The sequence below is a fragment of the Zootoca vivipara genome, chromosome 7 (assembly GCF_963506605.1).
Source record: "Zootoca vivipara chromosome 7, rZooViv1.1, whole genome shotgun sequence".
NCBI classification, from domain to species: Eukaryota; Metazoa; Chordata; class Lepidosauria; order Squamata; family Lacertidae; genus Zootoca; species Zootoca vivipara.
The window spans coordinates 75,094,416-75,238,594 of NC_083282.1; the positions used below are offsets into that span (position 1 = coordinate 75,094,416).

Below are 144,179 nucleotides of genomic sequence, written 5' to 3' on the forward strand. Positions count from 1 at the left end.
CATCATAGCTATAAGCCTTAAGTGAATTGTGTGATGTTCTATGTGAACTCGCCCTTAGGTTCAGAAAGTAGCCATGCCCTATCACTGTTGTACAACTCTAGCGGGTCCTTTGCATCTCCCAAGGAATTCTGGGAACTGTAGTTTGGTGAGCCAACGTGAAAGATCTACTAACCTCAGGGTACTGATTTGTCAGGGTCGATATGCCCTATAAATAAGGTTTGTGCTTTAACAGAAGTCCGCATTATTATATATGGTGGTGGTGATGCTGCTTACAGCGTACACATCCACAACAAAACTAGGAATCTTGTGCCGTGATTTTATGGGCCTGAGTTACGATTTGCAGTTTTAGCCACTGTGTTTACTCTTGAAGGTGAATCTCACCTTTCCATAAAATATGAGTTAGACAGGAGCTCCAAAACTCATGCACAGAACGTCCTCCTTAGCGTAGTTCCTCGGAAAGGATGGGACACCCCCCTTTTCTTTTTTTACAGAAGGCAGCCCATTGTCAGCAAACGAAGTGTACAAAAATTGAACTGCGTTCAACCTTGAAGGAACTGAGCAGGCTGGCACACGTAAATGGCTGTCTCAGCAATGCCACGTCTCTGCGCTGTCCCCAAAGCCTCTCAGTTTTATGGCCATCAGGCCTTGGAATAGGTGTGGGTTTTTATAGCAGTAATAGCTGGTGGATTTTTTTTTAAAAAAGCATAATATATGGGGCTATAAAATGCTCTCAGCGGCACCATATTCCACTGAGAAGTTTTAAATGATCATAGAGGTGGTGGAGAAAGTTCTGAAGCCTTTTAGAGGAGCTCACTCAGGAATACTTAGGGAGAAAAAGAAGAAACACCGTTCACTTTTTTACAGTGGTGTATACAGTGGTACCTCGGTTTATGAACTTAATCCGTTCTGCAAGTCCGTTCTTAAACCAAAGCCGTTCTTAAACCGAGGCGCGCTTTCCCTAATGAGGCCTCCCGCCACCGGTGCCCTTCCACTGTTCAGCTTCTGTTCTTAGACCAAGGTAAAGTTCGCTAACCGGAACACTACTTCTGGTTTTGCGGAGTTCATATACCGAATAGTTCGTAAACAGGGCTGTTCTTAAACCGAGGTACCACTGTAATCGTAAACACCATGAGTGCAATCTAGTTGAAATATTGCACTTTTAAACTCATAAATTTCAATGCAGGGTTCCCTGATTTCCCACTGAAATCAGAGAGACTTTAGTGCTTAGCTTGACCTGTGTTATCCCTAATTTTCTCTGATAGGGAAATTTTGGATTGCTGGATATATATGATTGCTATTAAAAGAAGCTGAAGTGGAGATGTGACAGGTAAGGGTGGGGGTGCTTAAAACGTACTTGAAAGCTTCAGGGTTGTGTGTGTGTGTGAGCCTACAGTTCCCCGAAGAAGTACTACAGTTCCCCGAAGAAGTACAGTGGAACCATGGTTTACAAACACCTCGGTTTATGAAGTTTCGGTTTATGAACGCCGCGGACCCATCTGGAACGGATTAATTCACTTTCCATTACTTTCAATGGGAAAGTTCGCTTCAGTTTATGAACGCTTCAGTTTATGAATAGACTTCCGGAACCAATTGTGTTCATAAACCGAGGTACCACTGTACTTTTAAATATCTGTCCTGAATCTTCCAACATTAATCTTCATTGGATGGGTGGCCACCAATTTTAGTGAGAGGGAGGAAAACTCTTCCTCTGTCCACTTTCTCTGTGCCAAGCGTAGTTTGATCAACTTCACCTCTTACCTTTCTCTTAGCTAGGAAGTCCCAAAGAAATGCTGTACCCTTTCCCCCAGATGGGAGTTGCTCCACCTGCTTGATCATTTTGGACCTAAGTTGAAAATGGACCACCCCCACCCCCCATTTGCATGCCGCTTCACTGGGGTGCCCCTATTCCTTAATGCTTTAGCCCCCATGGTGAGGCTAAGGGGTCATTCCGTTTCTTGAAGGGGTCATCCTTCCAACCATTCATGCCCTGAAAGACGTCCAACTCCACATGTAGCCCCTCTGTTCCTTTTCAGACATCTCCAGGGAAATTGTAGTCAAATCACTGCTGGATCCTAACGTATCACCAATGGCTGCTAGTCTCTCATGGGCAAGTAGCAGTAGGACCATGCCGGTCAGTGATGCTTTGCTCTTGCGAGCCTGCTCCCTTAACCACCACGTCTCCATCTCTCTTCTGCGGTTCAATGCGCATGGTTTGCCGTGTCCGACCGATGGCACACAGAGGTCTTGTGATTGGCGGGGAGGTGGTGAAAACAGTTTACAGCCTTTCCTAATCTTCCGTGCGTTTCTTCACTTTTACAACCAGTAACAAATTAACTTTCACTTTATCTTCCTTTTGTGCTTTGTTGGCTCTATCCTGCCTTGGCGTCACCCACTTTACCCAGCGAGCGACGTGAAGGATTAAGGCAGGCAAAAAACCTGCTTGGCTTGGGGTTAGTGGTTCCACAGGATGGGTGCTTCTGTCTCGGCCGTGCAAGTACAGACGTCCTTGGAAAGGGACACTATCTCATCACATTTATATCCCACTTCTCTTCAAGAGAGCTGAAGGTGGCATGCTAGGAGGATATCTTGGTGGTCTGTCAAGCTGCTGAGCCCAGTCAATGCTTTTAGACCAGGGGTCCCCAGACTTACCCGGCTTTGGGCCGGTGGGCAGGGGAGTGTGTGCCCGTGCGCATGCGCGCACACACTTACTGGTGCGGTGGCGCGCTTCCAGGTCGGAAAAATTGCCGAACATTGTTTGTGCGCATATGTATGGGCCTCCCCCCAACCCGGAAGTGCCTCCGCCCCTGACCCGGAAGTGCACCGGAAATGACCTCTTCTGGGTCGGGAGAGGCCCATAAGCATGCACACAAACGATTTTCGGTGCTTTTTTCCGATCTGGAAGTGCGCCGCCGCACTGCTTTCTGTAAGAGCGGGCGGTGGGGGTCGTTGCGGGCCGGATTGGGAGGCCAATTGGGCTGCATCTGGCCCGCGGGCCGTAGTTTGGGGACCCCTGTTTTAGACCAATCCCTGGAGCCTCAAAGATAGAACTTACCAATGTGTTCCAGGATCTCAGCTTTGAGTGAAGAATAAAAATATCTTGTTGCACCAAGAAGCCTCCTAGGTTGCCTAGTTCTAAGAAACAACAGAGGCGAGGCTGGCCCTACCGTTAAACAGAGCGAGGGGGCTGCCTCAGGCGGCAGACACTGGGGTGTGGCCGCAAAGTGTTTGGAAGCCGTAGCTGTGTGTGCCATGCATGGCCCTTGCCTGCTGCCCTTGGGTGCAGTGGAGGATGCTGCCCTGATGCCACAAACAGAAGCGCTGCCACCTAGTGCTTTGTCTCAAGCAGGAAAATGCCTGAGCAATTCGATCCATGTCTGGGTTGGTCTGTAGCACCCATGACCGAATGCACTTCCATGCAAAATGGGGGGTGGGGAGGAGCTGTACTCTTTCCTGGCCTTCTCCCCGATATAAACAGTTGGAGGACAGTCAGCCAAATGAGGCCTACCGCCCAAAGTGGTGCAGTCCCAAAGTTGACTGCCTCTGCTGCTGATTTTGAGAGCCAGGCCAAAGAAAAAGCATTCCCATTTCCATGAAAGGGAGAGAAAAGGGAAATGTCCCTTCTAAGATGACATCTACTGGCTGTGGTTTGTGGAGGTGTATTCAAGAGGGGTTTTTTTTTGAGGGGGGGGGGACTGTTCCCTGATTTAATTGTGGGAGCACTGCTTTCTTCAAAACCAATAAACATGCCTATAATTTTTGTGCACTTATCCAGAAAAGTCTGAGCTCAGAGGCTGCACCTCTGGTATTTAGCAGCCTTTTAGCAACACTGCATCCTTATACAGACTGACCTGGGAACAAGGCCTGTTGAACAAAATGGAACTTGCTTCCGAGTAGACAGGTATAGGACTGCGTGTTAAAGATCTGTTTGTCTGTCTATCGATAGCTACTTGTCTCTTATCTTCCTGGTCTAAATCCACTGATTTACTCAGACCTTCCAAGTGTCCCTATTTTCCAGGGGCAGTCCCAGATTTACAGAAGCCGTCCCAGTCCCAGTTTTTGATTTGATCCTGGAACAGCTCGCTTTCCCTTAGGACATCCCTGTTTTCATCAGAGAAACGTTGGAGGGTATGGAGTTATGCAACCCTCAAGCCAAGGAGATAAGTATGTTGGAAGCCGCTCAGAGTGGCTGGGGCAACCCAGGCAGATGGGTGGGGTATAAATATTATTATTATTATTATTATTATTATTATTATTATTATTATTTAGGATGTCCCTATTTTCATCAGAGAAATGTTGGAGGATATGTTTACTTACTGCACTCCATTGGCTCACAATTTTCTGGGAGTGGGGCGTGGGAGAGGCAGGGAATCAATATACAAAGTTTTGACACCTATCTGTGAAAGGTTAGAAAACATTTTGTATTTATTTTTCTTTAAAACACTACTAAAAGAAATACATACAGCTCTCTCTTTTCCATTGGAAGGCAGTAGTCAAGAAACATTAATATACCATACTAAAAGATTTCTGGCATGTAGTAAATCTACACCCCAAATACCTTCTTCCAACTATCCCTACATATAGGAAACGTTGTCGCGGCTGGAAAAACAACCCTGTAATTTACACTATTCACATTCAATTTTGCAATTACACATAATCAATATGATTTACACAATAATTTAAGGGGGGATGATCTGACCCATCATTACAATAAATTACATAGCATAACACAGTCGTGTCTGGCAAACATTAGAATACTTTGACACCCATGGTGTGCTGGCAGGGTGTTTATTTTTGCATATGAAGTAAAGGGTATAATCCCTTAAAAGGTGTAAATGAGATGACCTCAGTTAATATCCATTGGTCCGTTTATTCCAGTCAATGATCCTGCTTGAGGTCTTTTTTTTTTGGCAGTTAGGACTATTCTTACAAGGAGACAACTCCACGGAATTTGCAAAACAAGCTAATACCCCCCCCCCCGAACTATAATTCCAGTTCTTGAATTCAATGAGATAGCACTCGCTTATTATCTACCTTCTACAGCAGTCTCTTTCCAACTGTTCCAAGGAACCCCCATGATACTTTTGAAGAGAAGATATGAAGTGATGGACGTAACTTCCAGGAAAGAGGAAAGAGGGATGGGACCTTTGGTCATAGCTCAGTGGCTCAGGGACATGTTATGCAATCACACAGAGGGGTCTCAACTGTCATTTTATGGAATCTCAGCAGCAGCTGCAACAGCAGCAGCAGAAAAGCAACGTCATTAGTTCACCCCTTCTGATCTTCCCCTGTCCTGCACATTGGGGGTGGGGGGCGGGAGACAGGGCATGTTCTCAATTCACATAGGGTGATAGGCACAATAAGGTCTAGTCCGTGGTGAGGAATCTCCAATTTGCAGGGCAGCCCAGGTGCGCTGTGGTTAAACCACTGAGCCTAGGGCTTGCTGACCACAAGGTCGGAGGTTCGAATCCCTGTGACGGGGTGAGCTCCCGTTGCTTGGTCCCAGCTCCTGCCAACCTAGCAGTTCGAAAGCACATCAAAAATGCAAGTAGATAAATAGGAACCGCTACAGCGGGAAGGTAAACGGCGTTTCCATGTGCTGCTCTGGTTTGCCAGAAGTGGCTTTGTCATGCTGGCCACATGACCTGGAAGCTATACGCCGGCTCCCTCGGCCAATAATGCGAGATGAGCGCGCAACCCCAGAGTCGGTCACGACTGGACCTAATGGTCAGGGGGTCCCTTTACCTTTACCTATTGGACCTCCAGGAGTTAAACGTTGGTCTGTGAGGCTTTTTTTTTTTTTTTTAACCCATCTGCCAATCAGCTGGCATCGCTCTGATGAGGGGTAACATCCAGGGCTTTTTTCAGCCGAACTCAGTTCCGGCACCTCTCAGGTGGGCTCCCTTGCCATGATAAGAGAACAAAGGAGGTGTTTGTGGTGAGTTCCAGCACCACTTTTCTAGAAAAATAGCACTGGTGAAATCAGCTAGATGGTGCAGGGGGTGTTGATTTTTGGGAACTGGATGCATGCAGCCAAAGCACCGGGATGAGCAAGACTGAAATCCTGCTCAGTTTGGTTGCCTGCAAACCAGAGGTTCAAAGAGCAGCACAGGCTGTTTGCAAAAGAGCTTTCAAATAGCCTCAAACAGTGCTTTAAAGCCCCAACAGTTTGGGCTAGTGTGTAACCCATTTGATCTCGGCTTGCACCCTAGGGCGTTACCTCATTCTTCAAATCCTCTGCAATACACAGAGATTCAGTGGCAGATGTACACAGAGTTCCTTAGCAGAAGGGGTTCCACAAAAGACAGAAAACCTGAAAGCCACCAGTGAGTATTTATCACAAACAGTCCTATTCCCCAGTCAGTGCCCTTTTTGGAAAGTTGGTCTTTCTTTTCTCGGCCATGACATGTGATAATGAAGCAGATGATCAGCAGAGAGCGCTGTGCTCATCCTTTCAAGGGAACAGAGGAAGGTAACCTTTTATTGAGTTCAGGTCACTGATCAATCTGCTTCAGTATTGTGTACACTGACCGACAGCTGTTCTCCAAGCTTTCTGATATATATCATTTCCATGTCTACCTGGGGAAGGTACGAATGTGCTCTCCCACTGAGCTACAGACCTTCAGCCCCCACATTTGAATATTATTATGGTCCGTCTGCATTCTGGACAAATTAAATTGGATGTTTCTTCTGTAAAATTAAGGGACAATGTCAGTATCTATTAGGGTTTCAGCAAGAGGAAGCAGAAGAGGGCAGGACATCACTGGATAATGAAGATTGAATTTGGACTCTGGGAAAAAGATTCTTGTTTACAACTTCTTTCCCAAATCCAACACTTCAGTAGATCTGTACACTCAGGCCTTTTTCTCAGATGGAACTTGCAGGGACTCAGCTCTGGCACCTCTCAGGTGGGCGCCATTGCCATTATAAGAAAACAAGGTGAGTTCCGGCACCTCTTTTTCTAGAAATATAGCACTGTGTACATGTTTGGAGGTGGTTATCCCAAGATAAACTTTACTCTAGTCTGCACGTACGCCAAATAAGTTTCAGACACCCTTCCTTGCTAGCTGCCTTGGCTCCTAACAACGAGAGGCATCATATCTGGTGTTGCAGAACGAGACTTTAATTATTCTATTTCCATTAACTTTCTCTGGCTGGAACAGTTTGCAGCTGAGGACTCAGGACAGACAAGGACACCGAGTGCAGTCTACTCCCTGGTGCACTATGACAGATGGGGAGAAAACGGAGGCTCTGGCACTGATATGTAGCCACATGGAACAGAAGTCAGAAAAACAGCTGAAGGAAGAAACTTAATCCTGGATGTTGAGAATAAGGCATTCAATAGAGGAGGCTCTGTTGTCTGCATGGCAGGCAGAAGTTCAACTGGTGAACTCCATACCACATACAATGGGAAGGAAAAGAGCCTTCTCTGTGGTGGCACCTTCCTCACCATGGAGATTAGGCAGGTACCAAGTGTCAGATGCTTCCAGCATGCTTCTGAAAAGTCATTGTTTTGCTTCGGCATTTCCAGACCATTATTGCCAGATTTAGATTTTAGCACCTTGTTGGTCAAATTCACAGATGACACCGAACTGAGAGGGGTAGCTAATACTGTAGAATACAGAATCATAATTCAAAATGACCTTAACAGATTGGAGAACTGGGCCCAAGCTAACAAAATGAATTTCAATAGGGACCAATGTAAGATTCTGCACTTAGGCAAGGAAGAACCAGATATAGGATGGGGGACACCTGGCTTACTAGCAGTACATGTGAACAGGGCCGTCTCAAGCCGGTCGGGCGCCGTGGCGCGGAGATCGCTCCGGTGCCTTCGCCCTGGTGGGCGGGCGCAGCGCACAGCATGGCTTCCGTGCGGCTTTGCCGCGCAGCGCCCTCCTGCCGACCCAGCGCCCTGGTACCCCGCGCCACCGAGACTACCCCTAGAGCCGGCCCTGCATGTGAAAAGGATCTAGGGGTCTTGGTGGACCACAAGCTTAACATGAGTCAACAGTGGGATGCAGCAGCAAAAAAAAGCTAATGCTATTTTGCATCAACAGAAGTATAGTGTCCAGATCATGGGAAGTAATATTCTGCCTTGGTCAGACCACACGTGGAATACTGTGTCCAATTCTGGGCACAATTTAAGAAGGATGTTGACAAGCTGGAACATGTGCAGAGGAGGGCAACCAAGATGGTCAAGGGTCTGGAAGCCAAGCCTTATGAGGAGCGCTTGAAGGAGCTAGGTATGTTTAGGATAAGAGAAGACTGAGAGGAGATATGATAGCCAACTTCAAATATCTTAAGAGTTGTCACATGGAAGAGGGAACAAGCTTGTTTTCTCCTGCTCTGGGGGGTAGGACTCAAACCAATGGCTTCAAGTTACAAGAAAGGATATTCCAACTAAACATCAGGAAGAACTTTCTGACAGTAAGAGCTGTTCGATTGCGGAACAGTGTCCCTTGGGAAGTTGTGGACTCTCCATCCTTGGAGGTTTTCAAGCAGAGGTTGGATGCCCATCTGTCACGGATGCTTTAGGTGAGATTCCTGCATTGCAGGGGGTTGGACTAGATGACCCTAGGGGGTACCTTCCAACTCTACAATTCTATGATTCTGTGATATTATTTGACTGATATATTTTATTATTTATTGCTTTGTTATTTTTTTGTGGTTGTCAATTGCTTTGGTACTCCCTGGAGTGAAATATTTCTATAAAATTAATAAATATTTTCAGCAGCCACCCTGGGCCATTTCACGAGAGCGTTTCTGAAATGGAACAGCCACCACGAGCCACCAGTGTGGTATCTGCAGGCAACTAGTGTGTCCACCTGAACTTCCTATGGTGTTTATGGAAGGTCTCAGTAAATATCCCCTCAAAAATCCAGGACACAAAGGACCGTTTGCTCTTCCTGCCTCTCCTACATCGAACACATACCTTTAAACATGGTCACATTTCATTGGATGCCGGGACTAGTCACCCACCCTCCCATTTGTTTGAAATTTAAGAGACTTCAGAGGACTTCCCTTTGTGAGTGTGGCAATGGCAGATAGAGGTGCATTTTTCCATTGACTGGAGCAGGGGCAACAGCACATTACTTTGTGGCTCTGCCTCTTTTTCTGCTCTTTTAGCTGTGGGTGCAGCTTTTGTTACATTTCACACCCTTGTGGATTTTGCAACTGGCACCCACAGCGCTTTCTCGAAATTCCCAGTGTGCTCACTAGCACCAAAAGGCTGGCAATTCTTAAGTTTCCTTTAAAAGCATTTGTAATCTCACCCTATAGTTTACCATATAAACACTGGGCAGGGGAAGGTCACCTCATAGGGATTCTTGCATCTCTGAAATTGTCTTATGGATGATGCCTGCCATCTCCAAGAAACAGGAAATTTTACTCATCAGAGAAGAATTCAACTATTGTTATGCTTATCCTGAGATAAAAGAGAGGCAAATCACGAGCCCCTGATCTTTTCAGTAGCCTTTGATTCTCTTTCAGCTGTCAGTTTCTTACTTGCTCCTTGAATGTGCTAAATAAATCAGTTTGATGAAAAATCAGGGCTTCTTAACTGAGAATAACTGATGGTGTAAACATGCCCCTGGGGTGTGTTTCAGTGTGCAGATAATGGCATTTCTCAGCTGTGTTTTAAATGCCAACAAAATTACACAGTAGGCAACATATATCACATGTGATGTCGGCGTGACTTTGGCCCAGGGGGTCCCCAAACTAAGGCCCAGGGGCCGGATGCGGCCCAATCGCCTTCTAAATCCGGCCCGCGGACGGTCCAGGAATCAGCATGTTTTTACATGAGTAGAATGTGTCCTTTTATTTAAAATGCATCTCTGGGTTATTTGTGGGGCCTGCCTGGTATTTTTACATGAGTAGAATGTGTCCTTTTATTTAAAATGCATCTCTGGGTTATTTGTGGGGCCTGCCTGGTATTTTTACATGAGTAGAATGTGTCCTTTTATTTAAAATGCATCTCTGGGTTATTTGTGGGGCCTGCCTGGTATTTTTACATGAGTAGAATGTGTCCTTTTATTTAAAATGCATCTCTGGGTTATTTGTGGGGCCTGCCTGGTATTTTTACATGAGTAGAATGTGTCCTTTTATTTAAAATGCATCTCTGGGTTATTTGTGGGGCCTGCCTGGTATTTTTACATGAGTAGAATGTGTCCTTTTATTTAAAATGCATCTCTGGGTTATTTGTGGGGCCTGCCTGGTATTTTTACATGAGTAGAATGTGTCCTTTTATTTAAAATTCATCTCTGGGTTATTTGTGGGGCCTGCCTGGTATTTTTACATGAGTAGAATGTGTCCTTTTATTTAAAATTCATCTCTGGGTTATTTGTGGGGCCTGCCTGGTATTTTTACATGAGTAGAATGTGTCCTTTTATTTAAAATTCATCTCTGGGTTATTTGTGGGGCATAGGAATTCGTTCATTATTATTTTTTCAAAATATAGTCCGGCCCCCCACAAGGTCTGAGGGACAGTGGGCCGGCCCCCTGCTGAAAAAGTTTGCTGACCCCTGCTTTTGGCCTAACTGCTTAGATTGAATTTAAAAATTATCCTCACACAGAATGAGTCCGAGCCCTCATGTTTGCTGAGGTATGCGGCCTCGGACCCTTGTACTTACGGGACTGCCTCTCCTGGTATGCCCCGCAGAGGACCCTAAGGTCCACAAATCATAACAGCTTAAGGGTCCCAGGCCCTAAAGAAGCCAGATTATCCTCTACAAGGGCCAGGGCCTTTTCAGTGATGGCACCGACCTGGTGGAATGCTCTGTCCCATGAGACTAGGGCCCTGCGGGACTTGATCTCCTTCCGCAGGGCCTGTAAGACAGAGTTATTCCATCTGGCTTTCAATTTAGCCTGATCCCCCGTTCCTTTCCCCCTTCCCTTTTTTTATGAAGAAACCCTTCTGGGTCCTCACATTAAAACTCTTCCCTGGTCTCCTTGCTGGCCTGAGCAGGACTAACTTGGCCACTTAGCCCTGGCGATGCTACATTGATGTTGTATTTTATGCTGTTTTTAAGCTGTTTTTAAAGTCGTTTTTAATCAGAAACCTGAGCCTGGTTTCTAAACTGGGAAGGGCGGGGTATAAATATAAATTTATTACTACTACTACTATTAAAATGGGAAGGTAAGTTAGTTTCCTTTTGAAATATCATCGGATCTAGGGCATTTTTAAAAGATTGTCAGCTGTATATTCATTGGAATGAGGTCCCCAATTCTTGTGTTTAGGGGAGGATCGATGACTCAGTAGCAGAGCACATGCCTTGCATTCAGAGGGTCTCAGGTCCAATTCCCAACATCTCTACTTAAAAGGGTCTCTAGCTGTAGTATTGGGGAAGATGTCTGCATCAGGCTTGCAGCATAATACTAGGCTGGAGAGGCCGGTGGTCTGTATACGGCAGTCCGTGTTGCGTTCCTATGAGCTGCCACACACAGTGGGTGCATCAAGATGGCTGCCACTCACAACTGGGAATACTACCCAAGGGGCACGGCAGCAAGGGCTTAAGATCAGGTAGGAAACTTTGCATCTAGAGGAGATGGTTTGCATCACAGTTCTGTCAGCGTGAATTCTGGCAAAAAGTGCCCTTGGCCCATGCCGCCCTGGCTTATCAACCTCTTTGGCAGTGCCCTAGGCCTAGGAGAAAGGTTCGCTGGTGCCACCCTTGAACCTGCGTCTCCCTCAGATCTTTGCCTCATTTGTTCTCCATAATTCCCAACAATGTAGCACCTGGGATCATTATTAATAGGGACGAGAAATGGACGAGACTGGCAGTGGGTCGCTTGCTTAGGAGATTCACTGAAGCAGAGGAATCCGGCATCATTAATGCAACTGAATTATCTGTTGAATGAAGGATGACATTGAAACTGACATCTGTGTATCACTTCCACATACAGTGGTGCCTCGACTTACAAATTTAATCCGTTCCAAAGGCACCTTCGTAGGTCGAAAAATTCGTAAGTCGAAAAGCGCCATTGGAAACGTGATTTCCCATAGGAATGCATTGGAAACGGAAAAATTCGTAAGTCGAAGCAACCCCATTTAAAAGTTCGTAAGTTGAAAAAACCCTATCTAAAACCGCCGTGGTTTCCGTTCGGATGTTGAGAAATTTGTAAGCGTGCGGCCATTTGCCCCATTCGTAAGTCGAAAAATTCGGTTGTCGAGTCGTTCGTAAGTCGAGGTACCACTGTACAGGCATCCCCTCAAATAAAGGGACCCTTGGCTCTGTTGCAGCAAGGTAAATCTTATTGTCTCAACAAGGACTAGACAAATCCAAGGAGGACTACTTTATCAGACATGGGACCTCCATGTCCAGAGACAATGCACGTGAAAAGAAGAGCATAGCCAAGAGAAGACCATCCACTTTCATGAGCCACTTGTGAGCCCAAGAGGCATCTGGCTGTTTGAAGGAGAGAATGCTGGACTGGATGGATCTTGGTCTGATCCAGCAAGCCAATGCTTTGTTCAAACAAGCTGCTACTTCCTCATAGAAATCACCAGTCATCAGGTGGAAAAAGCACCGCCAACTACTTTGGCCACTGAATTTTGTTTGTTTCTGAAGATCACTGGAAGCATCTAGTCCTGGCCCCTGCTTCTGCTACTGCCCCAAGGCAGTGGAACTGTGGAGAAGGCAATAAAGAGGCTGTAGTTCTGCAACATCCGGGTCAAACTTTCTGCCTCTTCCTTAGTGTGGACCACCATGCCTGCCTGGGATTGTCACGAGAGGGCTTGTAGCTATTTAGAGATCCTGCAGTGAAGGTGTTCACCCCTCCCTTTCATTTCATTCAGATGCCTTTTTTAAATAAAAAAAAGTTAAGATTTGATAAACACAATAACATTGTGTAACTCAGTGGCAGTGATGAAAAAAAAGCATGTCAGTGCAATTTTTGAAATAGTCACCTTGAAATTTGGGGTTTGGCTCTATAGGATAAAGACCTTCCACCAAGCTTAGTTCATACGTTCTGCAATGATGTTCTCCACAGCCGCAGGCAGAGTCAGTTTGGGGGAAGATGACTTTCTCCCCATCCAATTTCCAAATAACAGTTTGATGCATTTGTGTCCTGGGATGCCTCTGTGAATATTCAACCTCCAGAGTGATCAAAATGGGAATGAGAAAGGGTTTGTCTCCCTCATCGTGGTCTTTGTGGCATCTGATACATTCATTTGGTTGGATGCTAGATGACCTCTTGCTTCGTGATGGCAGGTTGAGGGATTGAACTAGGCTGCTTGGCCACAGTTGCAATGGCCCCAGGAAGCAGTTTGTATTGTTCAGCTCCTGAGCCAGCGGGTGGAGAAGGTTGGGGAGTTTCGGGAGTGGCTGTTGAAAGAAAGAAAGAAAAATATGTTATATATACAGTATATATAAAAGCCATTGTACAGGATCAGTCAGAGTATAAAGGATCACATCAAAAGAAGGTTAACAGTGCAACACAATGCATGTTTACTTAGAGGTAACTCCTACCGGGTTCAATAGCATTTCCAAAAGTCTTTACTTTTGATTAGATGTACATGCCAAATATTGTTATGTACTCGTACACTCAGGCAGCCTCTTAAAAAGTGGGAAAATTAAACATTACTCCCTTCTGCTCTTGTCCCATCAATATTCGAACGCTTTCCTTTTAAATATTTCTTCTTCTTTGAAGGATGCGTGTTCTCCCTCTTCACGTACTCATGTAATCATGTACACCAGGCATGTCCAACAGGTAGATCGTGATCTACCGGTAGATCATTGAATGTCTGTGGTAGATCACCGGTAGATCAGTGGCTTCCCCCCCAAAGAAGCTAAAAAACTTTGGCTCCCCTAAACATCTTTGCCCTGCACCCCTAAAATGACCTGAACCACCCAAAGCAGGGCTTTCCTTCCTAAAATAATGCTCAACAACTTTACTGAACCCCCCAAAAGGGGGTAGATCACTGCCAGTTTTTAACTCGAGTAGATCACAGTCTCTTGGAAGCTGGCCACCCCGATGTACACCATCCTATGGGGTATTATTGTGCTTTCTGAAAAGTCTGACTGAGGCTCCTTCCTCCTCCTTTCCTACCGGGAGAGCAGAGCATTATGGGAGATGTTGCTCCCGTTACGCCAGCAAACTGATAAATCTGCATACTAGCTCCACTTACTCGGTTTACCACGACTCAGAACACACACGGCACGCCTAGAGAGCTGGTTCTCTTGTGCAGGAATACTCACACAGCTGCCCATTGTGCATCTGAGCAGGCATTGTGTTGGCCACAATGACGTTTGTCCCCAGGTTCTCCTGGATAAGGTGCGGGTGAAGAGCATGGTGATGAGCGTGAGGAGTGTCACTCGATGACCCTAAATTATACATATATATATTATTCTGAGTATTGCATAATATACGGATATAGTTCTTCTTTTTTTAAAATGCAGTAAAATGGTTACATGCAAAATTCGATGAAACAGAGAATACAGCACAAAGCAATACAGTGGTACCTCGACTTACGAACGAATCGACAACCGAATTTTTCAACTTACGAATGGGGCAAATGGGACTTACGAATTTCTCGACCTCCGAACGGAAACCGCGGCGGTTTTAGATAGGGTTTTTTCGACTTGCGAATTTTTAGATGGGGTTGCTTCGACTTACGAATTTTTCCGTTTCCAAAGCATTGCTATGGGAAATCGCGTTTCCAATGGCGCTTTTCGACTTACAATTTTTTTCGACCTACGAAGGTGCCTTCGGAACGGATTAAATTCGTAAGTCGAGGCACCGCTGTACCATAGTATAACAATACCAGTTCCAAAGTGGCTCAAAAAACCAACAACCCAGCCACGTTTAATTGATTAAAAACCTGAGAAAACAGAATAGTGTTTTTTTTTAACCACCTGACTGTATTATACGAAGCAGGCGCCAGGCAAATGTCACTTTACATGCTGTGAAAACACTGGCAGTCTGTATAGGTTCTCCACAGACAGGTCTGTGAGGCTGGTGGGAGAGCTTTGCTATGGTGGGAGATTGTGACCTCTGAAATGGAGACTCGGCAGATGAGGGGTTCTTAACCTGCCTATCCCCTCTACTGTTATTCCCCTGCAACTTCTCGCCTACTTTGTTTCGAATCATGTCCACCCTCGGCTGTTTGGCAGACCCAGTTCCCTACAGTACATCCAGCTTGTTCCTAACTGAGTTAAATGCACAGGATCCCTGCCCTGAACGGAATCGGGCAACACAAAATGCTTGGATTTCCCAAAGATCCTGAAGCCTCTTAAGGAGATGTCCTGTACGCATATCAGGATGAATGCTCGTTGTCATATAACGGCCTCATAAATCGATCGTGACCAATGCTCCATAAAAACCGGACGTAGTCTAACCACTGTGTAAGTTTTGTGTATGCTAATCAGGATGGATGCTGAATAAGATGGTCCCTGAAATTCAATAGCGAACCCCCCCCCCAAAACCCCACTTCCTGTAGGGTCAACACTCACCTCCTAGCAGCATCTCCTGCAGAAGGTTGTCGATCTTGGCCATGCCAAAGAGCTTAACAAACTGGATCTGCTCAATCATCTGCCAAGTGATGCTCTGGAGGGTGGGCAGGAGGAGGAGGAGTTCCCCAAAGCGTCCCCGTGAATCATACTGCCGGTCATTGATGTAGTCCTCCAGGCTGACCTGAACTTGGTACCGCATTCGCTTGATCTTGATGGGGTCGCTCAGCCCTTTAGCATCTGGGGAAAACCGTAAGAAATTACGGACTATGGCATTTCTCGAGAAAGATGCTGTTTCAAGTGGGAGGTGCCATTGACTTGGGCCGGTCTGGGTGGTCTCCTGAAGCAGTTTGTTCCTTGCATTGCTCAAACTCCTTTGGCAGGCACTGGGGAAGGTGTGCCAGTTTCGTTCTCCTCATCCTGCACTAACACAGACTTTGCATGCGTTCCAATTGTATAAGAGCAAACAGGGATGCTGTGACAACTCCGGCTTATGAAACGGGGTAAACAAATGCGACACAGGACACCTGTGCCTTAACTAGTTATCTATCATCCTTACCTAGTCCCATTTTAGAGCCATCCAAGATGGCAGCCATCACTACATATTCCAGATTTTAACTATATGTTGTGTGAAGAATGATTTCCTTTTGCCTGTCCTGAATTTCTCCCATTCGGCTTCGCCAGATGTTCTGTGTTCTAGGAGAAAAAACACACCTCTCTATTCATTTTCTCTACTTCCCTCACCTGCACTCATGTCGTTGCGAACCTTACTGAATGGTTCTTATTCATGAATAAACATTATAGGAAGGAGGAACTTGGCCATGAGGAAGGGCATTGCTAGACAATACAGTCCTATATTCTGTGGAACCTTCATTTTAATTTTGTTCCCCACACATTGTAGAAAAGCATTTCGCCAGCAGTCTTAAAGGGGTTGGGGCATGGAAGCAGCCTTAGATGCCTCTTCCAAGTTACTGAAAAATCAACACCTACCTGGATCAAAGAAGATGATGGCTTTCAAACATGCGTATTCGTTTTCATCAATCTGCAACTCTTGGAATGTGAGGACTAGCTCATCCAGGATGCGTACAGCCACACGGCTAATCTCCAGCAACTCCGGACAATTACGGGGGATTATGTGGTCATTTCCTGCAGAAGAATTGTTTGTTTTAATTAAAACCCAATTCTATAAAAAATGGTCACTGTTCCCTATTTGTAAATCACAACCCCTTCTTCTTGGGTGGCATACATAGCAATGATAAAACATTTTTTAAAAACCAACCAAAAGAAATTTGAAAACATTCTAAAAACAATTTAAAACATTCTCAGCCAGCACCTCAAGGTTTCCAGGAACAGTGTCATTTCAGCCATCAAGTGCCTGGGTAAATAAAATATGGATGTTTTTGAATTTCTCCTGAAAGTTAACAGGGAGGGAGACAAAATGCATCTCACTAGGGAGGGTATTGCACAAACAGGGAACCACCACTGAAAAGGCCCTGCACAGGTTACTGCCAATTAGACAGCCCCCAGTGATGGCAACATCAGCAAGGCCTTGCGTGCCGATTGTACGATCCAAGATGTCTGGAATTGGGGAAGGAATTTGTTGAGCTATGACATTTTTGTACTGCGCCACTATTTTCTTTCAGAGGACAAAGAAGCAGAAGTGGACAATTAATTCCCCAGTCCACAAAAAGGGTGCTCAGGTTCAAACGAGGGCAGGACTTCTGCACCTTTGACAGTAGCGTAGAAAGGGGAGTTTAAACAGATGTAACTGGCATAATACAGATCTTCTGCACTGTTTCTGAAAGTACAGGAGCCCTGACTTCTTTTGTATCTGGCCATCCTGATTTTTGCTTCCTTTCCTACTGCCCCCCAAAATGACTCACTGATCTACTCAGGAGGAGTAGCAGCATTTTTAAAGTCTAAACTGGATCCTAAACATGTTTCTCTCCAGCAATTCCACTCTATAAATGGCTTGCATTGAGCAAATGGATTTTCTACTTCCAAAACCCACCGAAAACATTTTTTTAAAAAGTTGGATGGGGCCTGTGGGGGTGGGGAGAGTCAGTTTTCAGCCAGTTCAGTCATTGTAAAGTCCATAGCTGTCAACCCTCCCGTTTTTGGCAGAAAACCCCCAAATTTAAATCTGTTTCCCACTGCAAGCCCGGATTGTAAAATACCCTGTAAATCTCCTGGCTCCCGGCTGGCTGCTTGCTCACTTGCCGAGTGCTGCTGGAAATCACCTCTGCGCATGCCCAGTTTCTGCGCATGCCCAGTTTCTGCGCATGCCCGGAAGCAATTTCTGGTGCCCAGACATGCGGACATGGGCAGCCCGGCACCGGAAGTCACTTCTGCGCATGTCTGGACATGCGCAGAAGTGACTTTTGGTGCCGCGCCGCTGCTGATCCCTTATTTTCCAATCCGGAAGTTGACAGCTATGGTAAAGTCCCACTGCTGCAACGTTGTGTTGCTTTGCGGGGGTAGCTCAGGCTGGAGGCAGATGGGAGGTGGTTCTCTATTTTTCAAAGCTGAAGGCAGGAGAAAGGAACCGCAACTCAAAATGTCTACCTACGTCCCACTTTTACCTCTGGTGAAAAGTTCTTGCAAAGTTGGACAAAGGAGTGATGCCTCTTGCAACACACATTTAGATCTTAAATCACCCTGCCTAAATATACCCCCCATGTTATTATGTTTGCTTACAGAACTGTAGAGATAACTGAAAGCCATCAAATCAGGGGTTGGGAACATTTTTGCACTCAAGGGCCACACTCCCTTTCAGGGAGCCATATCCCGGTGTTGGGTGGGGTCAGAGGCAACAGTGGGCAAAGCAACAAATGTGCCCTTTACACCTTTGTGTACAGTAGGCTAGTTTCCACACACACACACATCCAAGCAAGCAAGAAGAATTATTAGAGTTCAATGACATAGTCCAGCCTGGCAAAAACATTCAAGGGGGCGGTACAAAGCAGGGCTGGTGAGGGGTGTGGCTCACGATGGTGTGTGGCCTGGGGAGAATCCCAAGGGCCAGACAGAGAGGGCATTTGGCTCATGAAACTGAGGTTTCCTGCCCCTGAGGTGGGTGACAAAGAAACCGGACAGATTACTGTATTTTTTCGTGTATAAGATTATATTTTTTTCCTAGATTTTTGAAGTTTAAAATAAGGGGTCGTCTTATACATGAATAGTGCATAGTGCATTTTCTTAATTTTGAGTACCAAAAAAACCGGAGGCGTGTTATACACGGAAAAAATACAGTACATTGCCTGCTTCCTTCCAAACCCCCATGCTGAAAAAAAAGTAATACATTACAGTAGGAGATGGGAGTCATGTTGTTATATGATGCACATTTACCTAGGAGTAAGATGTCTTTGAACACCATCGACCTCTTGGCAGCTCCCAGTAGCAGGTGCTCCCCTGCATGGGCCCGTAGCAAAGCCACCTGGAGAAACAAAGGCCTATTATTAGAGGGCTGATGCAAGAGGAGGATAGATGGCAGGGCAGAGGGAGAGAGAGATGATACAACTGCAGAAGAAGAGCACAGAAATTGCAGCTTGCTAAACTACTTCTTTGATTGAAAGGATCACAATATAAGCTGGGCATCTAACGTCATGACCCATAAGGGAATTTGTTTTCTGTAGGCGGGAACAGATGGAGAAGCTCTATACAGTCAGCAAAAACAAGACCTGGAGCTGACTGTAACTCAGATCATCAGCTTCTTATAGCAAAATTCCAGCTTAAACTGAAGAAAGTAGGAAAAACCACTGGGCCAGTAAGATACAATCTGAATCAAATCCCTTATGAATACACAGTGGAAGTGAGGAACAGGTTTAAGGATTTAGATTTGGTGGACAGAGTGCCTGAAGAACTATGGATGGAGGCTCGTAACATTATACAGGAGGCAGCAACGAAAACCATCCCAAGGAAAAGGAAATGCAAGAAAGCAAAATGGCTGTCCAACGAGGCCTTACAAATAGCGGAGGAGAGGAGGCAAGCAAAATGCAAGGGAGAAAGGGAAAGATACAGGAAACTGAATGCAGATTTCCAAAAAACAGCAAGGAGAGACAAGAGGGTCTTCTTAAATGAGCAATGCAAAGAAATAGAGGAAAACAATAGAATGGGGAAAACCAGAGATCTGTTCAAGAAAATTGGAGACATGAAAGGAACATTTCGTACAAAGATTACCATAATCAAGGACAAAAGTGGTAAGGACCTAACAGAAGCAGAAGACATCAAGAAGAGGTGGCAAGAATACACAGAGGAATTATACCAGAAAGATATGGAGGTCTCGTACACCCCAGGTAGTGTGGTTGCTGACCTTGAGGCAGACATCTTGGAGAGTGAAGTCAAATGGGCCTTAGAAAGCACTGCTAATAACAAGGCCAGTGGAAGTGATGATATTCTAGCTGAACTATTTAAAATTTTAAAAGATGATGCTGTTAAGGTGCTACACCCAATATGCCAGCAAGTTTGGAAAACTCAGCAATGGCCAGAGGATTGGAGAAGATCAGTCTACATCCCAATTCCAAAGAAGGGCAGTGCCAAAGAATGCTCCAACTACCGCACAATTGCGCTCATTTCACACGCTAGCAAGGTTATGCTTAAAATTCTACAAGGCAGGCTTAAGCAGTATGTGGACCGAGAACTCCCAGAAGTGCAAGCTGGATTTCGAAAGGGCAGAGGAACCAGAGACCAAATAGCAAACATGCGCTGGATTATGGAGAAAGCTAGAGAGTTCCAGAAAAACGTCTACTTCTGCTTCATTGACTATGCAAAAGCCTTTGACTGTGTCGACCACAGCAAACTATGGCAAGTTCTTAAAGAAATGGGAGTGCCTGATCACCTCATCTGTCTCCTGAGAAATCTCTATGTGGGACAAGAAGCTACAGTTAGAACTGGATATGGAACAACTGAGTGGTTCAAAATTGGGAAAGGAGTACGACAAGGTTGTATATTGTCTCCCTGCTTATTTAACTTATATGCAGAATTCATCATGCGAAAGGCTGGACTAGATGAATCCCAAAGATTGCCGGAAGAAATATCAACAACCTCAGATATGCAGATGACACAACCTTGATGGCAGAAAGCGAGGAGGAATTAAAGAACCTTTTAATGAGGGTGAAAGAGGAGAGCGCAAAATATGGTCTGAAGCTCAACATCAAAAAAACCAAGATCATGGCCACTGGTCCCATCACCTCCTGGCAAATAGAATTAAAAGACGCCTGCTTCTTGGGAGAAAAACAATGACAAACCTAGACAGCATCTTAAAAAGCAGAGACATCACCTTGCCGACAAAGGTCCGTATAGTTAAAGCTATGGTTTTCCCAGTAGTGATGTATGGAAGTGAGAGCTGGACCATAAAGAAGGCTGATCGCCAAAGAATTGATGCTTTTGAATTGTGGTGCTGGAGGAGACTCTTGAGGGTCCCATGGACTGCAAGAAGATCAAACCTATCCATTCTGAAGGAAATCAGCCCTGAGTGCTCCCTGGAAGGACAGATCGTGAAGCTGAGGCTCCAATACTTTGGCCACCTCATGAGAAGAGAAGACTCCCTGGAAAAGACCCTGATGTTGGGAAAGATGGAGGGCACTAGGAGAAGGGGACGACAGAGGACAAGATGGTTGGACAGTGTTCTCGAAGCTACGAACATGAGTTTGACCAAACTGCGGGAGGCAGTGCAAGACAGGAGTGCCTGGCGTGCTATGGTCCATGGGGTCACGAAGAGTCGGACACGACTAAACGACTAAACAACAAGGTGGGAACACAACACGGAGGAACAGCAATTCCTGTGGAACTTGCTTGTTAGAGCACATGCACAGCTCTCCCTAGAGAAGGGGATCAATGGAGTCTCCTTTCCCTTTCTCTACTGGTGTTTGCCACCACAAGCATCCCAGGCATCACTTACAACAGCAGGCTAGTGAGCACATCCTATAAATTCCCACAAGGGAAGTACTCGCCCTTCAGTTTTTCAGGAACTGGCACAGTATGTCTCATGTTCAACAGGATATGGGAGGGACGGGACCTCTAAATTGCTTGGTAATGTGGCCTGATCTTTCATCAACTTCTCGGGACTAGTTGTTGTTGGCACCTGTCTGTCTCAAGAGACAATGGAATGCACCTCCAGGGGTGAAATCAGTCTGCTGCATTAGCAGCACTAAAGTGTCCTCCCCGGGGCGCAAGCCTGGACAGTGTGTATGGAGATCCTAGGCTGCGCAGACGACAAGACACCCTCCCACCTCACTGATATGGTCCAAAGGAAAGCAGAGCAATATGTTTGGGACCAGCTTGGCTGCAGGAGTTTCCAGAAGGAGGCGTACAAGGTGCCATCCAACCGTCTTATGGACTCTTCTCTGGATTTGTGTAGGACTTACTCCTTAGCCTTTTCTTCTTCCGGAGTTATCCTGCAAGGCAGTGGAGGCTGAAGACTAACATAACAATGATATATAGCCGCCTTCCTCCTTAGTGCTAGGATGTTTGGGGACCAGAGTTCTGAAAGCAGGAATGCAACAAAGGCCCTGGAACAGAGCAGCAGGCAGATGCATAAGTGAGAGGTGCTCAAGCACCCCCTTTGCATGCTTGTTCCCAGGGTCCAGTTGCAGAGGGGGAAAGAATGCTCCATTGAGCCCTACGCTGATCCTCTCCTGAGGGCACACATGTGCAAAGGTGAAGGTGGATTGCGCCTAGTTCGTAAACAAGTAAAATAATGCTGGCCCTTCAATCCAGAGGTTGGGATCCAGCGACATTAGGGATCTCTTAGGGAGCCATAAAAGGTAAAGGGACCCCTGACCATCAGGTCCAGTCGCGGATGACTCTGGGATTACAGCGCTCATCTCGCTTTACTGACCGAGGGAGCCAGCGTTTGTCTGCAGACAGCTTCCGGGTCATGCGGCCAGCATGACTAAGCCGTTTCTGGCGAACCAGAGCAATGCACGGAAATGCCGTTTACCTTCCTGCTGTAGTGGTACCTATTTATCTACTTGCACTTTGACGTGCTTTTGAACTGCTAGGTTGGCAGGAGCTGGGACCGAGCAACAGGAGCTCACCCTGTCGTGGGGAATCAAATTGCCAACCTTCTGATCGGCAAGCCCTAGGCTCTGTGGTTTAGACCATAGCGCCACCCGCGTCCCACCTTAGGGAGCCATAAGGTCACTCAAATGGCCACATGTTGGACTACCCTCCCAAGTCTAGCATTGCAGCCGAAATATAATTAATTTCTCTGCCCACTGTGGACATCTTGCTGTGATGAGCAACCCGTGGTTGTTGTTTTTCTCTTAAACCCTCTACTCTTGCTCTGTTGTTAATGATTGCATTCTTTCACTTTATGCCCTTCAGTGATCCTCAAGAATGTTCTGTATCTCCTGTCCCACTTCTGTTTTTTAAAAGAAGAAATCTGTGGAAACTAAGGTTAATACTAAGACTCAGTGTGACATGGGTGCTTCTTAATAGCCAACTGGGACTTCAGCTGTGCAGCAAACAACCACTAAACATTAACCAAAGGATTTGGGAAAGGGTGTCTTTATAGGGATGGGCCCATCTGTCTACACTGAACAAACATGAAGAAATATCTTGCGATGGAAGAGCTGAAGGAAAGAGGAGAGAGCATTATTTTCCAGAGGTTTAGATCTCACCACTGGGAACAAACTTAAGGAAAGGAAATCTGTCCAAACAGAGTTCTGATTTAAAGGTACCATGATGTTAAAGGGACACAGCTTAAAAAACAACAACGGGGGGCCCTATCAACCAACTTTGCTCCACTGTGCAACTGTAAATTCAGGCACTGCTGGCAGTAAGGAAGTAATCCTTGCGGGCCAAATACTCAACAATGTCTGCTTGCATCACTGCTTGTTTTAATCAGTCATTTTCAAGGGCTGGTTCTGCATTCGTTCAGCTTTGATGTGCATGCAGTATTTTATCAACTTAAGTTGTACAATAGGTATACACCCTTTCCCGGACACAGATAACTCCGCCAGTGTCATTCATGCATTGGTAATGACTGGCCAAATGCAGTGCGTTCTGTGTAGGGCTTCCCTTGAGACTCGCCTGGAAGCTGCAGCTCCTGCAGAACGTTGCAGACAGGTTGCTGCATGGAGTACTTGGAAGCACACATATTAGACCTGTGCTGAAGGAACTGCACCGGCTGCCAATTTGCTACTGGGCCATTTCAAGTCCTTGCTACTAATATATAAAGGCCAGAACAACTCAGGACCAGGTTACTTAAAGAACCACCTGCCCCTGTATGGACCTGGGAGATCACTTAGATCAGGCTTCCTCCAGATGTTTTTGGCCTACAACTCCCATGATCTCTAGCTAGCAGGACCAGTGGCCAGGGATGATGGGAATTGTAGTCTCAAAACATCTGGAGGGCCGAGTTTGAGGAAGCCTGACTTAGATCATCTGGGGAAATTCTACTAGCAGCAAAGAACCCTACAGAATGGGCATTTTTTGTAGTTGCCTCTGTACTGTAGAATGCCCACCTCTCAGCCACATGGAAAGCATTATCCGCCAGTTTGCTTCAGATGTCTTGAAAAGACATATCCTTTTGCCCAGGCTTTCTCTGACCCATAAGAATGGACCCTGTTATTATTAGATTTCTGGGTTGTTGTTGTTTTAAATTATACTGTTTCACTGGAATTATCCCCTGTTATTACCATTTTGCCAAAGAGCTGTGTGTCAATGGCCAGCAAGGAGATGATATTGCACATTTGCACGGTGAGTTTCACAATTGGCCTTGCACTGAATTATTAGAAATGGAACAGGAAAATCAACCAGGAGACCAACTAAGTTTGTCATTGTCACCAAACTTGATCTCTAAGGTGCTCCTGGAAGGAATTTTTTAAATTTTGTTTCGACTACGTCAGACTAACACGGCTACCTACCTGTAACTAGGAAAATCAACATTTGGTTTCAGCTAGGATGAATAGGACTCCCAATAACCAGCTCACCTGATCATCCAGAGGAAGCTCACAGAAGGCTGGGATGTACTTGGCCCACTCCACTAGCACTAGCAACTGCTGCTTCATGGACTCGCAGACGTCTGCAATATTTGCGATCTTCTTCCCTCTGATATCGCCATTGATCACTGAAATTGGTGACGATGATATCTGCAGGGGGGAGAAAGAAGTTTCACCTAACATTGCTCAGAGGGAGAGGGAGAGGTAAGCTCTATAGGAAGCTGCACAAAGAACAACAAAAATCAAAATCTGTGTGAGAAATTTATGTGAGAAACTGAAACACCTTTCTTTATGTTTTTTGCTGTAGAATTGCAAAGGCTCTTGCCCTCTAAGGTCAATTCCGTTCTCCATCAAATACCATGATCCACAAACAAGCTAGGTTTTAGATTTCCTCTCCTCCATCTCCCTATTTCTTCAAAATACTCTGCTAGCTAGCCTTGTGGCCAGCAAATAAGAGATGGAAAGGTGGAAGCCATGGCCTGCATGGCCAATGATGACAGGTGGTTGGAGTTGAAGTCTAGCAATATCTGGAAGGTCACACCCCTGCTCTAATGCTAAACCCATTTAAACCGAAATGCTGCTGCATTAATCTGTTTGGGATTTGGCTCCGGTTGCAACATCTTAAAGCCGAATGCTCTTGGAGAACTTCTAGATGGTCCTAAAAGGAAGTTCACACAGAAATGTTTCTCAGTTGATGAGCACAGCACAGCATCCAGTGATTGTGCGTGTCTGTTTGTGAAATGGCTGCTGAAGATTGCAGACAGAGCCTGCATACCATTTGTTTGCATCACTGAAACACAATGCTTCCCGAAAGACGCAGTTCACATTCAGCGGGGAACCAACTGAGCCATAACTGCTCCAGGGATGAGCTATAAAGTCATGCACATGATGTACAGATCTGCTTTTATGATGGGAACCAGAAGTGCAATTCAAGTTCTAGAGCTTTGGGCTATGCTTCCTCCCTGTCGGGTGCCTTCCGATCCTGGCTACGTAGTCCTGAGCAGCAAATATCCAGATACGAGCCAATATAGTTCAGTGTTTAGAGTAGGGGTGGGTAGAATTCACGACTGCACAATCTGCTTTGGTTTTCCCTAGAGCCCCAAGAGCCACCAGTCAGTGAAAGAAAGGAGGGAGTTGAGTGACAGAGGAAGTACTTGCAAAGTGGCCATCAGGGGAGTGTGAACATGCATCTCATGACAAGTACATTAAAAAGCGCTGAGCATCAATCTCAGTGAAGAAGAATGCCCTTTTTAAATGTGTCTGTTTGCAACAAAGTCCCTCATCAGTATCTGCCCAGTTTGGGGGGCCTTTCCCAGAGTTCACATTTTCGGTGCAGTCAATGCACAGTTGTCATTTGTTTCACACGAGCTAAGCACCTTCCTTCCCTTGAGGCGGCACTTCTGCTACATTTTCTCCGACTCCTCAGGGCAGCATTTTGCACCTAGGAAGCTGCTGACAGCATATGCGATGCTATGACAGAGGTGGAAAACGTGGTTGTACGAGTACTGTCTTGATCTGTTGGGTATTCCCTCTGTCATCTGCAATCCATCAGACTGGAAGCTGTCCAGCTAGAGACTAAACCAGGGTTCCCAAACTAAGGCCCGGGGGGCCGGATGCGGCCCAATCGCCTTCTAAATCCGGCCCGCGGATGGTCCAGGAATCAGCATGTTTTTACATGAGTAGAATGTGTCCTTTTATTTAAAATGCACCTCTGGGTTATTTGTGGGGCCTGCCTGATGTTTTTACATGAGTAGAATGTGTGCTTTTATTTGAAATGCATCTCTGGGTTATTTGTGGGGCATAGGAATTGGTTCATATATTTTTTCTTCTTCAAAATATAGTCCGGCCCCCCCACAAGGTCTGAGGAACAGTAGACAGGCCCCCTGCTGAAAACGTTTGCTGACCCCTGGACTAAACCATGCAACTCAATGCTTGTTTATTAAGAAGTAGACTCAACTGCAGGCATAGGCAAACTCGGCCCTCCAGATGTTTTGGGACTACAATTCCCATCCTCCCTGACCACTGGTCCTGTTAGATAGGGATCATGGGAGTTGTAGTCCCAAAACATCTGGAGGGCCGAGTTTGCCTATGCCTGCTCAACTGTATGCAGTGGTCATGTAGTTGGTGTTGTGCTAACCAGGATATTTGGGTGTCTTCTAGTTTATCCTGTATTTCTTGTGTTGTCATAGGTTTGTTATTTTTATAAGTGTCTATTAGGCTATATAAGCCTTTGGTCTGCCAGGTTTTTATCTGGAGGTTTTGTGCTGCATGGTGGAATACCCCCCCCCACACACACACTTATTAAATAAAACAGAAACATTGTCACCCCACCCCACCCTCCCCCCCATCTACTTTCCTTCCCCTCTCCTCACCAATGTCTCAACATATGAAATTGATTTGTAGAAATGCTAAGAGAGACATTGCACATATCTTTGTAAACCAAGAAAACCCTTAATAAAAATTTATTTATTTTTTTAAAAAACCCTGTATGCAGTGGTGCTTATTCCCAAATAAATGTATACAGTACTGCAGCACAAGAGGCTTATGATGCCTGAAAGTGGCTTTCAATTTACAGGTGTCTGTTGAAGAGACCACAGGCTCCTCCAGACAAACTCCTTATTCAGCATTCATCCAGATTTGCTTGCACAAAGCTTACATCAGGCTTCCTCAAACTCAGCCCTCCAGATGTTTTGAGAATACAATTCCCATCATCCCTGGCCACTGGTCCTGCTAGCTAGGGATCCTGGGAGTTGTAAGTCAAAAACATCTGGAGGGCCGAGTTTGAGGAAGCCTGGGCTTACATGGTGACTAGACTACATCTGGTCTTTATAGAGCACTCATTCCAATTGGTTTATGGGGAGGTTACTGTATATAACAATGAGCATTCATCCTGATTTGCTTGTAGGGTGTTTTTACAGGTGAAACTCGGAAAATTAGAATATCGTTGAAAAGTGCATTTATTTCAGTAATGCAACTTATTATTTTTTCTTTTTCTTTTAATTTTTACAAATGCTTTCTTTTGGAAATTCCACAGTAATAAAACAAATAGTTACAAAAATACAAAAATAAACATTGCTATTACATTTCATTAATTACATTCCATTTATAATTGACTCGCCTAACGACAAATAATTACAATTACAATAAATAAAGGCTTGACATATCTTGCTTTGCATGTCATGCATCTAGCTCATATATTGGTTTCACCTTTTAAGTTGCGTTACTGAAATAAATGCACTTTCCGACGATATTCTAATTTTCCGAGTTTCACTTGTACATCTTCCCATTAATCATTCATTCATGCCACAGTTTACCATGCATTTCCACTCCACTTTTCCAACCGAGAAATTTTTTGAAAGCAGGTTGGTTGTGCCAGGACATCAGAGCCCTTTAATCCACTTTAACTGTGTGAAACTAACATCTGGGTACCAATATGTGTTTGAACCCGTCCCACAAAATACTGGTGGTCTGGAGGGCACCCTCGAGCTGGAAAGGAAACGAAAATGATGATTATTTCGCTACATTCTAAAATAAAAGACATACCTGTTGTGAGAGAACTTCTGCTTGCAGTAAAACGTTAATGGATGGCAAGCTGCTGTCTTCATAGCTGGATCTCCGAGTACTGATTCGGTCGCGTTCGTTCTGTACAGCTGCAAAACCAAAACAATTTTTTAAAAAAACGATCCCAAAAATGAAAACGCAAAAGACAGGGCAAGAAGCTGTCATCACTTCATATACTTTTGTCATTGCTTATATACAACATAATAACATTTTAATACAACACAATAACAACATGGGATAGCTCAATTGGTAGAGCATAAGATTCTTCATCTCAGGGTTGACTCCCACATTAAGCAAAAGATTCCTGCATTGCAGAGGGTTGGACTAGATGATCCTCTTGGTCCCTTCCAACTCTACAATTCTATGATTCTAGATTTTAAATTCTGTAGTTTGGAAAAGAGCAAAGGAAACGCAGGGGTGATGGTGGTAATACCACCATCTGCTTTACCCCAAGAATTTAAAGTGGGTAAAAGTAAAAGAAAGAATGGAATATATGTATGGAACATCCATGCATGTCCTTATTCTAAGGAAGTAAACGCAATGGGAATTGTCTTCAGATATTTGAGTTCTTTAGCTCTCTCCACACTACACGCAATTTTATAAACTTCTGCCATCTCCACGCTAAGGTCACTTCCATGCCATGCATTTAATGCACAAGGTTCCCAACCAAAGAATCATGGGAACCATAGTTTACTCCTCCCAGAGCTACATCGGACCCTGCCCCTTAAGAAACTACAGTTCCCAGGATTCTTTGGGGAAAGCCATGTGCTTTAAATGTGGATGTGACCATAGTCGGCTTTCTTTCCTAAATCAATAAATTCCAAGCACTACTTCCTTTGTAAGTGTTCCAAAATGTTTTGATCACTTTAAATGTACCAGGGAACTGGGTTCTAGGACCTCGCAAGACACGTAGTCCACTTGCGACTTCCTGGGAGGTTAGCCAAGTTTGCCGAGTCATGGAGTTGCCTAGACTATCACCTATGATAACTCCACGATTAATGGAGATATCAAACAATATCTGATTGTTACTATTACACTTGTGCCTCTCCAGATTTATTTCCTAGTCCTATCATTTTGCTTGATAATAAGGCTATAATGAGCCTGTGCTGAAATGAAAAACCCTGCAGTCAGCGGCTGTTAACAGAGGCACCCAAGGTTACGCCATGCGTTATCGGGATCCACGCAGCTCTGTCACGGCATGATGTATTCTGAATGTTTACTCAGTATTTAGCTGGTCACAGACCTAATGTAACTTCTATTGAATATTAACAGGCAAATTCAAGTTGAGTAGGCACTCTAGAGAGAAAAGAGAAAATTCCTCTGTCCTCTGCACAAACCACAGAAATGCTCGAGTCCACTGATGCAACTATAATAACTAACGTTGTGGAAGGAACATGAATCTCCAGGGTTTGGGGTTAATGACATTAGTCTGTTGCAGCAAAAGTGACAAGAGAGTCTCCTGGCACCTTTAAGAAAAGACAGATTTATTCCAGGCTGGGGGCCAATCTAAAGCACAAAAACCGTGCCAAAACAAAGCACCTTGTGGCTTATGAAAGAACTAACGTATTTATTATGGTGTAAGCTTTTGCAAGACAGACACCTTTATCAGGTGCGTTTGGGCCAGAATCATAACCAAATAAAAAGAGCCCTGTTGGGGCAGACCGAAGACTAACTAGTTCAGCATCCTGTTTCTTGTACTGGGCAAACAAATGTCTTTGGTGAGGCCACAAGAAGGACATGTGAGGAACACCAGTCTCCTACTATGCCCCCCCCAATGGTTGGCAGGAAGAAGCATCTTCCTTTTAAAGCATGGGTAGGCAAACTAAGGCCCGGGGGCCGGATCCGGCCCAATCGCCTTCTAAATCCGGCCCGCGGATGGTCCGGGAATCAGAGTGTTTTTACATGAGCAGAATGTGTCCTTTTATTTAAAATGCATCTCTGGGTGATTTGTGGGGCATAGGTATTCGTTCATTCCCCCCCCCCCAAAAAATAATAGTCCGGCCCCCCACAAGATCTGAGGGACAGTGGATCGGCCCCCTGCTGAGAAAGTTTGCTGACCCCTGTTTTAAAGCATCTAAGATGGACTTCATTGCAATTTGTGGGAGCAAATTCTACATCTGAGCTATGCACTGTGTGAAGAAGTAGTTCTTTCTTCCATTCCTAATCTTGAATACGTTGTGAACCGCGCTGTGATCTTCGGATGAAGGGCAGTATTAAAAATTTAATAAATAATGAAAAATTATACTTGAAACTTTTTATATACCAGTAAGGTAAAGGGACCCCTGACCATTAGGTCCAGTCATAACCGACTCTGGGGTTGTGCGCTCATCTCGCATTATTGGCTGAGGGAGCCGGCGTACAGCTTCCAGGTCATGTGGCCAGCATGACAAAGCCGCTTCTGGTGAACCAGAGCAGCACACGGAAACGCCGTTTACCTTCCCGCTGTAGCGGTTCCTATTTATCTACTTGCACTTTGACGTGCTTTCGAACTGCTAGGTTGGCAGGAGCTGGGACCGAGCAACGGGAGCTCACCCCGTCACAGGGATTCGAACCGCCGACCTTCTGATCAGCAAGCCCTAGGCTCAGTGGTTTAACACACAGCGCCACCTGGGTCCCTTATATACCAGTAGTTGATATCAAATGTTCAGACCACTTCATCTGCACCATGTTAGTAATTTCCACAATAGTCCATTTCCTCTTGAGAATCAAGTTGATATATATCCCCAAATATTGCATGCTCCCCACCCCACATCCTCAGAAGTTGGCAAAGGCTGAAACAGTGATTTGGGGAGCTTCTATTGGAATTGCATAACAATCCCTTCAGGTGTGAACTGGCATGGATGTTATTGTCTCAGTTGGTTTGGAGGCTCAGTTTGTAATATGCCGGATGATGGTTGTGAGCAGGGAAATAGGTTTCCCTACCCCTGAAAAAAAACTATTCATTTGCTGATCAATAGTTGTTGAATAGGTCAAATGCTAGTGTAGCATCAGGGAGAAAAAAAATGCTCTCTTGCCTTCCGATTTAGTTGAAAACTGAGCAGCAAATGGGCTGAGAACACTTGGTGCTGCAGCACTGCAGAAGTTAAGCAGGTGTGGGACTGCAAAGATGTGCAGGGAAAGGAGAACTACTGCAATGCTCTCTATGTGGGGCTACCTTTGAAGGTGACCCAGAAACTGCAATTAATCCAGAATGCGGCAGCTAGACTAGTGACTGGGAATGGCCACCAGGACCACATAACACTGGTCCCGAGAGATCTACACTGGCTCCCAGTACATTTCCGAGCACAATTCAAAGTGTTGGTGCTGACCTTTAAAGCCCTAAATGGCCTCGGTCCTGTATACCTGAAGGAGCCTCTCCACCCCCATCCTTCAGCCCGGACACTGAGATCCAGCACCGAGGGCCTTTTGGCAGTTCCCTCATTGCGAGAAGTGAGGTTGCAGGGAACCAGACAGAGGGCCTTCTCGGTAGTGGCACCCGCCCTGTGGAACGCCCTCGCAGCAGATGTCAAGGCAATAAGCAACTATTTTACTTTTAGAAGACAACTGTTTAGGGAAGTTTTTAATGTTTGATGCTGTATTGTTTTTAATATCCGGTTGGAAGCTGCCCAGAGTGGCTGGGGAAACCCACCCAGATGGGCGGGGTATAAATAAATTATTATTATTATTATTACTACTACTACTACTACTACATGGCTAGTTTACAGACTACGCTGCCTATTGGGCACAATAAGAAGGAAGCTGCAGTCAGCGACACACAAAGAAACCTCACCTTCTTTCTTCATTCCTGCTCGAAAACATTTCTTTAGCCTGCAGTACCGACATTGGTTTCTTTTGTCCTTGTCTACAACACACTGCCTGTTAAACCTGGCAGGAGGGGTGGAGAGAGGAAGGAGATAGAATCATGAGTTTAAAAGGGATATTAATCAGAGACTTAAGAGGGTGAGTTGAATAAGGCGCTATAATCGCCCCAAGTACCGATCAGCACCCCAAGGAATGAATAAGCTGGAAAATGATAGTAACTCTGGGCTCATCTACACTTTGGCTTGAACTGAATTTTGATCATAAGGTACTCTATACTGATTAATTCCCCTGGAGCCAAGAACTCTTCTCATTGTTCCGTGGCTGTGCCTTGCTAAAATCAGCTATTGCGTGCCCAGCCACACTAACAGCAAAAAGGGAGGGATAAAATAAATGGACAAGACAACCATCTGGGATTCTAAATGGCCATAACTTTATTGATTTCAGATGTAGGAAGTCTTGGCATAGGCACTGGGTGTGTATCCCTCTCAACTCCCCCCCCCCGGCTGGGTCTGAGACATGACAGGGTCTATTTGGGGGTGGATCCATTGCAAAACACAGGTTTAAGTGGATGGGCCCCAAACGCTGAGGGAAGCTCTATGGCCCACTAGCCCTATGCAACTGGCTTTTTGGATACAGGTAAGTAGCCGTGTTGGTCTGAGTCGAAGCAAAATAAAAAAATTCCTTCAGTAGCACCTTCAGATAGGTATCTGAAGAAGTGTGCATGCACACGAAAGCTCATACCAAAATAAAAACTTAGTTGGTCTTTAAGGTGCTACTGAAGGAAATTTTTTATTTGGCTTTTTGGACAGAGACTTCCCTCCAGACCCCTCTAACGGGGTACCCTGTTATCGTCGCCACAGGCAAGAAAGGGAAGTGCAGGGGAAATTCCTTCCTGGCCCTGAATAGGAAGACCGTCAAGAGACCAGAGCAAAGCCCTCCTAGCTGAAAAGGAATTGGTTAAAGCACCAAACAACTGGAATGAAGGGAGGGAGAAGGGTGGGTGACGCTCCCAGCCGACTGGATGAGGAGGGCAGGGTCGGCCAGGAATTATAGTTGCCGAGCACACCTGAGTGAAGCCTGCGTCCCTCAGGTTTGTTCATCAAGCCATGCCCCCCCCCCCCAGGCCGCCACAGATTGGCTCATTTGAATCAGCAGGTTTGGCGGGAACCCGTGAGCCTCCAATGGCGGCCGAGGGAGATGTGCTGCACTCAAAATGGTGCATCGGCATCCGAGCAGCCGGGCCACAAGCACCGGTCATCGAGGAGGTACAGTAAGCGGCCATTACCCGCTGAATCAGATCTTATCATGTGTGCAAAAAACCTGAGAGAATTTCCTGCTCCAACGCATGAAACTTACTAGACCTAGTGTTACCAGGACTAAGGAGTCACCCAGACTTCTGCTTTCCCTGCTGCTTTCCCCCTGGGGAAATCTGCTGTTTATCAATGAATCGGATTAACTGAATTGAAATATACTCTGAGTCGAAGGTGAATTTCATGCTTTATATTCAGCTTGTAGTAGCAAAGGAGAAGAAGAGAAGAATGGCTCTTTTCCCCAAACGTCTGCTTATATACATTATTTACACAATGGGCCTTGCGTGATTGGCTACTTCAGGGCTGCACCTGTAGGCCAATCAGGTTGCAGGTTCACTTTTGCCAGCAGCCTGATTGGCTGCTTCTGCAGGCCAATCAGGTTGCTGTTTCACTTCCACCTGGAGCTGGATTGGGTGGCTCCTGCGAACCAATCAGACTGCTGCATTTTGGGTCCTATTGATCTAGGATTCAGCTCAGTACATAACACCCCTCCCCTCTAAGTTCCAGTCCTGCCCGGGAGGTTGCATTCATAGTCCTCAAGGTCTGCTAGCCGCCTACGTGTGCGTTGCGGCCTGGGGTGTTCCTTGGTCCGGGGTTCTGGTTCTGGCTTGTGTTCCGAGGCTGCTGGCTGTGACAGGACTGTTTGGTCTGGCGCAACCGGCCCGCTTGGCCACGGCTCTGGTTCAGGTGTCCTTCCCACCTCAGGGGTTCCCTCTGTGTCTACTGGTTCTGCTTCCCCTGCCCACCCTTCTTGATCTATGGGCCTCACTGCCCCGCTGTCCCCTTGACAGGTAATAAGAAGAGAGAAGTGGGGATTAAAGGACAGAGGGGGGAACTGGTCATGAACACCAGCAATTAAGGCTGCAGTGCTGCATCCACACATACTGACAGGTCTGTGCTTTACTGTCAGGTCGCTTTTTTTGCCCTGACACTTTACCTGTGAAAACTTGCTCTTTAACACTGAATCGGAACAAATGACAATTCGAGTTTCTGTAGATTTTTGTCTGCTCCAGTTCAGCAGTAGAGAGTGTGTTTTCACAGGGAAGGCGCAATGGCAAAACAACAACAACACTACAACATGGTGCTTTAAAGCGCCTAGAAACACAACACAAAAAGAAGTCTGGATGAGCCCTTTTTTCCAAGGAAACGTGTGGGGTTGCTCTGTCTCTTGCCTTCCAGTTCCCTGGTGCACTTTTAGATAAGTTCTCGTTCCCTAGGTTATAACCTGTCAACCCAAGCTGGGCTGTCTCACATCGCGGCCCCCACCTTCCCCCCTTTACCTGCAGGAATACATGTGATTCTTTCTGACGCTTCTCCTGAAAAACCCTTTGCAGCCGTCACAGCTGGAGGCCCCATAGTGTTTCCCTGTTGCACGATCTCCGCAAATGGCACACAACGCACTGGCCCCGATGCTGTTGGACGCATTGAGGTTTGCTGCATCAGAAGGGGAGGTGTCTGTTCAAAGGGGAGACAGGGAGGGCAACTGTGAAACAATTGGGAACGGGTTCAGATAGAAGCAGGAAATTACAAGGGCAGGGGCTCTCCGGAGGTTTGGAAGTACTACTTCCAGCAGCCTCAAGCAGTGGGACCTTAATTCAGGCTGGGTATAATTGTGCAAAGGAATTGCCACAAAGCATTGACCCTACAAAACATTATTATCCCAACAGGGCAGGCGGTTCAGGCTGACAGAGCAACTTGCCTTGGGCTGCTTGATGAGCTCCGGCAGAGGTGACATCTTAATCCAAGTTCAATCTTTGCAGCCCGCTTTTCCTTCCAAAGGGAAGCCCATAGCATACCAAAATAAATACAACAATACCAAAAATCAATACGATAATATCAGGCAGCAAACCGAACGAAAAGCAATGCTGTAACAACGCATAAATAAAATTTCAATTCAGTATCTATGGCAGTGGTTCTCAAACTTTTTTTCCCCCTCTGGGCCACACTTTCAGAATAAAAATTTGCTTGCGCCACACCAAATTTTTTATTGATGAGAAGAAATACATTGGAAAACAAAAAGAATCAACTCCTAGCAGCGCTTGATTTATAACACAGAACGCAACTACTTTATAATGTGATCGTGGGACATCCAGAAAGTATAAAGCAATGCAGCTACGTAAGAACATGAATCATTCTCAAAATATAATATCGTCTTGACTCTTCCTGCCGCAAATGCCATCCTCTCCTGCCACACCCTTTGAGAACCACTGATCTATGGGAACAAATCAAGGAATCAGATCAATTGAATCCCTGCAATATGGACGTTTCATATTAATCCTCTTATCCTTGCCTCTGTCGTTCTTCCCTTCCCCTAATTGTCCCTCTCACTGTCAAAACCTATGACTGTAAGGTCCTTGGGGCAGGGCCCTTTTATTTTTATTCAACACTGAAAAACACCACGTACACTGATGGCGCTAGATCAGGCATCCCCAAACTTCGGCCCTCCAGATGTTTTGGACTCCAATTCCCATCTTCCCCGACCACTGGTCCTGTTAGCTATGGATCATGGGAGTTGTAGGCCAAAACATCTGGAGGGCCGCAGTTTGGGGGTGCCTGCGCTAGATACACATGAGTGCCAATACTCCCAATAATGCACTCCTTCTGGGACCAATACTTCTCACTAGCTTTGAGTTGGCAGTTCCATTATGATGGCTAACCCAACACTCACTCCCTTCTGTACAGATTTGTTATGGCATATTGGGCTCTTCCAGAAGATTCAAAACCCATTCATTTCCCCTTGACTACTGTACTTGAGCTCCTGCTGACCTAGTATCAATAGGTTGTGATGACATCCCTGTGGCATGGAAAGGGGAGGCAGCCTTTGTTGCTCGTGTGTGTGTGTATGGGGGGGGTATTTGACTGTCTCCCCACCCACAACAGCTCATGCAATTTTACACCTGTTTCCCAATAAGCATCAGGATGGTGAAGATGCAATTGAAGATGGCAGGCAACAGAGGAAGTTAGGGAGGGTTTAGCTGGCAAAACTGAAATCCTGATACAGTAGCTGCAGCTCTCTGATTGTTACAAAATAAATACTGTAGCGAGCTCCATAACATCTGAACTCTTTAATCTAGAAATTAAACAACTGCACCAAGTAATCTAATACAGTAATGCAGTACTGGTACCTTTACCTTTTTACCAGGAAAATACAGAAAGATAAAGGGGTTTGTATAATAAATCACAACATTTCCTCTATTTCCAAAACAGTACCCCACAACACAAACACGCGCAGCTTTGTGCCATTTTATTGTTTTGCTAGAAGATAATGCATGTTGTACTTATTTGTATGAAAGATAGTATTTAAAAATATGATATCTAAATGTTAAATAAACATGTCTTCTAGGTGATAGGAAGCTGCACGTTTTGAAATTAAAGTTTCTTACAATCTCACCACTCTATGGCAATCTATGGGGAAAGCTATGTCTTCATGTATTGCATAACAACCAGGGTCCTTATTTTTATCCGGCAAACATTCCAGGGGTCAAAACTGGCTCTGAAATGGTTCAAATGACTTCTGTTACTGGACCATTTCTGACAGGGAAGCAAGCTTGAGAGGGCCACAAAACTAACTTCTCGCCTGAACAGCAGCTTTGTACAGTTTGAGAGCTTGCTGCCATAACAATATCATTTGCCCATTATGATGCGTTGTATGAATCAGTTGAGATACTTGGTACTGTGGCAATTCACCCGCCCCCCCCCAAAGAAACCCCTTCTCTCAAAGAATTTACAACGAGGCTTAGTTTTCTAGCCTGAAAGAGGTTAAGATATGAGCTATTTGCTGATGGGAAGTTTTCAGGCTTCTGCCGGATAAGTTAAGCCAGGAAAAGACAGACTTCAGTCTAGTGGGACTTAGAGCCCCCCGAGTAGTCCCTGAGCAAAGGATTTGTTTTAAGTACTGGAACTAAGCTGACCTCACACAAAAACCCATTCCTAGTTACCCCAAGCTTTGTTCATCCCAGCAGCCTAATTTAGAGTGTGTGCATCATTTTGTTGTTGTTACAATTGGGACTCACTGACAGAAATTCTCGCCAACCTGCTGCAAACTACCCGGAGATCTACTTGCGGATCCCGATATATCTTCTGCCCACCCTGACAGAAAACCATTTCTGAAGCATGTTGGGAGCCGCTTTCCTCAAGGCTTGGGTCTTGATCCAGCCTTGCTAGCTTGATCAGAGAGCTGTATTATTCTTTACATTTCTATGATGTTTCACAAGATGCCTGCTGTCACTCCTCCAGTCTTCCTTACAAAGTCTAGTGAAACATGTCTTGTTGTAGTGGCACATGGAGCAGGTAGAACATCCCCAGAAGATTTAAGATTTAACCCTGCAGGGGGTTGGACTAGATGACCCGCAGGATCCCTTCCAACTCTACAATTCTATGTTTCGCTTATTCTACGATACAAGAGCAGATGGTCCCCAAAGCAATGGAGAGGGAGCAGCATCTGCATGTGTCAGGAAGAAAAGGAGGCCTATTCATTTTCACCCTAATTCCTAATTCCAGCCTGCAATGAATCTGAACAGCACTTGCAGCCGTTGCTGTTGTGATTGGAAACTGTCTTAATCTTGTTTTAGAGTTCCAACACACTCAAACAGGCATGCGCGCTTCTCTTTGTGCATCTAATGAAGTGGATCTCAGTCCTCAAAAGTTTATGTCACAGTAAATCTGCTTGTCGATGTCACAAGGTACTTTGTTACTTCTAATTACATCAGTTTCCTGGGGGTGGGGAATCCACATACCGGTAAATGAGAGTGATGGCAGCCAGATCAGTGGGGGTGGGGGGTGGGTAAAAAATAACTAGAATCAAGTTCACTTCTGAAAGAAAGTTCAGAAACGAACAAGTGCTGTTGGTCAGTTGGTGCATCACTGCGAGAAAGAGAGTGTTTGTGCCGCACTGCTTTCCTATTCTTAAAAACACACACAACAATTTCATAGCTGTAATGATGATAATGGCTCCATGGTGGGTGGAGGTCTGTGGGTGAGGAGAGGACTGATTTCCTTACCGTAGCCACCTTGCAAAAGCGGCCTCTGACAGTCACATCCAAATGGCAAAATGTATTTTGGAGAAACCTGCAAAAGTTTAACCAGAGACCATGCTCTTGTGCTTCATGCTTCCTGGGGGTGGGAAATGAACATACGTAATAGAAGCTCACTGTATGACTGCTTTTAGTTGTCTGAAAAGCTAGTCTGCACACAGTCCTGAAAACACAGTTTTTTCCTTACTCATCTCTACAGATGAACAAGTCAGTCAAGTTCAGTTTCTCTCACTTTTTGCAAATTGTTTCCCCCCCCCAAAACTCCTGTACACATTTCTCCCAATACACCCACCTTTGCAATAATTTTTCCACAACGTAATGCATTTTAGTATGGTATTTTAACTAATACTATATACGCTTTCATCTTATATATGCAATTCTGTACAAACAGAGGACTGCATCTCAAAATACAAAAAAGTGTGAATTTCACAGGATGTTTTTTGGTGTTCATGCAAATTAGGTAGGTTTGCCAAAACCAAGTTTCTCCCCCATCCTTACTGGTTGCAATATGACAATAACAGCAAGGGTTAGGAATACAGAATTTTGGAAAATAAAAGAATGTTGAAAGTTAGGAGCAATATTAGCGATAAAGGATTGAGTGTTGATAGAGAGGGATCATGATTTGCAGTAGCAACTGTTTAAAGAACGAGCATGGCACCTATTCCACAACCTTCAGTTATATCTACAGAAGCATAGGACAAGAAGAGAAAATTTAGTATTTAATTTAAAAGAGAGTGCAAAGCTCTGTTGTTGTTTTTAAAAGAATGGATTGGATACATTGGAATTTTGCTAGGATTGCATAATTTATCATGCAGCAGCTGTCTCAGCTGGGTTTTAGAAGGAGCATTTAGAAATGGCTAAGACATCCAAACTAAGAAAACTCTGTTGGTTATCGATGAGCGGAAACTGCAGGACAGTAATTTTCTATGAAACATAAAAATACGTCGTTTGTATCTGAGCCTTTAAAATACGTTGTAAACCGCTTGGAGTGATACACAGCGGTACCTCGGGTTACAGACGCTTCAGGTTACAGACGCTTCAGGTTATAGACTCCGCTAACCCAGAAATAGTACCTTGGGTTAAGAACTTTGCTTCAGGATGAGAACAGAAATCACGCGGTGGCGGCGGCAGCAGGAGGCCCCATTAGCTGAAGTGGTACCTCAGGTTAAGAACAGTTTCAGGTTAAGAACAGACCTCCAGAACGAATTAAGCTCTTAACCCAAGGTACCACTGTATATGATATTGTCTAAGTAAGTAAGTACTATGAGAAACTTCCTGACCAGCAGACGTGCTTGGCAGTGAAACAGCCTCAGGCAGTGGTGTGTTCTCTGTTTAATCAGAGGCTAGACGGACACCTGTCAGGAACACCATAGTTGCATCCTGCATTGTAGTTCTTGCACTGAATGGGGGTTTGCCTTAATGAGCTCTGTGGTCCCTTTCAACTCTGATCCTGCAACTGGGGTGGGGAACAAATAGGAAGTGCGAGGACTCAAGATCCCAGTCAGTGGATAGGCAGGGCTGGCACAGGGAGTCTGCCACCCACCCAGGGCCGGATTTAGGTTTGATGAGGCCCTCAGCTACTGAAGGTAATGGGGCCCTTTATATGCCCAGCTGTCCTTTGTCAGCAACAAATTGTCGTGGTTTTTTGTGTTGAATATATGCTACATGGTAATTTATGGACCTAATAGGTATCTAAAGCCATTTGCACATAACAAATAGGAGCCTACAGGACATAAAACGCTGTTGCTGTATGCAGGTTGTATTTTATTTGTTTTTTATCTTATATTTTGGAACTGTACATCCAGTTGTTTTTCCCCTTTAAATTTTTGTGGGGCCCCCAAGAGAGTGGGGCCCTAAGCTATAGCTTGATTAGCTTATACAGTAATACCTCGGGTTACGAACGCGATCCGTTCCGGATCGCAGTTCGTAACCCAAATAGTTCGTAACCCGAACGCGATGGGCGCCGCCATTTTGCGCATGCGCAGATCGCGCGATCGCGCGGCGAAAACAATTCCGGGTTTGCGCAGTTCGTAACCCGAACTGTTCGCAAACCGAGGTGGTCGTAACCCAAGGTACGACTATATGTAAATCTGGCACTGCACCCACCCACTTCCTCCTCTTTTTCTCCTCCACTAACAACAATGCTCCTTCTCTCCCCCCTCTCTTTTTCTCTCCCTCCCTCCACCCCCAGCTTTCTTCTCCTTCTCCTTTAACACAGGTGTGAAGAACCCACGACCTTTCAGGCTCTGCTGAACTACAACTCCCATCATCCCAGGCCATTCGTCATGCTGGCTGGGGCTGATGGGCGTTGGAGTCCAGCAAGCTCTGGAGGGGCCCAGGTACATTTCAAGTATTTATATTCCACCACCAGAAGTAAAAATAAAAGAAAAAATCTGTGATAATATTTCCACCTTCCCAGTGTTAAGGCAACCAAAAAACAAAACAAAAAACAGACTAGGCAAATATTCAGTGCCCGCACTATAGAGACTTGTACCCGTATTCAGAGAATTGGTGTTGTGCTTATTAAATAATGACAAGTGCAAAGTATGACACCCTTTCTCCTTGTAAAATCACTCAATGAAGACCTAATTAAGAAAGTTTGAGTAGAGAAGATATCTTTCTGAATTTCAGAATTAATGTAAGGCATGCTTCTGAATTACACTAAGATTAGCCATTAGCCTGTTGTTCAGAAAATCCAGGGGTAAACGTGCCAAAACACAAATCTTTGATCTTGTGAACAAAAACAAATCCCCAAACGTTTGAGGAGTGGAATAAGCTAATGGCTCCTGTGGGCTAAAGCAGCTGAAGGAAGCAGAAATGTCAGGCTGCAGTACTTCTTCATTCCTTGCTATAAAACATGCTGAAGCTGTTTGCAGTTTGAAAAGCTGCAAGGCTATTATTTTGGCCTCACAGTCTATGCACACACTGGCATAAGGCAGGATGTCGTTTTCCACTGCGAAATGTGCGCCTGAAAAGGCTACATACACACTTGGCAAGGTAATCCAGGAATTTGTAAGGTATCTTATGCATCTGATCCGTAAGGAAGGAAGTTGCATCAGCAAGTTCTTCCCGATTCCAAATCCTATTTTTTCTTAGAATTTAAACCTCTTAGTTTGGTTCCTATACTCCAGAGCAATGACCTAGCTCTCTACTTTGTTCCCCTCCCTTATATGCGCACCATCCATGCCAACCTTCTGGGGTTCTTTCTATGCCTTCCTCTGACAGATATGTCGTGTGAGAGAAAACCTGTAATACTCTCTTAAGATTTCTACGCCGCACCCATCCCTGGAAAAGTCACACGGTTCAAGCTAAGCGGAGCACTGGTCAAACAAAATCTTGCCATAAACAGGCAGGGAGGTTGGAGCCTGGAGAAGAGCCTCTGCCGACAGGGAAGGTTTTCCTTGGGACAACAAGGAAACTGACATGCAACAAAGCCCCCACACCATCTGGCCGCCGCTGCCGTTTTGCAAATGCGCCTCTGAAGGTCAGCTGTCCCTCGCCCAAACTTTAATGGAGAAGAGCAAAGTTCCGAGCAGGACTTACCGTTGCCTATTGCCAAGACTTGCATGTTCTCAAACTCCAGAGTCGTGTATGCCGGGTCTAAAGCCGCACTATAATCTGCCATCTCCATGTCTATCAGGGCTTTGGAAAGGCGCATTATCATCAGCAAACACAGGCCAGATTGCAGTGATTCTGCAGCCAGAGGTTATTGGCCCCTCAACCTCTCCAACTGATTTTGCCGGCGTCCCCTATCTGTTGGCCTTTATTTCAAATATTTCTCTGAAAGGATCTGCTGAGCTTCAAGGCCTATACAACCCAGAGGGGTGGAGGCAGGAGGCAAGGGGGGTTAATCTTTAATCATTTCACTAGTGTGGACTGCCCTGTTCAGCTTCTTCTGTCTTCCTCTCTCACTTCAATTTTGTTTATTGTTTTTTATTAGTCAGCGGCACAATGCCGAGGATTTCAGGTTTGAGACAGGTGCAATAGGTATGCAAGTGATCTATGCCAAACTTTCTCAGGGTCTTCTGTACCTCATGCCCAGCTGTTAGGATTACCCAGTGCTATTTTTCTAGAAAAAGAGGTGCCAGAACTCACCATGAACACCTCCCCTGCTCTTTTATAATGGCACCTCTACCTGAGAGGGCTGGGGGGGAAAGCCCAGGGATTAGCTTACTTGTAGTTAAAGTGCCAAAGAATTGGACGAACGGATCTGGAATATAAAAAAGTGCCGATTTCTCTATTCCTAGCTTGCTGCCATTTCACCAATCTAACTCTCCTCTCACGCCCTGTTGCCTCTCTGTTTGGTGAAGGTCGGCAGAATTGTAATTCCTGCTCTGTCATACACGGGACTTTCGTTTTACTTCCCTATAAACAGATGATTTACAGGCTACGACTTCACTGTAAACAACTCCCACCCCATGGCATTTTCCTACCACACATCTTTCAGGGCCAGGCGAGCAAATGCCAAAGTGGGCCTTCGCCATATTCCATCATGTGATGATACCTTTTCCCCTCTGCCATTTTCCTGATTGAAATTCCACCCACTCCTCTCAACCCAACTGCTAATAGCCTTGGCAGGTATAGTACAAACACCTGTACTTTTACTCTAACCAATTAACAGCTGATTCAGATTCCAGTAAATATGCACAGAAGTTGAGTTGTCTACATGTGGCCATGTGTTTTCTATCATGCAGGGAAAGACAGGTTTTGAGTATTGGGGTGGCGGGGGGGGGGAGGCAGGTTATGCAAAAACAACAACAACCAACAACCTAGAAAGCCCATGCAGTGTTGTCTCTAGACTATTGGACTAGGATGATCTGGGTGCAAATAATTGTTTTGTAATGTTACCTATCTGCACCATTGCTCACTTCATAAGCATAATAAAAAAATTCCTTCAGTAGCACCTTAAAGACCAACTAAGTTTTTATTTTGGTATGAGCTTTCATGTGCATGCACACTTCTTCAGATACAGTGAAATGGAAGTTTCCAGGCACTTATGTAGAGAAGGGGTGGGGAGGGGTGGGGATGGGGAGGGGATGGGGATGGGAAGCATAATCACTGCATTGATCATGAAAAGCAAATGAATAAGACCCTTTGGCTGTTTGGCTTGATCACTATCAAACCATGAACCTCTTCTGCAATTGTACCAAAAGTAGCCTTTACAGACCCTCTAAGTGTCCCTGTTTTAGAGAAGCCGTCTTGGCTTCTGATTTGATTCCGGAATGTCCCGCTTTTCCTTAAAGCCCATTACCCTCCATAGAGGGTAATGGGGATTGCGGAAGAGCTTAAAGAAATCTGGGAGGGGGTGGGCTGTAGTTCAGGCTGAGTCATGGGGGCGTGTAGCTGTATTTGATTGACAGGCTGACCTTACTTAAGCCCAGTTACTTTCGTTTCTAGCCCACTCTCGAATAGCCTTTGAATCTCCCACCCGCCTGCCACTTTCTATAGGCCTTAGCCTGACATTGCTTTGCCTTTCCAGGGGTCGCCTGTATTCAGGGGCCCAGTAGGAATTTTGCCACTTGGCTGATTGGCTGTTGCCATTTGGTTTTTGCCTACTGCTTAGCAAATTGTCACAACTTGTTAGGTTGGCCGTTAGGCTTTGGTTAATAAATTGGTTATAAGAGGGGCCTGGCTTTAAATTGCCTACCCCCCTATTTTGCTCCTCATAGAAGTATTCCGTTAAAGGAATCCTGGGGCTCAGGGACTCTAGTCACATACCCGCCAGGTGGGGATGATGGGCAATTACAGAGCCGAGCCTTGGGGAACATTCCGGAGTCGAAGGGAGAGTGTCTGTTGAACAGTACCTCCACTCCCTTGGGGTGTTTACTTGACTTACCTACCCATAGGTAAGTCGGAGCTGGTCCTGACCCAAAGGGGGTCAGATGGAATGGTCCTGTCCCAAATGGGTCAGATGGAATTGGTCCTGCCCCAAGCGGGGCAGATGGAATGGTCCTGACCCAACATGGGTCAGACGGAAATGGTCCTGTCCCTTAGAGAGGACAGATGGATTAACCAAAGCCTAAGCCAACACTCAGAATAAAATCGTATTTTAAAGTTGTGGCCAAAACAATGCCAAAAACCCAAACCTAAAATAATGTGTGAGTTGTGAGTTATTTAGGGGGGATTTCTGGGAGCTTCGTCACGCAAAAGTAAAGGTAAAGGGACCCCTGACCATTAGGTCCAGTCGCGGACGACTCTGGGGTTGTGGCGCTCATCTCGCTTTATAGGCCGAGGGAGCTGGCATACAGCTTCCAGGTCATGTGGCCAGCATGACTAAGCCGCTTCTGGCGAAACCAGAGCAGCGCACAGAAATGCTGTTTACCTTCCCGCTGGAGCGGTACCTATTTATCTACTTGCACTTTGACGTGCTTTTGAACTGCTAGGTTGGCAGGAGCAGGGACCGAGCAACGGGAGCTCACCTCGTCGTGGGGATTCGAACAGCCGACCTTCTGATCAGCAAGCCCTAGGCTCTGTGGTTTAACCCACAGCGCCACCCGCGTCCCTCTGCTTTTCCTTAGGATGTCCCTATTTTCATTGAAGAAATGTTGGAGGGTATAAAGTTATCCAACCCCCGAGCCGTCTGAAGGCAAACCTGTATAGGGAAGGGTTGTGTTTTTTTTATGTTTAATGTTTTATTATGTTTTTATATATGTTGGAAGCCACCCAGAGTGGCTGGGACAACTCAGTAAGATGTGTGGGGTATAAATAGTAATACGTATTATCATTATGGAATGGGACGTCCCTATTTTCATCGGAGAAATGTTGGAAGGTATGTCCTTATGCTCCATTTAATATTTGTGGATATTATGCTGCCTATGCATCATTAATTTGACATTCAAGTGCTTATCCCTGCATTTGGGGCAGAATCAATAACTACTAGACTTGTACATGTTCTTTCTCTGACTCATAAGATGAGACCCTCTTTTACATTTTTGGATCTTCTACATTTATGCTTTATTTGCTTTTATGTGTTTTTATACTGTTTTTTCTGGTTTTAGGTTGTGCTTTTTAAAATATGTTAATTATTATGGGATGGATTTAACTAAGTGATGCCACTAGGACGTCCACTAGTGCAACAGGATTCCTCTTGCACTGACGGAGCAATCTCCTTAGCACTACGTTAAATTCCTATCATATTGTTTGTTTTTTAGACCGTACACCATGTAGAGATGTTGTCCTACCCCCCACCCAATAATAATTAAGTGGTATAAATGATTTTAAATAAATAAAATCTTCTCTCGGAGTCTGCACCACTCAAATCAATCTACCGCACTTTCCCATGTATCAGACAAGGTTTGTTTCCTTAAAAATCATGCAAAAAAGTGGGGGGGGGGTCATCTTATACATGGGTAGTACATAGGGTAGACGTTTGATTGGTTGCTGCCACAGCTGTCAGCAACTATTATGCATGTTATTGGTTGCTGCGTCAATGGGTGGTGTTCATTGGCCGATGCTGTGGCAGTTGGTCAGGCGATTGGCGAGAGGACAGATGGGAGGCGGATTTTGCGATGTGTGCGGGTGAGTGATTTTCGGCATCCCTCCCCCCCCAAAAAGCTCAGCAACCCTCGGTAATCCCCCCCCAAAAGCTCAACAACTTGCTGTTTCCCATCTCCCTCTATTTTCTGAAATTTCAGTCCCCCAAAATAGTCTTCTACATGGGGGCGTCTTATAGATGGAAAAGTACAGTGCATATATTTTAGTTAGAGCTATCCAAAGTCCCATTAAAGGCATTCACAGTTTCTTCACACAGCTGACTGGCCTTGTGCACAAGTTTCTGATTAGCACGTATGGAGGGAACCCCAAAATTAATTGCCATTTCTCCAGTACTTGTTTTCATCTCAAGCTTGGAGAGACACCATTATATGCAGTGAGTTGGTTTTCAGTGGCCTCAACTGGGGAGGTGTTTTATGACCCAGTGGAAATTCTGTTGTGTAACCAGCAAAGATTAATAACTGTAAATCAATTTATTGTTTAACAGCATCAGCTGAATTGCACTGAAAAGCCAGTAATAATTAATGATTATGGCAGTTTTGTTTTTGTTTTTTGCAGCCATTTTTATGATTTAGTCTCCATGGAGTAAATTAATGACCCTGAACTAGTTTTCAGCAACTCTTTGCTAGATAAATCAGCCACTGATTTAAATCCTTGGATAAATCGGGTCTCCCAAGGGGTATTCTCCAACCTTCCAGCCCCCCAGTTACCAACACAGACTCAAAAGAAGAACATGGCAGGGCAACTGGCAGTGGCCATGAGATAGACAACTAGCCCACTTGCGGGGGGTGGGGGCAGTGAAAGAATCTGAAAACAGCAGCCATATACTAAATGGAGAGATGCTACCACCTACACCTGTTTGAAATACAAGTTGGTTGGTCTGGGACCGCGGCACATATTTAGGGAACAAAGCCCCACCTAGAAATCTGGTGGGGTGAGATCTGAGACATTAAGCTGCGAACCCCTACCTATTCTCAACCTCTATTTGTAAATAAACCATATACTGTATTTGCCCGAAATACCCGGGCTACTTCCGGGGAGGGGGGAGCTGCGTAAGGTCTTGACTATAAGCCACACTTTAACTTTTCATGGTCTGAATGGGGGGGGGGAGTACAGCTTATATTTGGGCCAATAAGGTAACACAAAATGCCAGTGGCTCTCTCCAGCACTTGCATTCAAAGGAAACCAAGGCTAGGTAGCCCTCGAACCCTTAAACGCCTCACCATTTGAAGAAAACGTGTTTGCTTAGCACTTCTGCGTAGTGATATATTGTCCGCATCCAAACTAAGTGATTTGCTTTCAGTTAGCCACAGCTGAGATCTATGGGACAGGTTAATCAAGTCTTAAGTCCTGTCGATTTCAGTGAGAACTATGGGCAACTAATGTAGTCTGGATCTAAGCCATGGGCTGGATGAAGTACAGTAGCTCATGGTTCTCAATGAAAACAGGAAGCCTTTGATTCAGGGTGAGGGCCCTCCTCCCACCCCCAAGACATCTTTTTTATTGAGCATTCATGAATACTTCTGCTCATGATGCCACTTGGGAGATTCTAGGCCATGGGTAGGCAAACTGAGGCCCAGGGGGCGGATCCGGCCCAATCACCTTCTAAATCTGGCCCATGGACGGTTGGGAATCAACGTGTTTTTACATGAGTAGAATGTGTCCTTTTATTTAAATGCATCTCTGGGTTATTTGTGGGGCATAGGAATTCGTTCATCCCCCCCAAAAAAATATTAGTTTGGCCCCCCACAAGGTCTGAGGGACAGTGGACCGGCCCCCTGCTGAAAAGGTTGGCTGACCCCTGTTCTGGGCAAACCTGCTTTCAACATTGTTTGTGCACAGAAGTACCACAATGTGCAGCTTGGTTTCCAACCAGTGCATGTTCCATAACTTCCTGCTGAAAACTGGTAACTTTTTACAACACAAATGTTCTTTTGTCCCCCCCCTATTCGTTGGGCCATGGCGCAAGAGTGCTCCTCCAGACAGCAATAATCCAGTAACATTAAGAACATAAGAAGAGCCTGCTGGATCAGACCACTGAACTATCTAGTCCAGCATCCTGTTCTCACAGTAGCCAACCAGACGCCTGTGGGGAACCAGTAAGCAAGATTCAAGCACAAGGGTACCCTCTGTTCCTCCTGTGGTTTTCAGCAGCTGGTTTTCAAAAGCATTGCTATGGCAGAGCAGAGCCATAAGTAGCCCTCTCCTCCATGAATGTGTCTCATCCTCTTTTGAAGCCATCCAGGATGTGGTCATCATCACTGTGTCCTGCGGAACCGAGTTCCATTGTATATGCACTACCTGAAAAAGTGCTTCCTTTTACCTGTCCTGAATCTTCCAACATTCATCTCTTTTGGATGCCCATCAGTTCTAGAGTTATGAGAGAGGGAGGGAAAACTTCCCCACGTCCAGTTTCTCCACGCCATGCAAACTTTTAAAAACTTCTGTCATGTCACCTTGCCTTTTGTCTAAATGAAAGTATCCCAAACGCTGCAACCTTTCTTCATAAGGGAGTCACTGCATTCCCTTGATCATTGGGGGAGCATCACAAAACCACTCATAAAGCAAAACGATGTGTTGACTGTCTAGTGTAAATCCACCACGAATGCACTACTATTGTGACAATGGCATGTTGCAGAATACGCCAGCAAAGGAAACAAACAAACAATGGAGCGCAGACTGCCCAGGCGAACCACACACAAAGCACAAACATAAGCCACACTCTTACCACAGCCACATATTTCTTGCATGTAGTTCCTAAACAAAAAGCAGCAATACTGAGAGGCCTGGTTCAGAATTTCCATCTTCCTCGTGGGGGGACATTAAACAGCATGACCCCTGAGAACGCAGGTCATTTGGAACAAACCAATGCTTTCTGATGGCTATTTACATGGATGGTTTTAATACCACGCACCCTATGAGTGCACTCAATGAGTATGCAAGACTATTGCACAGCTAGGAAGTTCCTGTGTTCGTGTGTTCCATCCATGGACCTCACTGAGAAGATAATAAGAACCTTGCTGGATCAGACTAAGGATTCACGTAGTCTAGCATCCTGCTTCCTGTAGAGCAAACCCAATACAGTACCTGTAGGAAGCCCACAGGTAGGACATTGGGATGAAAGACTAGGGCTGCTTCCTACTGCTTCTCTCCAGGAGCTGATATTCAGGGGCATATACTGTCTCTAGAAGTTCACAACAACAACATTATTTATATGCCACCCATCTGACTGGGTTGCCCCAACCACTCTTCCAGAAAAATATAAAAACACCACAAAACATCGAACATTAAAAACTTCCCTACACAGGACTGCCTTCAGATGTATTCTAAAGGTTGTGTAGTTGTTTATCTCCTTGAGATCTGGTGGGAGGACGTTCCACAGGGAAGGCGCCAATACCGAGGAGCCCTCTGCCTAGTTCCCTGTAACCTCACTTCACTCAGTGAGAGAACTGCTAGAAGACCCTCTGACCTGGACCATATGGCCACTGTGGTTGGTGCAACTGCAGAGCACCATGGTTGCACAAATTGTGACTTCTGTCTCTCTGTTGGGGATGGCATCTGGTGTGTGACTATCAAAGATATAAAGGTTGTTCCTTGAAATAAGCCGGCCAGGTTATTTCCCCTTCAGCTAGGAGCCTGCTAAGCCAATAATTCATTTGCTTGATAGAAAGGAACAATGGAGTATGAGATGGTCAAGGAAGTGGAGAAAGAGCTTTAGCAGCCCCATTGAGGGATCTTCCACCTCAATCTGGGCTCGGATAGAGTGATCCCTATGATTAGATAAACGCGTACAGACATCAAGTTAAATATGTGCAGGATTTGCCATAGTGTCTAGTACAATATCATAAACCTCCAGCCTATTTTGCTCTGTTAAGCAAAACAAGCCTTTTGCTCAAATAAACGTACAAAGGAAGGCAAAAATAGCTTCTTCGCCCCTACAAGGTCTGCGGGAACCAGCTCCGGAAGGATTAAGGATGCTAGAAATAGCAAACGAAAGAAGTGTATGCACAAGGGTATCGGGGTGGGGAGTTTCTTAAGGGGAACAGAACGATTAAATACCTGGAAATTGCCGAAGGGCCATATTCAGCCTTTCTCCTTTAGTGCTGATGACTCAGATGTATTATTGCTAGTGCTTTCAGTCTAGCTTCCAGGGAACAGGCAACTTTCCAGAAGTGGAGGCTGCTGGATTAGTGGGAAGCATGGGCGTAGGTAAGGGGGGCAGGAGGGGGCAGTTGCCCCCCTAGAAGCAGGGCCGCTGGTGGCCAGCCTGCCCCGCTGCCCGCCACCGCCCGGGTGGAGGGAAAGCCAGCCAAAACGCTTTGCACAGCTCTGGGGCTTTCCCTCCACCCGCCCCACAGCCAGCCGGCTAGAAGGGACGTCTCCCTTCTAGCCCTGTGGAAAGCCAGCTTTCCCTCCACCCGCCCCGGCGATCGCGGAGGGGGAGGTGATAGGAACACGGAGGGGGAGGAGGAGGTCGGAGCAGCCCAATTTCGGGCTGATCCTGGCGCCCCCTCGCCCCTGAATGACCATGGCTTTCCTTGCCCCACTGTGGCCCCTCCCCCTGTGCCTTGGCCCTGCCCCTTGCCCCCCCCTAATTTTGGGCACAGTGACTACCAACCTCAGTTTCTCCTCAGTGAGCTCCCTGCCCATCCACCTTCTTACTTGGAACCAGTCCATTGGGGCGGGGGGGGGGGGGACAAAACCTGCCACCTTCCCCCTCCTTAGTTGTTGCTCTTGTAGAACTCAGCAGGGAGGGAGACAAAGCTAGAAATGGTTGGCTGTGACACCACCTACTGTTGATCTCCCTGCCTTCCACACTACCAGGCCCAGGGGGGCACCAGCCAGTTAACTTTTCTCAGCACTGAGAGGCAGTTTGATGCAGGAACATAACCCTCTGCTCCCACACTACGGAAGGGACCACATGGCTGTACCTTTGTTCTCCACTCAAAATAATAACAACAGGCGAGACATGCATTGATTCTAATCTAGGTGGAAGTGTGTAAAATGCATTTCTACAGAGTGAGTAAATGGCTGGTGATCTATAGCCTTGCCTGTGTTTAGTTGTGGTGTGTGCAGTGACGTAACAAGTTTTGGTACCAAATAGAGACAGGGCAGGAACATGGCTGAGGTCACCTCCCAGAAAGAATCTTGGGAACTGCAGCTTGTTAAGAGTGCTGTGGTTCTGGTGGTAGTAAACTACAGTTCCCAAGGTTCTCTGGGGGGGGGGAGTTGTGTGCTTTAAATGTACAGTGGGAACGTGACCTCGGAAGAAGTTCACAGTTCAGTAGCAAGACAGTGAGCAAAGCTGTTTCCGGGGGCCCTGCCCTCTCCCCAAGCTTTTGAAGTTTTAACTCCCATACATGCAGTTTCCAGGCGCAGTTTTTAACTGACAGGAAATGGCAAGATGACAGCCCAACTGGGGGGGAATCAGGAAGCATCCTTGGGAGAAGAAAGAAGCATTTCACTTGCTTTTAAAATGCATCATTTAAAGCTGTCTACAAATTCATGGAGGAAAGTTCTACCAATGACTACGAGCCATGGCAATGTCTATACAGAACTTCTGTATGCTGTCGCTGAATATCCAGCTGCTGTGGAGCAACATCAGCACTGGGTGGGGTCTTTGTACTCCTGCTTTGTGGGCTTCTTCGAGGCACTCGGTTCACCATTATGGAAAGTAGGAATACTGTACTAGATAGACCTTTGGTTTGACCAAGCAGGAATCTTTTAATATTCTAATGCAAGGGTAGCCAACATGGTGCGCTCTAGATGTTGTTAGACTACGCCTTCCATCCTCCCTGACCATTAGCTATGCTGGCTAGGACTGACTGGAGTTGAAGTGCAACAACAACTCGAGGGTGCCACGTTGGCTAACCCATTTCTAATGGAAGTCTTGCCATGCAAACTACATGGGTAATGTGGTAGGGGGAGGAGAACTGACCCTTTTCACTATGGTGGGTGGTGGAGTCTGCTTCAGAGGAGTTTGGGAGACGTTCATGTCTCTCCTGATGTTCCATAAAGAGGCCTTCCTTGCACTTAAAATCATTTGGGTTTTCTCTTGCTTCTGTAGAGATGAATGTTTAAGCATACATGTGCAAAAGCTGCCTATTTGAGGCTATTCAGTCTTCTGTTTACTAGTCCATGGGGTAAGCTGGTTTGGGCAGGAGCCCTGAGTTACAAGAATCACGCCAGCACAATCATCTCAAACCGTCCCTTCTGCTTTTTCACACACACACACACACACCCTTGAAATTTCAAATTCCAGTTTGTGGACAAAGTCCTATCTATCTGAGAATATAGATCTCCGACCACTGACCAAACTCCATTCCAAGCAACTACCTAGTTATGCTTCTCCCCAGGCTCTGACATTCAGTGCTTGGAGCTGCAGGGAAGATTTGCGAACCAGCTTTTCATGCCTGAGCAGCTGTGCGCCTTTGAAGAGTGGATCTGGGGGGGCCGTTTTTTGTGGCTATGGAAGAGGATAACCTTCTGATCACCAGTAACCAACCAGGTAGGAAAGATCCTTGTCGCCTGTAGTTCCAAAAAGCCTCTAATTCAAAGGAAAGAGCTATTGTGCTTGAAGTATTCATTTTGGGCCACTGGTTAAGATTAAAAAAAGAAAACAATGTGGAAGGGTTTGGCTACTGAAACCCAAAGAGATAGGAAGGAACTCTTCCAGTTGGAGACATTTGATGTAGTTAACAGATAACTCTCCAGAACAGCTTTCTCACTCTCATCCCTTCTGATTCTCCCCAGATTAGTTCAAACTTACTTTTGTGCTAATCATTTCTCGGCCTGTTTACCTTGCATTAAAAAATTAACAGAGAATAGTTTACTGCATGACTTGCTAACAACTGCAAGAAATGGCACACAAAGCTGCCAGGCTACAATTCTGAGCCCTTGTGCAAGATCTTGCTTTGGATCTAGGCACCTAAGTTTTCAAAAGTTTTTTTTTTAAAAAAAGAATGATTATTCCCACCCCTCTAAAGTCAATATTTTGTTCCTGCCCCTTTTCCATGACCTGAGTATATATTTGCTCTCCGGCTGTTTCCAAATGCAGCAGATAAAGCCCGCAAAGGCTTGTATTTTGTCAGACTTTAGTAAACAGGGATCTTCTTTCCACACCATCAAATCCCGTTTGCCTTTTGCCTGAATTCATGTCTTAAATGATTACAGAGCAGTGTCGTCGCCCCCCAACCTTCCCCCACGTGTTAATAACCACCCCTGTGGAATTCAGCTGAATCAGAAGGATGCAGCACATTTATGGATTACTAGCCAACTGGAAGAAAAGGAAAAGGCAGTAGATATAGGTATCAGGGGGGTACATCCATGCTGGAGCTCAGAAAGGGGTCAGGTATGCGACTGGTGCAGAACCCGGGCAAACAGTTCAGGCAAACAGAGGCTTCAACCGCACTGGTTTTTCACATGACAGACAAGCAGTGCCAGCCCAGCAGAACAAGTTCACTCACCTTCAGTTTTATGAAAGGGCAGCAAATCGTTAGTTGTTGAATTCATTTTATTGCGTTTTTACTCCCAGGGTGCTAAACCAACTCGATTAGCCTTGGGTAACATGCACCATGACTCTGACACTTCCTGTTCTGTCCCCGGCAGCAAAATACCTTGGGCTTGTCTTACAGAGAGGAGCCACTGCAAGGCCAATGTATTTTTATGCCTGGCTTCCAAATGCAAGTGAAAATGCGTGTAGAAAATATAGGTCCACCTTTCCTGGCGATGTTCTGGGTTAGCACTCCAAAAGCTGAACCAAGAACTCGGGAATCTGTTTTATTGATGTGCCTAAAATCAGAGAGCACACACACAAAAACAGGAGGTGCCTTTGTGCCCCCCCCAGGAATATTTGAGGGGTCCGGGGGCCCCCCCAAATTTGATAGGCATTGCCATTCAAATGGTGTGTGCGTGCCACGTTATGTGATTGATTATGTGGGATGGGGCTTACTTGCCCTCCCCCAGTTTTATTCAAGTTGGCACCCCTACAAACACACACACACAGCGCCAATGCATTCCCTGCATAGACCTTCCTCTGTCAGAAACAAGCAAGGCTGCCAACTTTTTACTGTATCTAGCAGGGGGCTCCTGTGACTTAAACAGCTGCATGACAAGCAGGAAATCAGCAAGCCAAGTTTCCCTCTCACTGCAGGGTTGCCTCCAGACTGTCAGCATTTTGCAGGATGAAGTGAAATGAATACTGGCAATTTAGGTTTGCGCAATTCAAGTACAGTAGATTCAATCTGTCACCCTAGTGCCACAAATCCCCTTAAAAATAAAGGATGGAAATAAAGGATGGAAAATGATGGGGAAATGCACTGAAGAAATTGGGAGGGGGGGGAATCAATGATTAATAAGTCACGATGCATGTTCATTGTCAAATAACCTCCCTGCAAACAAACAAATCAGAATGAATGCTCAAGAAAGACCGGACATAATCTAACCTCTGCATAAGCTTTGTGCAAGCAAATCAGGATTGAATGCTCACTAGTAAATAGGTCATCTGGAGGAACCCTCTGTTAGAAGAAAAAAAAAAAGCTTCACCAAGTACGGTAAATGTTGTGCTTGTCTTGTAGTTGTTGAAGAGCAGCCCTGCTAGATAAAAAGAAAAAGAAAACAACTGGCAGCCATAAGATGGAATTCCGCCGCCCCCCTACACTCCATTTCGATGCAAGGTCAACTTGAAAAAGTAAGGAATTCTTTCTTTTAAATGTAAATCCATTTCTGATACATGGGACATTAGTTGGTTGCTGGAATCTTGTGGGGAATCCACAGTGAATTATCCTGACGTGGAATTGGATTTGCATAGGCATTTGACTATGTACACAAACAGCAAAATCATACTTTACTCATACGGCCATTTTCTATGGGAAAGATGAAATCACTATTCACAGTCAGCCCCGACGGCTGAGTTGCTGCTGCTTAGCACGAGGGAGAGTGGAGAGTTCAGTGTGGTGCAAACGCAGTGGTGGAGCCAATTTGGTGTTCCTGCTGGCATGTTTTCACTACGCTGACCTCCCACTAAGCGGCAACTCAACTGTCAGGATGTCAAGTGAGCATTGCTACCTCAACAAAAGCATCTGCTACTGAGTGTAGCAGCTATGGGGGCTTCCATGTTGTTACTAGCTGAGATTCTGATGCAAAATTAGCATTTGCTCTGTTTGTTCTTTAGATGTCTGTTTGCACTCTACCTGCTCTGTTTTTATGGTGATAAATATTACAAAAGACGTGGTAAATCTATGATTCTCATTTCATCCAAAAGAACTCTCTACTTGAAGAAGATGAATATTTTGGAAGTTTAAGGCACATGCATCATCTAAATACAATAACTACAGCAACCCTATAAGGCAGGGGTGGGGAGCCTGTTTGGCATGGCAGACCAGAGCTTTATCTCGCCACCCACACTGATGACATCAGGTGATTGATAGGTAGGCTCACCTGTCAAAGTCAACCTATGGGGTGGAGGGAGGGACCTGATTTGCCAGATTGTTCCACACAGGCAACATGCTGGGAAAGCAGCTCCCAACAGGATCAAACTCTTGGCTTGTCAGCTGATGAATGAAGACTTCCGTCCTGCTTCTGCAGGGGTACGGTTGCAGTATTTCAAAAAGTAAAAACCAGGACACCCCAAAAGTTGACTTGCCTAGGTTCCAGGACAAAGTGCCACCAATTCCACCTTTGAAATCCCAGCAACGTCCAGAAAAATCTGGGCGTATGGCAGCCCTATGCAGGTGGCTGTTTTGCCAGCACCAAGTGGAAGGTGCATATTATTACCCTGTATTTTAGATGGATATGCTACTTCATCCAAAAGAACTCTCTACTTGAAGAAGATGAATATTTTGGAAGTTTAAGGCACATGCATCATCTAAATACAATAACTACAGCAACCCTATAAGGCAGGGGTGGGGAGGCTACGTAGCATATCCCCTCCCCAAAACACTTCAAGAGCAACTCACCAACACTGTTGCTCCCCAACTCCCCCCTCCTATCTTTGTCCTCTGGCCTTCACCGTTGCCGCATCGGAAGATGCTGTGCTGCTCCGCACACTCTAGGGGAGGACACAGCCACCACCTCTGCTGCTGGCACCAGCTTCCAGAAGTTGCCGCAACAGAATGAGGAAGAAAAGTAGCAGAGGCAAGGTTATCTCTCCCCCCCCCCCCTGCTGTTTTCGGTGTGAACCAACTGACTCGTGCCACAGCGTGGAACCAAAAACCACCTGTCTTTTGGCCCTGCGTTCTGGCGTGGCCAGAGGACGGGAGCCAAAACAGGACATCCCTGGATTGGACTTAGAAGCTGGGGCGGCTTTTATAAATTCAGGGTGTCGCACTTGGAGGGCAGGGCATAGTGAGTTCATGGCAAAGGAGAGATCTGAATCAGACGCTTCCCGATTTGTAGCTCAGCCTCTTAGCCATTACATTACACACCAGCTCTCGCCTCAGTTGCATTAAGGCTTGGATAAATGAAAATCCTTGGGTAAATTAAATTAAACATCGCCCATCTTCTTCAAATACATGAAAATGGTGTTGTAGTAAGGAGAGAGACCACACTGAACCAATTAATCAGTTTTGTAATTGGCCCGGGCAGCATATTCGGGAATGGGGCACTGACTCCTTGTGTGATAGTGATCCCCCACCCCTACCCTTCAGGTCATATGACTGGTCACTATCCTCTGACATAGTTGTTTATTCCAGTGTTGAGTTCCTGGGCATTATCTGCCGATCTAGCCTTGGCTGTCTAGACAAATTCTTTCTAGGAGATCCCTGTTTACCTGAAGAGATGTGGTGTTTGCATCTCTTATAAACAGGTGACCAAGGAAGTGTCAGTGCTAGCTACCACAATGACCTTAGCACTGTTTCTTGCAGAGGTTGCATTGCAAACTTAAACCAGTTTTCTGCCTCTTTGACCATCGCTGCTTGCTGAAAGTCGGGTTTCCAACTAGTGAGTTCATCCTCACTTTCTAAAATACTGATTATAACTGCTCTGGGATCCTTCAGAGCACAATGCAAATTGAAATATTCACAATAGTAATAATGTCTGCAGGGTCTGGGTTCCTGTAAATGGTTCTCTCATTGGTTCTCTCATTTTGATGACAGTCTGGTTTTTTCCTTAGAGAGCATCATGCTCAGCTGCCATTAGTTATGACTAAAAATGTCTTCTTTCACAGAAAGACCAAGAGTAATTGTAGGTTTTAGCTGAAAGCCATGTGTGGAGAACCTGAATTCTGCCACCAAATATACAGTCTTTCCCCAGAAAATTTGATTTATAGGCCTTTTATAAATATCATCTGAATCCTTTCTTTCTTGAACTGTTCTGTTTGGAAGTCGAATAAACACACAAAAGATGCCCTCTTTGGCTGTACATGACATTATCAGAATCAACCTACGAAAGGGAACTAAAACTTTCTCAAAGTGCTGGATGTAATCAAAGGCTCAGTAATAAACAAACACTACCCGAGAAAGGAGAGAGAACGGGAAGTGTCAACATTGAAAAATATAGGCCCCATTCACGCATCACTGTAAGCCATTGTTAACGGGAATTCTTAATGGTTTATCATGGAAATGCACAGTGCTATTTTTCTAGAAAAAGAGGTAGTGAAAACTCACCATGAACACCTCCCTTGTTCTCTTAGAATGGCAATGGCCCCACCTGAGAGCTGCTGGAACTGAGTTCCAGTAATTTCCAGCTGAGGAAAAAAGCCCTGGAAATGCAGATGGCGTCTGATTTCCTCACCTTTAGCCAACAAAGCACAACCGATGACTTAGCATTTCGTCTGAACCAGAAATCGTGGTTTGCTTTACTCAAACAAACCATGATCAGGAAGCCAAGAGCAAACGTTGGCTTTGCATTCTGGTTTGTTTGCAGCGAAACAAACCACAACCCGTGGTTCAGTCAAAACCATAGCTGCCAAGTCCGGGTCGTAAAGATCCGGGATCGGCAGTGCGCGCTTCGCCCTTCTATGGGCATCAGAAAATGGCGGCGCCGGCGCCGGAAGTCGCTTCCGCGCATGACCGGAAACACGTAAAAGCGACTTCCGGCGCCGGCGCCACCATTTTCTTATGCCCATAGAAGGGCAAAGCGCCACCGGAAGTCGCGTCACGCAACTTCCGGTCATGCGCGGAAGTGACTTCCGGCGCCGGCGCCGCCATTTTCTGGTGCCCATAGAAGGGCAAGCGGCACCAGAAAAATGGCCGGGTAATTCTCCTCCATTCATAGCTGCCAAGTGTCCCGATTTAAGGGACAATACCGGGATTTTCCACTAAACGGGAGACCGCCGGGAAACGGTAAGAAAAAAGGGGTTTTCCCGGCGGATATGGGATACTTGGCAGCTATGGTCAAAACGGTATTCGTGGGTGGGGCATTGTTCATGCTGCTTAGAGGGAGATGAACCAAGTGGGAGCCATCCTTCTTGGTTCTATGGGAAACCATCAACTATGGTGTACTTGCAGGGCAGGAGAAGCTCACCTAGTGGGGCTGAGCTTACAGCAATAGCCTCCTAGCAGCAGTAGCAGTGCTGTGAAGCAGCAGCAAAGTTGGGGCTCCACTGGCAGAAGTTCCAGATTGGCTCTGCATTGAAGAGTCCCCAGCCTTGCACTGGGGTAGCCAACACGGTGCCTTCCACATATTTTGGAATTGAACACCCATCATCCCACCCTGGGATGTCGCCTGGGCTCCTTTGTACTGCCCAGGACTCCTGGGAGGAAGGGCAGGATAGAGATCTAATAAGATGAATCTCTAATCCAGGCATCCCCAAACTTCGGCCCTCCAGATGTTTTGGACTACAATCCCCATCATCCCTGACCACTGGTCCTGTTAGCTAGGGATCATGGGAGTTGTAGGCCATCTCACTGAAATCGACAGGCAATTTGGGGATGCCTGCTCTAATCCTTGGCCATGCTACCTGGGGCTGATGGGAGTTGTAGTCCACATTGGCTATCCCTGGTTTACCATGGGATAAGGCGGCCGCTGTGAACAAGTTGAGCAGCAAACCATCTTTTACAATGGCTACACCTTTTCAGCTACGAACATGAGTTTGACCAAACTGTGGGAGGCAGTGCAAGACAGGAGTGCCTGGCGTGCTATGGTCCATGGGGTCACGAAGAGTCGGACACGACTAAACGACTAAACAACAACAACACACCTTTTCAACACTGCCTTTCAAACAGCTTATTCATGCTCCATTACAGAATTTTGTAATAATGATTACAGAAATATCTTTGATATGGTTATCTTCTTGCTCAGTTACAAGAACATTTACATATTTTCTGGTGGCACATAAATAATAATACTCCTGGGTTCCCCCCCCCCACTGAAAAAGTGAAACTGCCATAGGCTGATTGCAGCGAATGTCACCAAAACCCTTATTTCGAGGGACAGAAGGCCAATGTTAAAATCCCTGTGTTCAGATGTTTCATCCAAGCAATTCATTCCTCTCTTAGCCTATCCACCCAATAAAGTTAGGGTAGGGGAAAAGAAGAAGGGGATTTGAGGAGTCGTGGAGTCTGGACAGACACAGTGTAGATTAAAGGTAAAGGGACCCCTGACTATTAGGTCCAGTCGCGGACGACTCTGGGGTTGTGGCGCTCATCTTGCTTTACTGGCCTAGGGAGCCGGCGTACAGCTTCCAGGTCATGTGGCCGCCAGCATGACTAAGCCGCTTCTGGCGAACCAGAGCAGCGCACGGAAACGCCATTTACCTTCCCGCTGTAGCGGTACCTATTTATCTACTTGCACTTGACATGCTTTTGAACTGCTAGGTTGACAGGAGCTGGGACCGAGCAACAGGAGCTCACCCCATCACGGGGATTCGAACCGCCAACCTTCTGATTGGCAAGCCCTAGGCTCTGTGGTTTAACCCACAGCGCCACCCACATCCCATTCAGTGTAGATTATGCCACAGAAAACAGAGGATCAAGTACAGGCACCCAAAAAACACCCAATACACCCCACAAAAAAGGCAACTCCACAGACTGATACAATTTCCAATGCATTTCAACAGAACTCTTTGTCAACAGAAAATTTCTCTTTAAACAAGAACAAAAAGATGCTTCCTGGTTTTGGGGAAAATAGCCATGGCTTATTTCCAACCCAAATATGCCAGGAGCCAAGTTGAGTGCCATGGGCAGGAGTCACCCCTCACTAACTGCAATGCATCTGTAAAAGGGCCAGTGTGATTACAAATCATTTTGGAACTCTATGAAATTGTTAGCGGGCCCGGGCAGAAGTAAGCTTCAACCATCATTAACCACCAACGAAAAAGAACAGGAAATAATTATATGTTTATTTCACTGAAGACAGCCCCTTCCTCTGAAGCACTGGCCTAAGCTATGAAATGGTTTCATCTACTTATTTTTCCAATTTTCTTTCCAGGGTTGCATGGAGGCCCGAGTGGTAGATTTAAATCTTCTACCTCTTCTAATTAATCATGCAGGTGTAAATGAGCTACCCAAACAACTTGGAAAAAAGCCCATGTCACCAAAAGCTGCCGAGCCATCTTGAATGAAAGAGCATGTTAGTAGCATAGCATTTTGAACATTCACCACTTGATTCTCCCAGAAACCATCCTTAGCTAATGCCCCGTTCTGCCATAAAATAATTAAATTATATTACAACCATAAAGTGCATAATTTAAGTCAACCAAGCATTTCAACAAATTGGAATATGGTGGCAAGCTGAAGCCATGAACCTTTATAAATCAATCATCAACTGATAAACACAGCAATGATTAACTCCCAGAACTGGTGTCCCCAAAGTTGGTTTATTGAAAACATGCTGAGGGCGGATGATATTGGGTAAGTTAATTGCGGGAGGGGGCATAAACCTAGCATGTGTTTAACGTGATGTGGGGGGGGGAGAGACAGGTGTATATTCCTGCATTGCAAGTTATTCTACTTGGAACACTAGCACAACAGGCAGAGGTAAGAGATTATTTAAATACAGTGGACGCTTGGGTTGCGAACGTGATCCGTGCGGGAGGCACATTCGCAACCTGCAGCATGAGCAACCTGCAGTGGTGCATCTGTGCACGCGCGGGTCACCATTCGGCGCTTCTGCGCATGTGCAAAGCGCGATTTAGTGCTTCCACACATGCGCGAGCACCGAAACCCAGAAGTAACCTGTTCCGGTACTTCTGGGTTCAGCACAGTGCGGAACAAGAATGCGCAACCTGAAGCATCTGTAACCCGAGGTATGACTGTATGTAGTCTGAAGCAACTATACCATACAAATATTCTAAATGTGATTGTCTTCCCTTAGGGCATGCCAGCACATGACTCATTCTGAAGATGATGTGTTAGAATGAAATCCTCACACTCTGTATCGGTATGGGATGCGCAGCTGATGTAGGCCACAGAATTTGGTTCCTGAGTCTTAAGAGCAAAGGATTACCTGATCTTTCTAGGGATGTGCCCTGTATTTTTGGATTTTACACTATACCAAAAGCACTAAAGAGCAGGAAGGCATCAACAAGAGATATGTCATGGAATCAGGCCATGGAAAGGGAATTCATTTAAAGAGACAGCAACATAGGGTTTTTCATTATTTGAATGAAGGCTTTGGTTCAAAATTTGGGGTGCATGGGTGGATAACACATTTGCCCTGAGGACTCACTCATGAAGCCTCTGGCAGCCTTGCACAAAAGCTGCTGTCATGGGAATGTCACTAAACAGAAGAAGTAAGTTTAGATCTACTCCCATGTGGTTTGGGTTCTCGTCCCCGTCAGCTGAAACTTTCTAAAAGCTGAGAATTCAGCCACGTCCATTATACAAGCAATGGTAGCTTAATAACTTTAGGGGAAAGAGAGGATGCTTGTTTCAGCAAGCAGTTCCAAGGGGGTTCTGGGAGATTGAGACAAAATGGATGAGTAGCTTCTCCACAGTTCCAGGAACTTCAAACATCTGGAAGAATCTGAAGGCCAAACGGGTTATTGTGATATGTTGGCTTCAGAGAATGTTTGCCCAGAAATTACCGGACAATAAAGGAGCAAAGAAAACTTCCTGCTAATCAGGTTTGAAAACGCAAGAGTGCTAATCCTCACCAAAAAAAAGCACCAAGCTTGACTCTTCTTTGAGAAGTTTAAACCTGTTAACATGTTTTCAAAGACAATGAATCTGGGTGCTGTTTTCTCCTATGGGGAGGGGGATTTGCGAGGGAACCCCTCCAAGTGTTTCCACATGTAGCATTAAAATGCAAAACATTCCCATGCACTAAATATTTGGGTGCATGTGTGAATGTTGCTGATGTGGGTGGAGAATGAATTTTAGAACTGGAGGTACATTCTAACCAATCAAGATTTTACTTTCACATTTCAGATTCTGGGAGCTTTTTAGTGACACGCACGGAAGTTAAGATGTACAACTTAAGGCAACCATTTGCGCAATTTGCTTGGTTAAACTCTGGTGACACTTGAAGGAGGGGAAAAACACCCAGTAATACTTTTTTCCTCCCCAAACAGGCTGATGGGTCAAAATTAAAAGTCCTAGTAGGAACCAGTACCTGGTGTTTCCTGAAGGAAATCATAGCCATTCATGTTCCAGATGGACCTGGTGGTTCTCCAAAAAAAAAATAAAGGAGTTAGAGGAGCCTCACACCCAGAGAGGGACTTCTGCCCAGCAAGCAGCATAGGGGTTGTGAGCAGGGAGCCATGTTCTGTCTGACTAAGCAAAAGAGAAGCCAGCTGGAGTGTGGGCTGCAGGGCTAAGATAATCCCCTTAATGCCAGTCACAATGAGATTTGATTGGAGGCAGGAGTTCATGCTGTGGAGTTTAAGGAGTTCTGCTGAGTGCTGGAACAGGTTTCGTAAGGTAGCCCCAAGAGCTGTGCTACTGTGGCCACGTCCCATGACCATCCTGTGCTGAACAGACCACTTTCCCCAAGTGGCTGCTGAATATGCCCTCGCATCTGCATGTGATTCAACTGGAGTCAAAGGGTTTAAATGAAATAAATGTGTAGCATGTCTGCAGCACTTTAACTCAGGGAACATCCACACCAAACTTTTAAAGCATAGGGTTTCTCCCAAAGAATCTTGGGAACTGTAGTCTGTTAAGGGTGCTGGAAATTTACCTAGCTCTGTGAGAGGTAAATTTCAGTTCCCTGGATTCTTGTGGGTGGAGGCATGTGATTTAAATGTCTGACTGCGTTGCCTCTGCCACTCTGGGCAGTTCTACACACACACACACACACACACACACACACACACACACACACACACACTCACACACACACACTAAAACAAACATTGGGGGGGGGGGAACCTTCCCCACACAGGGCGGCATTCAGATGTCTTCTAATGGTTGTACAGTTACTTATCTCCTTGGCTCGGGGGTCGCATATCTCCATACCCTCCAGCATTTCTCCAATTACAACAGGGGCATCCTAAGGAAAGTGGGACATTCTGGGATCAAATCAGAAACCTGGATGGCTTCTGTAAATCTAGGACGGTTCCTGGAAAATAGGGACACTTGGAGGGTCTGGTACTGCTGTTTGTGTGTTCAATAGGTGTACAAAGCCACTCACTGTTCTCACATAAAGGCTTCTCACATGCTGGCAGAATGAGCCGCAGGTGGGGAAGCTAGACTGTGCAGCTGAATTGCACTGATGCAAAAGGATGCTCTGTTGTGAAAATGGCTTAACTGGTGTGTCTTTTAAGGGTTGGGCTGATTTCAAACCAGCCCTTTATCCACATCCCTAAGGTTTCCCAGGGCACACTGTATATTACTGTTCCTAGTTTCCCATTCCAAATGCTTTTTTGGCAAGGGGAAGAATTTGACTTGTGTCTCTCGGGCATCAGCACTTCCAGTTTTTGATGATATACAACAATACCAAGAGCAGATAAGCTAGTTCCTTTCTCACTTACTGGAAAGCTTTCGGCTGTCATGGAGATGGAGATATGCCGCCCAAACCAAACACTTCTTTACAGGTGTACATGCAGGTGGGGTGTCATGGAGGTTTTTAAGGAAAGGCTGGATGGCCATCAGTCATGCATGCTTTAGTTGTTCTTTCTGCATCACAGGGGATTGGACTAGATGACCTTCCAATGCTACAATTTGATGATTCTATGAAGACAAAAAGAACCCTCTTTTTGCACAAGCAAGCTGCAGTCTACAGAAAGGGGAAGTGAACCCTGTCGGAGCATAATGATTTGGAAATGAATAAAATGTGGCTTCTGTGGGATGAATCGATAGTCCAGAAGGTGTGAAAAAGGAATTATTTGACTGAAAACACTAACAGTGCAAACTTACGCATACCTAGTCAAAAGTCAATCCAATTGAGTTCAGTGGGGAATGCTCCTTGTAGGTATATGGGTCTATGACAGCAGCCCAACACCACAATTCTTTAATGGGCTGCTCCCAGGTAGATACAGTATATGCACATTCCATGAAGCCACGTTGCACTAAATGGGACTCACTTCACAGTAGACATGCATAGGATTTTACCGCAAGGCTGCAATGCTTTGCACACTTACCCAGGAGTAAGCCCTATTAAACACACGCAACTCACTCACAAAGAGGTAAATCCCACTGAACATAACGTGGCTTCCTTCTGAGTAAACGTGTTTAGAATTGCAGACAGAAAGCTCTACTGGTGCCAGTATGAGCTATGCAAATACAATTACATTATTACTACAGTGGTACCTCTACTTACGAATTTAATGCATTCCGAACGCACATTTGTAAGTCGAAAAAATTTGTAAGTCAAATTCCATAGGAATGCATTGGGAGAAAAAATTCGTAAGTCGAAGCAACCCTATCTAGAAATTCGTAAGTAGAAAGAATCCTATCTAAACCGCATCCAAGATGGCGGACGGAGCTCCATTCGTAAGTAGAAACATTCGTAAGTAGAGTTATTCATAAGTAGAGGTACCACTGTATTAGAGTTACTATTTTGCAGTTACCCATGAGTGCGCTTTATTGTATTGTGATTTTATGTTTTACTGTTGCAGAAAGATGGGGTAGAAATCCATGGATATTAGCAAGCATGGTCCTTGCCAAATGTACACAAATATTCATTTAACGTGCCTATTGGCAGGAATATGTTTTAAGTTAAATGCTACTAAAAAACAGCTGCTAGGCGTCCCCTCTCAGCTTCCTTTTGTTGACTTCTCATCGCCCCCTAGTGACAAGTCGTTGAATCCACGTAACTTTCCCTTTTCCATGAAAGGCGACTTCAAACTGCAGGTACAGTACAGAGCCGTCCCACAGTTGCCTCTTATGATAAACTCAGGGATGTACAAAATATGCACAAAGCATGTCAGATGTGAAGACGGTCTGCAAGCATGTGAGACTCAATATAGCCCTGAGTCTTTCCTGCTTGTTGATTACATTTTTATGGAGAACATAGCAGGTTTTTAAAAAGTAAATCCTTAATAGCATGCGTGTTATAAGTGTGTGGTTTTCTTCCACCGGATGCCCGTGTACAAAAAGGTGAGCAGGTACAACTGCTCTCAAATCACACTGGGAATAATGTCTTTTCTTACATAGGTGACTGCTTTTTCCTGTATATATTTTTTTACAGCTTTGATTTCTCTCTCTCTCTTGGTGTACCGTCTGCTGTTATGGCTCTCAAAAGCTCAAGAGAATCAGTGCCGTCACCAACAAGGCCAGCCTCACCTATGAGGCAGGGTGAGGTAGCCACCTCATGAGGTGGAAGCTTAAAGGGAAATGCTCCTGCGGGAGCCCCACCTGCCCTGACAACTTTGCTGCCAGTAGAGAAGTGGAAGATATCGCTGGAATGGTCCATCATTGGTGCTGCTCTATAGGCACCACAGCACAACCCAGGTAAGAATTGGCTGTGGAAGGGCTGCATGTTCCCATATTGGCAGACCGGGATACACTGCCCCCTGTTCACCAAGAAAGGAAAGTTCAGAAAGTACCTGAACTTAACCTGGTGAAACTTCCGTTATTGTTGTTGTTGTGCCTCTTATCTAAAGATCTCAGGGCAGTACTCAACACATTACGAAACATCAATAATAAAAACCTGTCCATTAGTCTGGAGTCCCAATGGGTATTGGGATGTTTACTGCTCTGCAGTAGCTTTCTTCCCCTAGCAAGTAGGAGGAAAATGAGTTATGTACGCACACATACACACAAAACAACCCACAAATAAGATGAACACATCATTTAGATCACAGAGATGGGCTTTTCTTGGTAAAGAATTTTGGTTTTTACTCTCCACACATAACTGAATAGGTCTGAACTGCCATTTTCAGGAAAGCAGTTTTGAAAAAAAAGACCAAGGAAGAAAGGGGATTTACTGACCATGAGACTATTCACCTCAGGGTCATGGATTTGAGCTCCCCGTTGGGCAAAAGACTCCTGCATTGCAGGGGGCTGGACTAGATGACCCTCATGCTCCCTTCCAACTCTACAATTCTATGTGACATCATTCTTCTTCTTGAATTGGCCCTGCATTTTCAAAGTCTACTCCAAATGACAACCAATGCCATGGGGTATATTTGCTGCGGGAAGAGATTGTAGCAACACCCAATGAGACATGCAAGGCACTCAGACATGACATGTGCTTACAAATCTCTTGTTGTGGGGGTATAGTTTTTCAAAGACTGTAAGCAGAAGTTGGTGACTGATTAGCAAATGCACATGGAGGCAGTCTTGGGAGGAAGGAGGCTGGTAGGCCCCAGCCGACTGTCTCCATTAGGAGCTTGGGGCTTTGAGCCATAAACCCGGTGAACCAATCTGTGGCGGGTGTCATTTATGTGTCGGCAAACACTCTTAGCAAGGTCTAGTTATTGATTTGGACAGTATAAAAAGGCTGTTGTGCCACTTGTTCAGGTTTGCGCAGGTTTTATGACTCTTGTTCTGAGGAGTGTCAATCTGTTTGGTTTTGCCTTATTCCCTCAGGTCTCTTGTTGACATTGGCTGAGCTAAGTGGTGTGTATCCACGCCACTCCAGGAAGCCAAATGTTTGGCTGCCTTGTGCTCTGCCTCTGCTTCTCCATCCTCCTAATTCCTTGGAGGTTACCTACTGTGGGACACACCCAATCCCCAACCTCAGGTTTTCCGGGCGGAAGGTGGGTGAAAGGTACATTTTTCTTCAGAGTATAAAATGGTTACTCATTCTAGGCATTCAATCAATGATAACTGATCAATGGAAGAAACAGAGGCTTTATTAGAACATCAAAATCCTGGGAGAGAAGCAAGTTCAGCAGCAGCAGTGAGCCAATAGAAGGAAGGGGAGAAGCAAGGCAAGGCAGAGACGAGGGAGGGGAGCATTTTCTCACAAATTTTTGCAACCTGTGAATAGCATGACTACTTTTTAGTAGTTTCTCAGGATTTGAACGTCTGTGAGCAGGGTAAAATATTTGCCCATTAGGAGAGATGGCAGAGGGCATTGCCCTCACTCTGAACTGGCTCCATGGTGTCATAAAGTCAAATCTGTTTGATTCAAGTAAGTAGCCGTGTTGGTCTGCCATAGTCGAAATAAATTAAAATGATTCTTTTAGAAGCTAGTTAAAAAGACTCTTCTTAAAAACCTAAAAACTCCCTTAAAAGAACCAAGTCTTCAAAAAAGTTATATGATCTAAGAAAGTCTTTAAAAGAAGCGTCCCAAAAGAGTTTAAACATTATAATGTAGCCCCTTAGAGACCAACTGAGTAGTTTTAGGTATGAGCTTTCGTGTGCATGCTGAAGAGTCTTTTTAACTATCTTCTAAAAGAATTGTTTTAATCGAATCTGTTTGGTTATGTGATGTCACTACAGCAAAAGAACTGCACTGATTGGTAAACAAAGAGACAAAGAGTGAAGAGAGGCCAAAAAAAAAGGAAAAGGGGGGGAGGAGGTGAGAAGGTGCCGTCAAGGCATATTTTGGAACCCCTGAGAACCCAAATTTTCACATGTGAACATACAGTACAGTCCTAGCAGAGACTGAGTAAAGAGAAAACAGGTGCTGAACAGGACCAGGATCAGCAAAAACATCTCTTCATTACTCAGAGACAAGACAACAACTCTGATGTGAACACTTTTTGTTGGTGGTTGACCTTGCAAGATGACCTGCTATGGTCTGCTGATACTGCATAAGAGGCTTCTTTTACTGGTCTGACTAGCTATGCTGCAGAACTTGGCAGAGGGGCACTGCACAGAGTGACTTCTTCCCTGGCCTTCCTCCAGTTTCACGTTAAAGTGATTCAAGTCCTAAAAGAATGGCTGTTTTTGCTGCGACTCTTCATGATCCCATGGACCAGAGCACGCCAGGCACTCCTGTCTTGCACTGCCTCCCGCAGTTTGGCCAAACTCATGTTCGTAGCTTCGAGAACACTGTCCAGCCATCTCATCCTCTGTCGTCCCCTTCTCCTTGTGCCCTTCATCTTTCCCAACATCAGGGTCTTTTTCAGGGACTCTTCTCTTCTCATGAGAGGGCCAAAGTATTGGAGCCTCAGCTTCAGGATCTGTCCTTCCAGTGAGCACTCAGGGCCGATTTCCTGAGTGATACAGATATAGGTATATACAAGCACAAAACATTTCATAGAATCTTAGAGTTGGAAGGGACACCAAGGGTTATCTAGTCCAGGGGTCAGCAACCTAAGGCCCATGGGCCAGAAGCAGCCCACAGAAGTCATTTGACCGGCCCCTGAGCTGCCCCTGAGTCAAGCTGCCCGCTCTCACTCTGCGCTAAACCAGCACAGCGCGGTGCACGGACTTGCTTCCGCAGTGCCGAAAATCGCATCTGTATAGGCGCAAGCGCCAAAAATTGCATCTGCACACACACAGGCACCAAAAATCACAGGCAGATGCACATCCGGCCCTCAGAGGGATCTCCATGGGACCAATCCGGCCCAGACAAGATAAACCTCTCAGCTAAAGCACCCATGACAGATGGCCATCCAACCTCTGTTTAAAAACCTCCAAGGAAGGAGAGTCCTCCACCTCTCGTGGGAGTCTGTTCCACTGCTGAACAGCTCTTACTGTCAGAATGTTTTTCCGAATGTTTAGTCGGAATCTCCTTTCTTGCAACTTGAAGCCATTGGTTTGACTTCTACCCTCCAGAGCAGGAGAAAACAAGCTTGTTCCCTCTTCCATGTGACAGCCCTTAAGATATTTGAAGATGGCTATCATATCTCCTCTCAGTTTCCTGTTTTCCAGGCTAAACATACCCAGCTCCTTCAAGCGTTCCTCATAAGGCTTAGTTTCCAGATCCTTGATCATCTTGGTTGCCCTCCTCTGCACATGTTCCAGCTTGTCAACATCCATCTTAAATTGTGGTGCCCAGAATTGGACACAGTATTCCAAGTGTGGTCTAACTAAGGCAGAATAAGGTAAAGGTAAAGGGACCCCTGACCATTAGGGTCCAGTCGTGACCGACTCTGGGGTTGCGGCGCTCATCTCGCATTATTGGCCAAGGGAGCCGGCATACAGCCAGCATGACAAAGCCGCTTCTGTCGAACCAGAGCAACACACGGAAACACTGTTTACCTTCCCTCTGTAGCGGTACCTATTTATCTACTTGCACTTTGAGGTGCTTTCGAACTGCTAGGTTGGCAGGAGCTGGGACCGAGCAACGGGAGCTCACCCCGTCGCAGGGATTCAAACTGCCAACCTTCTGATTGGCAAGCTCTAGGCTCTGTGGTTTAAGCCACAGTGCCACCTGCATCCCAGAATAGAGTGGTACTATTACTCTATTACTTCCCTTGATCCTGGACAATATACTTCTGTAGATGCAGCCTAGAACAGCATTAGCTTTTTTTTTTTGTTTCTGCATCACACTGTTGACTCATGTCAAGCTTGTGGTCCACCAAGACCCCTAGATCCTTTTCACATGTACTGCTAGTAAGTCAGTTGGAAGGGACCCTGTTGCTCCAGCAATTCAAGATTCAACACACACTCCGACTCATGGATTGACCCTGACACATAGACAAAGAACCCAGCACATTCATGGGCTGACGTGTCTTCATCACTTATATAGAAGGCACTGGCTGTTGCCCCATAGCAACTAGCTTGGCTCACATGCACCTGTTGGCTCCTCTAATACATGGGACCATTTGTGCTCATGCAGGAAATAGACCCTTTCCTCCATGTCCAGTTCCTCCAGCCTATTTGACAGCCCTTAGTGGCTTTTGCAATTATACAGATGAGCTCTTCCAACTTGATAAAGAGGACCTTTCTATGCCAGCTTCAACACTGTGCACCCAATTAGTTGCTCAAAAGAATTGGTATCTTGGATTAGGCTGGAGGTCCATGAAATCAAGCTGCCCTAGGAAGCTTGCAAGCAGGACAGGATGAATATAGCCATCTCACATTATTGTTGCCGGCATCTCACACTCCCTGATATAAGCTGGACCTGTGACAATTTGTTGTGGTGTTCAGTTCTTTGTTCTTGGTGCCAACCCATCAGCCATGCCATCTTCAGGATACTCTGTTCTTTCCACCCTCCCTTCTAGTTTTCAACCCTACTCAGCAATCATCTGTTGGCCACTGAGCATCCTCCTTAGTCCTCTTTGACCTTTTTTGGGCTAGCACCCAAAGCCTGCTGATACCTCTCTCTTGTGCTTGGATGGTGCTATTTGGGCTACTTAGCAGTTCGAAAGCAAGTCAAAGTGCAAGTAGATGAGCGCCACAACCCCAGAGTTGTCTGCGACTGGACTTAACTGTCAGGGGTCCCTTTACCTTTACCTTTAAGGATCTGTATATGGAGATGAGTTTGTTATTAGCCTAAATGATACTATTTCTGAAGATGAGAGGCTCAGTTGTAGTGATCAAGACTCTTTGAATTTTTCTCATCTGAGAGAATGACATCCACAGCAATGACATCCACAGCAATGGCCACAACATCATCCTATGTCCCTCCAACACTTCATCAAACAGGGAGATTTTGACATGGGGGAAGTGTTTCGAAACAAACCACATCCCATGTGGATTCTGATGTGGTACAGTCCTGTGAGAGGATTGTACCATGTGCACCACCACTTATTTGAATGAACAGAAATTGTTGTTGTTGTTGTTTAGTCGTGTCCGACTCTTCGTGACCCCATGGACCATAGCACGCCAGGCACTCCTGTCTTGCACTGCCTCCCGCAGTTTGGACAAACTCATGTTCGTAGCTTCGAGAACACTGTCCAACCATCTTGTCCTCTGTCGTCCCCTTCTCCTAGTGCCCTCCATCTTTCCCAACATCAGGGTCTTAAGTGAAATAATAAATGGGGGGGGGGGGTGCAAAGAGAATTAACTTCACAGTAAATACTTCTCTGATATACGCCTCTCTCACTAAACTTAGTACAGTGGTGCCTCGCAAGACGAATTTAATTCGTTCCGCGAGTCAATTCGTTTTGCGAAAAATTCATCTTGCAAATCGCGTTCCCATAGGAATGCATTGAAATGCCTTTTTTTGCCCATAGGAACGCATTAATTAAATTTCAATGCATTCCTATCAGAAACCGCAATTCGCAAAATGAATTTTTCGCAAAACGAATTCGTCTTGCGAGTCACCATCAGATCAAAACAAATTCGTCTTGCAGGGCATTCGTCTTGCAAGGTACCACTGTACTTAAAACCGCAGCAGCTCTTATAATTTCTTCGAGATACTGATTTTGTGCACACTTTATCACTGCACCAAGCACTCTGTGCTTGGCAGATGCATTGTTGCTGCACTGATAAACATCTGCAATTAAGGCTCAATTGTATCATTGGTTTTCAAAAGGACCCTTCCCAACAGGGTCACCGTTTGTTTTGAAGTTCCCCAAATTACTGAGTGCTATAAAGGAGCTATCCTTCCTGTGCCATTTGCGTATGTACCTGTGGATTTACCTGCAGCAGGCGCTGTATAAGGATTTTATTGACAATCGCTGAGGGATTAGCAGCGTTTACCCAGCGCTCGGGTCGTGGCAAGTGGGAAGGACATGTCTAATCCCCATCTCCTTGTGTTGCTTGCTCTCTTTCCCTGAAGCATACAGATTACTGCTGAAAACCACACTATGTGAGAGACGCTGAACACAACATGGTGGGATTTGTCCTCATTGTTTATGTCCCCCTCCACCCAAAGCATTTGAATAGTTTGCAAATCCTGTGATAGTCTTGCAAAATCCACAATGCCACCGCCAAGCAGCAACACACACACCCACACACCCCACAACAAAAAAAGTTACTAGGCCAAGAACATTTTACTTTAGGATTTGCTCCTGGCAAACAAGCCAGGCAACCCTTTTGCTGCAAACAAACCAGCATCTCTCTTGGGTAGGGCAGTCATTTGATTACACAATTGCTTCCCCATACATCCATTTGAAAGTCAACTCACACTTGTTACTCTGCAGCAAAGCAGAGCAAGAAATGTGGGTTGAGCAAGAAATGTGGGTTGAGTTGAATTAGCTGGGGATAGAGAGTGAGGCATACGGGTGGCGCTGTGGGTTAAACCACTGAGCCTAGGACTTGCCGATCAGAAGGTCGGCAGTTCGAATCCCCGCAGTGGGGTGAGCTCCTGTTGCTCAGTCCCTGCTCCTCCTGCCAACCTAGCAGTTCGAAAGCACGTCAAAGTGCAAGTAGATAAATAGGTACCGCTCCGGTGGGAAGGTAAACGGCGTTTCCATGACCTGTTCTGATTTTGCCAGAAGCGGTTTAGTCATGCTGGCCACATGACCCGGAAAAACTCTCTGTGGACAAACATCGGCTCCCTTAGCCAGTAAAGCAAGATGAGCGCCGCAACCCCAGAGTCGTTCGCGACTAGACTTAACTGTCAGGGGTACCTTTACCTTTACCTTTAGAGAGTAAGAAAGGCAACAGTGATGAACATATGATTTCCCCTTCAGAATATGAGAAGAGCTGAATCAGACCAAAGATATATCTAGACCAACATCTGTTTTCTTATAGTGGCTGATTAGATGCCCTTGAGAAGCCCACTTGCCCTCTTCCCCTGTTTCTCCCCAGCAACCGGTATCATACCCTCCTTGTCCATCAAGCTCAGTATTGCCATCTCCTCTGACTGACAGTGGGTTCATCTGAGATTCTTTTAGCTGGAGTTGCTGAGGACTGAACTTGGGACCTTCTCGCTGAAAAGCATGTGCTCTGCCACTGAGTTATTGCTCTTCTTCATATGGGTTTTTGGTGTTAACATGGGTTTTATGGTCTGTTGCTGCTGCTGCTGCTTTGCATCCTGGGGCAATTAACAATGTCTGTCTCGCAGCTGCTCAGAAATTGGTACCCAAGTAGCATTCTGAAGAGATCAGCCTGACATTAGCTCATGCAGAACAGAGAGGTTCCTTAATCCTTTTCCAAATTCTGCTTGGCTTTAGGACTTATGGAGTCCCTGAATCCATCCTCTGTTTTCCTTCGTCTTATGTTTGGATAACTTTGTAACCTTAGCTATTTAGAAGCACTGCCCTTCCCTCTGCCAACAGTCGGTTGCTCTTCTGCATTTGCTCCCATTTCCTCTTTGTTGTTTCCTCCCTCTAAATCTTTAGACTCTGCTAGACTTGGCAGGCTTTTTCTCGTGGCCAACATTTAAACAAGAAGAGTCTGGGGAAGAGAGCCCACCCTCCGTTTAATCACTTAAAACAGATGGGGAAGACGTGGCTGGCTGGTGGCATGCAAAGCAGTCGTTCTTCCCCAATCCAGCAGATTGAGATGAAAGCTGCCTCCTGAAGAGAGCATGTTTCCATCTGGGGTGACAGCTAGATTCAGAACATGCACCTTAAACATACCCTCCAAGTGTCCTGATTTTCCAGGGACAGTCCCGGAATTACAAAAGCCACCCTGGCTTCTGGTTTTATCCTTAATGTCCCTATTTCCCCTGCCAGTGCTGCCACCGCCAAACTCATGGAGGAAGAAGTGCTTGTTCTGAATGGTGGTGAGCAGTGAGGGAGCACCCCATTGCCTTTCCATGGCTGCTGCTGCTGCTGCTTCTAGCCTCCTCCCTTGGGTAGCTTGTGGCAGCTGCTGGAGTGCAGGTGAGGAGGAGGAAAGGCTGCCACAGCCATGGCCCAGTCCTGTGTGCCCTGCCACCTCTGAGGGGCAGACAGAGGTCAAGGCTGCCCTGGGTGGGAAGAAAACGGGAGCAGAGTGGACCGCAAAGAGTCTTTTTTTAAAAAAAATGCTTTGTGGCTCTGGATCTATCCTTGTCCCTTTCTAAAATTTATTTTTTGGTGTGTGTTTTTCTTTTCGTAAACCTACCGAAGAATAAAATTAAATAAAATTGGGATTGAGGGATTTTCTCAGGATGGTGGAGGGCATATGCGGTGTGAAGTGGTGGTGGAAATGCTCAGGGGAAGGGGGACCAAAAATGGGGGCGGAGTCGAGGAGCATCAGTTTGGGGGGGGCATGAGAAATGTTCCTATTTTCATCTGAGGAATTTTGGAGGGTATGACTTAAAGAGATGTGCAGAATGCACGACTATAGCAGGTGCAGTTTCCTCCCCCATGCAGTGCACCGAGTGAAAAATCCACGTGTGCAAAAACCTTTCCCTTCCATGCACCCACTAAAGCTACAGTAACTCAGCCCGACACTGAGCCAGCTCTTTGCTCCATGGGCCACCCCTTTCCTCTCCTGCAATCCAGGTTTTAGAGCCAGTTCTGAAACCGGTGATGATATTACTTAATTAATGGTGCTTCAGCCCCAGCAAATCATTTTTATGTTGGAAGCTGGTGGACAGCCGCTTCCTTTAATTCAAACAGAAGTGGACATGGTGACCTGACCATAACTTATTTCACAGATCATTCCTGTGTTTGCAGCAGCCACTGCCAAATGGACTTAAATACAAGGCTGGTGCTCACTGTCAGAATGTGACTATAACTGAGGATCCATTCCACTCATACAATGCATGCAATGTTAAAGTCCATGGGCCCTGACACATTCAGTTGACGAGACTTCCTGCTACTTTATGTAAAATTTATCTGCCTGGTCCCCTAGATGCAATTAACTGCTCCTGTATTGGAGTCTGGTCTGTTAACCCCTGTACGTCTTAACATCCTAATTCGAGGGAATCAACCGCAACCGATATTCAGTTGCTGCTGCTTTGTTTTATTGGTAGCATCTCGTACATTTATTGGTTATGCTAATTTAGTGAAAGTTGCTCTAGCTTAACGTAAGTCTATCAGTTTTGATGGGTCAACTGTGAGTAGAATTTAGCTGGAGATTTGGTTTCTGTGCTGGGTGGGAGAGAAGGGGTTTCTCCTTCCCTCACTAGAGATGAATAAATCTGTCAGTTTTGGTTTCTCTCATTTTTTTTTAATTTCCCCAGTATTCAGTTCTTCACATTTCCACATCATGATGCAATTTTTAAAAATCCTGAAAATTAATCAGCTTTTTAGTGCACGCTTCTCCCAATACACACATTTTTGTATGAAATTTTGCCTAATACACACATTTTTAGCCAGCATTTTCCCCTAATATAGTGCATTTTAAATGGTATTTTTCACTGCTATTATATGTGCTTTTCTGCACAGTTTCCTTTAATGCGTGCATTTTTGTAAACATATGGTTGGAGAACTGCATTGAAAAATTCAGAAAGCTGTGAATTTTGAAGGAAAAATGCATTCCTGTTCACATATTGTTTGGGGACGTGAGAATTAGGTAGATTTCCATACAAATGTGAACCAAACCTAATTTCTCTCCCAACCAGCATAAAAGAGCAGTGGAGTAGCAGAGGATAGACAGAATGTCCCATCCCTCTTCCAAACAACCAACCACCACTCAACTCACCTAAATGAAATTCATATGGTGATCAGCCGAGTGGTTTAAAATAAAACAGACTCCTTATAGACATGCACAACCTGTCATCTTAACAGGCTGAATAAAGCAGGATTGCAAATAAAAAATTCATAATTCAAACCTATGCTGAGTGATCAATGCAAGCTTTCGTCTGCTCCCTCATATAACTGAAGATAAAATGCTTATGCATTTACAGAACATGGGGTTTATAGCACTAAATACTGTATCAGGAAGTCTCTCTGTATAGTATATGCATTCACAAAACGCTGGGAATGACTTTGCCTGCAGGTTTGCCAGAACCTTTAACGTCTTTGAGTTTCTACACCTCTGTAACAAGACTGTTGAGATCTACAGCAGACAATCTACAACAGACATGACCCCTTGAACTCGTGGGAGGTGTGGCTTTTTAATCTGCCTATGCTAACTTCCACCTGCGCTGCGCCAGACTGAGTTGGTTGTGCAGATGTCATTGCTGATACCATCCCCTGAATTTGGTAGAAGTCAGATTTGGGTGCTGGGTTGCAGCCGTAGCTTTTCCAAGTGGTTGCAATCTGGTGTCAAAACTGAATCTGTGCTCTTAAGCATCAACAAGCATGTGTATGATCACCAACTTAACCTATGGCAGCATGAGTGAAAGCGAGGGCTGGCTAACAAAACAAAAGAAACCACAGTTGCTGCAGGAAAGCACAATCAAATTAATATGGATCAGGCAATGCCTATTGTTGAAGTAAGGGTTGTTTTTTGTTTTTGTTTTTGCACTGCACAGAACTCAGCCTCCAGCTGGAAGTCTGGATGCTTTAACTATGGTCTGCCTACTCTACTGTTATGGTGAATTCAAAATAACATTCCATCCATGCTGAATCTTGTGTATATTTCTTTCAGCTCTTCACAACAATCACCCTTAAATCCTCAGAAAATGATCTTTATAAACTTTGGGAGCCAGTATGGAGTCCTGGAGAATACTGGACTGGAACTGGGGCGACCCAGAATCAAATCCACACCCACAAAGCTCCCTGATTGACATTAATCCCATCACTGTAGCTCATCATAATTTCATAAAGTTGCTGTGGAAATTAAAAGGGAGAGGGGTAAGAATCATGCATACTACCTTGACCTCCTTGAAGGAAAGATCATTACCAGCTTGTCATTATAAGAACTAGTTTGTAACTTAAAAATTAGTGCCTGGTTTTGCTTATTTCCTCCTCCTTCCTCCTCCTTTTTCCTTTTGTTTGGTGTCTTTTAGATTGTAAAACTTGTAAGCAGTAACTATTTTGTTTTCATTGATCTTATGTTAAGGCCGCTATTCTGGGTGCTCTGTGGTTGAAGCGTTTCTCTACTCAAGCCTGGAAATAAAGAAAAGTGTGCATCTGTGGGGAAAACATGCAAGAGTCGATTTTGAAATACCTAGAGTTTTTTCCTGCACTTTCCCTTAAGAGATATTCTATGTTAGGGGTAGCCTGGCTAGGCATCAGAGGATTAGTTTCTCAGGCCCTCACATTTCAGGACCCATTTGGGTGTGTTGAATTTTTCAACTTTCAAATTCCCCAAATGACGGGTGCTAAAAAGTTGTAGCATGACTTGGTAATTCAAAAGATATTTTGGTTAAATTGATATAGTTTAGTTATATTAAAATTTGACTAAAATTACATAGAAATCGTTAAAAATGATTGTGAAGTACTGGCAGTTGTATTAGATTTTATTTCTTTATTTCTTTAGCAGTACCTGACATTTTCAGAAGGTAAAACTGAAATTCTTTGTTTTCCGAAAGTAGCTTATGCGCCTCTTCATCAAACCTAGACTTACCAAGCTAAATGCTGTCCAGTTACAAAAATAATATCGGAATTGAATTCCTCACACCCCAAACCGTATTTTTATGACCAGTTTCAATCCATCTGATAAAAGGGATCTTCACCTAGATTACGGTCTGGTATGAGCTGCAAACACAGGATGGTGTCTGCAGACATAGGAAAATATGCTGAGAGAATATTATGCATGTGTTGTATTTGAAACAAACCCATCAGCTCCACAATGTTGGTAGATGCTTTTCTAGCTCATGGATATATGACTGAGGCATAGATGGGTGTTTATATTTTATCACCACTGAACATATTTTCCATGCACACAAATATGGGGATCGCCAACTCGGTTCTGCAAAATGCAATGGGGTTTTTGGCCCGAGGCCCTGAGAACACTTCATGCCACTCCAGAAAGTATCCCTAACTGAGTATATCTACTGAAAGGTTTCTACCTTTATGCTGACAGAACATACAAAGGAGTCTTAGAGCTATCTCACTAGATCCCTACAAAAACTTAGATGCCTCCCATTCATGGACTAAACTTGCGTCAACTGAAATATCTCTTGGTGTTGTTATGTTCAGCCAACCACCTTGCAAAGCTTTGTGAGCGATGGATCTGGGTCAAGTCCTTCTGTTAAGTATGAATTTCAACTCTTTCCTTGGAAACCTCATTTCCCTCTCACGCATCAGACAGCACAAAGAAGGAGGGGAGAGCCTCCTTTTCCGGTTTGCACGTTAAAGACTATTCCCAGGCCAGCCATTTGAATCAGGACATTTCAGCCTGAAAACTTTTGCTCGCACACATAATCGAAAAGAGAGAAAGGTTGTATTCTTTTTTTTTTTTTTAGGAAGGCTAATTTCTGACTGAAGATGTCACAATTACCTGAGAGGAAGCACATTACGATGAAACACACCACATGGTTAAAGCGGTTAGGGCTGGGGGGTGGGGATAAGGCTCCCCAGATCGACAATACTAGTGCCCTCAACATACACAACGCTGCCCATAATCTCTCAGCTTCTCTTAAGGCTCTCTCTCATCAGCAACAAGGAAAGAATATGGTAACCTGTTGTACTCACCATATGGCGCCTCCATCTTAGCACTTAGCTGTGTGATTACATTGACCATTTCTCATCAGTATAATTCTGGAGAAAATGGAGAAAGTGTAAAATTACAAGAAAAGCTGGGTGAAGGAGGCGGGAGGAAGGGTGAGCAAACCTGCCTCCTCTGTTATCTTATTGATTCGCTTAATCAGGCCTAATGTGGGTGGAGATGTTAAATAGTAACCAAGCTCATATGGAAACCAACCTGCAAGGTGCTTGTCGGCCACGGTAGCTATAGTAACTGCTTCCAAGCTTGAAACTCAAACATGACTTTATGGGCACACTTTTGGGACTCCCACTGACACCTGGTTTCAGGCCTTGGGTGACCCCATTGCCGGGCGATTGCTTTCCTCCTTATTCCTCCAAGACAAGAGGCTAAAGGGAAGTAGCCCTCCGGAGCCTGGCAAGGCAGAGAACTCTCCTCTGGGGGCTGTGAACTAGGTGAGTTTCACAGCTGCAGAGACGCGGGGCATTTTATTGCCCTCGCCAAGCAAACACAGAGAACAAAGGCTTTGTGTCTGTGCGTGCACACGCTTGAGGCCCTGCACGCCATCATTGCTGATGTGCCGTGCGTACATACCCAGGTGTACATTTGATTATATGTAAAAGCATAGAGGGTTGTGTATTCATTCATGCCAGCGTACATGTACAGTGTAAATAGATAGATCTGGGTGTGTAGTAAATAAATGTGTGTGGTTGAGGACGGGCATTTCTAAGGACTGGGGCTTATGTGTACATTCGATATATATTTATTTAAAAGTGTATAGTGACCTTTACTCAGGCTCCCAGAGGAGTTTATATCGAAACAGGGTAATAAAAAAAATGCAAATGACACAAATGTACCCAATAATAATAATAATACCCCCCCCCCCAGTAAACCATAGCAGCAGGGAAAATAATTTAAACGCGAGAATAAAAATGTCTTTGCGTGGTGCCAAAAGGATAGCAATGTTGGTGCCAAGCAAATAAAACAAAATTAAAAACTCATACAAAAGTTAAATCCCAAATGAAGGCCAGATGGTTAGGGCAGTTCCATGTATTGCTGTATGTTCCATACTTGACAAGTGGTGTTCCTGTTGTTAAATTATTCCCACTGGAAGATTCAATTTCAGTATACTGCTTTTATTTTGGGGGGTGCATGAAAAATACGACATAGATGACAATTTGTTCTACAGGGCAAACAAGTTTGGGTTAGGGTGGCCATTTAGTGTGTCACCAAAAAAGAGGAAATGCATCAACACCCCCCCCCCAATGACAAAGATTTGCATAAAATTTGTATATGCTGATCTATAAAATGTGTATATAATAGTGGGGAGTGCCTGGCACTGCCTAGGAATGACTAGAAACCATAAAAATTTGTGATTTTTTTTTAATGGATAGGGTAATTTATGAGTTTGAACCCATCACTCAAAGCATTGGGCAAAGTCATGCCAAAGTCATGTTTCGGTTCACCATCTTGATTCAAAATGGTGCCTGGCATACAAACATCAATGGAGACAGCTGTCCCCACCTCAGGAACCCTTCTGCTGAGTTTGACGATAATATCTCTGGAGGCAGCTGAACCTACGCCATGTTTCAGTTTGCCATCTTGATTCAAAATGGTACTCGACATCCAAATGTCAACAGTGACTGCCACCCACAACTTGGGAACCCTCATGCCGAGTTTGGCGGTGATATCTTGTGAGGTGACAAAATTTTGGGAGAACGGACAGGTGGACCACATACCAAAATATATAGTAGATAAGAATTTGGAAATCATTACTACAAATCAAATATAAGTGCAATATATCTTGCCATAGTTGGGAAGTCTGAAATGTAGAATTATAGATTATGGAATAATTAAATTAAGATTTGGTTTTTAGATGGAGAATAAACTGCTAAAAATGTATTATAATGAAATTCAGAAAGATTGTAACGAGGGAAGTCATTTGAGATGTGAAAGAAAATAAGAGTTATACAGTGGAACCTCGGTTTATGACTACCTCCGTTTACGAAAACCTTAGAATGCTGCGGACCCGGAAGTGTTTAGAATGCTGCGGACCAGGAGTGATCTGCGCAGCATGCGCATGTGCAGAAGCGCTCTATCGGCACTTCGCGCACACGCCGAAGCGTGCCGTCGGCGAGCGAATGCCTCGGCGAGCGAACGCCTCTGCGGAACAGATTGTGTTTGCAAACTGAGGTACCACTGTATAAGAAATATTTTTATGTATTTGTTTTTACTTTTGTGTTATATTTCTTTGTTGTATTTTGTTTATTTAGGGTTTGTTAGAAATGTTATCTGTTTGCTGTTGTTTCTTATAAAGCAAATAAATATTTTTTATTTTTTTATTTTAAAAAGTTATATTTTAGTTGAAAGAAGCCCGCTGGGTCTTGTAGGGTGTTCGCTTCAGGATCAATGTGAACTTTTATTTATGTATTTAATATCATAATCTAATACGGATCTGGTTTGTAGAGCCAAAAAGTGTTCTGTAGCCTCTGCTTGAAGACCCACAGCCAAGGAGAGATCCCCCCCTACACACACACACACTGACAATTGGTTCCACGGTCAAACTGCTCTCAACATCAATAAGTTTCTCCTAATGTTGAAGCCAAATCTACCCTCCTGTAACTTAAGCCCATTGCTGCTAGTCCCACTTTCTGTGTTGGATCTTGTCTATGCAACAGCACTTTGGGGATTTAAAGAATGCAATCAACTCCACCACTCCACATAGGACTTGCTTTTTATATATCCCCGACCATCTTCGTTGCCATCCTCCGAAGGCTTTCGAATTTGTCAATATCATTTTTGAAATACATTGCCCATAACTGAATGAGAGAACTCCAGAAGAAGTCTGACCATTGCAGACTGAATCGGAACTATTATTTCTCTTGGCTTGGAAACTATGGTTCCATTAGCAAAGCCTGCAATCCATTAGCCTTTTCCTTGCAGCCTCATTGCACTGCTGACTCATGTTCAGCTTGTGATCATATGTCTTATGAATGAAGGTGTTAGTGTATAGGATTATTGAGCTACATTTTCAAATAAAGAAGAAATATGCAAGTGCTTTGGGAACCAAAGAATTTATTGCAGTCTTGTGAAGAAGAAGAAGAAGAAGAAGAAGAAGAAGAAGAAGAAGAAGAAGAAGAAGAAGAAGAAGAAGAAGAAGAAGCAGCAGCAGCCTACTTATGGGAATGGGATGTTTACAGCAGAGATTTGAACATACAGAGATTTGAGCTCCCTGTTTCCTTAACCATCCCCACAAATTGGGCCCAGAGTTATACCAGCCCCATAGCTTGTATAGTAATGCCATCCCACTGATCGCTTTATGAGTTGTTTAACAGGGTAATCAAAGCAAAGAGGCTTTAGTCAACATTTGCTAAAGAAACTTTGACTATAGTAGTGCTTTGGGAGGAAGCAGTAATCAAATTTAACAATTATCATGGTTACATAGGGAAGATTCAATCAGGTATGAATGTATGTTAACAGGAGGAGGAATAAATTATGAGAGCATCATAGTTGCTTTAGAACTAGTCAGGAAACTGGATGAGGGACGCTGTGAAATTGGTTCACGTGGTGCCTAAATCAGGGTGGAGGACCTGTGACCCTCCTGATGTTGGACTAGCATCCCTGACCATTGGCCATTTTGGCCGGGACTGATGGGTGAGTTGGTGTGTGTGTGCTACAGGACCTAGATAGTGGGGTCAAAAACCACCTATTTTACCCAGTGTTAGAAACTGAGATATGAAAGCTAGGAGCTAAATGGCACCTTAAACCTAGGTTATGGGTGCAACAATGGAATGTCTAGGCGCACTTTTTTAATAACAAGAATACAAAGCTGAAAATGAATGAACTGCAAGTAAAATATTTTGTTCATTTTTTCACATGGTCTAGTCCTCATCTGAAGACTGCAAAAAGGGAAAGGGAAAGGAAAAAGCCATACTTCCAGTCTTCTGAGAGTGGCTGGAAGTGGGGAGGCAGAAAAGGGTCCTCCTTTCATTCCACTCTGCAGTTTTAATCTGAAATCTTAGCCGCAGTACTATGCGCTAATGAAATTCCCTGTCGCAAAATGCACCTAGAACAGTGGGAGTTTCCAACACTGCTTTTCCCTTGAAAATGTACTGGCTTGTTTTCTAGCCGCAAGGAACACTGAGAGAAGCAGCATCAGAGAAGTTAGTTGTTTTGGCATAACAAAAACCGAGAAGCCCTTGAAATGGGCTGCAATGTAAAACTTTTTTTTTGTAAGAACACAAAAATACAGCAAAATTTAAGAACCTCTTCCCTTTAGAAAACTATTGTAAATGCAGGCCCTTTATATATATGTGTGTGTGTGTGTATATATATATAGCTGTATATAGTAATGAGAATAAATATGCTCGAAACTTTATTAATCTATGGGAGAGGTTCCAAATGAAAGGGAAAGAGCAGCAGCCAAAGACTTCATGTGCATAAATAATCAACTTATTTTACATTTTGCTGTACACTGTGCCATGCTTCTGCCATTTCCAGAAGATCTGTGCTGGCGTTCAGAGCACATATGCCTGGTTCAGAACCAGCTCACTTTATTGGATTTGAGTCCTAGGTAACACATGTTGTTGCTGCAGGTGCCTCCGTAACTAGGTGGGCAGGCCGAGCAAGGTCTCCCCATTTTGTAAGGTGCTTCTCCTACCCAGTTTCCCCTGGAAAGAGAAAAAGAGGCACGAAACGTGTTTGTTTCATTGCTAGACACTTGGATGTCACACGTCACTCTTAGCCCACCCTCCAAAAGTGCTACCTACCCACCATACACCCGGCTATCTAATATGTTCTTATGCTTGTTTCATTATTCAGTTGAATAAGAGTTACCTGATCTCATAAGGTAGTCCACCTGCAGCTCATAAGAAGAGCCCTAATAGATCAGAACAAAAGTTCTTCTTGACCAGCATTCTGTTTCTACAGTGGCCAACCAGATGCCTCTAGGGACCCAAGCACCAAAGTGTTAAGGCTCCAGCCCTCTTCCTTTTTTAATGCTCAGATTCAAAGAGGTAAACTGACTCTGATTTTGGAGGTAGCATATAGCCATCATAAGTAGTAGCCACCACTGATAGACCTCACTCAACATTGATTTGTCCTATCTCCTTTTAAAGCTCTCTAACACAGTTACTACGAAATAAAAAAAATCCTTCAGTAGCACCTTAAAGACCAACTAAGTTTTTGTTTTGTATGAGCTTTCGTGTGCATGCACACTTCTTCAGATGCACTTGAAACAGAAGAGCCAGACCCTTATGTATATACAGAGGGTGGTGGGGGTGGGTGGGAATGGGCTGATAGGAGTGGTAAACCTGTTGATGGCTGTTAACGACTGCTGATGACTGCAATAGGTCCTGCGGGGAAAAAGCAAGGCTGAGGCACTAAAGAAAGCTTGATCATGCATAATGAGAAAAGAATCCTATGTCTTTGTTCATCCCAGGTGGCTCCATGGTTTTAAGCTTGGTAATGAGTTCCAATTTAAGTTACCAAGCTTAAAACCATGGAGTCACCCTTTTCCCTCTGGGCAGCTCTTCCTATCCAATATTGCACCTCACAAATTGCTTCTACACCCCACCCACCCACCCCACCATTGGATCTCTCATGTGAAGTTTCAGTTTCTCTATACCAGAGATGGGGAGATTGCAGCCCTCCAGTTTTTGCTGGACTACAACTCCCATCATCTGTGACCAATAACCATGAGGACTGCTGAGAGTTGGAGTCCAACGACATCTGGAGAGCAGCGCGTTTGCCAGCTCAGCAGTAGACGGTTCATCAGAAAATGGCCCGGAGTCCACCACTGGGCTGTAGTCTGCATTCTGCTCTTTACTAAACAGCTTTCTTACTAGGTAGCTTTCCAGCTTTCCACCTCTACTCTGCCCCAAAGTTGCTGTGTTTTCCAGGATGAACCCCCCCGCCCCAGTTTACTTACTTGATGGCATAATTGCACACTAAGTAGATTGCTCGGGGCCACGTACTGCCCCACACATTGATGTTGGTGCACGTATGGAGGGCACAGCCGATTCTGTTGCTAGAAGCCCACACCATCTGTTTGAGACACATTAAATCAGTTATTATAAGAAAATGGCAATCCTGAAACCAGAATATTTGTCCTTGTTAGGGCACACCCATGACTATGAGATTATGCCTTAAGTATATGAAGGCATGGTCTATCAATGGCTAAAAAATAAAATCTCAGAGCTGCATGTGTGTCACTCCGGCTTCACTAGCCTGGTGCCTTTCATATGTTTTAAGACTACAGCTCCCATAAACCCCATGCAAAACATCTGGAGGATGCCAGATTAGCAAAGGTGTAGCTGGACAGTCTGTAGCAGATTGCATTAAGAAAGAGTTAAAGACCACCCCAAACCAGGGTCCCAAGGGTCCCTTTGACCTGCAGGTTTCTCTTTAAAAGCCACTCCAAAAAATGCTAATTGCATGAATGTACATATAAAGCTGCTTTAAGGTAAAGGTAAAGGTAAAGGGACCCCTGACCATTAGGTCCAGTCGTGACCGACTCTGGGGTTGCGCGCTCATCTTGCATTATTGGCCGAGGGAGCCAGCGTATAGCTTCCAGGTCATGTGGCCAGCATGACAAAGCCGCTTCTGGCAAACCAGAGCAGCACATGGAAACGCCGTTTACCTTCCCGCTGTAGCGGTTCCTATTTATCTACTTGCATTTTGACATGCTTTCGAACTGCTAGGTTGGCAGGAGCTGGGACCGAGCAACGGGAGCTCACCCCGTCACAGTGATTCGAACCGCCGACCTTCTGATCAGCAAGCCCTAGGCTCAGTGGTTTATACTGAACCAAAACATTGGTCCATCCAGCTAAGTATTGTCTACGCTGACAGGAAGCAGATCTCTGGGGTTTCAGGCAGGGAATCCTTCCCAGCCCCAAAGCAGATGTGCTACTCCTGAGCAGCTGAATATAATTCTTAATTTTTTAAAGAAGCAGTTGTTCTCCCCCCCCCTTTCTTCCTCTTCTTTCTAGTCTGCCTTCTGCCTCTTCACTGACATTTCTCCAGACACAACACACTGGAAATGAGACAGATGAACCTTCAGGAAAATGGAGAAAAAGGTGTCTAGGAACCAGACAGACACCCAGACAAATATGTGGGGCTGGGTATTTCCAGAGACAAGAGCAGAACATTCTGGAGCTGTGAGGAACACTATTCATTATGGGTTGGAAATGCTTTGCCGCAGACCAGGTGGGAGAAGACGGTTTTCCACCTTGAGTTGGCCACTCATACTTGGGGATGAGCAAATGAAGGGGATGTATTCACTGAGGTGCCAGATGTTTCAGCAACATCTTGTCACCACAGAGATGACTCACTGCGAAGGAGGCAGGGAAGGGCTTTTCCGTTCCTTGAGGTGCTGTTTGTTCAACACCAGCTACTCTGTGCAAAGGATCAGGAGAATCAGGCAGGCAAGCAAAGGAGATCTCAGAGCCCCAGATGGCCCATTCTCTCCATCACCCAGGGCCAACTGATATGAAGGGCCCCTCCAGACTGAAGGAAGTTCACCTTCCCGGGTGTATTCTGCAACATGTCATTGACGCAGTATAAAGTGCATTTAGGGGTGGATTTACGTATACTCGCCTGTCCGCACATCATTCTGCTTTAGCAGTAGTTCTGTGGCATTTGTTATGATGTTATCATATTATTGTGGTCTGGACACTCTTGTACACTGGTAGACCTACAATTGGGTGGCCCCTTCACAACCAGTAATGAGGTCTGGGTAACCACTGTTATTGTCTTCAGTTGGGTTGTTCAGTTGTGACAGATTGTCACAATAATAATAATAACAATAATAATAATAATAATAATAATTTCAGATTTTGAATAAAAAATTTGTACTGGATTATTTCACATGTCAAAGTCAGTGGTGTGAATAAAAACTTCCTATGCCTTATAGTTTTCTTTCCTACGCCTTATAGTTTTCAAGTTATGGGATGGAAATCTCCAGCATGGAACTGCTGAACTATCAAGAAGTTCAGTTCTATCACTTGCAACCTGCCTCAAGCTAACAAGTTTTTTATTTTACTGTGTATTAATTAACTTTTAAGAGGCCAGGACATTTGTGACATCATCACCACTGGTTTTTGAATGGTCACTGTAATTACTTTATATCCATTTAAGCTTTAACACAATCGTCACAACCTGTATTCTTGCATTCCATTTCCCTCACTGCTAACATTTTCATGTTTATATACCTGCAGACTTAGGATAGAAGTCCAGGCATCTGATGAAGTGGATTCCAGTCCATGAAAACTTATGCTACAACAAATCTGTTTGGCTACAGTTTGCCCAGACTACATATTTTGCCCTTTGCGGAAAGGATTCAGGCACAGGCCAGAAATTTAGGTTTGCACAATTGAAGTGGATTAATTTGCACTGTCACCTTAGTAGAGCAGATCCAGGGAAAAGCACTGGAAAGTGTGAAGTGGGGAAAAAGAAGAAGACTATATGCAACCTGGGATGAATGGGAAGACTATATGCAACCTGGGATGAATTCTCAGTCAGGACCAGACATAGTCTAACCTCTGCATAAACTTTGTGCAAGAAAACCAGGATAAATGCTCAATAAAACCCCAAGGAAGCCCTATATGGTGCAAATATGTTCATTTTTGTTTTTTAAAAGGTACTTGTGGTTTGTTAGGCCACCACAGGGAATGACAGAGGCCATGAGATGTTAAGAAAGTTGTTCCTGAGTCATGAAGGGAAGCTGTTTGTCTAAGAAACAGATCCTCATCATAGGGATTTTAAAACATTCCATGTCCCTGTGTGGACCATTTCTTTTTCTTCTTCCAGCCATCTAGCTGAGCTGGAACTGACAGCCTTTCCTGTGCTGGATGGAACAGTGGAAAAAACAGGCAATGCTTTCAGAAAAGAAGCCAGGGTTTAGACAGTGCATTTGGATTGTTTGCAGACAGTGGTGAGTGGCAATATAAAGGACCAGGGTTGGCAACGATGGAGGTAGAAACATTTCTCTTTAGTATGAACCAGCAGCCCTAGAACAGGGTTGGGGAACCTGTAACTCAGCTTCAACTCCCAGTCTAGGGACTGTGGGAGTGGTAGTTTAACAGCATCTGGAGGGTCAAAGGTTCACCACCCCTGCCCTAGAGCATGGCTGAAGATGATCTCTTGGGAAGGTTCCTTGTTCCTGAACCTCTGCTCCATCCCTCTTGCTGAAATATGCACCGTTATGTGGGTGCAGCATCACGGTTAAAAACGGACTATTGTCCCTGGTCCACATCAAATCTCGCCCACCAATTCTCTTGGCCTGCCTTAGGCAAAACATCTTCCATTCTCAGCTCACAAACCTTCAGTATTGGGGGAGGTGGAGATTGTTGGCCTCATTTAGGTTTGTTGTAGTGATTCTTGAAACAAGGGATGTGAAGCATCTAAAGAAAGTGGCTATTAAAAACAAATACAATTTGTTACCCAAGCAACAACCACTGTTTGTGGTTTTTTTTACAGGACAATACTGTACCTGGGTATAATGGCTGCAGACAGGACCGCTGCATTTGGAAGGGCAGCTGGGCTTGCATTCATGAGGATAAGGGAAGGAGTAATGGCGCTTCTCATAATACCAAGATTTCACAAGGTCCAAAGCTGAACGGTACCTATAGAGGGCCACACACAATGCAAATGTCAAGAAACCTGCCTATCCAAGCTCATATGCCCCAGGCCCAAACTATGTGATGCAGGAAGGTGAGGAGATGCCTCCAACCGTCAAGGCTTCCCACCTCTTCCTGGTAAGCACAGAGTTGAAAAGGATGCATGGCTGACCTGCTGGGAGCCTGAAGGGCCCTGCCCTGCTTCTTTCCACCTGGCTTGGAGCGGGGCCTGACAGGCTCAATAACGAGTGCTGCTGCTGCTGCTGGGCAGAGAGGGCTCTGTTTTTGTTTTCTTAATTGCTTTTATTTTTTCTATATGTCATTTTAAATTGTGATTGACATTAATGCTGTATTCCTAGTTTTAGATTTTATGATTTATGTGGAAATTGTTTTCCATTGGGTTGTGTACTTTTTGATGTGTTTTCTTGATGGTTTATGACTTTTGTTATGTTGGTAATTATGTAAATCTTTCATATTGTAAGCTTCCTTGAGCATTGTTTTAACTATTGAAAAGCGGCCCACAAATAAAATGATGAAGAATGAATGATGAATGACACAGAATCATAGAAGTCATGTAGAGTTGGAAGGGACCCCAAGGGTCATCTAGTCCAGGCATCCCCAAACTTCGGCCCTCCAGATGTTTTGGACTACAATTCCCATCATCCCTGACCACTGGTCCTGTTAGCTAGGGATCATGGGAGTTGTAGGCCAAAACATCTGGAGGGCCGCAGTTTGGGGATGCCTGATTTAGTCTAACCCCCTGCAATGCACATGTCAAACACGATGCCTTCTGAAGAAGTGTGCATGCACACGAAAGCTTATACCAAGAACAAACTTAATTGGTCTCTAAGGTGCTACCAGACCAACACGGCTACCTACCTGAATCTAGAATGATGTATTTGTGTTAGTGTCTCCCCTCTCATTGCAAGAGGCAGCCACTGAAGTGGGGGGAAAGGGCAGAGAAATCTAGGCATTGATGTTATGTGACATGTATTTATCAAAAACACAGGGGGACACACAACACATTGGTGTGTCCAGTCATCTCTGGTAACATATACCTTGGACCTAAATGACTTTTTTTTTAACCATTGCTGTGATAAAACAGCACTTCAATATGCATAATCAATGTTAAGGGAAACTAGTGCAAAAAAGGGGTTCCTCAAACTTGCCTTCCTCCACACACTCCCCAAGCCTCCCTCAAATCCACTCTGGCACGAGGAGAGGGGAGATCACTCTGTCAGGCAAGTAGAAATTATTGCACAGGTGGATCAACCTCCTTAGTGTTACACTGAATTCCACCCGTAATATTTTAGTGAGACGGAGGCAACACTGAGGTTGATAGCATGCTTGCTTCCTTTGTAGCACACATGCCCATTTTTTTTACATTGTGCACTGTTTAGAAATCCCTTAAAACGAATCCCACTTGATCCATGAAAAGAAGGGCAGGACAAAAGACTCTCTCAGCAGTTCAGAGGTGTACTTGCGGTGATGTGTATTTGCACAATCAGTGCAACATCTTTAACGCAACATCTACAGACCTAGCATTCCCAGAAGACACTGCTTACCTGCCCGAGTGAATGGCGAGGTTTTGACCAATGAATTTCATCAGTTGTGGAGGTCCATGTTCCCATGCACACTGTCTTGCCCAGGCTTCTGCAGATCTGGCAAGCCTCTCATCCCACACCTAGTGGATATGAGGCAGGGGGTGGGAGGAAGAAAAAACACACAACAGACAGTGAGTTACTGCTGCTCAAGGTAAAACAAAGTGCTCAGTCAATCTATCAAACATTTAACAAGATATATGCAATGCAAGCAAGGGAAATATAAGCGTCAATGTTTTTCCTTGGAAGATATAGTGTCATAGACTAGTAGATTCAGAAATAGCAAGTCAAACAGGACAGCTTCATTTCAGACTAGGAAAGTACCTGGCTAATGGTACTTCACCTTAAAATCGTCCATGTCAGTCTGACAAGCCCAACTTTCTGCCTGATATACTCACTTTCCATGCATAGGTGATCTTCTCACATGGAGGAGCATTCAAACATGCTTAGCCTCTGTTAGTATTGTTGTTGTTTTAATTTATGCACTTTCATAGACGTTCAAGGTACAGTAATTTGCAACCGGACAATGAAAACGAGTCAAAATAGGGTTTTAAAGAATACAAACAAACACCCAAGGCAAACTGTCTGAAGTCGTACAATGCTATATGTGCACGTCAGTTCTTGAGCACTGCTTGAGTTGTCAGGTGGTCTGTTTAAATCAGCCTGATGAGGATATGGGGAAGGGGGGGGTCACAACTACAAGCTACACCCCCTGGGCATGCATGCCTGTGGCAGCAACACCGAGAAAGAGAGGCTATGCACAGAAATATCATGGACAGCAGGGATTTAGTAATCCGGGGTTGCAGGAAATCGTAGACCCATTACTTTGGGGGAAGGAGGGTTCCAGCATGGTCCCCTATGCAGAGGCATACCTAGGAGTTGGCAAAACTGTCTCCGGAAATCTGTCTCCAGCTATCTGTGTAAAGCAGTGAGCTTAGACAAGTGCAGGGGGATGAGAGGCAGGAGAAACGGCAAGGTGGTGTAAAGGTAGATCGCTAGAGACCATGGAGTTGCGACGTATATGTCTGTGATGACGTGCCACCGCTGTCACAGCAAGATCAAATGTGGGAGAAGCTTCCCATCCTCCTTGTACTGCAGCACAAAGGGGTGCATTTTCTTCGCCCTTCCTTCTCTCCTTGCCCTCACTCCAGACACTTGGGATGCATAAAAGGTAGTAATTTCTAATGTGGCTATTGCTGGTGCAGCTCCTTGCCAAGGCACCCTAGAGACGCCTCTGCCCCTATATCAGCACCCTATGTCCCTTCATGCACTAATTAGATTCAAGCGTGCTAGAGTTACATGGAGTTTATTTTTTAAAATTGCTTTTATATAACACCTTTGTCTTCCAAGGATCCCAAGGTGTTGTACATGGTTCTCCTCTTTCCCTGGTCATCCTCGCAACAACCCTGTGAGGTAGGTTAGGCTATGAGATGGTGACTGGCCTAAGGTCACCCAGTCAGATTCATGGCTGAGTGGGGATTCGAACCCCGCTCTCCCAGCTCCTAGTCCAACATTCTAACCGTTACGCCACATTGGGACCCTGCACTATGAACCCGGCTCCCAAAAAGTAGTGATATGCAAGTAGCTAAAGAATGAGCCTAATGCAGCATTATCTAAAACACGGATGATTTTCCCCTCAGGCAGTATTGCAATTTTGTGCTGGAACTGTTGCTAAGGGCATTGCCAAGGACACTCTGGGCTATTTGAAGACTCTGCTCTCTGCTGCCTCCTTCCCTTCCCCTCCTTTTTCCAGAGAAGAGCTTGAAATGGGCTTCATTGGAAGGTAACTTGCTGCTTATTTCAGTAAGGACCTTGATATTTTGGAACTGTGGGCTTTTCATTTCGGTGTGTTTATATGTCTCCACCCTGTAACTTTTAAAAAGAATGCTATTTGTGGGCTGCATTATTGAAACGCAGAAGGATGCTTTACTGTGCTCTGTAAAAACAACAAAATCTTTTTCTCTGAGTGTGTGTGTCTTGCTATCATCTCTCAGCGAGCTGTCTGCAAATAAACCTTTTGCTTTCTCTATCATTGTCTTTAGTTGCTTGAACCTCAAAAAGACATAACCTCATCCTACGTTCGCCGCTCAGCAGAACACCAAACAAAACACAATCAATAATCTAGTGTGCCGCTTTAAACAAATCCCTGTGGAAAAATTGCTCTGCTTGAGGTACGTTCTTCACAAATGCTTAGCTGCCTTTCTGCCTCCTTCAAAGTATATGTGGCAGATTTTCAGAATCATTATAAATGACAAGAGTTCATTGGTAGAGCATCTGCTTTGAATGTAGGAGGTCTGAAACACAGGAGAACCATTGCCAGTCGGGGTAGACAATTCTGAGGTAGATGGACTAACTGTTTGACTCAGAATACAGCAGCTTCGTATATTCCTGGAGCATTGGATGTATAAACATCAAAGGAACCAAACACGTGCCATATTTCCTTTGCATAACATCTCAATGGTCATTGTTCCTTCCCACCCACCATCAGAAGCAAGCACAAAGGAAACTCACCATATATTCCATATTAGACGCTGGTGGAGACACTTGTGCCCGCACTTGGTTGTGGTAGTCCAAAAGCACGCTCATATCCCGGGGGGAAATATAACGTTTCCTGCGAGTCCTTGGTACACCCAGGCCAGATGTGTGGCCTGCCTTAGTGCTACCGGTTGGGTAAAGGACCTCAGTAGTATTGGGCAGCATGTAGGAGCTGGATTTCTGCATCATCCAGAAGACCGAACCAGTAAAATATAAGTGCACATGCAAGAGAGTCATTTTAGGATCTGCACACTTTTTCCTTCTGAGCCTCTAATTTTGATTTTGAAGGGCAAGCGATATGGCAAATCTTTTTCCTTCTGGCTTCTGTGTGTATACAAATAAAAGAAAGAGATTCAGTTTTATTTGTTGCCTTTCCTTTTGGGGTGGGTGGGTGAGGAATGTCATCGGAGATGGAAAACGCAATTGGAAAGACACCCAGAGAAAACTTTACTCGGAGCAGGAGTGAATGAGTTTAGCTAGGCTGCATTTATAAAGAGCTAAGTTTCTAAGACCAGCTGTGAAATCTCCAGAGGTATTTTATTTATTGCTGGTGTTCTGGAAAAGAAAAGCCCCCCCCCCGTCTTTGCAGGAAAAAAATCCCATTCCAAACATATGCAGGGACCTGTCAGAGAGGTGCTAATTAATAACATTTTCTTATGGTAGATTCACCAACTTCCCACAGTTTTTGTAGATATTCAGTCCATCAGGCAAAGCTATTGCAATAAGTAAGCAAGAAGAAACCCATAATACATTTTTTAAAAAGTTGATTAAGGAAATCAAAAGGCTAAAGGATTCTTTTCCATTTGGTTCATTTCTGTTCAGAAAGAGGACCAAAATAAAAATAGCAAAGACTTTTCATTCTCTTTTTTTAGTCCTAGAAAAGCCTTCTAAGATGGTCCTTAAAGAAGCTGAGATGACATTTCCCAGACTACATACCTTGAAGGCTGAGCCAAGAGCAGCTGAGAAGTGTTAGTTGCCGCTGCAGCAGTAAATTCAGAGACTGACCTTTGCAAGCAACCTGCGCTCAGGGACATGTGGCAGAGGGATTTAACACAACCAAGCCCAAGGAGTCTTTGATGGCAATCTGACGCAGAAACCCGCATCTGATCTCTTCCCTTCGGGAACGTCCTCAAGTTTGAAAAGGGTCCAGCTGAGCAATTTATGGCCTTTCCCCTGTGTACACATGGCTCCGTCTCTACCAAGTGTCTCTGCTTGTTGTGAACTTCGAGGTAGAGGAAGCTGCAAAGAGTGAGTAAATGGATGCCTGTGCCCTGAAAGTTGGGAGCAGTTTTCCTCCAGGGGCAGCATGCATTTAATTGAGGAGAATTTCTGCGCTTTGGGGAAGGGACCAGGCTCATTCAGTGACAGAGTCTGTGAGCAAAAGCTCTCGGGTCCAGTCTCCAGCATCTTCAGGTAGAGCTGGGAGAGGACCCTGCCTGTAACGGCACAGCCATTCAGTGCGGAGAATACTGAGCTAAATGGACCAATAGTATGATTTGGTATAAGGCAGCTCCCTGTATCCCTAGGGTTGTTGTCAGACTTAAGGCAGGAGAACGTGCATATCTCCAGCAGCGGCAGGTGACACAGGACAGAGTGGCAGCAGTGTCCTCCCCAGTGCCAGACCTTGGTGTCTCAAATTTCAGAGGCGCCCCCTCCACCTTCCGTTGGACTTACTTCACAGTTGAGGCACCTGTTGCAGCACTCCAGAAGCTCCGCAACTGAACTGACTGCTTTCTGCTAGATCTGCACTTGGTTGTCCCAGAAGTAGAGGTATTGCATTTCCTGGGACCTGGAAAGGTGTCACTGCTGATCTGCCCCTTCCTTCAAATGCTGCTGTTGCCAGCATGCACATTGCCAGGACTCCTACAGAGAAATCCTTTTCATTGCGCTATGACAATCTGTGCTCATGGTGCTTGTGGGGTGGTCATGTTGGTCCCGCTTTCAGTGCAGTTTCTGCTTGGAAAGAAAGAAAGAAAGAAAGAAAGAAAGAGGGAAACAAAGGCGACATCTTTTGTTTCATTTTGGTGGGATTTTATTGGATACATTTAAAAGAAGAAAATTTGCCTTTGTCCCTTCCACAGAACTCTCAATAAATTTGGTATAGGTAAAGGTAAAGGTAAAGGGACCCCTGACCATTAGGTCCAGTCGTGACCGACTCTGGGGTTGCGCGCTCATCTCGCATTATTGGCCGAGGGAGCCGGCGTACAGCTTCCAGCTCATGTGGCCAGCATGACAAAGCCGCTTCTGGCAAACCAGAGCAGCACATGGAAACGCCGTTTACCTTCCCGCTGTAACGGTTCCTATTTATCTACTTGCATTTTGACGTGCTTTCAAACTGCTAGGTTGGCAGGAGCTGGGACCAAGCAACGGGAGCTCACCCCGTCACAGGGATTCGAACCGCCAACCTTCTGATCAGCAAGCCCTAGCTCAGTGGTTTAACCCACAGCGCCACCTGGGTCCCCAAATTTGGTATAAGTAACATCTAATCAGCTGAAACATTTTCTTGGCATATTTTATAGCTCTCTTGGACAGGCATCATTTTGGACTTGTCTGCTAGCCCTCTCTCTTGCATTGTATACATTTTGTGAACCTCTGTTTTAGTTCTTTTAAATAACCTCCAAACTTCCGGAAAGGACTGGGCTCTCTAAGTGTGTTTAATGATTTATAATCTCTCCTGGAAGGAGACAAAATGAAGCCCAGCACATGTCGCCTGTAATCTCGCAATGTTATGCCCATTTAACCTTCCAAACACATTACGTTTGAGAAGAGACTTTTGGTTTCTGTTTGACAGACTGAGTGGTCTGGATCCAGTGGGGCCCAGCTGTGGATGTCAGCCACTGTAAAGCAAGCTAACTTGAAAGCATCTTATTATGGGGCTTTGTCTTGGGCACAGATTGAAAGGGCTGCTTAATCAGCACCCTGCCAGACAATCTACATTCCAGGAACTGGTAGGTTTTGTATCCCTGCCAGGTGTAATATCCTGCAGCCCAGACTGTCCTGTTTGCCAAAGCACACGGTATCTGCAAAGAGTGCTTTGCGATGAGCCAAAAAGCACACACAGTTTGACTGGAGTCAGCAGCTGTCCCCAACCAATTTTCTTTTTTAATGACTTGAGAAAGAGAGAAAGAAAGAAAGGAAGAGGAGATAAATCTTCAAACTGGCTAACCATGCCTTTCGCATTGGCCAGTCACCACACCACGAGCGCTCAATGGTTGACACACAGGCAAAAACAATTGGCTTCTAATATACAAGGTTGTCTGCAGACCTGGCAAGATGGTACGTCCTGCCCTGCAGTGTCAAACCAAAAGTCCGTCTAGTCCAGCCATTTGCTTCCAACAGCAGCCAGCCAGCAGTTTCTGGGAAGCTCACAGAAAAACAATAACCAGTACCAGATTTACGTATAAGCTAAACAAGCTATAGCTTAGGGCCCCACTCTCTTGGGGGCCCCAAAAAAAATTAAAGGAAAAAAACCTGGATGTACATTTCCGAAATCTACTATATATATATATATATATATATATATATATATATATATATACATATATACACACATACATATACTATCTCTCTCTCTCTCTCTCTCTCTCTCTCTCTCTCTCTCTCTCTATATATATATATATATATATATATATATATATATATATATGTAAACTGGGTATGTGGGTTACTATCCACTTTTCTCCGAAACCACTTCACCGATTGCGTTCAAATTTGAACACAACGTCCCATGCGAATGTCCAAAGGCTCTTTTAAGGTTTTCAAAGACAGATGCTACACCTCCGCCAGGTGAAACCCCCCAAAACCAAGTTAGAGAACGCACCACTCAGCCGAAAGTGCATGCTGGGAAAAGAACCAGGTTGCAAACCAGCACCCTCTAGTGGCGGCTACACTGGTACTGCACCTATAGAACCTTCTCTCTCAACAGCACCTCGGCTGCCGTTTACATACTAGGCCGAAACCTTTACAGACTAGGCTGAATGGAGGTGCTGACTCGCCTGGGTGGGGGTTGGGGGGAGGAGGGGACGGGATAGGTCAGGACACAGTGGGGCCAATCACAGGGATGACCCGGGGGTGAGGGGAAAGAGGGGGCGTGATACGTCATGGGGCGGGACAGTTTGGGGGAATCACAGGGAAAAGCCGGAGGGGAGGGAGCGGGATACGTCATGGATCGACACAGGGTGGTGGCAGTCACAGGGATTAGCCACGGCAACGTGTGGCAGGGCCAGCTAGTATAAGATAAAATAAAATAAAACCTACATGAGACCATTTTTTTTATCCTCCCACCTGTTGGTTGGCATCCGTCTGTCATGGGAAATAATGGAGAAGTGTGCCTTTGAGTGTCAAGAAGACAAACCACTGGAACCTATAGTGCCTGTTCTGGCTGTTGAGACGGATTCAGGAGAGACATGTTTTGTTGCAGCTGGGGCAGTTGAAGGCATCGGGTTGTGGCTGCTGCAGATGCACCATGTCATTTCTTCTCTCTTCCGCTCTCCCAGCGATCATTCCTCCTCTGGCCACTGCTACGGGTGTGCAACCTGACTGTCTGTCTCCAGGCACTGCAGTCGTCAGCATGGGATTACCACACAGTGGGGTCAACGTTGAGAATCTTCTTGCCACATTTGCAGGCATCTCTGAAATGCTCGTTCCCCTGCTTCTTTAATGGATCCACTTTGAGTAAGCTTGAAACTTTGCAGTGTTTGCACATACAAACAGATGTTTCCAGGGAGGAGATGTTTTTTGAACTCAGGCCACTCAGGTGTCAAACCGTGAAACTACAAATGAAGCCCTCATGGGATTAAAGTTGATGCTCCCTGTAAGAATCAGGGACCGTGCTGAAAATTGTGACATTGGGCCTCTATAGTGAAGCTGAACCAAGATGTCCCGAGGGTATTTGCTAGATCTTGCAGGATTGTTTTAGATACATTTGTTTATTGATTTCATCTGATTTATTTGCTGGCCCTCTGCCCCACTCTGAACCTTAAATCTTGTTAGTGGTCAGTGTTTTCTAAACCACCAAGACAGAAAAATGATGTCTCCTGGCCAATGTTTCTGTTACTCCATGCCAACTGGCATCCTTTCATGTGGTGTATCAGGTATGGAAGCAGAGACTGCAAATGTGAACATTTCACCTCTTCTGTGGCTTAAACAAAGAGTGAAGAATGTCAGAAATGGGGCAGGCGAAAGTGAGTGGGGCTCAGCAAAGGAGTCAAAAAATCCCACATCTAAGGCACCACCATTTCCCAGATTTAGGGGATGCCACTCTATACCTCTGGGATGCAGGTGACGCTGTGGGTTAAACCACAGAGCCTAGGGCTTGCCGATCAGAAGGTCGGCGGTTCGAATCCCTGTGACGGGGTGAGCTCCCATTGCTCGGTCCCAGCTCCTGTCAACCTAGCAGTTCGAAAGCACGTCAAAGTGCAAGTAGATAAATAGGTACCGCTACAGCGGGAAGGTAAACAGTGTTTCCGTGTGTTGCTCTGGTTCACCAGAAGCGGCTTTGTCATGCTGGCCACATGACCTGGAAGCTATACGCCGGCTCCCTCGGCCAACAATGCGAGATGAGCGCTGCAACCCCAGAGTCGGTCACGACTGGACCTAATGGTCAGGGGTCCCTTTACCTTTACCTTACTCTATACCTAATGACCTATCAAACATGATTTGTCTGTGACCCTAATTGGTTTGGTGCCTGATTGATTATCTCTTTATTGGATAAGTCCAAATTCACATGGGGGAGCATTGAGATGAGTGTTGTTTCAAGGTAGCATGATGTGGACTTCACATATCAAATGGGAACACAAACAAGTGCAAACACACTGTAAACTCTGGAGGTGACAAACCCCGAGGTGAAATTCCCCTTTGGTACATATTCAATCTTCTCTTCAATCTAGAAACTGATTTTCCAGATCCATTGCACTTGGGGTTTAGGCCATTTTAGCACAGCAACCGCTTTGGTCACCCTGTATGATGACCCCTGTTGGGAGACAGGGAAAATGCGTCATTGTTAATCCTCATTGACCTCACAGCAGCTTTTGATACCACCAGCCATGGCATGCTTCTGGAGTGGCTGTCCGAGTTAGGGGTGAGTGGCACTGCTTTGTGATGCATGGAGAGTGTTGTTCTGCCCTGTGGAGGCTTCAATTTGTGGTTTTGTAGGGTTCGTGTCTATCCCCTAGGCTGTTTAACTTCTACATGAAACCACTGAGTTGGGTTATCCGGATTTCTGGACTATGTTGTCACCAATATGCTGATGACACACAGCTCGACTTCTCCTTTGCATTTGCAGATGTAGCAGTGGATGTGCTGGACCATTGTCTTGCCCCCGATATGGACTGGATGAGAGCCAACAAACTGAAGCTCAATTCAGATAAGACTGAGGCACTATTACTGAGTGGTTACACTCCTCTGAAAAAGCGGGTTCATAACTTAGGAGTACTTCTGGATCCTTTGCTGTCACTTGAGACTCAGGTGGCCTCAGTGGCCCGGAGTGCCTTTGGCTGGTGGCCCAGCTGCAATGCTATCTGGGCAGGAAGAGCCTAACTACTGTTGCCTATGCTCTACTAACCTGTAGGTTCGATTACTGCAACACATTATACATAGGGCTGCCTCTGAAGATAATAATAATAATAATAATAATAATAATAATAATAATAATAATAATATATTATTATTATTATTATTATTATTATTATTATTATTATTATTTACACCCCGCCCATCTGGCCAGCTTCCCCCAGCCACTCTGGGCGGCTTCCAACAAAATATTAAAAAACAGAACTCCATCAAACATTAAAAGCTTCCCTAAGATGGTTCGGAAACTTCAGCTGGTGCAGAATTTGGCTGCTCACCAGGGCAAGACGGTTTGAGCATATAACGCCAATCCTGGCCTCACTGTACTGGCTGCCAATTAGCTTCCAAGTGTTCCCTTTTCTCGCGAGGAAGCCTATTCAGCATAAGGGAATTTCCCTTTAAAAAAGAGAGAACTTGACAGCTATGTTCCAGCCAATTCAAGGTGCTGCTTTTGACCTATAAAGACTTAAATGGCTCAGGACTGCAATACTTCAAGGATCGCCGCTCCCCATATGAACTGACCTGGACCCTGTGATCATCATCTGAGGCCCTGGGCCTTCCCTGCAAGAGGTCCAGAGGATGGGCAACATGAGAACTGGCCTTTTCTGCAGTGGCTCCCCATTTGTGGAATGCTCTCCCCAGGACACCTTCAATACATATCTTTAGGCAACAGCAAAAATGTTTCTCTTCGACCAGGCCTTTGGCTGATTAACATTCTATGACCTTTTAAATTTATTAGTGGGAGTGGGGTTATTGGTTTGTTTTTGTTTTTAGTATGTATTTTGTGTTCTCATTTTGTTTTTGTATGTTGTGAACCGCCTTTGATCTTCGGATGAAGGGCGTTATACAGATTTAATAAATAAAACAATAATAATAGTCTATAACCTTGCAAGGAAAAAAGAGTTCACAGTTTATTCCATTGCCAAACTGTTCCTACTCTTACATCTATCTTTATACGGTATCCTTTCCTGGCATTTGCTACAACTTTAATTTTTTCCTGAAAAAGGAGAGGCAGGAGTGTTGTGTGGACACTGGGTAAGACAGCTAATAAGTCTTCTGGCTACTTGTCTGGAAACTTGGTCTGCAGGAACTTCTATTTTACCTAGATCCACCTAATTTCTACTGCCCTCTTGCTGTATTTCTGTGAACCATTTATATTTAGCTTTTCTTCCCTACTCATCTATTTTCTCTTTTCTATTTATTTCCAATTTATTTTAATTACGGTCTAACCAGGAGAGGTCTTTTCAAAAGACTCGCTTCAGTGGGTTGGTTAGATTCGTTCCACTGAAATTTCACTGCAATGCTAAAATGCTCACCTTTGGCTGGATTATTCCCTATATATGCACTAGTTGAATACTTTCCTAATGATTCTAGTTGCTCTCCCCAAATCCACTGGTGTCACCTGATGCCTGTGGACTGGAGTCAGTAAATCATGCTCACCTAGGGCACATTTTTGACCTTGCTGTCAAGTATTACTTCACAGTTACAACCCTTACCTCCAGGTGTCCTAGCACATAGCAAAGGCATCTACTGCTGAAAGTCCCCGCCAGCCCCCTCCTTTAAAAAAAAAAAAAATTTCACTTAGTATACAGTGTTCTTGCTGTTGTGTACTGGCAGCAGCAAGGACCACATAGCTCACAATTGGAAGGATTTTCATGAGGTGACATTAGATCTATGGTATCAGGGAGTGTGGCAGGTTGCAATTTTGGGAAAAAATAATAATAATGCAAAAGTTGAGGGTTGCCGATGGGCAGAAAAAAGGGCACTTTTGAATCAGGTTGGTTTCCATTTATTAACTTTGCTAATGCAGTTTAACATGGTTGATTTCTGCTATCGGCATATGCTCACCAATGGACATACTAAATGATTTTTGCTACTATTTAATACCTGTATACACGTAAAAGAGAAATTGACTGTTTGGGTTGTTTTTTAGCAGTACTACTGTATTGAATTTTGAGACAATGCATTTTCACTTCTTTGGATGCCTACTTTTCATTTACTGACAACTTGCCTTGGTTGTCTGAATGTGCTGTTTAGCTGGTGATATATTGCGATATTGAAAACCAGTTATCGCCCAGCTCTACAATATACATTATAAAGATATCTGTGGAAGTCTTAGAGCAACCAGGATGCCAAAATACTGTATACTTTAAAGGTGAGGTCCCACCCCCATACAGTTTGAAGAAATAAATACAGTGGTACCTCGGTTTATGAACACAATTGGTTCCGGAAGTCTGTTCATAAACTGAAGCGTTCATAAACTGAAGCGAACTTTCCCATTGAAAGTAATGGAAAGTGAATTAATCCGTTCCAGACGGTCCGCGGAGTAAGCGTTCATAAACTGAAGCAAACTTTCCCATTGAAAGTAATGGAAAGTGGATTAATCCGTTCCAGACGGGTCCACGGAGTACTTAAACTGAAGCGTTCATAAACTGAAGCATGGGTGTAATTGGTTCCGGAAGTCTGTTCATAAACTGAAGCGTTCATAAACTGAAGCAAACTTTCCCATTGAAAGTAATGGAAAATGAATTAATCCGTTCCAGATGGGTCCACAGCGTTCATAAACCGAAAATTCATAAACCGAGGTGTTCATAAACCGAGGTTCCACTGTACTTGAAAGGAGTTAGATACTTCTTTTTTAGTTTTCTTTTGATTTTTTTGTTTTGTTTTGTTAGCATCAATAATTTTTTTGTATGACATTAAAGGGAGATAGTTACCACATACCATAGAAATCATCCTTTACTGTTTGCTGTTTATTTTTTTGAGTCCACCAAGTTTGGAGTTTATTCATTCTGTCAATAAGAGAAGAATCTAACAAGTTCAAAATAAGAAACCACCAGCTTGTGAATCATTCCAAACATTTAAACAAAAAACAAAAAAAACGGACCCCAACTTTTTTTACACAAAACTATCTAAAGATGGCCGTCAGCTGACCTCAAAACTTCCCCTGCATTTCTCTCCCTTTACATAGCATTATAGTACACAGACAAAAATATTAATAGATTATTTCATTGACTGCACCCAAACCATGACTCTTATAGGCAGTGGCTTAGTAAGAAAGCTCAGCAAAGCATTTGAGAAGTCATGCCTAGAATACTCTGCAGCATTAGCTGCCTGCTTTGTACCTTCCTGATCAAAGGCTAGTTTGGTTTCCCAACACAGACTCAACAAAGTGAAATCAGGACACCCTGGCAGCCTTTAACCTGCAATTTTCATGCTTGAAAGGAAGTGTGCCTCAGCTTGCGCTGTGACCGCTGTATAATTAATTTGCTCAATTTCTTTCTGGTGACCCGCGGGCACCAGTTCAGAAGCAGGGTTTTTTTGTGTAGTGGGGGATGCTCTTTCACAGTTATGCGCTTGCTATAATTGTTTCTCTTTTGGCTCCTGTCAGCAACCATGCAGGTTTCTCTGTATTTCTAAAGTTCCTTTGCCCTAGACAACCAGGTACCTGAAGGAGCATCTCCACCCCCATTGTTCTGCCCGGACATTGAGATCCAGCGCCAAGGGCGTTCTGGCGGTTCTCTCCCTGCGAGAAGTGAGGTTACAGGGAACCAGGCAAAGGGCCTTCTCGGTAGTGGCACCCACCCTGTGGAACAGCCTCTCATCAGATGTCAAAGAAATAAACAACTATCGGACTTTTAGAAGACATCTGAAGGCAGCTTTTAATACTGGATGAATCATTTTATTTTAATATTCTGCTGGAAGCCTCCTAGAGTGACTGGGAAAACCCAGCCACATAGCCACATGGGGCAGGTATAAATAATTTTTTTATTATTATAATTATTATTATTAATATTATCTCAGCCACTGAAGAGTCACATCATGCCAGGCAATGCCCTTTGACCTTTGCTACATTTGTATATCACACTCAAGCTGCAAAATTTACTTTCTCTAGCTACAATGGCCTTCCCTCACTTGTACTGTAGAAACAATTCTTTATATTTTGTTCCTTTGCAAAACAGTACAGTAGTGCCATGCAGATACTTAGTGGCCATTCTTCCTCCTTTTAAAACTTCAGAGAAGCATGGGCCGACTAATAGTGTTGTAAATGTGCCTCTGTCTCCAGCTTCCAGCATCAGCCAAAACTCACACAGGCATTCTCTATTGGCATATTGGTCTCCGACCTGACTTTACATTCAGCCAGGTGAGGTGCAAAAAGGTCTGCCCAATTGTCTCTAAGGCAACAGGGCAACCTCTTTGAACATGTAACTGGCAATTCAGTAGGATTGCATCTTGCATGGGGGTTATGTTCCAGTATGTAAAGTCAACCTTAGCTTCTGGAGCCAGCGCAAAATTTCATGAAGGCTCCCGGTCCCACGTGAGACCTTCCCGAAGCCTGGTAAGCAAGGCAGAGAGCTTAGAAGTTCTTTCTGCAGCAGAAAAACCCAATGTGGAAAGTGCTTTTAAGCTTTCCGCCTTGCGTGTGTCTAATTTGTGCAATATCAGAGGGCTGGCCGCCAAGCATGTAAAGCTATGATCACACAAGTTAAACATATGCAAGTTGCGATCCTACTGTACTTCACTGACCCGCTAAGGACATTATCTTACAAGGAAACTGTCTGGTTGGTTCAGTGGCCATTTCTACTAGATTCTAAGTCTCATTGGGACGGAATCACAGGCCTGGAAGAGACCCACAGATATATTCCATACTGACACCCCCCCCCCAAAAAACAATAACAACAACCCTATGGCAGTATAATCAAATCCAATTAAAAGTCAATTAAGAGGCAGTCAACAAGAATACTGTGAACCAGGAAAAACAGTCAGGAAGACACTTTGGTAAATAAATGGATGCACATAGAGAAAGTGATACAGAAGTACACAGAGACAGCTGGCAGGCTGGCAGCTATTTCAATGACTTGAATGCAAGTTTTTCAAGCCAATGCAGTCATGCAAATAACCTTCTCTTGATCTGTAGCATCCAGTCAACTCTAATTTTTCTCCAGTTGGTCATATGCTCACACGTATGATTGAAAAGAAAGTAAGTGTGCCTTTCATGTATGAAGTGGCCCTTGCCTCTTATTGCAGGTCTTGCTCGAGGAAACGTTTTGTTTCCATGACTTAAGCTTCTGCCCTGTAGCCCTTGAAATGTGGCAAACAGCCCAGTCCTATGAATGTTTACTTGAAGCAAATAAGTCCTATTTTATTCAGTGTGACTTCCAAGAAATTATGCATAGGATTGCAGTCAAAGACCCAGCATCCTTTTCTGGCGAACCCCAAAGTGCTTCTGGTGTCTGGTACTTTGCAGACATGACATCATCCTTTCTATGCCGGCATTGCCATAAGATCGACGCCCTCTGCTTTCATCATTTGTACACAGCTGGGAAGAATACACACACACACTTTTGGCTACTGAAAAAATGCAGTTTAGGATATCTGGAAGATATGGAACCAGTATATTTTGTGTCAGTGATTTTCTGGTGATGTAGAAAATAAATAAACCCAGAGCTGTCAGCCTATTTTTTTAAAAAATGTAGTAGATTCATTGTAAGTTGAAATTGATTAATCAGTAAATCTGCCTTTTAATTTTTTAAACCAATTATATACTACTAGCTGGCCCTGCCACGCGTTGCCGTGGCTAATCCCTGTGACTGCCACCACCCTGTGTCGATCCATGACATATCTTGCCCCCTCCTCCCCCCACCCCGGGTTTTCCCTGTGATTCCCCCCAACCTGTCCCATCCCAGGATGTAACATGGCCCCTCTTCCCCTAACCCCCGGGTCATTCCTGTGATTGGCCCCACTGTGTCCTGACCTATCCCGTCCCCTCCTCCCCCCAACCCCCACCCAGGCGAGTCAGCACCTCCATTCAGCCTAGTCTGTTAAGGCTTTGGCCTGGTATGTAAACGGCAGCTGAGGTGCTGTTGAGGGGGAAGGTTCTATAGGTGTAGTACCAGTGTAGCCACCACTAGAGGGCGCTGGTTTCGGCTGACTGGTGCATTCTGGAACAGGGGTTTTGGGGGGTTTCACTTGGTGGAGGTGTGGCATCTGTCTTTGAAAACTTTCTAAGATCCTTCAGACATTCGCATGGGACGTTGTGTCTGAATTTGAACACAATCGGTCAAGCGGTTTCAGTGAAAAGTGGACACCCACCCACATGCCCTTTTTACATTTATATATATATAGACTCATGATTCAATAATTAGCTGCCCAGAGTGGCTGGGGAAACCCAGCCAGATGGATGGTGTATAAATAATAAGGTTGTTGTTGTTGTTGTTGTTGTTATTGCTATTATTATATTTCTTCATACTTCATCATGACCTAGTTGCTCATCTGTTGGCAGCCACTGCAAGGCACACTCTTTCAATCTCTCTCCCCATCTGCAATATAGGAGATAATAGCACCTTAGAGGGTTGTTGCAAGCATGATAGCTAGATAATACACATAAAGTGCTTTGGGCACCTGAAAGCTCTATACCTGTGTTTTATTACTTACACAAAGTATTATTATTACTTACACATTTGCAATGCATCTTCCGCAATTAAACATAATTTCCAAAGAACACCAATTGTGCAATTATGCTTTTAAAACACAGTTTGAATGAGTGTTGTGTCAAATCTGCAAACATACTACCAAGATGTTCTATTAGGATTTCACTTTTTGTTCCTATCTGTAAATATGTCAATACTGAAGCATGAGCACATGATGTATGGGAGAAATTACACAACCCTAAGAGCAAACAGATAGAAGTCAACAAGTCATGAAGCAAAACACATGTATGCCTGACATGACCCCAAACCAATCTTAAGTAAGCCTATGTTTGTAGAAAGCAAAATAAGATTCATTCAAATAAACCCATAAAAACAAATGCACTTTATGCATCTATTCATAGCCTGCCTGATTTTATGCTCTAATCAGTTTATGAAGTATAACATTGTGTAGAATCAAACACCTAAAAACCAGGCCTTTTTTCAGCCGGAACTTGCCAAAACTCAGTTCTGGCACTCTCAGGTGGTCACCACTGCCATTGTAAGAGAGCAAGAAGGCGTTCATGTGTGTTCCGGCACCTCTTTTTCTAGAATAATAACACTGCTAAAAACAAAGATAATCCCTTGAAGGTGTTACTTAATTATCTGGAGAGCTGTATTTTTTTTGGGGGGGGAATGTTGAAATTATAATTACTATGTTATTGGCAGCAAAAATGTTTATAGCTTACTATTAGGGAAATAATATGAGTTTTACTCAACTAACTTCTTCTTAGGGAACTACTTCTGGGTCACAGAGGATGTGTGCTCCTGACTGTCAAAAGCAGTAGCCCCCAGTCTCCACCTTTCTCCTCACCTCTAAGGTCTTCTACGTAAAGCAAAATGCAGTGTGTTGCTTTGCAAATGTCCAGGGGCGTACCCAGGATCAAAATTAGGGGGGGCAAGGGGCGGGGGCAAGGGGCGGGAGGGGAGGGGCCACAGTGGGAATGTGGGCAGGGCTACGTTGCCTGTGCCGCCCAGCTCTTCCGAGGAGGCGGCCCCAGGCTCCTGCTCCCGGCGCGAAGCTCCAGAGGCGCGCGGGGAACGCAAGCCTGTGGCTGCCTCCTCCGCTTACGCTCCCCGCTCCTGCTTAGCGCTCCTCCGCTCATGCTCCCCGCGCGCCTCTGGAGCTTTGCGCCGGGAGCGGGAGCCTGGGGCTGCCACGCCTGCGTCCCTCAGCCTTTTGCTTCTAGGGGGGGCAATTGCCCCCTCCTGCCCCCCTGCCTACGCCCATGCAAAGGTCCCTCAGTGAGTCAATAAAGTGAAGGTGAAGAAGCTTGCAGAGGGATGATGTTATGTCACAAGTTTTGTATGAGCACAATCCCAAGATCTGTGCTTTGGATTCAGATTTGAGTTCAGATTTGAGGGTTCTACGCCAGCCACAAGTCTCTCCCAGTCCAGAAACGGTTGTAGTTGTCATTCCAGTTGGTAAACGGCACTTTGAGTCACTGAGGCAACAGGATACTAGACTGGATGGGCCTTCAAATACCTATATCCCCTTATTTTGTGCGCCTTGATCTCTGCTGTTTATGCAACTAGCAGACCCTGTGTAACAGTTCTTGTCATTTGTGGTACTCTTTAAATAATAATGATAATAAATAATAAATAATAATTAAACAAAGTTGATTGCCCAGTAGGGTTGGTTTATAAAAACCCAATGAATAATTCTGTTCACCCATCTTGAAATGACAGAAAGGGTTGACCAGCTCTTGTAAACATTTACATATTCCTCTCAGTTTAAACAAAAATCTAATTTGAGCCCCCAGCTTTGAAGTAGAGTTCAAAGCCCCAGCACCTCTGAGATCTCTGGAAAAGCAACTTGCTCTCACAAGCATGCAAATATGTTGCTACACAGGGAACAGAGCCATCCTGCAAACCTGGGGATTTGGCTGGAAGCCTTGAAGCATTTTCTGGCACTCCTTGCTGAGGCAAAAAGGCAAAAAAAAAAAAAAAAGCCCTCCCAATCTTCCAGTTGTTTAGAACCTGAAAAATAATCCACAGAGCACAACACATTCATGTATTCCCTATTTACCAGTCTCTGTTTTCTGGAACCTGTATTTGGTAAAACATTAAAAGGTGCTTTAATCTGAGCCAGCCCTATAGCGCCATCTAATTGGGTACAGTCATACTTCATGATACGTCCACTCCATGTTGTGTCTTTTCAGGTTACGGACGTGCCGAACCCAGAAGTCCCGGAATGCATTACTTCCAGGTTTGGTGCGTCTGTAACCTGTGTGCATGCGCAGAAGCTCTAAATCGCGCTTTGCGCATGCGCATGTGCAGAAGCACCACATTGCTTCACGCGCTGTCCAAATGAGGCCTTACAAATAGCGGGGGAGAGAAGGCAAGCAAAATGTGAGGGAGATAGTGAAAGATACAGGAAATTGAATGCATATTTCCAAAAAATAGCAAGGAGAGACAAGAGGGCCTTCTTAAACGAGCAATGCAAAGAAACAGAGGAAAACAACAGAATGGGAAAAACCAGAGATCTGTTCAAGAAAATTGGAGACATGAAAGGAACATTTCGTACAAAGATTACCATAATAAAGGACAAAAGTGGAAAGGACCTAACAGAAGCAGAAGACATCAAGAAGAGGTGGCAAGAATACACAGAGGAATTATACCAGAAAGATATGGAGGTCTCGTACACCCCAGGTAGTGTGGTTGCTGACCTTGAGCCAGACATCCTGGAGAGTGAAGTCAAATGGGCCTTAGAAAGCACTGCTAATAACAAGGCCAGTGGAAGTGATGATATTCCAGCTGAACTACCGGTATTTAAAATCTTAAAAAATGATGCTGTTAAGGTGCTACACTCAATATGCCAGCCAGTTTGGAAAACTCAGCAGTGGCCAGAGGACTGGGGAAGATTAGTCTACATCAGGCGTCAGCAAGGTTAAATTTGCTCAAAATGCAGTGCCTCGCCCCACAGATCTATGAAAATAAAGATAGATTTCATATAGATGTCTATGAAATCTATATGGGCCAGGACATTGCATTTGGGGTAAATTAAATTGGCAGGTGGCCACCACACAAGAAGTGAGCTTGGCTCTCCATTCAAAACCAGGAGTCCTGCCTGCAGTTTGTTCCAATGGCTACCTGGGAGCAAAGAGGGTGATAAGTGGTGTTGCCATAAGGGGGAAAGCAGCGGTGTGTGTGTGTGTGTGTGTGTCCCGAATCACTGTGTGGCAGTAACAGTTCATTAGTTTCATAATTTAAAGGGGGGTAATTCAGTGCTGTTTAGCCTTCAGTCCTATGCATACTTCTTTCAGAGAAAGATCCATGCATGGAAGTTACTTCAGAACAAACATGCATAACTTTATAATGCACATATTAAGTCCCACTGAGTTCAAAGAGAAAATTAAGCATGTGCTTAATTTCCCCCCCCCCACTGAAATCAATGGGACGAAATATGCTTTACTTTGGCTGGGTTGTGCTCACAATCCATATTTGCCAAGTTTCTGGACTCTCTATATCCTGTCCACGCCCTGAAAATCATCAAGCAGAAGTTCTGGATGCAACTCCTGATACAAATGAAAGGAAAAAAATGTAAAAGAAAAATTCAAAGCCCTGGGAAACACAAATTTTTGTTTTTGCGACAGAACTAGTGGTGGTAATTCTGACTGGTGGTTGCTATATTTTTCAGTAAACAGTGGACACAAAATGTTGGAAGCCAACATTTATTTATTTTTAAAATCTAGACAGAGTGGTGATGCCAGAACTGTGGGTAAGGGAGGGCAGCTCCCTGTCAAGTGGGTTAGGGAAGCCTGCGTGTCTCTTAAAGATTGCAAGTTTGTTTTCTGAAGGATGCAAAAATATTTTTAAAAATGCAAACATGAGGGGAAAGGCGGTGTCCTCAAATACATCATATCTGGGAAAGCATTTCTGCATGACTCTTAGTAAGGTACCTGTATTTATTACAATATCCAATAATTTTCCAAGCCAGACATTTATTATATATGGCAGCCTGTTTAAATGAGAAAAATCACTCTCCACAAATTCTGCTGAGGCACCAGCAGATACTTTATTTCATTGATGGAAACACAACCCCAGTAAATTGCATACCGTATTTATTACTTTGGAGGCTGAAAAGCGTTGGGGAAATAGGAAATCAAATGACCAAATTAAATTTGCAAAGCTAACCCATGGAGGGTGTTTGGGGAGGGGGATAGGTTCAGAGGGAGGGTGTACGATTACTTAAGTTAGTCAATACACCCCTATTAATGTCACCAGAACTTGCTTGCTCCTAAAAGCCTACTGAATTCCATTCAACCATCTTTGCACATGTGGTGATGCTTTCCTAGGGAGCCATGAATTTAGTAGCAGACGGAAAGACATCCTCCTCCATGTTATGACCCCAAGTCCAGGCAAGCCACCTGGCCACTGACACAGAAGGCAGGGGACAAATTGGGCCAGGAAAGCAAGGGGTTGTAGACTTTCAGGCCAAGGCTCTAACCCAAGCCTGCACCCTCAAAACCAGGGACACCTCGAGGCCAGGACCTTCAGAGACTGCAGCTTCTGAGCCCGATTTTACCGAGGAGTCTTGCTGTGTATCTTCACCCCATGGGCTTCACACTGCAAACAGAGAGCCCACTTGTAAGTGCCGGAAACATGCCCTGAACCAGTGTGAAAGGGCAATAGAGTGCAGGCCACAGCGCTGCCTCTTTAAAGCATTCCACTCTGCAGCAAAGAGACAGAACCTGGAAGGTTTACTTAGGGATGCATAAGGGCTCAGCTTGGCTCCAGACCACAGGTGCATTCGCTTTAGTTGCTTGAAGCACAGCAAGGTCATTTTGCCCAGCAGCATTTCAAACCACATTTGCAGGGATTGCCTTCACCTAACGCACATAACTTTTTTTTTGTTTCATCACCTCTGCAATCCTCCTTGAACTCCTATTCTTTAAGATATCGTCTCTGCTTGCATACTCATTTGCACCTGTGCAGTGACTGTTGTGGCTAATGTTGCGTGAATACATTGGGTGCAGGCTAAGTGGTAATGTGAACATATGCCACCTTTGAGTACCAGTAAGTTGCCTGCTTGGAGCTCTCTGAGGTTCTGCAACTCCAGCTTGGCTTGATTGCCTGGCTTTTGACAGGCCTGTCCCCTGCCAGTGAACTTCTTTGCCCCACAGGCTCACACTCACAGTCAAAACAGGACACCCCATGTTCTTTTAAGGTGCTTTGAAAAAATATAACAGAATAAACATAATATATACAATCTACTTCTTCTGAACATCCCCTCACTGACATAAAGTACCTATGTGTTGTCTGGGTGTGAATAGGTTTTATATTGCACTGGACTAACCCACTGAATGGAACTCTCGTGCAAAATCTGAAAAAAGTTCAACAACAGGAAGCAAGGTGCACCCTGTGTACATACACTGTGTCTTTTTTTGTTTTAGATGTTCACAGGAGCTCACAAGTTTCAGCAATTTCTATAAAATCTAAACAAGTGCAGTCATGCACTCCATTAGAAAAAAAACCTGCTAGTCTTGTTAAATCACTTTAGACTTCTCCCAGAATCAGATGTTTTGCCATGAGGAAGGTTCCCTCCCAATTTGTTACAAATTTTGGATGAAGGTTTGAGGGTCGTAATTTCTGTCAAGCTCAAAAATTAATGTACGGTACTTGTAGAATAGCACCATCTTCTGTTTCCTCATGTAAATGTGAAGATACAGAAGAAGAAAACGGAGGTGAGTGACCTATCATTTCTTAACCCTATTCAATTACATTGCACAAGGAAGGTGCTAAAACAGTGTTTGTGTGACATCATATTTCTCACTGCTCTTTATTACATGTTGTTGAAACTAGTCTTACAAGCACTGTTGGCTCAGCGACTATGGTTTTGTAAAGCTGGCTGGAACAACCATGGCTCTAGGAACTGAGCTTTGCCTGTTTAGGTTTGCAAGGGGAGAAGTCAAGTGGCAACAATTAGCTCCATGACAACACACAGCTTCTGCCCAGTCTGGATTACAGAACCCAAACTTCATGGTTTAGCAATCATTGTCTCTACGGATGCAAACAAAAGTACCATTGAGCTGAGTAGGGATTACACCCACATACCGTAGCTGTGCACAGGATTATGACACTCTCCCCTTGTACTCTCACAGGAAGGAAAAGAAAATGAAGTTGCTGCTGCCACAATCAATCAGTCGAGTCCGCCAAGGTTGGTGTTACTTTATTGAAAAATATATTTGTCATTTTCTCTGGCAGTAGCTTCTCTCTAGAAGACAGGTGCTGAAGCTAGGGACAAACTGATCCTTTGTAAATATATGTATGGTAACTGAGGGGTGCCCAGATTGATGGATCGAGGAGAGGGACAGGGTGACAGCTTCTTTGTCTTTCTCATTCCATAGAGAACACAGCAACAGCTTCCACGGTGTCCAAGGCTGCAATCCTGTGCAGTCACATGGGACTCAGTGGGACATATTTATGCATAAACATGCATGTGGTCGGACTGATTATGTGTTGCAGAAGGAAAAAGATATACTGTCCAAACCCCAGTTTCAGGCTGTTATTAACATTAGTAAAGCCTTGCATATAACCAGTGCTTAAAAAAAAATGTTTAGAGGTACTCTCATTTTCCTACTCATATTGAAATACTGCCCCTCAATGACGCCAAACTTAAGATTCACAAAATGTTTAGGGGTATGCGTACCCCTGCATCCCCCCCCCCGAAAAAAAAGCCTTGCATATAACTGTTCGAGATATGGCTGCGTACAAATTATATTTCACTGTAAATTGATTCTGCATTACTCTGCAGTGTGTCCATTTGAAAACAGATGAAGGCAGTTCCAGCCATCAGAGGGGTGTCCACACCTGTCCAATGACATGGTGGATGGGCATATATGAAGGCCACAACCACCACTTCCTTCTTCATTCACCTGGGGCATATGCAGGATGGAAAAGCTGTGGATAAGCTAACTAATGGGACTGTTTTCAAATGGGTATCAAGCAACCCCACCCACCCTTGTGGACAACAGGATCTTCTAGAACAGGCACCCCCAAACTTCGGCCCTCCAGATGTTTTGGACTACAATTCCCATCTTCCCCGACCACTGGTCCTGTTAGTGAGGGATCATGGGAGTTGTAGGCCAAAACATCTGGAGGGCCATAGTTTGGGGATGCCTGTTCTAGAAGGACGAGCATGAATGATCTGGACTGAGGAAAAACTACATTTGTGCTACAAATGGGTTGGTGTATACACAGCCTCATTTGTCACATCTTAGTGTGAAATGTATAATTTGCCACCAGGTTGGAGAGACTCTGTTCACTTTGTTAATAGCACTGAATGATAGACCCTCTGCAAAGATTCGTCTTTCTGCTGGAAATTCTAAGGCGGAACCTGGTTTGCTAAATAAATCAGTTGTTCCAGCTGAATAAACACTGCCTGAGTTCCTCAAACTGAACTCATCTTGATGCAATGCTGTATATAATAGCATTGTGCAGCTATGGACAGACCACCTGTTGGGTAAATTGAGAGTTATTTATTAGGCAGATTACTCTTCCCTACATCTCCATGGGGAGAAAAATGGCCATTACATTGCAATCTTACTCACGTCTGTTGTTGTTGTTGTTGTTAGTCGTTTAGTCGTGTCCGACTCTTCGTGACCCCATGGACCATAGAACGCCAGGCACTCCTGTATTGCACTGCCTCCCGCAGTTTGGTCGTAGCTTCGATAACACTGTCCAACCATCTCGTCGGACTTTCCTTTCGCATCCAGGCATATCCGCGACTGAGCGACCTTTCGGCTTTGGCCCAGCCGCTTCATCAGCTCTGAATCTACTTGTACTTGTCCTCCGCTCTTCCTCAGTAGCATGTTGGACGCCTTCCGACCTGAGGGGCTCATCTTCCAGCGTCATAACTTTTATATGCCTGTTGTCTTTGTCCATGGAGTTTTCTTGGCAGGGATACTGGAGTGGCTTGCCAGTTCCTTCTCCAGGTGGATCACGTTTAGTCAAAACTCTCCACTATGACCTGTCCATCTTGGGTGGCCCTGCATGGCATAGCTCATAGCTTCTCTGAGTTATTCAAGCCACGACAAGGCATTGATCCATGAAGGGGTACTCAAGTCTAGTCAGAAGTAAGTACCATTGAATTCAGTGGGTCTTACTTCCAGGTAAGTAGGGTTATGATGACTACAGAGCCTCACCAAGGTGTATATATCATTTGTCTTTGTCTCTATGACCTTTTTTAAGACCCCCTCCATCTATTAAGTAATTACTTTTCAGGAGAATAGAAAGGAAGCTACACCACACTTGTCCACACACTAATATATATACCGCTTGATTGTAAAAAGCAGTTTACAAGAAGAATAGTTTGTTTTTATTGTTTTAAAAAAATCATTCCCCTAAGCTACACCTGTAATAATGATAATTACTATTACATTTGTGCCTGCAGTACACACTGTTTCATTGAATACAGAAAAGGTCTGATTTTTCTCCCTATCATGTGCTGCCCCTCTGTGGAAAATTGGTGTGCATGCATACATTATTCTGTGTCCTTTTCAACTTTTGTCATTCTGCTCTGTGCTCTTTCTAGCTTGGTATTTATAAATTTGCAAAATGCATTGAAGTGTGGATGCACCACTGATTTTGGCAGGGACATTCCTATCTTACTCCTAATACATTTCCCCCACGTTGCATCTGCTTCTGCATAGCCACAGCGCATTGAACAAACATTTTGAGGAAGCAATCCACGAGGACTTCATGCCCTGTAGTTAATGTCCAGTTGAGTGGCCAGATGCCAACACGGGAGGAGGAAAATTCAACAGGTGTAGCTTATCACGCAATTAATTGTGCACTGAACATCTCCATCCGTGTTGGCAATTAGGTTGATGCAAAGGAGAACAGGAGTCTTCTAGCTGTCAGGAGTAGTGTGGAAAAGGGGAATTCAGAAAGTGAAGCTTTTGGGACTTTGCAACTTGGCTTACAACATTTTGCAGCCCTGGGACAGGGCAAAAGAAACCTGCAACCAACAAAAACCACTCCTTCTACACAATGATTGCCGCCAGTCATTTCGCTACATGATTTCGCTCACAAACATTAAGCAAGTGTGGGCAGCAGGGGTGAGGCAACTGCGCAAAGCGAACACTTTTGCCCACACAGCGCCACATGCAATTGTGCATGTTAAAAGTGCAACCTCTCCTCCTCTTCCTTTTTACAATTCATTTATTTATTAGAGAAGCCTGCTCCTCCTATACACGCTTACTCAACAATAACCTCCACCTAAATCTTAACAACAGTGAACTAAGCGTGCCGAAATCAGGCCAGGGAGATTCAACGCCCTGCGCAGGCGCAGACAGGAGGCGCCTAAAGTGACGGTTAGGAGGACTTCGCCGCGCGCGTGAGGCAGCTGCAGGCGCAGCCCGAGAAGGCGCCTGCGCAGTTGGGAGGGAAAAGGACAGGCCGACTTGCGGCGGGGCGGGGCCGAACGACGCGAGGCTGTGACGCAGTACGTCGGCCAGACGTCCTCTTGGCCGGCGGTCACCGGCTGGCCGCCCTCTGTCGCGGCGTTGAGTCCTCGGAGCCTTGGCGATGGAGTACATGGACCGCTCCGCGAGCTTCTTGCGCCCTTACCTGGTGCGCGACGCGGCGCGGAGGACGATGCCTTTGGGGCTGCTGGGCCTCATGCTGGGCGGATCCGTCATCAAGGAGTGGGCGCCGCTGCCTGAGACCTACATGAGCAACAAGCGCAACCTGATTAACATGTGAGGGGATGGGGGGGGCGTTCATTGACAGGGGGCGGGGCTGAGAGGATGGGGCAGCTTGACGTCGGGGGCACTTTAACCGCGGGGTGGGGATCTGAAGGGAGGGCAGGGCAGGGGGCGTATGTTATCAGGAGCTGTTGCATGAGGAGGTGGTTGCCCTTCTGCAAATAAGGGTGAGACCCTGTCAGAAAAAGCGGCTTTTCTTTACTGGGGTTTGATTTTATACCGCTTAGGGCAGTAGCAATGTAGCCAGCAATGAAGCAAAAAACAATAAATGCAGTAACTGCTTGCCTAATCCCAGATGTCGAGAAAGCGAGCAGTCTTGAATAAACTGATTATCTTGCTAGGTGTGACAGGAGCCAGTAATTTTCATGATGGTAGTGGATTCTCTCCTAGCCACGTGCATTAGGAAGCAGAGTCCATCTAGTGCAGGCACCCCCAAACTGCGGCCCTCCAGATGTTTTGGCCTACAACTCCCATGATCCCTAACTAACAGGACCAGTGGTCAGGGATGATAGGAATTGTAGTCCAAAACATCTGGAGGGCCGAAGTTTGGGGATGCCTGATCTAGCGCATCCATGGCTGGGGGGACTTTGGCCCTCCAGATGTTGTAGCCCAACAACATCTGGAGGGCCTAGGGGTTTCCATTTCAGTAACTGTCCAGGTTTCAGACAAGGGTCTTTCCCAGCCCCACCTAGAGATGGTGCAGATTGAACTTGGGAACTTCTGCATGCATGTGCTCTGCCACTAAACTCCAGCCCAAATTTAGAAGCATTAGCTGGGATGCTCGACCCTCTTGCATATGTCCCTCTTGCTGCAGGTCATTCTTGATCTGTTTCTCAGCTTGCTCCTCCTAGATACCTTTAGCTTCCTTTGAACAGGGTTCTGTCTTGGGCCCAGTCTTATTCAACATCTTTATCAATGACTTGGATGATGGGCTTGAGGGCATCCTGAGCAAGTTTGCAGATGACACCAAATTGGGAGGGGTGGCTAATACCCCAGAGGACAGGATCACACTTCAAAATGACCTTAACAGATTAGACAACTGGGCCAAAGCAAACAAGATGAATTTTAACAAGGAGAGATGTAAAGTACTACACTTGGGCAAAAAATATATAAAAATGAAAGGCACAAATACAGGATGGGAGACACCTGGCTTGAGAGCAGTACATGTGAAAAGGATCTAGGAGTCTTGGTAGACCACAAACTTGACATTAATTAGTCAACAGTGTGATGCAACAGCTAAAAAAGCCAATGCAATTCTGGGCTGCATCAATAGGAGTATAGCATCTAGATCAAGGAAAGTAATAGTACCACTGTATTCTGCTCTGGTCAGACCTCACCTGGAGTACTGTGTCCAGCTCTGGGCACCACAGTTCAGGAAGGATACTGACAAGCTGGAACGTGTCCAGAAGAGGGCAACCAAAATGGTCAAAGGCCTGGAAATGATGCCTTATGAGGAACGGCTTAGCCTGGAGAAGAGAAGGTTAAGGGGTGATAGGATAGCCATGTTCAAATATATAAAAGGATGTCATATAGAGGAGGGAGAAAGGTTGTTTTCTGCTGCTCCAGAGAAGCGGACACAGAGCAATGGATTCAAACTTCAAGAAAGAAGATTCCACCTAAACATTAGGAAGAACCTCCTGACAGTAAGAGCTGTTCGGCAGTGGAATTTGCTACCAAGGAGTGTGGTGGAGTCTCCTTCTTTGGAGGTCTTTAAGCAGAGGCTTGACAGGCGTATGTCAAGAATGCTTTGATGGTGTTTCCTGCTTGGCAGGGGGTTGGACAGGATGGCCCTTGTGGTCTCTTCCAACTCTATGATTCTATGAACTAATTTAATTTCTGAGAAATAGTTCATTTTTAAATTTTCAGATTTCAATAAATAAATTTTATTGGGTTTTTTGTGCTAGCCAAAGGCCATGGCAACATCCAAAGAAAGCAAAGGAAAACAACAGCAAAAACAACAACAACAACACAACAGTCACTACATATGCAGTAAAACCATGGGTAGTTTTCAAATTAAACAGGGCACTTCGATTTTCGAGGTTGTTTACGACTTGCACCTATATCAAATATGATAGTTTTGTGGCCACTCAAGGGTTTTTTAAGGCTTGTACCAGATCCTGGCCATTACTTTAGTGCCTCTTGTGTGTGGGGATCCATAAGTGTTTGGTACAAGGCTTGTCCAAAAGATTATGAGAATTAACTAGGATGGATTTGGCAATATGCAGATGGTATAATTTTGTAACTTCTCTGAGCGCATCTCTCTTTCCTCACTGGAGCTTAGAATATTTCTTTTCAATTTTTCTCTGGCAGGTATTTTGTTAAAGTTGCCTGGGCCTGGACCCTTTGTCTGCTGCTGCCTTTTATCGGCATTGCTACCTACCATGTCACCCGGAGCGTTGCAGTGGTGGTTCGACGTCTCAGTGCTTTGCTGGTTGGCACTGCCATTTGGTATTCATGCACCGGGGTCTTCCTGTACATTGAGAACCTCACAGGCAGCTGCTACAAATCTGCGGCCTTTGATGTACCGCTGGAGGAACATCCCAACAAAATACAGTGCCTAAAAGCTGGTGGCTTCTGGAATGGCTTTGACATCTCTGGACACTCCTTCCTTCTCTCATACTGTGCCCTGATTACTATAGAGGAGATGGCTGTGTTGCACATTGTGAACATCTCCAAGAACTCCAGATTGCACAGTGTGGTAAATGGCTTTTTCCTGGGCTTGAGTTTCTTGACCATGATGTGGTTGTGGATGTTTTTTACCACGGCTGTGTATTTCCATAACTTTCCCCAAAAGTTATTTGGCACGTTGGCGGGTCTCTTGGCTTGGTATGGAACATACAAGTACTGGTACCTAACTCCTTTGTCTCCTGGACTTCCTCCGGAAAGAACTAGTTGGAGTTCCCGAAAGTCCAACCGTAGCCTATAAAAAAAAGTGCCTATGAGTCAGATTTTGTTTTAAAGAAAATTCTTTGCTTGATAACTAATTTTTAAAATAATTATTTTCAGTATATTTAAAGGGAGGGGGTGAGGACAAAATATTTTTTGATTCTGTGTAGAGGTTTGGATTTATTTCCTCATAAAAGAAGGCTGCTGTTGGAGTCCTACTAATAATATGACAGTTAACCTTTTTCACTAATTCAATGACAACATTAATGATTGTGTTGGCAATGAAGTCTAAATTCCTTTAACTGGTGGGGCAGGGGGATGCATTCTCAAGGTTGGTTCATTGGCTATGGAAGAAGCTAATACCTTACACTACACAAAAAATAGAACTTGTTAGAAAAATATTAGCAAACAGCAAGGGAGAAACCATTGTTGGTTTGGGCAGATTACTGGCTAATGGAGCTCCCTGGACCTGTCCTGGTCATGGCACACCACAATTTTATTTTTTGTTGTTATTGCTGTTATGCCCCTAAGTCAAGGATAGCTTGATGCAGATAGCTTGAAGCTTTCTGTTAAGTAGCTCCCTGAACCAATATGTTAGGGTAAGGGAGGGCTCCATGCTGAGTCAGTGATAGTTTGAGCCACTTGTAGATTAACAATACAGAAATGTGGCTATAAAACAACTCTTAATTCTGTGAATAAGCATCTATTCCAGCTGTTAGATGCTTTTTGTCTCCAGTTTCAGACTACCACAAAATGCATTTCCAGATCATTTTCTTTAGACAAAACAGCTTGCATAATCCAACCTTTGTGTTGGAACTTATTTTTTCCATGTAATTAAAAGCCTTTGAGTATCTTGACATTTACTACAGTAGCAATGTAATATCCTTGATTATTGCAACACACTTTATATTAGTAAAGCAGGGTGTTGGCTGCAAGATTGCTGCACTCACATTCTTCCCTCCTGCCTTAATCTATTTAATGCTGTAAGATGTCCATAGTTTGGAGCAGAAAGGCAGTTTGTTCTTTTATGGGGACTAATGGTCTTTTTATATTGATTCCACCAGCTGTTTCTTGGCATTGGGGGGAAATTATAAATGATCTTACTTCAAATGAAATTTTGTAGGTGTTTATCTGTCCCCCACCCTTCAATGACACTAACTTTAAAACACAATCTACTTTTACTACATTGCTTGCTTCAGTTCTGTGACTTGGCTGTCTGCTTTGAAGAATAAATGCAATTATTTTTAATTCCGTTTTTAAACAAACAAACAAACTTGCATCTTAGCAAATGCTGCTGCTTTGTACATTAATACCCAGAGGTCTACTATCCTTTTGGACCAAAGTCTACAGTCCTGCAGTGGAATATTCAATAAGTGGTTTGAATCTTCATATTAAGTATATGATGTTTAAGCTACTTAAGGTGGTATACTTACACTAACAGCACAATCCTAAACAAATTTACTTACTTTGTAAGTACCTTCTTTTTTCACAGTACCCGCAAGAATAGCTAGATGGAAGTTACTCCAGAAGTAATCCAGTGGTGCTTATTTGGATTTTTAGATCCAAAATCCCTTTAGCATGTCTTGCATGAAAGAAATGTAGAATGCAAATGTACATCTCCATGACTTCTGTGGGGTTGAGATGACTTGCAAATATGTCAAATTTAAATGACTTTCCAAATGGCAGATTGGGGTTGATACATACCACAGTATTCCCATGCATGAAAACAGTTTGGAGTCATCCTCAGCTGTTTGAGTATCCATCAAGAATAACTTTAATGAATAACTGTAGCAAACAATTAACAGTTAGCAGTTGGACTTAACTAAGATAAAATGACTACAATTCCCCCAGAGAGAATTGGGAGATTGCAGAAATGGCCATCTGATGGCATGTGTCATTTAGAGGACATGGAAGCTGCCTCACTTTACTGTATTTTTAAGTTGTCCTGTGGATCCTCCTGGATCAAACAACAGAGTATAATTCAAATATTAATAAATGTGACTTTACACATACATGAAGGGCAATTTCCATGCCTGTGGGAGCCCTTTTTCTCTGCCAGTGTAATCATGGCAACCATTATTGCTATAACCAGTTTAGCAGCCAAGTTCATGCTGTCTTTCCACTCAAGGAAATTAGTCTCCTAAGGCTGGTTCAAGGCAGCGTGTAGGTGGTAGAAAAGTGCTAAGTGAGAACAAATCCCAAGTAGTATTTGTTTCTTTTGTTGGCATCTTGTTAAAGTTCTATAAGCTGTAAGATTACATTTATTTTTTATGTAATATTAATGTTTTAGTGTTTTGCATTTGTATTATTTTTTTAAAAAGACAGCCTGCACTGATATATTTCCTTGCTATTATTTATGTGCATGCATTTTATTTGTGTGCATACTTTCTACTGACTGCATGTGCTAAACGTTGTAGGTTGAGTGGCTGAGTTTCATTACACACAGCATCAATGTTGGTAGTCAGCAAAAAAAATCCTCTTGTGGTTTATGTTCTCTTTTGTCCTCCATGGAGGAATTATTTGGAATTCATATTCACTTCATGTCATATTTTCTTGTCTGCTCAGATATGAAGATTTGCTTTAATAGCTATTGACAATGAGCAGAACTATCTAGCAAACTTCATTATTTATCATTATCTTTAATAAACTGCTTCTATCTCCACTAGCTTTAAGCAGAAGTGACCAACCTATGGCCCCTGAGATGAGTTGGACTCCAACTCCCATCATCCTTGATAATTGGCCTTGCTGGCTGAGGTTGATGGAAGTTTTGAGTCCAACAGTGGAGGGCTACAGGTTAGCCACCTCTTCATTAAAGCAGGGTCTTCATCATACAATTAAAAATGTTTATTTAGGAGGATTTCATTCCATGTAAAGGATCAGAAGCATAGAAACTAACATTTTGCTGCATTTCAACCAGCAGATTGTGCCACAAACAGCTTTCTCTTGTCTTTTTACTGCCTTCAATGGAGAGCAGGTTTGTGGTCCTGTTGACATTGACTCTCTATAAAGCTCTGGGCACCTCATAATTTAGGTTCTTTGATGCAGATTCATGACCTGGAAGTAAACAAACATTCTTGCATTCTGAGTTGTTGTGCCAAAGCACCTATTCTGAATATGACATGAGTTGAGGCTGCATGCAGCTTGTTTGGCTTTTAAAGCCTATTGACAACTGCCGTTGTATAGTTCTGATCTATGAAAACCATTTAGAGGTTTTTCCATTGAATTCCTCAGGAGTGGGCTGCATCCTAATTTTGCATGGTTCACATTGACAAATATTTGCTGGTTTGGGAATCTTACCTGGTTTAATAAGCTGAAATATGAACCAGCCTTCAAACCACAGCATCATACCCTGGTTTGTTCCACAGTGGTTAAACCATTGTTTCACTGTTAGGATGGCACAAGAAATTTAGTGTTAACTGGAGATTTTGTGCTTGTTTGCTCCCCTGAAAGGAAGAACAAAAGGGCTACGCACACATTTACAATCCCCATTCACATGTTGGTGTATTAAGCCACAATAACGATCGGCCAAATGCAGCCATTGTATGCCTAAAATGTAGGTAAGGAATGGGGAACTTGGGACCTTCCGCATGTTGGACTACTAGTTCTGTCAGCCTCAGCCAGCATGGCCAATGGTCAGGGATGATGGAAGTTGGAGTCCAGCCACATCTGGAGGTCACCAGTTCCTTATGCCTGATGTAGATCATATTGCTTTTTAAGCTTTTAACAACATGCACAAAATATTATTTAAAAAATAATACTATATATAATATATAGATGCCTTATTGACAGTGTATTAAGCAAGTGCCCATTGCAAACCTTTAAAGGAAAAAATGGGTTTTGGAAAGGTCATGCTTGCTTGTATGTAGTCATGAGTAGTAATTACGGTACTTCTGATTCTAACCACAATTTGGTACTAGGCCCCAGTGATGTAACTGGGATTTACGGCACTTGCAAATGTACACATTCACGATTGCATCATTAAAAGAGCCATGCCGTGAGGTAGGGAGGTTACGTGGTTAGTGTTTGGAGAGGAGCACTGGGGTTCAAATAGTTTTAAAAAACAAAAAGCTATGGGGAAGTTAGAATGAATTACGTTGAGATTAACTGCTTCTTCGAGCAAAATGCATGGATTTAAATTATCCAGGCATTTTTGAGAGTGCCCAGCTTTGGTCTAGTTTTAGTGAACATTTCAGCAGCCGCATGATGCTGATTCATCTGGGTGCATTCATGTGAAAATTGCTCATTTGGACAAAATGCAACATCCCCCAAAACTCTCCTGTGAATTGCAACTATTGTCGCACCCTCTACAGATAACGCTGCTTGGATAGTTCAGATGAACAAAACATCTTCATTTGTACTGAGCCTGGGAGTTGCTTCCAGAGCCATCCATGCATTGTAACCATTATACTGGAGGTAGTGTTCAGTTTCCAATCCCAAAACAATAGGACAGCATGGCAGGCAGCTGACCGCTTGATGTTACCTACAGCTTTGATCCTCATAATATAAATTTTTTGGGGGGGGGGGAGTATGACAAAATGTCCTTGTGATAGCTGGTATTCTTAAGGAATATTATTGTAGAAGACCTGGCATGAGGAAGGATGTGTGCTCCGGTACCAAGCACTTTTTTCTTGGTTTGCAGACAACTGCCTGATTTGTGAACACACACCTAGTCTTGTATGGAGCTACAATATTCAGTGGACTGGTGAAATGCTGAATGGTTGTTTTCTTGTGTCTTCGCATTTGAGTCAGATAATTCCAGCTGGCTCACACTATGCATTATGCTAATAGCAATCTCTGGAATTCAAGGGCACTGAATCTTCTGCCCAATGGCCTGTTTCTTTGTGGGAGGAGGGATACTTAATACGATATAATTCTTTTTAACCACTGAAGTATAAATAAGTCTGCCCCATGAATGGAAGGATTTGACATCTTAGGCAAAGCAAAAGGCTGGATTTGAAATGTTAAAGACCTTGTTGTGGATACCTGATTTTTTTTCCTATTAAAAGAACTGATGTATTTTGAATGGGATGATGGAAACAGAGCAAGTGTAATCGTGACAATACTGGGCAAAAACAACATTGTCTTGTCTCAATAAAGTTAGTTCAATGTAACTCCTGTCATTTTCATTTGTGCAGAAATTATGAAATGTAAAAAAAGTTTTGAGATTGCCAATATATCCCATATTCTAATAGCAAACACGTTCTCTTGATCTTGCTCTTTATGCAGCCAAAGTAGCACATTCACTTATAAGAGACATGTTTCACACTCGGGGGGGGGGGGGGCTAAGCGGAAGATGCCCCCCGCACTAGAAAAACCCAACTCTGGATGGATATGGAATTTTGACTGACTGGGTTTGGGATCTAAACACGGCAACATTTTGTTGGAAGTCCCACTATTTTGCTTCAAATGCAGTTTATTTTGTAAACATGGCACTATAGATCAGGGGTCAGCAAACTTTTTCAGTGGGGGGCCTGTCTACTGTCCCTCAGACCTTGTGGGGGGCCGGATTATATTTTGAAGGGGGGGAAATGAACCAATTCCTTGTTGTTTAGTCGTTTAGTCGTGTCCGACTCTTCGTGACCCCATGGACCATAGCACGCCAGGCACTCCTGTCCTGCACTGCCTCCCGCAGTTTGGTCAAACTCATGTTCGTAGCTTCAAGAACACTGTCCAACCATCTCGTCCTCTGTCGTCCCCTTCTCCTAGTGCCCTCATCTTTCCCAACACCAGGGTCTTTTCCAGGGAGTCTTCCCTGTTGTCTTTGTCCATGGAGTTTTCTTGGCAGAGATACTGGAGTGGCTTGCCAGTTCCTTCTCCAGGTGGATCACGTTTAGTCAAAACTCTCCACTATGACCTGTCCATCTTGAGTGGCCCTGCACGGCATAGCTCATAGCTTCTCTTGAGTTATTCAAGCCCCTTCGCCACGACAAGCCATTGATCCATGAAGGGGGAACCAATTCCTATGCCCCACAAATAATCCAGAGATGCATTTTAAACAAAAGGACACATTCTGCTCATGTAAAAGCACCAGGCAGGCCCCACAAATAACCCAGAGATGCACTTTAAATAAAAGGACACATTCTACTCATGTAAAAATATGCTGTTTCCCGGACCGTCCGCGGGCCGGATTTAGAAGGTGATTGGGCCACATCCGGCCCCCGGGCCTTAGTTCAGGGACCCCTGCTATAGATTGTATTAAAGGTGTAACACAGTAACATTTCAATGCCTGCAAGCTCAAAAGCAATAAAGGAAACCCTGTTGAATTAGTCTTACATGCACATGTTTACTTGGAAATATCAGGTTGCATATTTTGAATGGCTTTAGTTAATTCGGTAGGAAAATATCCTTCTAGTCATTTAGTAGGCAGTTGAATCTTGTTTGGGTTGTAACTGATTTCACTCCCTTTTGTCTCAGTTTATTGGATATATGAATGTCATATGAAGCAGATGGGTGTCCCTAGATTTACAGCCAAATTTTATAGGGACAGAAATCTTTTCTCTTTGGGGTATGTTGCTTGATTGAGTGATTGGTAGCCTGGCCTTTTTGGATTATGTATTATCTGCCTTTGTATTGCATCCTGTAGGAATGAAAGCTTAACATCGCTCAAGCTGGCAGCAGAACATCGAATTGTTCCCTAGAAAATCAGGAGGCTGCCAGAAAACTAGAACAGGGCACGTCCGGAATGTATGGTGCTTGGAGCGGCTGTCTAAACAGAAGATGCTTGAGCAAACACACAGTTTTTGTTCTTCCTTGAATGTAGTGTGCTATTAAGGGAGTCAGGAGGGGGTATTGCATGACTCTACAGATTCTCTGGTGATCAGGTTGCTAAAATGGATGAGAATCTTGGATAATCAAATTGCAGTTCAACTGAATTCCACATAAAGGCTCGAGGGGTGGAAAATACCTAAAAGGTTGAGATGATTAGAATGGTGACTTAATGGAAAATTTGTTAATAAGTCAGGCCCCTGAAAAGTCTCTCTCTGGAAGGTGGGGGCCCCTCCTGAACAATGTGGGTGGGGTGTGAGATTGAGAAGTGTGGAGAATGACTCAAAATCAGCCTGGCTGACTGCTGGGGGAGAGGGGTGGAAGAAACATTTCTTCCATGAACTTCCTTAAGTTCACATTGGCTTGGCGATTCCTGTATTATACAGGGTTGGACTAGATGACCCTAAGGATTCCTTCCAACTCTACATTTCTATAATGTTTAAAGTGGCAGCAAGCAAGTTCCCCTAGGTTTGGATAACCTATGATCAGCTAACAGGATGTAACCAAAAATGCAAAGTACCACCTAAGATGGATTTTAAGGTATCTTTGACTGGATCAGCATTTGCTTGCAGGAAGCTTGTTTCTCAGCCATCTACAGAATTGCAAACTGGGTCCCCTCACCCCGTCAAGTTGCATTTATGGTACTGGGTTGCAGTACCAGTGTGGCTGAAACAGCTAAATACTTGATCTAAACATCATTGGTTAATAGACTATGATGTAGTAAACTGTCATCACACACGGACACATGTGTGTACAAACACATCTGCTTAGTTCCAGCCACCCTAAAAATAGAGATGCAGCTGGTGGTGGATTAGCATGCGCAAAATAATGTGTTTATTTCTGTTCACATGGTGTCATATATCTTGAAGAGGGGAATAAAACTGGTCTTGGTACTGCATCTCAAGGTATCAGCATGCGATCCAGTCTGCATGGTGCTCCACACTGTATAGATAAAGAAAAAAGCTTGGTTCTGCACATCTAAAGCTATGAAACTTTTTTCCCCATTTCTCAAACCTTGCCACAAACAGTAGCTCTAAATCTCTTAAACCAGGCTTCCTCAAATTCGGCCCTCCAGATTCCCCACATCCTTGACCCACTGGTCCTGCTAGCTAGGGATCATGGGAGTTGTAGGCCAAAACATCTGGAGGGCAAGCACGGGGCGCTTCTCTCCCTTGGCGATCCGGCAGGAGCAGCAGCAGGGCTCGCCAGGCGGCTCTTGGCAGCAACTGCGGCAGCATCTAAAGGAGCGGAGACTGTGGCGGGAGGAGCCCCCGGGCCTGCTTCCCCCTCCCCAGAGCCTTAAAAACTTCCGGCCGTGGCAGGTGAGTCGGCGCCTCTCTTTTTTGGCGCTTTTTTTTTTTTTTGCCCATAGGAACGCGTTAATTAAATGTCAATGCATTCCTATAGGAAACTGCGCTTTGCAAGACAAAATTTTCGCAATACGAAACAACTCGTAGAACGAATTAATTTGGTCTTGCGAGGTACCACCGTACACACCATATATTTACAGCCCTCTACCCTGAATACAGGGGGTAGTACAGTTTCCCCCTCAAAGCTGTAAATCCAGCACCCTTAAAATAAGAGTTCCCGGGATTCGGGAGTAGGTGTGCATGCAGCCTTCAGCCTAGTTAGCTGTTTGCCCTTCCCCATCTACCTTTAGTTCTCTGTAACAATGGTTAAATTACATGTGGTGCTTGTTAATCTAGGGATGGGGAGCTGTTTTCTATTACTGGATTACTCAAAAGAAACACCTGTTGTTTCTTGCTGTTCAGAATTGGTTTACAGGTTATTTGTAGTTCTAGGAGCTCTGTGGGTTTTTTTATTAAATATTTTCTTGATTTACAAAAATATGTGCAATGTCTCTCGTAACATCTTTACAAATCAGTTTCATTTGTTGAGACATTGGGAAGAAAAGGGGGGGGGAAAGAGGTAGATGGGGGAGGGTGGGTGGAGTCGGGTGACGACGTTTCTATTTTGCTTAGTATTTGTGGGTTATGTTTATGTTAAGTTTCCACCATTTCAACCACTGTTCTGGTGCCTTACTGTGGTTTTAGCCTGTCCATTATTTTAAATAAAGTAACACCAGTGTGGGACAATAATGTAATAGATTTGCATGCACCGCTCCATCAGTTTTGAGTGAACTTCTAGACAGTTTGAAATGTAGAAGAGGACTGTTTGGGAACAGATTCTTGAAGTGTAAGTGTATTATGAGAGATCTATTATTCCCAGCTGAGCCTTTTAATAGCATGTGCCTTTGGGTATGGTACATAAGAGCTCGTCTTCAGAGTCTGATGAACAAACCAGTTAAACAAGTTTTTATAACATTATCCATTAAAAGTAGTGGGAGTAACAGTTGGAGCCTATGCATGTTTTCTCAATCCCACTCAATTTAGTAGTATTTAACGGGACGCAGGTGGCGCTGTGGGTTAAACCACAGAGCCTAGGGCAGGCATCCCCAAACTGCGGCCCTCCAGATGTTTTGGCCTACAACTCCCATGATCCCTAGCTAAGAGGACCAGTGGTCGGGGAAGATGGGAATTGTAGTCCAAAACATCTGGAGGGCTGAAGTTTGGGGATGCCTGGCCTAGGGCTTGCTGATCAGAAGGTTGGAGATTTGAATCCCTGCGACGGGGTGAGCTCCCGTTGCTTGGTCCCAGCTCCTGCCCACCTAGCAGTTCGAAAGCACGTCAAAGTGCAAGTAGATAAATAGGTACCGCTACAGTGGGAAGGTAAACGACGTTTCCGTGTGCTGCTCTGGTTCGCCAGAAGCGGCTTTGTCATGTTGGCCACATGACCTGGAAGCTGTACGCCGGCTCCCTCGGCCAATAATGCGAGATGAGCGCGCAACCCCAGAGTCGGTCACGACTGGACCTAATGGTCAGGGGTCCCTTTACCTTTAACTCCTAAACAAGATAAAAAAAATCCTTCAGTAGCACCTTAAAGACCAACTAAGTTTTTATTTTGGTATGAGCTTTCGTGTGCATGCACACTTCTTCAGATACCAACACGGCTACCTACCTGTATCCTAAACAAGAGTACAGGTAACCCCCAATTTGTGCAGGGGTTGCATTCCAGGTCATCATGTCCGATGGTGCACATATTGAACACATGTAAATCAGCCATTGCCTGTATATATACCCATAAAGTTAGCCCATTTGAACTGAGTGGGATTCATGTCTGAATGTGCATGTATCAGATCCCACTGTTAATGGCCACCAAGATCATTATTTTAAAAGAGTGCTATTCTTAGCAAGAATGTCATGTTAACCCCTGCCTAGTCCCAATTAGGGTGGCCATGGGGTCATATCTTGCATGGTATAATGGTTTGGGGAGGACAGGCAGTCTTGCTTGGACTTGGAAGCCTGGGAGAGGGGAAATCAAAAATTCCCTTAGGGTTTCACTGCTTTGAAAAATGTGTGTCGCAGCATATATGCCAGAAATGCCATGACAGTGGGCATTCAGGTGGCACTTCTGCTAATTTGAGAGATGAAGACCTTGCCTTAAGCAGCTTTCTTGCACATCTCACCAATCACACAAGGGCTCTAGCAACTGCAGCTGACTGAAGAACAAAGGCAGGCTGAAGCTGACCTAGCATTCAGGAGGGCCAAAGGAAAACCAGTAGCTAATTGGTATTCAGAGCCCTGGCACTCAATTGGGCAACCCTCCAGATGGGGCAGGAAGTGCAAAGAAGATCAAATTAAGCACCTGCTCCCGGAAGTGAGGTGGTCTGCGAGGGTCAGAAGATGGCAATAACATTGCAAATGGAAGCTGGCAGCAGGGCCGTCTTAAGCGCCCCTGGCGCCGTGGTGCGCCGGATCCCTCCTGCACCCTCCTGGCCCGTTTCCCAGCGCGGTGGGCGAGTGGGCGCAGCGCGCAGCACGGCTGCCACAGGTGCTGCTGCACGGCGGGCGGGCAGGCACAGCGCGGTTGCTGTGGGCGCAGCTCGCGGTGCCCTCCTGGCGGGCCGGCGCCGTGGTGCCCTGTGCCACCCAGCCTGGCCGTAGGACCGGCCCTGGCTGGCAGGAAGAGCAGATCTGCACTGAAGCTGGAAGGCAAAGCGGAGAGGAGCACAAGTTCAGATGAGGCTAAAGATCATTCTGGGTTCTGCTGCAGCAGTTTGCCTGAATCCTGGAGTGAAGAACAGAAAACTATACCAAATATGGGTGGGTTGCAATGGAGAAAGCACCTATACCATGTTTCTCCGAAAATAAGACACCGCTTTATATTTATTTTTCCTAAGGACACACACACACCGTGGCTTATTTTCAGGGGATGTCTTATTTTTTAAATTAAGTATGGTACAGTTTAACCTACAAGGTTAAACTGCCTATCACTATGGCTTATTTTGGGGGTATGGCTTATATTCCTTGAATGCTTAAAAATCCCGCTATGGCTTATTTTATGGCTACGTCTTATTTTTGGAGAAACAGGGTAATTATACAAAGCTGAGTCAGACCGCCTGCCAGTGGGCCTCCAGCATATCAGGCAGGTCTTTCGCAACCCTACCCAGAGATGCCAGAGATTGAACCTGGGACTTTTTGCATTCAAAGCATGTGCTGTACCTGTTGAGCAACCGTTCCTCTCCCAGCTGATTATAAAAGAACTTCAATAAATTTTGCAAAGGTTTGTATTCGGGGGAGGGGGTTGTAGGGAGAGCAGTATGAAGGTTGACAAGTTTTAAATGCAGTTAAGGTCTCTATCAATCGCTGGTGGGAGGAGAGAGACACAACCCACACAACCGTTAGCAAAAAAAAAATGGCCTACTTTTTTTCTCTCCACAATTCACAATGACTTTGGAAAATCTGCCTTTCAGGCCTGTGTCAACATGTTCTCGTAAATATATCCTGGAGGGAAACAGCAGGCATGAAATCCAAGACTAGAGATCTTTAGCGAAATGAGGAACAATGCAATGGCTGGCTTGTCAACTAGCTTGCCGTGTTGTTATGGACCGGCTGGATGCAGAGGAATGGTGGGAGGTACCAGCTGGGGGGAAAAGAACTTCCTTCCCTACAAACCCTCTTGGATGCTAAGATTGGCAGAGGGGTCCCTGTTGGTGGCAGTGGTGGAGCATATGTCCGCGCTGCCCAGGGCGGGCACGCTCCTGAGCAGGGCCGTCTTAAGCCCATCCAGCGCCCTGGCGCTAAGGTCCCTCCAGCGCCCCCCTCCAGAGCCCCTACAAGGACCCAGGAGTGCCAAGCGGACCACGGCAGCAGCGGGAGGCCACCTCCGAGGACTCCGCACTGCGCCTCCTTCTCGTTTCCCCAGCGCTGGGTTCCGCTCAGTTAAGCTTCGCCACCAGCGCGCGCACCGCGGGACCAGCAAGAGCTGCTTGGGCGCTGTGCGCGCGCTGGTGGCGAAGCTCGACTGAGCGGAACCCAGCGCTGGGGAAACGAGAAGGAGGCGCAGTGCGGAGTCCTCGGAGAAGGAGAGAGACGCGGCGCAGCCTCTCATCTCGTGGAGCGCAGTCCTGGCCAGATCGCTGGAACCCTGCGCTCACTTGGCGCCCTTCCAGCACCCTCCAGTGCCGCGGTTCTCCACACCACTAGCCTCTATGGCTAGAACGGGCCTGCTCCCGTGGGGGGCATGGCGTAGAAGGTGCCCTCCCAGGTGCAGGATAGCCGCTCAGGTGCTATTTGGCATGCCGCCCACCCACAACTCCCAAGCCTCCCTCAAGCTGTCAAAATGAAGGGGGAAGGCCGCCGGCAAAGCGGTGCAGCTCCCCACCCTTACCCCGACGACTCGGGGTAGGCTTGAGAGTCACAGGCGTGTGGCGCACCAAATGTCACCCCCATCAGTGACGGCACCCGGGGCGATCCGCCCCCACCCCCTATCCTATGCCCCTGGTTGGTGGTTCATCTGCTCTCAAAGGCACTACAAAACAACAGCAACTGACTTTTTGCAGTTAGGGAAGTGGCATGATCACATCCACACCATATGTTAAAAGCACTTAGCTTCTACCAAAGAATCCCAGAAACCATAGTTTGTTAAGAGTACTGGAAATTGTTGCCCTGTGAAGGGAAAACCACAGTTCCCAGGATTTGGGCGACAGCAGAGGGGGGCAGGAGAGAGAGCCATGGCTGTTAAAGTGGTATAAATGTGCTTTCAATGTATGGTATGGATGTGACCCATGGAAATACATGGAAAAGTGGGGGACACAGATGAATGATTATGGGCAACATGTATAAACACTCTGCAAGCGACTAGGGATCAATGCAGGGTGAATGCTTATGGTCATATAACTGCCCTACAAACAAATCGGAATGAATGCTCAATAAAGAGCATTCCCCATGCAATCTAACCCCTGTGTAAGGTTTCTGCAAGCAAACCAACAAGAATGCTTAATAAATAGGTTGCCTGGAAGAGCACTGAAGTAGAGGAAAAAACACACATCTCTTCGTTAATACAGTCCTACCTTGGAAGTCAAACAGAATCCATTCCGGAAGTCCGTTTGACTTCCAAAACATTCGGAAACCAAAGCATGGATTCTGATGGGCTGCAGGAAGCCTCTGCAGCCAATTGGAAGCCGCGGAAGCCCCGTCAGATGTTTGACTTCCAAAAATAGTTTTCAAGCCAGAACAGTCACTTCTAGGTTTGCGGCAGTCGGGAGCCAAAACATTCGAGAACTAAGCTGTTTGAAAACCAAGGTACGACTGTACTTCCTATTCGTGGAGTAAATCATGGCAAATTCTGAGGCTAAGCCAACCCCTGACTACTGTACATTAAAGTAGAAAAAGGCACAGTGTGTGCAGACACATTTACTCCTGGAAATGAGTCAACCGATGCTAAACACATTTAGAAATGTAAAGCCATTACTCCTCCCATATGGTTTATTTAGGTTCTCAGAGGGATTTTAAGCATGAGTAGCAGTGATGCCCATTACTCTTTCCAACATGCAAAAGGCACAAGAAAGTGAGAAAGGTGATTTTCTGTGCAAAGTGTTTCTAAGAAAATACACAGCAAAAAAGTGACTTAAAAAAAATGCTCCTCAAGGAAGGAATGATGGGGGGAAAGGAAGAAAGAAATGAAGACACATCCTTTGGAAATGGCTTGAAACTTATGAAAACAGTCATGTTGTTAGAGTCCGGCAAGGCTCCTTTGGTGAACGATGCTTGGCAAATTCATGAAAGGAACTCGAGGCAAACACCTCAGTAAGACAGAAATTCATCTGTGAAATCAAGGATACAATCAGAAGAAACCCACTGGCTGTCAACAATTAAAAAAAGCAAATCAAAAAAATATAGAAGTAGAAAGTGGATACATTCTAAGCGCAAGTCGATTAAAAATGCTTGATTGAATGGAAATGATGGTATACAAAGAGAGAAAGAGACACAAATAATTCATTTCCACCTTAAGCTAGAACTTCACAAACTACTGTGGTCTGACTGACTGTGTTCATTCTATTCCTGTTGTGTGCGTGTCTGTGTTTTGTTAAAAAATAAGCCTATGTCGTCATCAACACAACCACAACAGCTCTTAGGAGAGAAAAGTCCCCGCAATTTGCACCTGTGGGAAAAATGTGCTATGTGGCCAACAAACATTGGAAAAAATGTAAAGGTGCAGAAGATCTTCCCATTTTGCGTTGCTGGGGGCATTTGCTGCTTCTCTTCAAATGGCGCTTTCCTGTGCTAGAGGGCAGTTTTGCTCCACAGCGGTTGTGTAAGCATTAACACAACCACTGTTTACAGTTGTATAATACTTAAACCTAAAAAAAACGGCATTGTACAAGTTGATTTTTTGTTGTCATCGTTGATTCGCTTTCCTTGCAGTATAGGTTTCTCTACTTCTAGACTATGGAATGTTACATTAATAGTATAGTTATTCATATTGGTTTCAAATTTCATTACAGTTACTGAAGATTCATCATGGTTTCACACAGCACAGAGACACCAAACTAAACACCAGAACAGCCAGCGTTAGATGTATTTTTTCTTTAGATACCAATACGCAAAGTACCCCATCCCCCCTAGAGATCCCATGAGGAAGGAGGCTCCGAAAAAGGACGGTGGTTTCCGCTTGACCAGCCTAAAGGCATTGGGTACCACTGCCGAGAGGAGGGTGGTGTGTATGTCTCCCAAAACTTTCCTGAAGGCAAAGCGTTTTTGTATCCTTTCAAAGAAGTTCTGTAGGTTGGGTCTACTGCCATCTTCCCAGTATTTCTTAGAGAGTCCTAGAAACTTGAGGCGATGCAGCGTGGCTCCCAACAAGATGTCAGCCAAGGTGAAGACGCACCCACATAGCCAGAGTTCACACTTCTGCCCTGGAGAGCAAAGACAACACAGAAGCAATATATCAGAACAGTTTCGTCTCACCTAAAAAACTTAGGGATGGAGACAAAGTCCAATCTCGGAGCTTACTGACTTCCATTTTTGGCTGAAATAATGCATACCCTCCAGTTTTGTAGTTTATGCATTGGATCAACTCTACTCTTGTTTCCCGCTGGATAGTCTTGTGTCCTACTTTACAGAGGACAGTCCTCTGGAAGGGTGGCCAAGGGGCAGTTCTCCATGCCAAGGTCCGTCTGCTACAAGGCAACTATAAGGAGGCAGAGCAGCGGCCAAATCAACAGGTAGCATACTGAGCAGGCACCTAGGGCACCCAGTTATGGTTAGTTATGGTATTTCTATCTGAATTACTCATATAGGCATATCAATTAACACAGATATTTTATGTAAATTGGCACCCACTTTTGTCTTCTTTTTGGCCAAGCCTAACTGGCCAAATTTCACCAAATTTGGTACAGAGAAAGAGAAAACCAGCCGTTCCTTGCAGCCTACATGGTGGGCAGCTCTTGAGTTTTGGGCCAGTTGAAAAATGCAGGGGAAGAGACAGGGGGATTTTAATTTGCCATTTAAATTTAAATTGAATCAGGGGTCATTTGTCTGCTGTGAAAACTCCTTTAACCTGTAGTACCAGAACAAGAAGAAAGGAAGGCAGGCCAAGGCTTCCCTTTCCTGCTGTGCTGCCTCTTCCCCTGCTGATCTTAGCAGAATTTGATGAATCTACCGTGAATGAAAAACCTATAGCAACAGCAATTGCAGGAGACTTTGAAACTGTGAAGTCATCCATCATCAAAATCTTTGTGGCATCCAGTAGCAACTCTGAAGGTTATGGGCCTTCCTAATCTCCCCAAAAGTGGGATGTAATTTCAAACCATTGCAACACCTTGCTTGTTTGTTTTGCTTCTCCGAGCTAATCTTCAGCCCAAAGAGAAACCTGCAGTGAGGCAGTGGAGAGGGAAGCCTTCAGGGTGAGTCATATGAGGACTCAATAACGTTTCCTCTCTTTGGAATGGAGCAATTAACCCCACTGTGCTGGCGAATTTGTTGGGCTCTTTTCTCCCAGCCCAACCTTGGCAGCTGGAATCCAAGCCCTCTATTGGTTGCCAATTAGCTCCCCACCCCCTGCAAAAGTGAATACTAGCCTACTGCCTGCACAGTGAAGCCTTGTCAGGTTTCATTCCCAAAGGGAGAAAAGTCGCCATGTGATACACAGACACCCCACTTCCTAAGATTAAGGGTACCTCCGTACTGTACTGTACTTTAAAGCAAGTCACTTTCCCCAAATAAACCTTAAATAAACCCCTTTCGTCTTGCGAGTTTTTCGCTGCGCGAGGCATTCATCTTGCGAGGTACCACTGTATTAATATTTTGCAATTTACATCAATGTCTCTAGAAAGGAGATACAGTCATACCTTGGTTTAAGTACGCTTCGGTTTGAGTACTTTCAGTTTAAATACTCCGCGGACCCGTCTGGAACGGATTAATCCACTTTCCATTACTTTCAATGGGAAAGTTCACTTCAGGTTAAGTACGCTTCAGGTTAAGTACGGACTTCCAGAACCAATTACACTCATACTTTGGGTTAAGAACGCTTCAGGTTGAGTACTCCGTGGACCCGTCTGGAATGGATTAATCCACTTTCCATTACTTTCAATGGGAAAGTTTGCTTCAGGTTAAGTACACTTCAGTTTAAGTACTCCGCGGACCGTCTGGAATGGATTAATCCACATTCCATTACTTTCAATAGGAAGGTTCGCTTCAGGTTAAGTACGCTTCAGGTTAAGTACGCTTCAGGTTAAGTACAGACTTCCGGAACCAATTGTGTACTTAAACTGAGGTACCACTGTATAAATACTTGATGATGATGATGATGATGATACTAATAATGTTATGAGTTTGGTGTGGGGAGAAAGCTGAATGCCCAGACTCTTAATTCCTGGATCCAGCAACTGTGGAAAATTAAGCAAGGATTCAAATTCCAGGAAGAGCCGGACTAGCTTCCTAGTGGAGGTGGTAGCCTGGGTAATGGGCCATTTAAGGAAACAAAGGGAGTGGCTTGGTGCCATGAGAAAAATGGGTGGAGCCCCCTTCCTCAACTGGCTGGGAGCTAGAAAGACAAAGGTCAGAGTTGAGAGTGGAGTGATGTGAGCTAGAAGCAAGAGAGACAGAGCGATGCTTGATTTCTTATTGAATCCAGCTATGGGGGAATCACCTCTTTGGGTGATTATGCTGCGATCCCCTCCATTGTGGGCTCAGGTTATATATATGTGTAAATAAACCATATATCATAAAGACGCCACAGTCTCCGCTGTGCCTCATTCCAAAAGGAAACACGAACCTTGATTCGCTCATGGCAGGAGAGGGCCTGTGGAGGGGGGGATAGGAAAAGATGGAATATGTCTAAGAAGAAAAAGAGATAAGGTTTAGGAATAAGGATTAGCTTAAGAGTGTTTATGTTAAAGAAAATGAGTTGAAATTGGGTCATATGGAAACTGTTATGAAAATATAATTAGGTCAAAAATGAAAATCAGTTGGGAGGTATCTGGGGAAGTCATCAAAACAATGTTAAGCAAATTATGAATCTGAAAATGGGATATGTTTGTTTTTGTTATTGTGTTTTTTGTGTTTTAATCAATAATGTTTGTTTAGATAGATAGTTGGGTGGACACTCGCCTGTATCTCTCCCTGTCATACTGGAGCCTCTTGGTGGCAGGAGGAGGTTCTGGGGGGGAGGGGGGGACAAACCCAATTATAAAATGGACCACCTTTGACTGCCCACTTTTCATGGGACTCTCTCGTGGCAGGAGAGGGCTCGTGGAGGGGGGGTTAGAAGAAGGGGGATAATATGTTCTGTATGTTTTTTCTTTCTTATGTAAAATCAATAAACATTTATTATAAAAGAAAAAGAAAAAGAAACACGAACCTTGAGTGTTTGCTTGGAATCTCGCACCACTTGGAGATTGGGTGGCAAGCCACAACAAGGATAAACAGTCAGCTGGCACAGGTGGCAACCCTAGTTCTCTGCCACCTTTTTCTAAGGAACCTTTCAAACAACCCTCTAGGTCTAATGCCCCACATTCACACAACGCATATGCAGGTAATGGAAATAGCTGCACATTCTTTCCCAGTTTACTCCTGCCTGCACGTCTCACTGCTTCTTCTGTAAAGTCCACGCATTAACACGGATGCTCACTGCACACAACATTTATCCACCGCCCACTCCGGGATCTAACTTCTAGAGACAATGAGGAGGAAGCTGGACACTGAAGAATGAAAACATGAGCAGCTCTCGTTATTATAACAATGGCACATTTTTAATGCATAAAATGTGGTATCCAAAAATAGCTCTTGAGACCATGATCCTCTCTTTCTCCGCCTCCTACTTTGCAGCATATTGCACTCATAATTACTGGGTGCCTCTCACTGCGATGTCTGTCACCTTGGCACTTTTGCATGTAGCTCGACCAAGCCTGCTAGGATATATATTTTTTCTTTCCAAGCATAGCCTCTGAGAGAATAAGAAGTGGCTTAAGAGATCAGAACCTGGCTGACTTTCAAAGCCAAAGAGAAAAAAACCCCTCTGCAGGCCAACCCTGGGATACATTGGCAGGTGGCGCAATTATTAGAAATGTCAGGCTTCTGCAGAGAAGGACTTGTTTTTAATAGGCCTAGCCATTCTCTCTACCAGAAAGGCTGCTAAAAATGTCTCTCCTGTGTGAAAAGTTCCCTGCTGCTATTTATTGGGCAGATATGTATTCACAAACTCTCTTCAGCTCAAATCTAACTCATATCTTTTCCCCAGTGGGAGCAAAAGCAGCAGGGGGTGGGTGGGGTTTTCAACAGAAAAACTGTGCTGATCTTTAACCTCAAACTGCAAGCTCAGTGAGTACATTGTGTTAGGAAAAAACAAACATGCCATAAACTGTAAGATTCTAGGAGTGTGAAGGGAGCTGGCAGAGATCATTTTTATTTCAGAACTTTTGTTTTCACTTGGTTTGGGTGCTGTTTTTTCTCGATCTGAAGCCACTTGCTGTATTCGTATGAATCCCTGCCCCAATAGTCCTCTTGAACCCAGTGCTTTGTTCTTCCTCTCTCTTTTCTGTTTGTTCTGCTTCTTTTGATGCCTTTGATTCTCCAAAGATGCCTGTTTCTAACTGCAAGTGACTCAGTTGTCAAGCCCTAAATTTACACAGCTGTCTTGACATCAGAGAATCAATGCTAGGGTTGTCATACATCTGAGATTTCCCAGACATATCTTGTTTCGGGGGGCCAGCATCCTCATCTGGGTGGATTTTTGCATTTTGGATTAAATGTCCAGGTTTGGGGTTTTTTCTGTTTTTGTTTATTTTGTGGGGCACCTGCATGCTCAGAGGGCGCTGTGCCCCAGAACAGGAAGCAAGCTTGCTGGGGGTCGCACTATGCCTGGTGGTCGCCTGGCCTTGCATGACCTTCCTGGGGCCACTCAGCCTCCCATTGTGAACAGGAGACTGAAGACAGCAAAGGTAAGAGGGGAGGGAAGAAGGGAGGAACAGGTGGGCAAGGAAAGGGTTAATGGCAGGGAGGGGGTGAGCAGTGGAGATGCAGGATGGCGAGGGGAGTGCCCCAATGATGGGGAAGCGTGTCTGGGTTTTGATCCCCAGAATATGGCAACCTTAGTCAATGCTGCACTAAGGTGTGAATACATCTTTGACTTCAATTGGCTCAGGTGACATGACATACTGTAACATCACAGCCACCAGTGCTTTGATGCCATATGGAACCCTGAAAGCTTTGGACCTGAAGTGAACAGAGGCAGGGGGCAGAAAGTTAGATTGATTTAAAAAAAAACACAAAAACCCCCAAACCTTACAAGTACCACCTGTTTCATGAGGTTCTTCCTGTCCCTCTAGTAATATGAATTTTGGAAATGATGCGTGCAAGCTCCCTAACATTCCGATTAAATTGGAAGAACCACTAAGTAAATAACCACCCATAAAACGTTCATGTTGTAAATCATAGTATAAACTCCTGGCTGAGTATATATCACTGTTTTTTATCCAGATCAAGGTCTCATTGAAATCAACAGAACAAGTTAGTCACAACCAGCATTTCAAACTGATTTCGTTGCAACTAAAGTGTGACTAACTGGGTGTGGATTCAGCAGTATGGCAGGTGCAGCTGACATTAACTTAGCACTTGGGATGGGTAGATCTGTCAATTCTGGCTTCTCATTTTTTTCCAGTGTTAAGTACAGTTCTCCATATTTCCATATCAGTTTGCAATGTATTTTTCTTAAGTCTTCATGAAAATTCTTCACGAAATTTATCCTAATATACAATTTTTGCAAAGAAATATAGGAAAATGTGCAGGTTTTTTGCAAAGCAATTTTGCCTAATATAACTTTAAGTTTGTTTTTTTTTTACAATCAAGCAGTGTGTGAATTTTATGAAATAAAATGAATAAAAACAATATGATGCATTTTTGTAGTTTTCACCAACATAGGCATTTTTATGCACCTTTTACCCTAGTATATGCATTTGTACACACCACAATATTTGGTGAACTGCGAAAATTCTGAAGGGCGGTTGTTCCAGTTCATATATGCTTTTGTAAAGTGCAATTAAGATAGTTTTGCCTTTAAATGTGAATTGAATCAAACTTATCCCTGTCCTTACTTAGCACATTAACAGAAGTGTACATTTGTACAGGAAACTCTCACGATGTGCCTTCCATCTCTGGGCTTGAGCCTTTAGCTGGTTCACTATGTTAGGGTTGCCATATTTCAAAAAGTAAAAAACAGGACACCCAAAAAGCACTGCTCTTTGGAAATCCCCCCCGGACATGAATTCCACCTTGTAGTGTCTGGTAGTGTCTGGTAAAATCTGGACGTATGGGAGCCCTAACTAAGTATTATAGGTGCCCTCTTTGAAGCATGATATGACAATGTGTTAAAGAGTTGCTGCAGTCAGTGCAACAATCAAGATTCATCTGGGAAATGCAGGAGGACCCTTGACAGAACATGGAACCCTTCTGAGCCATTCTCACCAGGAGATTTTCAAAGCATACTCATTGCGTTTTCTCTCTCTCTCTCTCGTTCCTAATGTATTTTTCTTGGCATGAATACACAGTCAAACCTGACTCACAGCTGGACACTCACAGCATTGGAAACAAAACGAACGCCTGCTGGTCTTGATCGAAGGAAATGTGGACCTGAACTGAGAAAGAGGCTTCACATGGCTTTGATGGGGCGGGGGGGGGGGAGCAGTGCTAGCTTAATGCAGCTATATTGTCCTTGAAATGTCTACACCAGAGGCGGATTTAGGGCAGCATGACTGGTTCCCCCAGATTGGGCGCCAAGCCTAGGGGCCCTGCAAGGTGTTGAACTATGATGTAGTGCAGGGATGTCCAACAGGTCGATCGGGATTGACTGGTCGATCCCCGGGAGGTTCCAGTTGATCGCTGTCGATCGCAGGCTCCTTTTCCTTTGCTTTTGCCCCACACCCCTCCCCTCCCTGCATGTTCTCCTGATCTCTGGAACGTAAGACAGAGATTTTGCTGTGAGGCAGATTGCTCCCACAGCGATCTTTTGGTGAGTAGCAAATCCCCTTCCCCCTTAAATTTAGCCCGAACCCCCCCCCCAATGGAACTTTCCTCCCTGAATCCCAATAAAACGGGACATAAAATGGGGCATTTCCCCCCTCAACAACTTAGACCTGAACCCCAACAAAATGGGGCTTACCCCCTATCTTAAAAAAGCTCAACAACTCTTTGAACTGAACCCCAATAAAATGGGGGTAGATCACTTCCAGTTTTTAACTCTGTGAGTAGATCGCAGTCTCCTGGAAGTTGGCCACCCCTGATGTAGTGAATTGAACAGAACGGAAGGAGAGAGGCGGCGGAGCGGAGCCGAATTTTGGCCTCGCACAGGGCACCACACACACACACACACACCCTCCATCCAGGCAAGCAAAAGCCATGGTTCAATTATATTTTCCAACCAGACAAAAGTACTAAAGAAGGGCACAAAGCAAGGTGGTGAGGGGAATGACCTGGGGGGAGAGGGTGCAGCCTGGAAAACTCCAAGCGTGGGATCTAAGGAAACAGCATTTAGCCACAGGGTCTGAGGTTCCCAGCCGCTACCTTCAGTCTTTCTTTAGATGCAGCCACTGCACTTCCTGTTTCTTTGTTCCGTGAGTCACTTTGTCCAGTCGTCTGCTATGGCCAGCTGGACTTGCCAAGCCTTAGTGATGATAACATCACAGCAGATAATGATACTACTGTACTGCTACTAATCATCATTAATAGTTGACAGCAAAATATCATTTTCATATAACATCCTTCTGATAATGGATTATATCTCATCTAACAAAATCTGCTCTAGCTTTACCTGCCAAATAAGGTTTGCTCTCCAACAGTCTATCACAGCAGACTTAGAAAACAATGTCCGCCACAGCATGATGCCTACCTTGGTATTCAATTTTTCTTTTCTCCAGCTCGGCTTCAATCTGATCTAGCACCATTCCCAGATCACCCAGGATTTTCTTCAAGTAGTTCACGTTGTCATGTTCCAGGATCTTGGCCTAGATATAAACAGTAAATGTTTACATCAAAATCGAACAAGAAGAATGTGTTTTCTTGCAAAAAAACAAAAACAAAAAAACCCTTCCTTATAAACCAACATTCACACAATTTGAAAGTAGTGGATTTTATTTTACAAACAAATGACTTTGAAAAGCCTCATCGTTGTTTTGATCAATCTGCCATGAGAAGAGGTTCTCGGAAGGCCAAATATTCAGGGATGTGTTCATAAAAGCCACTTGTGTCTAGAAGCAATATTTCCATTTTTTTTATTATGTGCTGGTCAGCTGCTATCTAGAGCCCTGGGCCCAGTTAAGGGCACCACATGTTAAGGAGGATATTGGCAAGCTGGAGCGTGTCCAGAGGAAGACAACTGGGATGGTGAGGGTTCTGGAAATGGAAGTCCTATGAGGAATGGTTGTATGAGCTGGGTGTGTTTAGCTTGGAAAAGAGAATATCAGGGCAGGAGAGCTGTCTTCAAATATCTGAAGGGCTGCCAAAGATGGAGCAGACTTGTTTGGTGTTGCTCCAAAAAGCAGAACTAGAACCAGTGGGTGGAAATTGCAGGGAAACAGATTTCAGCCCAACCTTAGAAGGAGTTTCCTAATGGCAAAAGCTGTTCTACAGGGCAGCAAACTGCCTTGGGAGGTGGGGGGTGGGCTCTCCTTCACTGGAAGTATTTAAGTAAAAGCTGGTCAACCACCTGTCAGAGATGCTGCAGTCGCATCCTGTGTTGTAGATCCTGCATTAAGAAGGTAGCTGGACTAGACCTCCAAGGTCCCTTCCTTCCAACTCTAAAATTCCTTCTTACATGCATCAGAAATCCCCCCTTCTGTAAGTTTTTTAAGATGGCGCTGCTCCGTGCTGAAAGACTGACGCAACAGGACATTCCAGAAAGAAGATATATGGGGGGGCCAGAACGATTAAAACTCACACAGGAGAAAGAATATATGTGGACTCTCGTTTGATACTTATTTCAGCAGCTGTGAAAAAATCGGATGAAAGAAGAAAACATTTTAGTGACTGGTGGGGAAAGATCGGGATTATTTTGGACTTTGAGTGAAGATTTGGACTTTAGAAAAAGACGGCAGTAGACGGGTGCGAGGAATCCCCAAATTTTTGAAGCATGGGAACTCCAGAAAATATTATATGATTTGGCATAATATTCGGTTTAATTGATATGTATTTGTATAATTTGAAATAACGAATGTGATATAATTGTGTTTTAATTGGAAAATTAATAAAAATAGATTATAAAAAAAAACAGAAATCCCCCCTTCTGTACAGCTGTTAAAGGTGTCAGAGCCTTGTCCTCTTTTGAATCTGGTCCCTCTGTTAGGGCAGCGATGGCAGGCAAAATGACAAGCAGCAGCACTGGTAATGGATCTGAACTGACAACCCCATTTGCGAAACTTTAGTTTGCTAGAAAACACTCAACTCCAGCACAACTGGATTCAGCTAAACATCTGTCATCTTCAGTACCAATAGCCATCCAAAATCCACATGCCACTTTGTTGTTTAAAAAAACCCAATACACCTCATAGAAGTTTATGAAAACAATAAAAGCATCATTAAAAACAGTTATTTAAAACACTCAAAAAAGAATTAAAAACAATGATAAACTAAAAACAGATTGAAACAGATTAAATGCTGTGCGTGTGCTGCTATGAGCATCTCACCATGAGCTTCTTCTGTTTGGAAAGGTATGGCTCTGTTAGCTGTGGCTCCTCTTCATGGTCTAATTTCATCAGGTCTGAGCTGGCATTAACTAAATGTCCTGTGGAAGTTGGAGAGAATGGATTGGGGTTAATTAGTGACCTCTCTTTGCTAGACCCATGGTTCCCAAAATTCCCCTTCCCAGCGGACCACATGAAAATTTCTGAGGGTCTCGGTAGACCACTTAATGATTTTGTTTCTGCCTGTTGCAGCAATTGTAATGTGCTGTGCCAAATAATCTTCAGATTGTTTTTGTGTGTGTGTGTGTGTTTTCTTCTTTTATTTCTTGTATGGAATCGCATGCATTTTATTGTGTTACAATTTGATTTCTACAGAATTCAAATTGTAAGCATTCTTCACAAACACACTGTGGGCCACCTGCATGAAACCCACGTTGTCTGCAGACCACAGTTTGGGAACCTCTGCTCTAGACACATGGCTAACAAAAATGTTAAGTGTCTAAAAACGTCTCACCCTTCTAAGAATCTGCCTTACTGACTTTAATTATGATCTTCAGACCACAATATGGTCTGAAGGCACATGGGGCTACCACCTTTCTAAAGCTAAGCAGATCTGGGATATAAATATATTTGATTTCATGCAGTATTTTCACTGTCAAGGGGTGGGAGAAGTGCTTGTGGGATTTTCTGCCCCAGCAGGTTCCCAAAGTACCGTAACTTCACCAGCCTTGAAGAGCAGGGTTCGTGTATAGGTTTGGAAAGTGCAAATCTGGTAGATTTGCCTTTAAATGCAGACAGAATCAAATTTCTTCCACAATACCATTCAGATGAAAAACTTAAAAGTTACAGAAAGAATCTCTAGGTTGGGACCTGGTAGCTCTACCTCTAATAAGTGCAAAAGCAGAGATGTGTCCTGATTTTTGTTTGTTTGATATTTATAAGCAGCAAACACCAGTATAGCACATTGCCTCAGCCTAAATCCTTGTGACTGGGTTCCACACTCAGGACTGGGAGGGCTATTGCACTATGACTAGGCTATGGTTGGAGATTCACTCATCACCTTAGAAAAGTCCTTTGCATATGATTTTTTTTAAAAAAAATCTTGAGACCTACCCTCTTCTTTCCAAAGTCTTTATTTTTCCATTGTGAATGAATATACAGTATATTAATAGCTGCTACCATTATACAGAAGCCCTCATTGCTTACTGTGACCTTATCCCAGACTCAGAAAAGCATTGGTGGGCCGCAGGTTAGCCAATATGTTTGTGCCAACATAGGGCACCATTTTAAACTGTCATTCGCAGCAGCTAAATGAAACTATGGCACATTGTGGCCTTGGCTTAATGATACCCACCCTGGCTGGATGCCATTGCAGGTCAGAACAGGAGGGAGAGAGAGAGACAGATGGTTCATGCTCGGTTGGTTCAGCTAAGAATTGAGAAATTTATGTTCATTTCCCAGCACATTACTCTGGCCTTCTCTTTATCTTTCCCTATGTTCCTTCTTAATCTTCTTTCTCTACTCCAGCTACCAAGTGTCTCACTTAAGCACCTCTCCATTCTGTTCGGCTGGCTACTTGAACAAGGCCATGAAGGAATCTTATTGTCTAATCCCCCATCTAGCTGGTTATGCAAGAAGCTGGAACCCATGATGCAGTGTTGTTGTTTAGTCATTTAGTCGTGTCTGACTCTTCGTGACCCCATGGACATCAGGCACTCCTGTCTTCCACTGCCTCCTGCAGTTTGGTCAAACTCATGTTCCTAGCTTCAAGAACACTGTCCAACCATCTCACCCTCTGTCGTCCCCTTCTCCTTGTGTCCTCCATCTTTCCCAACATCAGGGTCTTTTCCAGGGAGTCTTCTCTTCTCATGAGGTGGCCAAAGTATTGGAGCTTCAGCTTCAGGATCTGTCCTTCCGGTGAGCACTCAGGGCTGATTTCCTTCAGAATGGATAGGTTTGATCTTCTTGCAGTCCATGGGACTCTCAAGAGTCTCCTACAGCACCATAATTCAAAAGCATCAATTCTTCGGCGATCAGCCTTCTTTATGGTCCAGCTCTCACTTCCATACAACACTACTGGGAAAACCATAGCTTTAACTATACGGACCTTTGTCGGCAAGGTGATGTCTCTGCTTTTTAAGATGCTGTCTAGGTTTGTCATTGCTTTTCTCCCAAGATGCTGTATGTTACTTGGGAGTAGCAATGTAGGAGAAAGTTTGTTCGGTGTGCATTTTAACGCAAATCTACCTAATCCCAATCAATATTTCAACTGAAAATCAGCTATCCTTTCAAAATTCACCCTTCCCCAAATTTCTTGATGCAGATACCTGACCATATGTGTACAAAAATGCATGTATTAATGAAAGTGTGCATTAAAATACATGTATATTAGTGAATATAACATGCAAAAATA

General features: G+C 44.7%; 4 protein-coding genes and 1 long non-coding RNA gene across 18 annotated transcripts in view; 2 read left to right on the top strand and 3 right to left on the bottom strand.

Moving 5' to 3' along the window:
- Nucleotides 1-5,773: 5,773 nt before the first annotated feature.
- HNF4A (hepatocyte nuclear factor 4 alpha) lies at nt 5,774-78,198 on the bottom strand. 2 transcript variants are annotated; one of them, XM_035121412.2, is made up of 10 exons: nt 78,097-78,198; nt 34,341-34,515; nt 31,719-31,813; nt 27,932-28,038; nt 24,380-24,538; nt 18,792-18,879; nt 16,434-16,589; nt 15,447-15,683; nt 14,193-14,318; nt 5,774-13,319 (listed from the first exon to the last, which is right to left on the bottom strand). In XM_035121412.2, exons 1-10 carry the CDS (start codon nt 78,143-78,145, stop codon nt 13,177-13,179), a joined length of 1,335 nt encoding a protein of 444 aa, XP_034977303.1. In that variant the 5' UTR covers nt 78,146-78,198; the 3' UTR covers nt 5,774-13,176. The 2 variants fall into 2 exon arrangements, with proteins under 2 accessions (XP_034977303.1, XP_034977302.1); XM_035121411.2 differs by lacking the exon at nt 78,097-78,198 and adding an exon at nt 41,637-42,815.
- On the top strand, nt 51,866-98,272 carry LOC118088151 (uncharacterized). 13 transcript variants are annotated; one of them, XR_009557950.1, is made up of 8 exons: nt 51,866-52,092; nt 54,161-54,273; nt 59,952-60,902; nt 63,592-65,356; nt 76,106-80,299; nt 86,323-91,107; nt 91,367-91,495; nt 92,732-93,849. It is a non-coding gene; the product is annotated as an uncharacterized LOC118088151 (long non-coding RNA). The 13 variants fall into 13 exon arrangements; XR_009557940.1 differs by adding an exon at nt 98,143-98,272 and having other exon boundaries at nt 51,871-52,092; nt 59,952-65,356; nt 92,732-93,107; XR_009557945.1 differs by adding an exon at nt 66,437-66,617 and having other exon boundaries at nt 51,871-52,092; nt 59,952-65,356.
- Nucleotides 82,552-92,179, bottom strand: R3HDML (R3H domain containing like). Its single transcript, XM_035124066.2, has 5 exons — nt 91,836-92,179; nt 89,289-89,407; nt 87,597-87,729; nt 84,036-84,151; nt 82,552-82,776 (listed from the first exon to the last, which is right to left on the bottom strand). The coding sequence occupies exons 1-5, from the start codon at nt 92,094-92,096 to the stop codon at nt 82,644-82,646; spliced, it is 762 nt and encodes a 253-aa protein (XP_034979957.1). The 5' UTR covers nt 92,097-92,179; the 3' UTR covers nt 82,552-82,643.
- A 16,047-nt stretch (nt 98,273-114,319) lies between the features above and the next one.
- FITM2 (fat storage inducing transmembrane protein 2) lies at nt 114,320-122,600 on the top strand. Its single transcript, XM_035123717.2, has 2 exons — nt 114,320-114,597; nt 116,914-122,600. Exons 1-2 carry the CDS (start codon nt 114,425-114,427, stop codon nt 117,527-117,529), a joined length of 789 nt encoding a protein of 262 aa, XP_034979608.1. The 5' UTR covers nt 114,320-114,424; the 3' UTR covers nt 117,530-122,600.
- A 9,566-nt stretch (nt 122,601-132,166) lies between these two features.
- GDAP1L1 (ganglioside induced differentiation associated protein 1 like 1) overlaps nt 132,167-144,179 on the bottom strand; it is a 44,863-nt gene continuing 32,850 nt past the window's right edge. Inside the window, exons 4-6 of the mRNA XM_035123115.2 lie at nt 141,770-141,867; nt 139,978-140,092; nt 132,167-132,511 (exon numbers count right to left, since the gene is read on the bottom strand). Coding sequence (XP_034979006.1) covers nt 132,168-132,511; nt 139,978-140,092; nt 141,770-141,867 — 557 coding nt within the window. The 3' untranslated portion in view covers nt 132,167. The remainder of the gene's footprint in view (nt 132,512-139,977; nt 140,093-141,769; nt 141,868-144,179) is intronic.

Excerpts from the sequence above, each read along its gene's own strand:
- HNF4A (XM_035121411.2), bottom strand. The coding sequence starts at position 41,757 with ATGATAATGCGCCTTTCCAAAGCCCTGATAGACATGGAGATGGCAGAT. Across the intron at positions 24,539-27,931 it reads CAGAAGTTCTCTCACAACAG|ATATCATCGTCACCAATTTC; the intron begins GTATGTCTTTTA and ends TCCCCCCTGCAG. Across the intron at positions 14,319-15,446 it reads GCAGGAGATGCTGCTAGGAG|GGTCATCGAGTGACACTCCT; the intron begins GTGAGTGTTGAC and ends TGTATAATTTAG.
- R3HDML (XM_035124066.2), bottom strand. The coding sequence starts at position 92,096 with ATGACTCTCTTGCATGTGCACTTATATTTTACTGGTTCGGTCTTCTGG. Across the intron at positions 84,152-87,596 it reads TCTGCAGCCATTATACCCAG|ATGGTGTGGGCTTCTAGCAA; the intron begins GTACAGTATTGT and ends TGTCTCAAACAG. Across the intron at positions 82,777-84,035 it reads GTGTGCAATTATGCCATCAA|GGGAAACTGGGTAGGAGAAG; the intron begins GTAAGTAAACTG and ends TTCTCTTTCCAG.
- FITM2 (XM_035123717.2), top strand. The coding sequence starts at position 114,425 with ATGGAGTACATGGACCGCTCCGCGAGCTTCTTGCGCCCTTACCTGGTG. Across the intron at positions 114,598-116,913 it reads AAGCGCAACCTGATTAACAT|GTATTTTGTTAAAGTTGCCT; the intron begins GTGAGGGGATGG and ends TTTCTCTGGCAG.